The sequence below is a fragment of the Cibotium barometz genome, chromosome 48 (genome assembly GCF_041138505.1).
Source record: "Cibotium barometz isolate CiBa-2024 chromosome 48, ASM4113850v1, whole genome shotgun sequence".
Taxonomy (NCBI): domain Eukaryota; kingdom Viridiplantae; phylum Streptophyta; class Polypodiopsida; order Cyatheales; family Cibotiaceae; genus Cibotium; species Cibotium barometz.
The window spans coordinates 34,147,420-34,291,598 of record NC_141093.1 but is presented as its reverse complement, the minus strand read 5'-3'; the positions used below and the strand labels follow the sequence as shown (position 1 = coordinate 34,291,598).

At 43.7% G+C, this 144,179-nt stretch overlaps 3 protein-coding genes across 3 annotated transcripts; 2 read left to right on the top strand and 1 right to left on the bottom strand.

The window, feature by feature from the left end:
* Positions 1-15,154: 15,154 nt before the first annotated feature.
* LOC147611111 (putative histone H2A.3) lies at positions 15,155-16,234 on the bottom strand. The gene is made up of 2 exons (XM_086785773.1): positions 15,999-16,234; positions 15,155-15,663 (listed from the first exon to the last, which is right to left on the bottom strand). Exons 1-2 carry the CDS (start codon positions 16,173-16,175, stop codon positions 15,448-15,450), a joined length of 393 nt encoding a protein of 130 aa, XP_086641899.1. The 5' UTR covers positions 16,176-16,234; the 3' UTR covers positions 15,155-15,447.
* A 24,547-nt stretch (positions 16,235-40,781) lies between these two features.
* LOC147611110 (ubiquitin-conjugating enzyme E2-23 kDa-like) lies at positions 40,782-106,586 on the top strand. Its single transcript, XM_086785204.1, has 6 exons — positions 40,782-41,023; positions 41,174-41,253; positions 94,553-94,667; positions 94,854-94,906; positions 95,044-95,172; positions 106,071-106,586. The coding sequence occupies exons 1-6, from the start codon at positions 40,980-40,982 to the stop codon at positions 106,196-106,198; spliced, it is 549 nt and encodes a 182-aa protein (XP_086641330.1). The 5' UTR covers positions 40,782-40,979; the 3' UTR covers positions 106,199-106,586.
* A 5,263-nt stretch (positions 106,587-111,849) lies between these two features.
* LOC147611109 (protein CHLORORESPIRATORY REDUCTION 6, chloroplastic-like) lies at positions 111,850-136,656 on the top strand. Its single transcript, XM_086785772.1, has 4 exons — positions 111,850-112,086; positions 134,511-134,642; positions 134,809-135,041; positions 135,900-136,656. Exons 1-4 carry the CDS (start codon positions 111,867-111,869, stop codon positions 136,089-136,091), a joined length of 777 nt encoding a protein of 258 aa, XP_086641898.1. The 5' UTR covers positions 111,850-111,866; the 3' UTR covers positions 136,092-136,656.
* The last annotated feature ends 7,523 nt before the right edge of the window (positions 136,657-144,179 follow it).

The following is a 144,179-nucleotide window of genomic DNA, read 5'->3' as shown; positions in this document are numbered from 1 at the left end:
ATGAGGGTGGCGGCTGGGAAAAGGACGCAGTTTATAGATTCGGGAGGTCGTGGTAATCATTTGCATTGGGGGTTTAGAGATTTTTGAATCTTAATCATTTTTCAACATTTTCTTCTTAAGAAATCTATTGGTTGCATGTAGTGGTCAATTAATAAGGTTTGAGCGTCTTCCCAAGGTAAACTAGGAAAAAAAGTAAACTAGGACAGGTAAGAAATATGCAAGATTTTTATTGTCATTCAAAAATGCCCGCTTCCACCACCTCTTTTACTCAAAGAAGCTTGCTATTGACTAAACATTGAAGGTAATTTGCTCTCTCTCTCCCTTGTCTCTAAATCACACAGTCTATTTGATATGTGGTAGGAAAATCAAAAAACAAGGTCTGCGCAGTAAACTAAAAAAACAGGGAAAGTAGGACTGTGTAGTAAACTAGGACTGTGAGCAAACTACAACGGTCAAAGGGATAGATGAATAGCATTATATTAAGAAAAAAAATTTCCTTTTTAAAACATGATAACTTTCTAAATATGTCCATGTGTGTGTAGGATGAGCTTGTGGATTGAAGATCCTGGGATTGAAGATGACCCAAGTGAGCAAACTACGATCGAAGAATACTTGGTGCCTGATACAAGTAGCCAAGAATCTAGTGAGAGTCAAGAAGAGGATGGTTTCTTTGCACAAAGAGTTGAAAGCAAAGAAATTGAAGAAAGTGCCAAAGAGTCACTTAATCCACTGCTTTATCTATCGCCTATATATTTCTCCTTTGATAGGAGAAGTTATGATGTGATGGTCAGTCAAGGGGATTTGTCGATGACCATTGAGAGTCTTAAGACTTTCAATTCTAGAGGAGTCCTTGATCTGAAGAAATGGAGGCGAATGAAGGAAAACCTTTGCTTGGATCAAAATCAAGATGGCTCCCTTGTGCTTTGCTTAAAGTCATTTCCAAATTTAAGGATATCATGCATAGAGGAATGGAAAAATATTGTCATAACATGTCATAATATATTGGAGTGTGGAGATCATAGAGGGATAAAGGAAACCCTTGAAACCATTAAAGAAACATGGTGTGTTAACATTCGTCAACATGGAATCCCTATTTATTATATAAAGGACTTCATTAATTCTTGTGCTTAACATGGTAAAAGGAGTTGATAGAGATTCTATTCCACGTTGGCTTCACAAGAACCCAAAAAGAGAACCCATAACCATTTTGAATATTGATAGCTCTAATGTGGAGAGGCATTTGATAGAGATAATGATAGAGCACAAAGTGAGGCTTGTGAAAGTTCGCTCAACAAAAAACCAAGGGCCATCAAAGAGGGTTGTTGATTACTTTTGCCATAGAGGTGGAGAACCTAGTCAAAAGGGGACACTAAGGAGATTGAGGACCTCAAAGAAGTGTCATTGTCCATTTAAGGTACAAGTGGAGTATTTGAATACAAAAGACAAAGCAATTATTTCATTATATGCTTCTCATAAGGGACATGTTTGTGGCACTCGAAATGATCTATATCATTTGCCAGTCCATCCTATTATCATTGAGCGTTGTATAGAGGATTTGTTTGACATTGGTAGCTCTCACCATGTAGCAAGAATGTCACTCTCAAAAGAGAGATTACATATGGAGAAATCTTCAGACCTAGATCGCACGATCTTTAGGTTTTTCATGATTCCAAAAGAGGTCTCCATGTTGTCATACCAAGTACGCAATCAAGGTAGCATTCTAATACTCATTGACATTCTTGGTTTCTTTTCTATGTGAATAGATATTCTTGACATTCATGTTATTGCAGACAAAGCTACAGAAGATGATTGGGCATTGATGTACATGGAATGCTTGAAACTAAAGACACAAGACAAGGTAAGTTTGGTGGTTTTTCTTGACATCATTGGAGTTCCTTTATTTCTTACCATACATTCTTAATTGCATGATTTGTGGATATAGGTGCTATATTGTCAGCCCTACAATCCTCAAGCAAAGGAAAACAAAGACAAACCATTCATTCTTATTATTCAAGATACGTGGATGTTACAAATGGCACTTCGATTCTCCTTGCATAACTCATGGGCTATTGATAGTACTTTCAAGACAAATAAATTTGACCTACCATTATATGCAGCTGTACTACCAAACCAACTTGGAGTTGGCATTCCAGTGTGGTGTATGATGTGCACTAATGACCCAGGCTCTCATCAAGAGAGCATTGCCTTGGAGATTACTATGAAAATGGTTTTTTCAAGAATGGGAGATATTCCTCCTACAGCTCTAGTCATTGACAAGTGTCCACAAGAACTAGAGCCATTGCTTAAGGTGGTTGAAGAAGATCCCCATTGTTGGGTTCAACAAGAGCAAGAAACTTGCCAACAAGTTGCATGCCATGTCATCCTGTGTTGGTTCCATGCTAAGAAAGCTTGGGTTGAGAATTTGTTACCACAAGTAAGAGATTGCAATATTTCAAGGCTATGGACTGTGGGTATGCAGTAAACTAGGACTGGATAGTAAACTAGGACTGTGCATGAAAACTAGGATCTAGGACTGTGCATGAAAACTAGGACTGTGCAGTAAACTAGGACTGTGCAGTAAACTAGGACTGTGCAGTAACCTAGGACTACGTAATTGAGAGTAGCTTAGGCTATTTGATTTAATATGAGTTTTTTGTTATAATTTAACCTCTAACAAAAATGTGAAAAATGTAGGTTCCCAAAGAAATACAAGATGAGATCTACACATCAATGTCAAATCTCATGCACTCGGTTACAGAAATGGAATTTGAACAGAAGTATCAACATTTCTTACAATGTTACAATGCACATGACAATATCATTCGATATGTAACAAATGGTTGGTGTGGGTCTACTTGTGTATGGCGAAGGCGATGGCCAAAATTTGGCCGATTGTTTTCTGATGGGAATGTTGATACTACTAACTTGGTGGAGCGCCTATGGCAGTACATAGAATACACTCTCTTGGATGCACAAATCAATCGGTCCATGCTTGAACTTATACATGCTCTTGTGGGCGATTCCAAGACTGGCAGGCGCATGGGTGAAACTATGCTTGAGTTCTTCAAGCAAAAGCAAGAAATAGGTAATATCACTAGTTCTTTTAACATTTTTGTTGTATTCATTTAAAGTATCTTAAATCCTCTTCTTGACATTTTTACTTCTTGATCTAGCCAAATCTCGGTGCTTTAGTATTCGTGGATCGTCAAAGATGCACACTTCAAGGTTGTATGCAGGGGAGAGAATATTACAACGATTTGAAAGTGACCCCTCATCGTTGAAAGTTATCAATGAAATGGCCTTGTCGTTCAAGATTCAAAGCACCTCTTCTTCAAGCCAATGGTATCATGTGAGTATGCAATTATTGTGATTGCCCCGATTGGACAAGTGACTGCAAGCACTTATATGGCATAAGATTGATAATAAGGCATCACTTTCCTGAGTTATACAACTTTCTTCCCATTATTGACAATGCACACACCTTGGGAATGGTTTCTATGGATCACGAGATTTGTGAGACTTCTGTGAGCCCTTGTAATCAGATGGACATGAAAGAGGCCAACACAAGTGAAGACATTCATCTCTGCACTGCATTTAGAAGAATTTTAAGTCAAATAGAGGAAGAATTGGACACAAAGGACTCTACAGAAAAAGAATTATGCTTGACACAACTACAAACCTCAAAGGAGTACCTTACAAATCTTATCAAGCCAAAGGAGATTGACATGCCTACAAGAGGGAGTGTTCGTCAAATTCAAGCACATGTGACGACAACTAGGCTTGGCCATGGAAGTCCAAGAGAGCCTTTCAATACCATTCCAACTTCATTTGAGGAAGCTGAATTGTGTCCCCCCAACAAACGAGCTCATGTAACCGGTGTATTGGGAAGAAAACATCAACGTGGTAGACATCGTATTCACTTTGATAAAAGACCACGTATTTGGTGCCCACATTGCTGCACAAAAACATTGATGGTAGACCCCCTTTCTACCCTCTCTTGTCACACTTGCCATGGTTTATTGCCTTTAACTGAAAGACATGCTCCCATCGGTGTTGAAGGCATCCTCATAAACAAGGATGTGCTATTATGCGATGGATTACAAAGCTTGCAATGTAAGATCATGTCTTGTTTGTATGGTGATTGTAAGGATGAGGAGAGACACTTTTCTTTGACTCTTCCAAGTGGACAAGTCCTCGCAAAGGTATACGCATCGCACGTTAGACTTATGCTATTGTACACTTGATATATATCATGTGGAATGGAATGGTTGAAATGTTTTGGTGAAAGCTATATGAGGAAACTAATGTTGTGAAATGGTGGCAAGTATTGTCTTGTTTTTCAGTATTTGTGTCGCATTGGATGTATGTATGATCTCTCTCATTGGTAAGCCTTTCCACATAAACTAGGACTGTGCAGTAAACTAGGACTGTGCAAAAACTAGGACAAGCGGAAGTACAAATGGAAGTACAAGCTTGCAATGTAAGATCATGTCTTTTTTATATGGTGATTGTAAGGATGAGGAGAGACGCTTTTCTTAAGATACTGTACACTTGATATCAATCATGTGGAATAGAGTGGTTGAAATGCTTTGGTGTGATATATATGAGGAAACTAATGTTGTGAAATGGTGGCAAGTACTGTCTTGCTTTTCAGTATTTGTGGTAGCATTGGATGTATGTATGATCTCTCTCATTGGTAAGTGTGTATGATCTCTCATTGGTAAGTGTTTGGATGTGTGTATGATCTCTCATTGTGTTGGTAAGTGTTTTCACATAAACTAGGACTGTGCAGTAAACTAGGACTGTGCAAAAACTAGGACAAGCGAAAGTACAAATAGAAGTACAAGCTTGCAATGTAAGATCATGTCTTGTTTATATGGTGATTGTAAGGATGAGGAGAGACTCTTTTCTTTGACTCAAAAAGATATATGCATCGCGTGTTAGACTTAAGATATTGTACACTTGATATCAATCATGTGGAATAGAGTGGTTGAAATGCTTTGGTGTGATATATATGAGGAAACTAATGTTATGAAATGGTTGCAAGTATTGTCCTGTTTTTCAGTATTTCTGTAGCATTGTGGATGTGTGTATGATCTCTCATTGGTGAGCGTTTTCACATAAACTAGGACTGTGTAGTAAACTAGGACTGTGCAAAAACTAGGACTGTGCAGTAAACTAGGACTGTGCAAAAACTAGGACAAGCGGAAGTACAAATGGAAGTCTCACGTAATATTTATAGCATAAGCGACAATGGACTTTGCCTTTGAATTTGCCAATGGATGATATTGAAGACTCATAAAGCCAATGAGGTTTGCAAGTAGCCTCACATCGATAAAAAGCACAGTTTTGTATAAAGTAATAACCAAGGAGTAAACCAAAAATAACTACTGCATTGACACATGTATTGAACTCATGTAATACAAAATCTTTACAACCAAAAGATTTAGCATTCCATGGAAGTGCAGCCTTTCAAGAAGTGTACAACTTATCTCGAAATGTAATTTTGTACCAACTATAAAATCCCAAAATAAGACTTATCTTCACTATTGTGGAGACATACAATGTCATATATCATAAAATGGCATAAGCCTTCCATTGACTAAGTTCGCAAATCTAGTGCCCAAAAAACTAACATAGCAAACTAAGAAGGTCACGATGCTAAGGGCAGATGCTCGTCCAATACATGGCTGAGCCAAGAATTGAACTCGTCCTTCAACTTCATGACATATCCATGGTCGAACCACTTCTTTGATAGCTACACAAGAAAAAAAGCAATGTTAGAGTTTAGAACACCAAAATCACATTAAGCACATACATAGCAAGAGATTTCATATGGAAGCTTTTTAATAAGCATGTGCATACCCAATGCTTTGGTGGAGGTGTATCTATAAGGCTCCCATCAATTAGTTTCTTGATAAATGCCATTACATAAAATCCGCAATCAATTTTGTTTGGTTGTTTTGGCACCTACAATGTTTATCAACATATGTCTCAATTGATCCAATCCAAAAAATGCCATATATCATGCTATATAAAGGACACAATATTGAAAGCCAAAATTAATTTTCACATACCTCTATACACTTCACAACTCAAACCCAGTGGATGGGCATGCAAGAGACTCTTGTAATGGTCCATGTGTGCAACTTGAAGAAATTGACTCAAGAACTCTAATAATATATAGATGTAAAATGTTAGTTACCAATCATTATGGATTCATGAACTTCAAAGTAAACCTCTTGTCTTACCATTGCACAATGGAAACATACTCGCCCGAATTCCCTACATGCAGTGAGTCTAGGTGCAGGAGAATATTTTTTCTCGATGACAAGCCTCTCACCTTCATGATGTGGTAATTATAGACCACAAAAAGAGTCCAATGGTGCCTGACAAGCATGAAGTTGTAAGTGCTTTGTCTACTAATGACAAAAACAAGAACACATGCATCAATATGAGTAAACTATTGACTTTACCTATGTACTAGAGGTAGAAACAAGAACACATGCTTGCTCATATCAATATGTCCAAAGAAATTTTGCAATGAATTATTGCTCTTTGGACGCCGTGAAGCCACATATTCATACCACAAACTATCCACGAATGAAACCTTCTCCAGAGCATCTACATGTAGGGTTTTTTCCATCCACCTACAAAATCAATATGCTTTAAGCATCTTTGAGCTGCAAATCCAAAAGCTATATTTCAAAATTAAAAAAATTACCGACATGGCAAATAGGTTAAGCATACGAGTAGACGCTTCCACATGCATGATTGACTCGGCTAGTTGCACATCCACCTTGGCAATGAATCCCCAACGTGTAGAGTGTAAGTGAATAGTGTCTCCGTGTTGAAGTCTACATAACCAAAAATCAAACATGTTAAGATTGAAACCATGCATATGTTAAGATAATTCAATATTCAAGCCATAGAGTTAAATAAAGTATACCTTTCATAAACCGCACTTAGATCTTTTACCATGCCCAAGACATTGTGCGTCTTAATCTCACTAGTGGATATTGTTATTATTACATTTGAAGGCTTACTCTCACTCGGAGAGCTAATATCAACATGAGATGCATTTACATTGCAAGCCATCCCCTTCAAGTTCAAACAAACAAGACTTGACATAAGGAGCCAAGGTATGTAAAATAAAGCCTACTCTTAAATTGTGTATAAAGAGACATCTTCCACCCCTTACCTTCTTCCGTTTCTTACTTTTTTTAGAGAGCACTACATGAGCCTCCTTGTTGACAATTTTCTCCTAAAGTGAGGAAACAAGAAACAATGCATATTAGTGTATATTAGTGTAAGGAAAACAAGAAATAAAGTAGTACAAAGGTTGAAGAGTAGTATTTTCATACCATTGTAAGGGAGGCTTTTCCCTCGAATTTCACATTTCTCATCGACACTTCCTTATCGATATTTTTGTTTCCATGTGAGGAGCCTTCACTATCATGGATTTGAACATTTTTCTTTGATCGAGTCTCTTGAATTGGAAGATTACAAAGTTTCATGGCAAATACAATTTAAGGTTAGTACCATGTTTACAAAGAAGCCCTCTCACCAACTAGTACATCAGAAGCCCTCTGACCAACTAGTACATCCATCTCTTACCTTAAAAGGAGAAAAAACAACACACTTTTGCCTCTTCTTCACTTGAGATGGAGCCACATGCTCATGGTTCGCCTCATTAATGATTTCCTTCAAGAGGGAGGAAAATGGGTTGAGTGGCATGTTATGAAAGTAAAGAAAACAAACAACAAACAAGCTAAAAATATCAAAAATTCATTTCTTGCATACCAAAGGAAGAGACTCTTTTCGATTTTCATCCTTGTCGCTTGTCAATATGTCCTCATTAAGGTTTTCCATCCGTTGAGAAGCCACTTCACCATCATCATTGTCACAATCATCACTTTCTTTTTTGCGTCGCTACAAGATGCAAAATGAGAGCTTAAGAATATTCATCATATATATATATTTCACAATTAAGGTTAATAGGACAAGAGAAAATCTCACATGTTTGGAATATCCCTCTTTAATGCGCCGTTCAATCCCTTGAATGCGTTTCTCCTTGTTCGCCATGTATTGTTCCATGTCCTTGGCAACAAACCCCTCGATAAATGCTTCCTTTTGCATGTTATAGGCTCTCCTGGACAAGTTGGATGGAGCTTTCTTTTCCCAAGCATCTTCGGCCAAAAGTCTTTGTTTCCTTTCATTGTTTTTCATGTTGATTTGAAATTTACGTTGTGCATCTAGAGTGGCCTTCCGTCGTCCTCCGTCCGATGCGGCCACCCATTGGAGACACAGAGACATTGCCTATGGGACTGTCCACAAGCGCATCAGATTTGGCTGAGGATGCTGTGCATTTTGGCCCCCCTCTCTCCAGAGGGCATGTATACGTGGGGAGCCGCTGCTTGGTCGATTTCCTCAGGGCCAGCTCTGGGATACGAGACGGAGCAGGACAGCTAGGCCATCAGATTCATTGGGGGCCAGCCTCACCTTGTTCCTTCACCGGATTTCTCGACAGCCGGCTCGACACAGGAGAGGGATATACGATGGGAGCTCCTCAGCAGCCTCACCATATGGTTCACCTGGAGAGCCTGTTGTTTCAGGGCCTTTGAGGGGAGATTGGAGCCACCAACAGCAGAGACTGTTCGAGCTATCTGGCAGGAGTTGATTCACACCCTGCGAGGACAGTATGACCGCATCTAGGGCGACTCGGATTGAGCGATCTTGCGGTGCCAAGCCTTCCACACCACTTGGTGCAGCGGCCCTTTCTATACTCTACACGCGCAGGTACCCCCCCCCCCCGCTGGCACTACAGGCCACCTGTTTGGATTTTTCCCCCTCCTATTGTATGATATAGCCTTTTAGCTATTTGTACTTTTCTGCACCTAGGGAGAGTCTCCCTAGCTGCCTTGATTGGATCTCTGCTGCTGTAGGAGAGGGGTTTTGTAGCCCAAAGGGCTTTTTTTATAACTAATGAAAGGATCTTTTCTCGGAAAAAAAATGTGTTGGATGCTTTAAATAATAGGTTTCTTGACCTTGGAGTCTTCAACTCAATTAAGTTATTTAATCCTTCCACATATCATCCAGATCCAATTGATAGGAGAAAAAAGACCATAGAATGGTTGGAAAGGCTTATCAATAAGCTGAATGTTGATAGTCCAATTATCAACATCAAAAGGTGTCTTGGTGATGAACGAGAGGATTTTGTGGGTATGCTATATAGAGTGGCTAGAAATAGGGGTATGTATGATTCTTGGGAAATTTGCAGCAATACAAAAACATGGTGGGATACATATCCAAGGTTAATGCACTTAAGGCAAGCAAGCATTGTTGTTCCGACTAGCATAGCATCATGTGAACGGGGTTTCTCTCGTCACCAAAATGCTATTAAAAATAACATGAGATGTGGTTTGTGCTTGGAAACCCTTGACGCCTTGATGTTGTTATCACTTAATGCAAGTGAAGAGTCTCAAATTCATTGGAATGATGTCTTTAGTACTTGGTTGGAAAGCAAAGATAGGCAGGCAATGCCATTACAGTGATGTATGCTTTTTTGCCATTGTTGGATTGTATAGCTTGTAGGTTGCATTTGGACAAAGGTTTTATTTTCAAAAAAAGTCATGGATGGTTGGGCTATACAGGTTGTAGGTTGCATTTTGGAAAAAGATTCGTTTGGGAAGGAGTTGCTCGTTGGTTTTGGGAAAAGTTGATGGTTGGGTAGCAAGTATGTTGTCACATTTTTCAGTTAATGAACATGCATAACATATGTATTTGTTGGAGGACTCTACATATACTAGTTTTGGGGTAATTTCAGCTACTAGTATGCGTAGCACACGCATATGATTGCATTGGTAATCCTTTGGTAGTGAAGAAAAGTATATTGCAACATTGTATGATGTTTCACATATGTATTGGCTATCTCATGGTGATGAAACAAAGTATATTACAACATTGCAGGTGTATCAAAAGTATCTTTGACATGTATTTTATCTGAGCATATCTATGAAGGGAAGTATGTACATGTGGTGTTTGTGAAGGGAAGTACTTTTAAACATGTACCTGTGGTGGGAAGTACTTTTAAACATGTACCTGTGGTGGTGCTTGCGTTGTTGGTGCTTTTTTCTAAGCTCACTCATTCATGTGTATGATGACTAGTTTAGTATCATGAGCTTCAAGGTGCTTGGTAAGAGTTTAAATCTAAGTTTTATCTTAAATCAAAAAATTTAAACATCTATATTTTGTTTGATACTCACTAGCATGTATTAGAGAGAGATTAGCAAGAGCAAGAGCAAGAGCAACACTTTTCTAGTTCCTTTTATAAAAGCCATGCTATAAACGCCGCTACCCCCTCTTTTTGTTGTAGTGCAATAACAAGTGCTAGGGAACTAGTATTTAATGCGGGGTCACCCACGATACCAATTCACTAGCATGGCACACTAACGTTCGGGCATTCCCATTCAGTTAAAGGATGGACATTATGTAGCATTCCTCCTACCTGATTAGCAACTGGCATCAATTGCATGTTTGTTTATTGTGAGGTAAGCCTAGATCAATGTCTTACAATAGACATAACTTCTAGTATCTTCTCTAGTTATGATAGATAGACATTGTATCAAGGAATTCTATGTTTAATAAATTCCAGTGTCCCATACCACCTAAAATTCTCCCACAAAAATCTAGAGATAAGTATGTATCAGAATCCTTCACACAAGATTAATCTCAACTATGTCCCATACAACAAGATTCATACGTAGCAATCCTCACCTTCTACAGATACCCTAGGTAAATTGTCCTCCTCTTCTTGCGTCTCAAGGCCTTCATCTGTCCTCACATTGATGGGTTCTAGAGTTCGTATTACTCAATATGTTATTCCTATCCACATGCTATCAATGGCATTTCTAGATGTTTCGGGTTCTTTGCCACGTAATCAAAACGGATCTACATTATCCATTTCCCTTTGTTTTTCCCTTGTTCTTCGAGTATCGAGCTCTTATTTTCTTAAGCTCAATAACCGCAATCATCACTCTACCTCAACCCTCTTCAAGTCTATTTCTATTTCCTCCGATGTGCGAAAGAAGACTGAACCTATCCTCGCGGCACTTTCCTTATCCCTTCTAACCCTGGGGGTCCTCCTACTCATCCTCACTGTGTTAGTATGCCTAGAGCCAGAAGGTTGGGTTGGAAATTCTGGTCTTAAACCGTGTCCTGTGCTAGTTGACGGGCCCATACTCACCAATTGCACTTCATCTTCCGTGCCGTGTTAGAGACCAAAAAATCCCTTGCCATATCAAAGATTCCACTGGATCTAGCAGGGGAAGATGGTTTTTCTTCCTCTCCAAGGCTTGAGAATCATAGCCCTTATTCCATGGATTCTTCGCTACTTGTATCAATGGTGGTCAGATTCCTCCAAGTTAAAACACTCAATTGAGTGCTCGCCGAGCAGCCTAATCCAACACTCTTTTGGTAGGAAGAACTTGGGTGGTTTGATGCACTGTCGTTAGGAGTAAGGTCGTCTCCAATGAGTTTGCCGGACCTTAAGTGCATGAGAGTATATTTCAACAGGCGAAATCGCTCTACAACTTTTCAACTGGTTTTTGCATAACTGTCCTTTCTATCCATGAACTAGTAGATATCCGTGAAACCGTAGGAATTGGTTCACGTCGTAAAGTAGCAGGCAGCAGTTCAAGCCGTGAAGAAGTCACAGGTAATGATTCACGTCGTGAACTATTTCTCATACTGCCGACAATTGCTATTTCATGTTTTGATTTTTTAGCTCAGAATTACTTCAATTTGAGTCAAATAGACCCAAATGGTGCAATTAGAGTACCTCTCTTACCGTTGGTCTGCTGTGCTGACAACCCTTAATTCGTGAAGAACTAGCAGTCCGTGTGACGGCTTAACTCGTGAACTGCTAACACGTAAAGTGTTAGCAGTCCATGAAGGCTTAACTCTCGTGAACTTCTAACATGTAAAGTGTTAAGGCGTGAAGACTTAACCCGTGAAGTCTTAACTTATGAAGTAGCAGGCAATGGTTCACGTTCTGTAACAGGAAATGGTTCACGTCGTGAAACGCTTCACTGCTATTTCACGTGATAAGATTCTTCAATTTCATTGTGTCAGATGTGTGAGGATAAGACGCCCTATTTTTAGCAAGGTAATCCCAAGAATTTTGCCTTTATCATTCACAAGGGAACGCATAGAAGTAGACCTCCAATTGTAAAGCCATTCCTTAATTTGCACACAAGTGACTCCTTCTCCATTGAATAAAAGCAAAGCTTGGAAGAACGGTTCACTGTGTTTGAACCTTGAAAGAACGGTTCACTGTGTTTGAACCATAGATTTCCTACTTTCGAATAGACACCAAGCAATCAATGAATTCATCCCTCTTCATCGACTCTAGCAATTTGGAACACACAATATCATACATCTTGTCATACCTTCCTCTTTCATTATCCTTGGTACTTATTGTTATAACCTCTTTCTTTTATACCAAAATACCATGTTGTTCGGATTGTTTTGTCTCCACAAAGTCCCGAATAATGACAACTCAACTTGAGTGTTTTGATTCTTGAAAAAAGCATTGTTGTCTTTTGCTTTTATTGCATCAAAGACATTGCCTCTTCCTTGCATTACATCAAAACCCTTATCGTCCTCTTCATCGTCATCCTTGTCAAATGTGTTTACAAGATCTCTTCCATTGTTACTCTCATAAGTGTTAAGTTGTGATTTGTCTACACTTTCATTAAGGCTTTCTTTTCGATTCATATGGGCAAGAAATAATGAGAGGGAGTATTTGATATAGACAGTGTTTGGGAAAGGTGGCCTCGTAAGAAGAATCATAGCTATCATACTCATCATAAGCATAGTCATCAAAATCCACATCTTCGCATGTCCTTGAGAATTATAAGCATGGTACACATCTTCATTTTCTTTGGCATTACCCATGCGTAGTCTCATGGTTGAATCATCATGATCCCACGAACCATCTACATGTGTAAAGTCGAAAGCTACACGCTTCCCTTTGGCATCACCTCGTTTTGTAGATGGAATGTTTATAAGCAAACTCCCAAAAAAAATGAACTCAATGGCAAGTTTTCATTGTTACCCACTTGCACATGCACATTACCACCCGAATGCTTATGTTGACTCATAAAGTCTTCAAGTTATTAAGAGGGACTCAAGCCTTTTCCACAATCAACCACATTTGCATCTCTTTACATAGGCACTTTTCTCAACTAAAATAGCTTGGTTCTTGTTCATGCTTTTTACCATGCTTCCCAACAAACTAGTTTGTTGAGATTGATTCTCCATCAAATTAGCTTGACCTTTGTTGACAATTTCAAGAATTGAACGCATCATCTCTTCCATAGTTTTCATCTCATTACTCACCGCCGGTGCCATCTATATAACCGGACTAGCATGTACATTTGCATTCAAACAAACATTTTTAGATAGCCCCACATGAGTATGCATCAACTCTTCATCAACATCGACAATTTCCTTTGGCATAGGTACAATTTTGTTATTTTTTATATCTTCCATTTCCACAAGCATTACCTCTTTCCCTTTGTGGGGTCTTTCCTTTGGCATTTTGGAAAATCAACGGAATTGAGTGATCTTAGGTTCTTTAAAAAGGTATTGGAGTGTACAAGCCATACGTGAAGTCGTGTTTAACTTGGTGAAAGACGCACTATATGTTTTCTTTTACTTTTCTACCAAAAGTTTGCAAAAAGAACTTTTGATGTTTGATTACCAAGACAAAATCCAAATGTGATTTTCTTTAGCGCACCGCATCTGTAATGATGTAAGGTAAAAAGCATGTCCCACCATGGATCTCACTTTCCATAAGTACTATATCACTCTATTTTAGCCTCCGTACTACACATTCCAAAACTATATTTAAATAAACCTTCAATTTGTGCATTCTTTACACCATCGCATAGGCCTTGATTAGTAGCTTAAGGATCTTCAAAAACATATTAGAAAAAAGTCAACACCCTGTTGACTACAATTGAGTTCCAAAGAAGTCAACAACTGCTAGGGTTAAACCAAGTTTTCAACTTTCAATTTGAATGCTTGATCGATTGACAGATAGAGCAAAGTGTGAGGAACAAGATTTTAAGCTTGGATTTAAATTAAAATTGAATTATGGTTTACCAAAAAAAAAATCAAAGAGAGATTTTATCAAAATTTATCATAATCTTTACACCCGAACCACCAAATCTCATCCCCAATGCACTTATAAAACTAATGCACCACTTCTTGTCCAACATAACTCAAGTTTAACATCAATTTATAAAATTTACCATGACCTTAAAACATTTGCAACATAAACTCAATCAAAAACTAGCTCAAAACTACAACCCCTTTTGCAATCCATTGCATAATTCATCATATCGCAATCAATAGGCAACCAAAATGCAACCAAAGGTGTTACCACATTGTCATATACATAACCTTTATCTTGCCCAATTGATTATGTATGTTGAAGAAGAACAATGTCGGAGAAGAGCTTTGCATCAATCTCTAACCCAAGCTTTCACCTCCCCCCCCCTCTCCAAGACAAGTGTAATCCCTATACATAGGTGTGTGAGTGTGAGTTCAAAAATAATAAATAGGTACAACAATAAAAGTTAGTGAAAAGTGTGTGGGGAGTAGGGGAGGAAGGAAGCTATGTGTGTGTGTGTGTACACACATGCACTTGAAAAATATATATATATAGTGTGTGTGCATGCTACATTGTATAGCCCTTTTATAGAAAAATTATAACACATGAAATGACAATAGGGTTACATAAGGAAATTCAATAGGCTTAGTGTAAAACTTTGGGAAGGACAAATAGTTCAACTAATTTGGACATAAGTGCTACTAGACTTGGCTTTCCTAGTTGAATTGTGTACTTAAGGGAAAGGTTGCTACCTACCATCATCCAACCAAGACAAAACACCAAAATCAAGACATCTTATCATTTCACTCAGATGTAAAACAAGATGCAACCAAGGTGGTGATCTACACGAAATGTATATGGGGCAACAAAGTATTGTGATGACATCCACAATGGTGGTGCTAACACAAGCACATTCAAAGGATTTAACACCGTTGCGTTAATTGAGGGAGATCATTATAATCACAAAACAAAGGATTTCCAAAACCGTTGCTTTAATTGAGGGAGATCATTTTAATCACAACACAAGACAATGCAACGAACAATCATACAAGAAACCACAAAGCAAACTCTAATTGACGTACAATGCAATCATGTACAAGTTTGACAAACAATGTAACATGATTTTTATGGATTCATATGCAGATATATACAAACATATACGACCCTAGTCCAGTAAATTAAACTCCTGATAACCCTGATTAGGACTTCAAGAGTGATTGTTCAAGATGGGTGGTGTTGATAAAACACCTCAAAGAAAAATGCAGGATTTAGTCCTCTGCTGCAGAGGATCCCTTAGAAGCAGAAGCAGGCTTCTTGGGTAGAAGAACAGAGTGGATGTTGGGTAACACGCCCCCATTGGCGATGGTGACTGTACCCAGCAGCTTGCTCAGCTCCTCATCATTTCGAATGGCAAGCTGGATGTGACGAGGCACAATCCTCGTCTTCTTGTTGTCCCGAGAAGCATTTCCGGCGAGCTCAAGAACCTGAGCAGAAAACAAAATGGGGGCAAAATCAGTAAAGAATGAACATCACCGAACCAGAATCACGCCCGTTGCAGTCAAAATTGCAGAAAACATATCCAGAAACCCTAACACAAATAGCCCTAAATCGGATCCCACGCTTAAAACAACCCAAATTCAAGCACAAGCAAACCCAAAGCAACGATCTGAAACCCCTGCAAAACGAAGGACAAATATCTTCCGACATCCCCTGTAAACCTCACAACGAGAAACCCTAAAAAGAACTCAGAAAAACCCTAGAAACCGAAGCCACAATCGGTATGCATCTCAAGGACATAACAAAAATTTGGGAGTTTTACCTCCGCCGCAAGGTATTCAAGAACAGCAGCAAGGTAGACAGGAGCTCCAGCACCGACACGCTCAGCGTACTTGCCAGACTTCAGAAAACGGGCAATCCGGCCAACAGGGAACTGGAGGCCAGCTTTCGAGCTGCGAGAGACGCTCTTCTTGCCAGGAGCTTTGCCGCGGCCAGCCATGGCTACCAGTGCAAAGCAGGAACAACACTAAAAAACAGGTAGAAGCGGACAAGTGCAAGAGAGGCAAGGCAGTTTATATACACAAAACGAAGATATGCTGGTTGCCGTCCGATCTCTCTCACCATCTAACGGTTTTTAATCCACACTACCCAGATCGATGCGTTGGCATGCTACAAAGCCGTCCGATCTTCTCCACATCCCACGGCCCTTAACTCTTTCCCACATTTTTGAATTTTCCGCTGCTATAAGTAATCAAAATTTGAATTTAAGCTTCACGGAGGCTTACACCAATCACAAGAAGGGCTTAAGCACCCCGTCGCACCAAGGGGAAGCCGGCCTCGTGTCTAAATCACACGGTGCATTTAAGAGGGGGTTCAAGTGGGATCGACGGGCTGAGGGGACCCGATTTTGGGCGGGGCCGATCCGGGCCGTCGAATCCCCGAAAGTAAACTAGGGCCGAAAAAAAACTCAGCCTGTGAAGTAAACTAGGGATCCTAGTTTACTTCGCAGGCCGAGTTTTTTTTTTGTAGGGATCCCTAGTTTACTACAGGCCGAGTTTTTTTGTCGGGGGCTTGCCAAATTGCCTAGTTTACTCCAGTTCCCGAGTTTGGACTTATAATTTTTTTGCCTAAGTCTCAAATTGCAAAAAAATGGATTTGAACCCACGACGTGCCGCTAGAGAGGCCGTAGTCTTACCATTAGGCTATAATTTCTGCTAGCTAGTGTGTTCGGCCTTTATTAATATATGTGCGCGGCAGCCCTAGTTTACTTTCGGACCCTAGTTTACTTTCGGGGATCCGACGGCCCGGATCGACCCCGCCCAAAATCGGGCCCCCTCAGCCATCGATCCCACTTGAACCCCCTCTTAAATGCACCGTGCCTTTTAGACACGAGGGGAAGTGGGGGCGCAGACGTCCCACTAGGTACGACTCCGACTCGCAGTGTCAGAAATAAACTTTTCTTCTAACCAGTGAAAAAAAGGACAACCTTCAAGCCCAACCTGTTTTTATTTTTTTAAAAATGCATAGATTCATCAATATTATAACTAAAACCTCAAAATTTTGAATCTTTAAATTCAAGGCTAAACAAAATTACAACCAATTTTTCTCAATTTGAGCCGTGAAAATTACACTAAAGGAAGGTTTTTTCTCAAACACAACCCTACTAGCACACTTGAAAAGGAGGGTGCTAACTGCTAAGCTATTCTTAAGGGAGATGAAGAAAAGTTACGTGCGAGATTTTAGAAACTCATCAAGAAAGATTTCCTACCTTTACAATACAAAGCTAAGGCTCGACAACGATGATCTATATTCAGACACAGCTTGACAGAGAGAATATATCACCTTATGTGGATAGGTTTTGGCAAACTTTGTTAAAAATACAAGTAATCGAGAAGGTTTGCACCAAGGATCAAAGAAGGAATTTTATAGGAGGTTTGAAACCTATGATTCGATCAGAGGTGAATATGTTGGGCCGCATTCTCTTAGCTCTGCTATTTTGTTAGCTTTGAATTGCGAAAAGAAAAATAGTTTTCCCAAGAAACCAATGACACCCCAAACCTCGACATCAACATTTTTAACCTCTTTAAAATCATTTAATACATCCCTTAATGACCATAGCACAGGTATCAACACTAGGGTAGATAATTCACAAAAAGGCAATAAACATGATACAAAGAAATGTTATAGGTGTAACAAGATTAGACATATCACATCAAACTATCCATGGAAGTCAAAGTTTATTTCACTTGGACTCAATATGATTGATGATGAAGATTACCACGAAGACTACTCCAACTCTTACTACTATAACATATTTATTTATGTCCACCCTTTGACTGTACAGGACACGGGCAGACACTAGTGTGCCATCCTAGTGAATTGGTATCGTGGGTAACCCCACATTAAATATTGGTTACCTAGTGTTATTGGTATAGCTTGAGACCATGTTTGACGGCTGTATGTTGTTGAGGTGTAACAAGTAGTGCCATGCTTGACAAATGTATTGAGGTCGAAGTAAAATAAGTGGACTATGCTAGACAATTGCACGCGGTTGAAGCATAACAAGTGGCTTATACAATTGATTTACCATGCTAATTGAAAGTGTAACAAGTGGCAATACACTCCATACTAGATGATGTGTATAATGATACTCTCGTCGTAGTGAAATAAGTGGTAGGTGTATGTTGTGTTTCTGTGCCTATCAACGTTTCATATTGGGATTAATTGTAGAGAAGGACAATTAATTGAAATAACTAATGTGTTTACGTTTATGAGATAGGTGATGAACAGTGTGCGTGTTGTGTATGGGGGATCTTGTCTATATCATCTCGGAACATTATTATTCCGTATTATTGTTGGCCACATGCCAAATATTTGTACATACTATTTATGCATGCTTGGGCGTGGTGTTACTATATTCCTAGCACATAAGTTAGAAGAGTTTTAATTTTACATTTAGTGTGTGAACAAGCTCAAGTGTGTAAGCTATTTTTGTAAAAGTGGAAACGCAAGCCCAATTTTGTACACACAACTAGTAATAGCTCCTTGGGCTATTTATTGAATACAATTCTCAAAATACTTATGTCGTGGAAGTGGAGCTACACACATGAGGGGGAGATTGCACCCAATAGTGTCTTGATGGTGATGTTGATCTATTTCTCTTGTTTTATGCTATGCTATGCTCTATCATATCAATTTGATTCAAGCCTATGCTTTAATCTTTGATGTATTTATGAGTTTTTAATTATTTCTTTAAGAAGTACAAAAGGATAGAGAAAGTCTCAAAGAAATATTTTTTCGAAATGTGTGCACACAAGTGGTTTTCTAAAAGGTAGTGACACGAATCCAATTCTAGAAAATAGAGTAAAAAGGAACTTCCAAGAAATTGATTAATTCAAAACAAACAACTCATCAAAAGACCACAAATTTAACATATTAAAATTTGAGAGAGTAATAAATAAAATACTTAGCTCTAAATCACTACTCAAATATTGGGTGCAATCATCCCCCCTCATGTGTGTGGCCTCTCCCCACACATGAGTATTTACGTAATACTTTATTCCAAAATAGTCCATAGCCTCCAAAATACAAAAAGGTACTTTTCTTGCACGACACTCTCTTATGCTCAAAATAGAGTGTCCATAAATTGAGGCTAGGGTTAAAGCATGTCACGCCCGCTTTACAAAATATTAAAGTTTAAGTCTAAGCTTGATAAACCAAGGCTTTCCAAAATAAATCAAAATGTGCAATATATTAAGCAAAAATGTTATGGCTCCTAACCCTCCTTAAAACACATCCAACAAGAGATTACCTAGTGAACCGCAACTGTCTCGTGAGTGAGGATCTTTCCAATGGCCGAGCTTGTAACCCTTGAGGTCTCCAAGCTTTACAACTCTTTGAGAAGCAATTCCACTGCGTCTCCCCGAGCGTTGTCACACCGCCGCATTGCACTACTACATGTACTCGTCCCTTCTCTCACCTCACATCACTCACACACACTCACTAGCATGCATTAGAGAGAGAGATTAGCAAGAGGATTAGCAAGAGCAAGACTCTATTGCACAATGGGAGAGTTGTTTGTATTATGAGAGATATTCACTTATATACAAGGTCATAAGTGTTCACACTCACTTAAACTATGGCTGGTCAGGCACTTTAGTCTCATAAGAGGCCTAATGCTATTACAATGACTACTCTCATAATATATCCATGAAGTGCATCACTTGAGACTTCATCCTAACTTGCTACCACATGCCCTTGAAGTGAAAATCGCTATAAGTATTACATAGGACCATTACGAGTGCCCGTACAAGTAGATTTGGACAGCATTGCTTCATATCTCTTTTGGTGTATCCAACTTGACTCCTTGATATAAGATAATGATGGTAGCTCTTGTTAACCCTAGGAATGGGTTAACATTCCCTCTTTCCTGATGCTGACCGCATCCTCGTCGTGATCGCATTGAAGACCTTTGTGTGGGGAGAATTGGCAAGCTTTGTTGATGGCTTTAGATGTTGAGTGACGTTCAATGGTCTTTTTTCCTCCGTCGGAAGGAATATGAAAGGCTAGTTAGTAAATGAAAAGGTTAGAAATTAGTGGAAATTCCGAATTGGGTGGATGGGTGGGGGTTTTTACGAGTGATTGTATTTGTATTTGTGTGAGCTTCTTTTATATATATATATATATATATATATATATATATATATATATATATATATATATATATATATATATTGCTAATTGGTGGTGGGTGGGTGGGTGGGGGGTTTTTACGAGTGATTGTATTTGTATTTATATTTATATTTGTGTGAGCTTCTTTTATATATATATATATATTTATTTATTGCTCACGTTGGTTACATGGTATTTTGTATTAGTTGGGAAACTAAGAGATGTTAATAATGGGGGAGAAGAGAAGGAAGGATCCAGAGGAACGTAGATAAAATCATTAGAATGAGATTATGATTCTCAGTTTCTCATTTGATTCATTGAAGTGACATTCATTATTTGAATAAATTGGCCTTCGATGAAGTCCCTTTTTTGTGGCAAGATTCTTGGCAAATGTTGTTGAGTAGGACTTGTTCTTGCATGCTTCTTTCCATGTGCTTTTTATGCTTTTATGTATATTTAAGTGCACTTATGAAGCAGGTATACATGAAGTACAAGAAGTGAGTCACATAGACTCTTATTGAGCTGCTCTTGTTAAAGTAGTCACTTGTTGGTGAGGCGTGAAAGAATTACTGCAACTTGCGAGGCTAGTATAGATATCTTCAAGAACTAGATATCCATGTGTTTTGAAGATTTATGTTTTTATTTGGAGAGGCTTGCAATTTTGAAGAAAAATTCGAGGCGATAGGTTATACCATTCACGAGGCTTATGCCCACCACCATGGCCCCCCATCCAGAGATGTACTTGGAAGGTTGTCGATAATGAGGCTTTGGTGTAAATGTTCTCCATTGCATGAGTATGGATATGTACTCAAGGAGCAGCTGCTACATTAACTTAGCCAAAATAATCATAAGCTATAAGCTTAACAAAAATGAAATGGCTATTGAAGATCGTGGGGAGTTGCTTTTAATATTCTACCATTTTTAGGTAGGCCATATGTGTGACTCCCTTGGGTTTGTGTCTCTTTTTTTCTTTCTTTCTTTTTCCTTTTTTCTTTTTCTCTTTTTTTTGGGGATTTTTTTCCTCCTTTTTTTGGCTACCATCTTGCTAGCAGCAGCAGGTTCTTGTGGCTACTCTTCTTTTTAAGAGAATAGGTTCTTAAGTTTGCCACGTAGCTTCTGCACTCTGTGAGTTTATCTTTGATGTGGCTACTCTTCTTTTTAAGAGAATAGGTTCTTAAGTCTGCCACGTAGCTTCTGCACTCATGTTTCTCATCCCCAGAGGGGTGAAAAGAGCATTGTGAGTTTATCTTTGATGTGCTCATAAGTTTCCATTACAAATGTGGGAATTGAATCTTAACTTTGTGGTTCAAGTGTTGTTGAGGCGGTAGGTACAGCTTCTAGTTGGTTACCATTGGGGTTGATTGAACACACAAGCTCTTGTGTAGGTGCTGAATGCACAAGAGGGGTTGAGTGGTTTGCTTGGTGTTTCTTGGACTCCATTCTTGTTGAATCTTAAGTGAAGATATTGGGGTTAAAGTTGGTGGTGAGGCTATCTTCACTTTATTCGATTTTGGCAACCATGTGATGGGATTACCATCATAGTATCCTTATTGTTGAAGCACATTCGTAAGCACCCAACTTTGATGAACATTATAAATTAGTGGCTGATGCTTTTGGTACTGAGGTTTCTTGCTTTGTGTAGACTTAGATGACTTTTTTATGCATTTGGGAATCAAAGCTTTGGTATTTCCTTGGTAGTACCCTTGTGCTTGCAATAATTTTTTTGGTACCCATACTTGTTTAGTTGCCGAACTTCTTTAAGGAGCTCGCTTAGTCTTTTTGTGGACAATGTTGTGGAGTACTTTTATTCTTCCTTGGCCTCTGAGTGTTGCGTTGAGGAAGAGGCTTTGATGATCGAGGCACCCAAATTGGATTGGTGCCTTTGTAGTAACCTTGGGCTACAAGTAGCTGCTTCTCCACCCACATTTTGATACCATTAAGATACCTTGATTTTGTCTATCATGGTGGCGTTTTCTTTATGGATAAAGTGGAAGGTTTTGTGACCTTATTCACATTGGTTGGCATTGAGGTTGTGGTTTCGAGACTCATGGGCGTTGTTTTGAGGCTTAAGTCTCTTATGGAGTGGATGTTGATGATGATTCTTGCAACCGTCTCCTGTGGTGAGGGTGGTGAACGAAATGTTGTCAAGGTCGAGGCTTTTTCTTTGAGTTCCTTTTTAGAGATAGGTGGTTGCGCTTGGGGAACTTTTTCTGGAATAGTTGCTGATTTGTGAGGTTGTGGTATTGGACTTTATTGGTGAGGATAGAGCTAAAGGGGTAGATGCTTTATCGGAGTCGGTTATTGATGCAAATGGTAGGTCATTGTGTAGGGGACTTCTGGGGAATAAGCTTATAACTTTTTGCGTTTAGAACTATAGAAGTCCATTAGGGTTGGATCCTCTTCCTAGCAGTATGGTATTGTCAACTTTGTGTCGTTAACCATCATGATGACCCTATTACTAGCAAAGCAAAGTGGTGCTTAGGCTGCAATAGTCCATTTATGTCCCAAGATCAAATTTGCTTCCAACACATACTCAACCATAAAAAACTTGCAAGTAAGGGAGTTAGTTTCAATTTCAATATACATTGTGTGTGTGTGTGTGTGTGTGTGTGTGTGTGTGTACCTAAAATCTAGGAACATGCCCAAATTCACCTTTTAAGAACGTGCATGTTATATACTCATGGTAGTCAACCCACAAGACTACATAACTATCAACTCCATTATGCATAGTATAGACTAGATACTACGATATGCCCACTAAAGTCATTAGTGTCCAATAGTGGGTGTAGAACTCTGTATCAAGATATGCTCCGAGCACACGCACTCCACACACACACACACACACACACACACACACACACACATAAGAGCATATATTTACACAAAGGTCTTTGTATTGAGTTTCTGTCAAACCTCCGGAGATGCAGGGCAGACTCAGGGTACCCCAAACATGGCATATTCAAGTCTTGTGTGAATGGAACTCTTTCAAGATGAGCTGTAAGTGTTGGTTGACTTAACAAATCCCATAACTTGAGGGTTATGAGATTGTGCTCTCGTGTTGGATAAAGCTATGCTTAAATTGTGGTAAGTTTTGTGGAAAGTTTTAATCCAACCATAATTCTTGGGATATTCTCAGTAAGATATGTTGGAAGTTCTAGCTCCTCTAAGGTCTCTTCCTCCCATAATAGCGATTTCACAATGCTTGCAAGAGTATTCAAGGTAACTGTTTTGCATGGATTCATTAATTGAATACAACGAGTCACTTACCCAAGTTCCACCCAGGATGACATCATACTCATGAGGATCTGGGATAACATGGAATCTAAATTCCACATTTTCATCGATTGTTTTAGTCGCATAGCTACCGTAACCTTGAACTTAAATGTTTTGTCCATTGGCACCTCTTGCAAGACCATTGTCTTTAGGGATGATTTAAGGTTGTCCCAATGACACCACCCAAGTGTCTATTGCCATGATGTTATGACTAGCTTGAGGGATAATCAATGTGCATTTGTGCTTAACATCATTGCCCGTAGGGAAATCCAACCATACCCTGATAAAATATTCAAGAGGAACCATGGATGTTTTAGTTTTAGTTTCAGTTTCAGCTAAAGATCCCATTTCGGTCTCATATTCCCATTCACTTTCATCCTCTTTTTGGCTCTCAGCTTTTGACACTGTAGAGTTTAGAATACTTCCATTGAGTGTATAAAACGGACAATTATCCACGGTACCCTTGAATGTGCTTACATACTTACAAGCCAAGGCACGAGAAATAATAAAAAGTATGCAAAAGAAAACACTTTGAAATGGGTAGAGGAACATGCTTTAAAGTAGAAACCAAAAGAGAAAGCAAAACCTTCTAAACCCAAGAAAAACAAGGGGCAACAAAACTATCGAAACTAAGGTTAAAATAAAGGACAAGGGAAAGGAGCCTGTAGAGGACCTAACCCCAATAGAGCCAAAAGCTACACATGATGCAGAAGCATCCACCTTAAAGGCTACCACTCAAACCACAAAACCCACGGGTAAGATAGAGAACAAAAAAACAAAAAGGAAAGTTCATGCTCATCGCATCATGGGCAAACCTAATGAAAACTTGACAATCCAAGGAAAGTCAGAAAATTATACGAGTTCTAGTACGTCACTTAGTGAGGATGAAACAAGTTCTAATTTATCACTTAGTGCACCTCACAAACCAATCAAGAAACTAGAACTCGCCCAACCTCACAAACCAATCAAGAAACTAAAACTCGCCCAACCACCCCAAACTGAAAATCATAATCACATGACATATGCGCAATGTAAAAAGCAAGCTCAAGAGAGCATGCTTAGCATTGTTGAGTGTCATACATGATCACCGGTTGTAATTGAACCTCATAATGTCAACCCTACAAAAGCAACCAAAATACAAGAACCAGAGGAGTATCACTTTCCCTTCCAAGAGGAAGAAACACTCCCTCCAGAAATGAACTTATTAGGCCAAGAAGAGTCATTAGAGGCAGATTACATGAAAAAGCATATGAGGAACTCGATGAATTCCTTGAAAAAATAAAGCAGTCCCTCAAAACCTCATTAGGAGGAGTGCTCTTCTCTTGTGGTGGTGAAGTTAGCATAGCTTCAACCTTGCTACAACAATAGAAACACTGAAGTGTTTGTTTAACCGTTTCCTAAAAGCAAGCTCAAGAGAGCATGCTTAGCATTGTTGAGTGTCATACTACATGATCACCGGTTGTAAAATTGAACCTCATAATGTCAAGCCTACAAAAGTAACCAAAATACAAGAACCAGAGGAGTATCACTTTCCCTTCCAAGAGGAAGAAACACTCCCTACAGAAATGAACTTATTAGGCCAAGAAGAGTCATTAGAGGCAGATTACATGAATGATGCGGTTAAAAAAGCACATGAGGAATCGATGAATCCCTTGCGAAATTAAAACAGTCCCTCAAAACCTCATTTAGGAGGAGTTCTCTTCTCTTGTGGTGGTGAAGTTAGCATAGCTTCAACCCTTGCCACGATAATAGAAACACTAAAGTGTTTGTTTAACCATTTCCTAAGCAATTTCGACCCTTTGAACTGTGTTTGCTTTTGGGGCATGGGAGATGGAGGTTTTGAGTTAATTATAGGTGAATTGGGACATTAGGGTGTGTCATGACCAAAGATTTTGCAACAAACGCAGTACAGAAAAACAGGCGCTTTGTACTCACAATGGGGATTGGGATGGACGTAGTGATTGCACTAAACACAAGGCATCTCGCCCATCACTTGGAGAGGCATTAAGGATGGTTGGTTTTTGAGGGCGCTCATCCTCTCTTAGAGATTGCACTAAACACAAGGCATCTCGCCCATCACTTGGAGAGGCATTAAGGATGGTTGGTTTTGAGGGCGCTCATCCTCTCTTGGAGATTCTGGTTCAAAACATTTAAGCAAGGCTGCGTAGAATTCAGATATCAATTTTGCTTTAGTCATTGCTTCACTTGGTTAAGATGAGGGACATATATCATGATCATCCTCCATCATATTGTCATCTAAACATATTACTTCTTTACAACATTGATCGAATGTTTTCGGTTGGATACAATGATCAAGTTGTGTAAGTTGTTATTCGTTAAGCATCACAATTCAGCCTTTTACAATGTCAAGAAGGACTTAAAACATCATCAGATAAAATGAAAGAGGTTCTCGCAGAGAATGTGGAGAAGGATGCAAAGATTCAAAGGCTAGAGGAACTTATCAAACGACTCAAAGCAACGCCAAATGGTGCTCGTGAACGCAAAAAGACATTGGCTGGTATAGAATCTCTTGCGTTTAAAGGTGGAGCACGGAAGAAAAGGATTCGTACAACAAAGTAAGTAACATAAACTTTCATTATGCACGCAGTGATTTAAACAAAATAGTCATGATTTGTGTTCTGCCAGGAATTTTCTGTAAGAGGTGTGTGGTTCTAATGAAGAGGGATGGAAGGATTTGGTCAAAGCCATTCTGAATACCAAGGATATTCTCTCAATTATTATTGACCCTCATCATCCTAAAATACGCCATTCTGAATACCAAGGATATTCTATCAATTATTACTGACCCTCGTCATCCTAAAATACGCCAAGCTGCGGGCTGGAATCAGCATGAAAGGGTACCAAGCAATCCGTCAGGTTGTAAAAGATGCATTTCTAAGATGAGGAATCACTGGCACTTTATTTCCTACACTCAAGGTGATTCACAATGTCAAGCATATTAATAATGATGATGTGCAGCGAGCTATAGGACAGTTTTATCATGTTGAGGGTACACTAACATTAGACACAGGGTCGAGCAAAAAGAAAATCAAGACAACAAGTACAGAATTTCACTATGATGTTTACAATAACATCTTTGTTCATATTGAGAGACTACAACAAGCTATGGTGAAGTTATATGGTCTTTCACCAGAAGCTGAGAACTTGCAATTGTTACTATTCATGTTTTTCAGTAGAAAATGAAGTTTTATGGTCTTTCACGAGAAGGTGAGAACTTGCAATTGCTACTATTCATGTTTTTCAGTAGAAAATGAAGACTATTTTGTTTTGAATATTGTAAATTACTGTTTATTTGCAGTTTTGGGGAGCACACTTTCATTTGTGCTCAAGCTAGATGAGTGCCAAATTGTGAAAGGTCGGAGGCTAGAACGTATGAGCATTACGCTCATGAATGAGGCCATGATTTGTGCATGGGAAAAGACTACCAAACCAAGTTTTAGTGTGCAATCTGAGAAAGAGGTCTGGTGGCTTGGTGCATTCGAGGTACCGAAGGAGACACATGAGGTATTGACATGGATGTTTGAAAGGACTCCCTGGATAACATATATAATCAAAAAGCAAATTGATGGTCAACTTTTAGATGTAGAAAACATAGGAAAGTTCAAGGTGGATTGGCATCTTGGGGGAGATTTGAAGACAATCAAATGCATGATGGGTTGTGCTCAAGGCGCAACATCAAGATGGCCTTGTCCATACTGCAATGCTCAGATTGATATTCTTAGGTAGAAAAAGACAAATGGAAAAGGTATACAGAAGGTTGGTTCTATTGGGAAGGATGCCTCGAAAGGTCCCAAGAAAGGGAAGAAGCAACAAGAAGATGCAGTAGATCCAACCGAGTCAACTGATGATGAAGATGAGGAACAACCAAATGCAAGATGGGTGGAAGGTGTCATGTCTCGTGATATGCTAGGAGAACCAAACAGGAATTCAAATTGGAGCCCCATCATTAATTTTCCACTAAAGAATATTCACTTTTGCACACTTCATGCATTCATGAGAATCTTTGATCGATTGCTTAAGTGCCATATCGATTATGCATTCACAATGCCTACACAAGAGAGGAAAGTTGCAGCCCTTGGTAAATTAGAGTATCTTTTGAATTCTCTGGGCTGCCATGGCGGAAACATGAAAATTGGAGTGAATAAGCAGGCCTCTAGTATGTCATATGAGGTTGCTCAAAAGGTCTCCATGACTGGATCAAAGGCAAGGAGATTGTTGGAAAAGCCAGCAAACATAGAGAATTCAAAGAAGACTTGGGGACTTTGGAGAGACCTGTGTTGCAATCACCACAAATGTAGATTGTCCAATGCCAGCTCTTGTAAATATGCGCAAACAGCTGTGGATAAATTTCAATAACATGGTTTGCACTTAGAGGTCCCCTCACCTAGAATCACGCAGATGAAAAACCCTAAAAATTAAAATTTTTTAATTTTTTCCCAAAAGTGTGTTTTCCCTCTCAAACTTCCCCCCAACATACTCTAGGTTTGGAAAGCTCATTTTTGAACCTCTTTCTTCCTCTTCTAAGCTCTCCATTGCTGCAGAAACTCCATACCTCTCAAGCTCTCCCTCCTTGTCAAGCTCCCTCAGCCTCAAGCTCCCTCTCCCTCTTTCTTCCTTTTCTAAGCTCTTCATTGCTACAGAAACTCCATCCCTCTCAAGCTCTCCCTCCTTCTCAAGCTCCCTCCCTCTCTCTCTCAAGCTCCCTCCCTCTCCATTGCTGCAGAAACTCTATCCCTCTTTAGTCTACTCTAAGTTCAGGAAGCCTATTCTCAAACTCTAACAGTCTTTTAAGCTTTCCATTGCTGCACTGAAAACCCTGAACTTTCTCTCCTCCACTCTTCTGTTGTAAAACAAGCTTTTCTTTTTCCTTCTTCTCTTTTCTTACCACCATGGCCTCTTCCAGTAATGTGAGAAGACCTAGGGAGAAGGTGGAGGAGCTTGTGCTGCATAACACAAGAGATGAGAATGGAGTTTGGGCTCCAACAAGATTCAGGGTTGGGGCTTGGGTCTACATGCAGCCAAGCTCTAAGGGACCACATCGAGTGCGTCAACAACTGGGGAATATGCTACATCATTGGAAGGGGCAGCTACAAGGCTTCAAGCATACTAAGAAGGAAGGACTGGTTGCCATAGTGCAACATGTGTATACCCTTGGAGACCTGTACATTCAAGGCCAACGACCAAGGTTTCCTTCAAATTGTCAGTGTGACATAAACACAGCTTTAACAACATGCTAACATTGGATTTTTTGTTTCAAATTTTCTTATGTCTCTCTGTGCAGATATTTTCCTCTCTAATTATGCTAAGGAACAACCACTCCAAAGCCTCACTGGAGTTTTCTATGCTATGCATGCATCCATTGGAGAGGCAATGTTTGTATCTCAAAGCCCAAGTGATCTTTTACAGAATAATATCTTTTTCTTTTCTCACTCATATTTTGTAGATAAAAAACCAAGTTTATTTGGCAAGCTAGAAGAGATCCCCAACCCCCCTCTTAACAATCCCGAATGGCCCAAACCTGATGCTTGGACCATCTTATGCTTAAAGTTTAAGATGGTAAGTGATATCAAGACATCACTCAAGTTTTCAAAGGCATCTAGGTCAGTAGGGCTAAATTGGTTTTGTCCTTTACATGTCTTTGTGCACATGTTCAATTCCATGCCAATACACCAAACAAAAATAACGCTTCATCGACATCTGCATCCCCGCAAGAGCTTACTATACCTTCAATAAGTAGGAGGTGAAGAGGTTGGGGAAGGGCAATTTAGGAACTAGGTTCCTCTCGTGGCTCGCCACTTTTGCGTTCCTCATCAGCGATGAGGATTCGGATGAGGAGGTAGAGATGCCTGCATTGTAGTTGGCAGGGTATTTGAGGGATGACAAGGAAGTGAAGGCAGTAGGAACGAGTGCTAGTGTAGAAGAGCAACTTGCATAGAGCACTTTCCAGAGGGTGCACAATCTGCAGAACAGCCCACTGTAGTAGAAGATGCGGGGCCATCTTCCCCACACGAGGAGAGCAAGGTGCTGTGCCAGAGCTTGAGATCAATCTCTTGAGCACCATTGTGGTGGAAGGTGAAGAATACTTATTTCTTTATGACCTTGAAAAGATACGGGGCCATCTTCCCCACACGAGGAGAGCAAGGTTGCCAGAGCTTGAGATCAATCTCTTGAGCACCATTGTGGTGAAAGGTGAGGAATGCTTATTTCTTCATGACCTTGAAAAGACAGCTGGCTTGAGAATGGATGAATGTCATTATAAATGCATCTCAGAAATGATCTTGAGTGGCTGGGGGAGCAGTACCAGAACAGTGCAAATTTTGAGCCTTCATCGCCTGCAGAGCCTAAATTTGCACTGTTCTGGCATAGCTTCCCCAGTCCTCCAGGAGCAATTCTGATGCATTAGATGATAAACACTATATTTTTACACATGATTAAAGGTGTTTTTATCTTGTAAACTACTATTTCTCATAATTAGTGTGCTCAACTTCATCATAAATACATCAAAAATCATCCTGAGTGGCTGGGGGAGCAGTGCCAGAACAGTGCGAATTTTGAGCCTGCACCGCCGTTTTGCAGAGCCTAAATTCGCACTATTGTGGCATAGCTTCCCCAGTCCTCCAGGAGCAATTCTGATGCATTGGATGATACACTATATTTTTACACATGATTAAAGGTGTTTTTATCTTATAAACTAATGTTTCTCACAATTAGTGTGCTCAACTTCATTATAAATACATCAGAAATGATACTGAGTGACTAGGGAAGAAGTGCTAGAACAGTGCGAATTTTGAGCCTACATCGCCGTTGCAGAGCCAAATTTGCATTGTTCTGGCACAGCTTCCTCAGTCCTCCAGGAGTATTTCTGATGCCTTGGGTGACAAACTGGCATATGATAGACACTCCATGTTAAACAAACATGATGACACCGAGACATTGTAAGAGAAACTTAAAATTTTAATTATTAAAAGGTTACAAATGAAAGCCAGATAGGCTTGTTATTACAAAGGGAGGTTTGAAACAAAAGAGTTGCTTCAAAAAAAAGGTTAACATCTAAGATCTCTAGATCATGTCTCGCTCGCCTCAAATGCACCGAGCTAGTTGCATGTCCTTGGCAGATATGGTAATCCTCTTTGCATGTATTGCAAGGAGGTTGGTGTCTTCAAAAAGCCCAACAAGGTAAGCCTCGGAGGCTTCTTGCAATGCTTCAACAAGGGCAATCCCCTGCACATGGAACTCTGTTCTATATCGTTGGAGAATCTCCTTCACTGTGCGAGCAAAAGGGGCTCTTCTTATCAGCAACTTAGTGTTTCTCTATTAAAACTTGATTTCTTGTAGAGCCCTATGCCCTTGGCGCATCCTTCTCCTTGGAGCTCTCTGTGTTGTGTTAGTGCGTTCGCGAGGTTGCATTGTGGGGTCTTCTTCACATGCTTGCTCCCACTAGAAGGAGAAACCTAGGCCCCCTAGGGTCAAAGAAGTCAAAAATGTGCACCCAACCCTCTTCCTATTGGTCCATTCCTAATCAAAAGTTAATCCAAGAGGCCCTCTTTGGGTCCAAAAAATTCCTGATGACTGTTGTTTCATGCTAAATTTTTTGATCTTTTTTGGGTTCAAATTAGTCATTGAAGTTTATTAGTAAGTTTAGAATGTGTAGTCACCTTAACAACCTTAATAGATGAAATTATTTTGACGTGATTTTATGATGAAATTATCTAGAAGAGATAGTCATGCATGAAAAACTTTGATTTTTCATGCTAAATTTTTTGATATTTTTTGGGTTCAAATTAGTTAGTGAAGATTAACAGTAAGTGTAGAATGTGTAGTCACCTTAACAACCCTAATAGATGAAATTATTTTGACGTGATATTTCTCAAGAAATTCATGGCATGAATATCTAGGAGATAGTACACGCGAATATCTAGAAGATAGTCACACGTGGAAAATTTGAGATAGTCACATCCATGAAAAACTTTGCCATATTTTTTCAAGATAAGAGGATAAGATTTCAAGGATAAGACATTTTATTTTTGGCAAGACAATGCTTAAAATCCCGGCGTGGTTTTTGGGACTTTTTTGCGACGTGAATTTCTATGGTTTTTCACATCGACATCGACATGAGTATCTCAAAAAAAAATCACAAGGCAGGATTATCTCTAATTTTTTACATTGGCATTGACGTGAAAATCTCTAAGCATGAATAACTTTCTAGAGAGAGAAAACCATGTTTTTCAATGGTTTTTGAATCTAGATTTTGTGTAAGAAGTGGTTTGGTTTTCAAATTATTGGGTATATGTGGTTTTCCCAAAAAGGCAAGTGAGAGGAAAAAGTAAACACTTTGTGACACCCTAAGTTGTGTAAAATAGTGATTAGGACTTAATCCAAGATTAACCCTTTTACTAAAAAATTTCTCTTCTAGGATGATTAAGAGGCTCTAATTAATCACTGATTTTTAATTGATTCACACAATTAAATGCATCATTAGATTAAGCATCAAATTGTTGAGACATGTGTATTGTCTAAAATGTGAATCAATACGTAATTAAAGATCAATTAGGCTCTTAATTAATCTATGGACTCTTCTCATATGCATAATGTAATGCTCCTTGCAGTATAAGCTTTATATAGGCCTAAGTGGTGCATGACCTTCGAACTTTAGCCCCTTGACCTTTCATTGGCTAGACATTGCCTTTTCCTTGTCCAATGCCTCTTCACCTATCCTTAGAAGGGGGTGCGTACTTCTGTGTCCCTTGGGTTTCCATTATGAACCATCTACTTCCCTTTTTACTTTACCATTGCTTAGGTATTTCCTATTTGAAATCCCTTGAACCTTATTTATATTTAACCTTTTACATATAAATAATCTTTCCTAGTCTTACCTTTTAGTGTTACCTGTCAATATCATAACACATAACTAGTAAAAGAAAGCTAAAATCCTTAATTTCATGAGTTTTGTGGCTTAATTTGCTGCATTATTACATTAGAATGCACTCTATGCACTCTTAATAAATTTTGATAAGCTCACTTTAGCCCCAAACCCACTAAATTTTCTTATTTTTTCACCCTTTATCTTTACTAATTACAGAAAATTAGTCTGATTAGTATCTTTAATAAAAATTACCAATTTTTTTAATATTTTTTAATTTGATGATTAAGCTAACTAAAATGTATGCTGACATTGTAAGCTACTCAAATGCAGCAAAAACTCATTGTAAATGCAAAAAATAGCATCAAAACTCTATATTAAAAATATAAAAGAGAGCTAAACTCTCACTGAAATGCTTCCTAAAATGGGTAATGTGATGTAAATGTTGTATTGTAAGCATAGATTAGCCTATGTGGATGCTAAATGAACCATTAAAATTAATCTAAACATAATAATAACAATAATTTAAATGAACCATTAAAATTAATCTAAACACAATAACAACAATAATTTAAACACTAGATCACATTTAACATAAAAGAGAGCAAAATCACCATAAATCTCCATCAAACAGACTCTTTTTGTGGGAATCCACTACTAGAGAGTGTGGACAACGCATTAAGTGTAGATATAGAGAAAAATAAAAGACAGTAGTGCCAAAAATGCTATGGCCCACTCCAGTCACTCCTGGAAACACATATACAAGGCCATAAGTGTTCACACAATTAAATTATGGCCAGTTGGCTAGGCGCCACCTAAGGCTCCTTAATGGCCTATTTCTTATACAAGGCCATAAGTGTTCACACATACACCTTCACCAAAAAGTTGGCTTCCCCTTGATAGATGGTCAACCTTCACCTTCACCAGAAGTTGGCTTCCCCTTGATAGATGGCCAACTTGCTAGGCCAAAACATAATCTCAAAATCAAACTCGTGAAATAATAGCATATCTATCTCCAAATTTTGCTAGCCACCTTAGTGCTATTCAAAAGGCCCTTTAGGGCTTAATAATCAGGTGATAACCATAAAATGATGGCCTAATACGTAAAGCCAAAATTTATGAAAAAAATACACAATGACCAAACCTTTCCTTTCTATGGATGGTAGTTGCGTTTGGCCTTACGTGATGACTGGCATAGATAATTGGCCTCTATCCATCTTTAGTGTCTTGTTCAGTTGGTCCGCTAGTTGGGCCAAGCTTGCTCCCACCACGAGTGCACTTACACACATGAAAGTTGGGGGTGATGAGCATAAGGACATGCACTAACATGTGCTTGAGGCCTTCTCCTAGTCCAAGCCCCCAATGGAAGAGCACCTCTAGATGAAGAATGTAGGTGAGAGGAAAACAAATATTTGCATACATCCTCACAAAGCAACACTAATATCTAGTGTGCTCTAGGAGTTCTTGCACCCTCACAAAGTGGAATTTATATCCTATGTGAAAACAAATATTTGCATACATCCTCACAAAGCAACACTAATATCTAATGTGCTCTAGGAGTTCTTGCACCCTCACAAAGTGGAATTTATATCCTATGTGCCCAAGAGGCCTCACAAAGGGACGTTGATATCCTGTGTGCCCATGAATTCCTACACCCTCTTGGAATTGGAGGGAGGAAGCAACCTAAGAACCACTATGATCTTCCGAGGGTCACGATCCATGTGCTGAAATCACATACCCTAATAGAGATCCATGACTAACCAAAAAGTGGCATTTGAAAGGATTAATTTTGAGCCCCAAACTTATACACTTGATCAACTAGAGTAAGCTATAACAAGTGCTCCCCTGAGTAAGTTGTGGCAAGTGCTCCATGGCAGCTTGCTCCTCCATTATTTGGGATTCATGCGTTCCCTTCCAAATCGGATGATTATCCTCCTTGAGAGGATGCAGTGAGTACCAATGGAGAGATCAATGTCGAGAAGATCCTTAAGTTATGTGAGTACCAATGGCGAGATCAATGTCAAATAGATACTTATAAGAACTCAATTAGTTCCATAATGGTTATGGACTTTCCTTTTTCAACCTAAAAGGATCCCATAAAGGTAGGTCATTCCATTCTTCCGCCAAGATAAATCCTCTTCTTCACCCTAGGTGATCCCACTTGCCTCATGGGCCTCCTATTTTGGTGGTTAGCTCCTCTCCTGACATTACATTTGATGCCTTTTGAAGGCCAGAATCAATGTACCTTCAACTAAGGGCTCTTGCAATATATATTGACCCGCTCTCAACCACTACGACCTAGCTAATCACAACATGTTGTAAGCTACTATAGTAGGAGGAGGGAAGTCTGTTAACCCAATTCTAGGGTTAACAAGATCTACCGCCATTATCTTACATCAAGGAGTCATGATAGATACACTAAAGGTTCACACATTCAAGATATGAAGCAATGGTGTCCAAAGCTACAACTTGGACGGGTGCCTGTACTGGTGTGACAAAGTATTTATGACGATTCCGGCTTCAAGAGCATGTGGTAGCAAGTAAGGATGAAGTCCTAAGTGATGTACTTCATGAATATATTATGAGATTAGTCATTGTAATAGCATTAGGCCTCTTATGAGCCTAAAGTGCTCGGCTCGCGGGCGACAGTTTAAGTGAGTGTGAATACTTATGGCCATGTATATAAGTGAATTTCTCTCATAATACAACATACTCTCCCATTGTGCAATTGAGTCTTGCTCTTGCTAATCTCTCTCCCTAATGCATGCTAGTGAGTGTGTGTGAGTGAAGTGAGGTGAGAGGAGGGACTAGTACTCGTAGTGTAACGTGGCGGTGTGACAACGCTCGTAGGAGGCGCAGTGGAATTGCTTCTTAAGGAGTTGTAGAGCTTGGAGACCTCAAGGGTTACGAGTTCGGCCATTGGAAAGATCCTCACGACAGTTGCGGTTCACTGGGTAATCTCTTTTTGGATGTGTTTCAAAGAGGGTTAGGGTGAGCTTTAACATTTTTGGCGTCACTGTCGGGGAGCCATCCCTTGGCTTTTTCCATCATTTTTCCTCTAATCTACGCATTACTCAATTGTTTGCATTAGAGTGTTAGCAAACATTAAGGAGTAGCTTAATCTTTCAAAAAAAATCTTAAAACCATCAAAAAACCCTTGAATTTGACTACTTTCTCTTAATAGACTGGTTTTTGTCATTGAGGGTGATTAATCTTGTTCAAGAGGCAAAAAATTTAGAAAATGTGTTAATTGGGGTCTAAATTGATCATATGAGTAGTCAAAATTATCAATTTTTTCATTAATTGGATAAATTGGACACTCTTTGCTTAATTTTGCCTTAAAAGGGGAGACCATAATTAAGAGTAATCTCCTATTTTAGATTAATTTACACATTTGTTGATGCACAAATATTAGCATTCCCTTGCTCTATCCAATGATGTGCTCAATTGTGTGAATTAATTAAGGACTAGTGGTTAATTAGAATCCTTGATTAATGTAAAAGAGGAAAAGAGTAGTTAAAAGATTAATCTTAGATTAATGATGTAATACTTTTTTACATAACTCATTAAGGCTAATGAGTAGATGCTCATGAGCTGTAAATTATTTATTTTGGGGGTCATTTATGGTGTAAGGGGTGTCATAAAAAGGTTGACTTTTTTTATTCCTACTTTTTTTTGGGAAAAATATGCATATCTTCTTAATTTTAAATTCATAAAATTTCCCCAAAAAAAAATCGTATTTCCCACTAGACTCAAAAAAAAAATCAAAAAATGGTTCACGTCGTGAACCATTTTTGCAACTTCACGGTCTAAAGGGTTCACGCTTCGAGCTCGCCAAAAAAAAAAAACAATTTGAAAAAGGTTCACATCGTGAACCATTTTTGCAACTTCACGGCCTAAGAGTTCACGCCCTAGGAGCCCGTGGCAAAAAAAAAAATCAAAAAATTGTTCACGTCATGAACCATTTCTCCAACTTCACGGCTTAAGGGTTCATGGCCTAGGAGCCCATGCTGGAAAAAAAAATTCAAATTTAACTTTTTCGTGAAGTCCGGTTCACGACGTAAGACCCTTCGTTCACGCGACCCAAAAAAATAAATTGAATTTAATTTTTCTGTGACGTCCAGCGTGAACAATTAAGGGTTCACGGCGTAAGACTCTTCGTTCACGCGACCAAAAATAATCGAATTTAATTTTTCCATGAAGTCCGCTTCACGGCGTGAATCGTTAAGGGTTCACGGCGTGAGATCCTTCGTTCACGGCACAAAAAAAAATCGAATTTAACTTTTCCGTGAAATCCAGTTCACGGCGTGAACCATTAAGGGTTCACGGTGTGAGATCCTTCGTTCGCGCGATCGAATATATATATATATATATATAAAATCTATAAAGTCCGCTTCACAGTGTGACTGCACCCTACTAGTTCATGACGTGAAAGGGGGTCCATCAGCAACCAAAAAAAAAAAACTCTGGAAAACACTCCTGTTTGGAGGTCTGTATCTCCTAAATCGTATTTCCAATGAAGGTACTCTAGGGCTTATTGGAAAGCTGACATCGAGCTCTTTGACTTTAGACATGGCCGTCTGAAGTCAAAATCAATCATTTTGGCCTCCGACTAGCAGCCTCAAAATTTGACCCAGAAATCGAGGCAAAAAAACAACCCAGAACCATGAAAAATCATTAAAAAACAGCGCAAAAACGACGACAAGCCATATTCGGGCTACTTTTTGAGGGTCTAAACGATAAAATCACAGACAACTTAGGGAAACAAACTTGTAGTACTCCAAAAGTACTACAACTCTCTCATTCAGAGTTTTTTAAAATTCCTTTTGGAACACTCTAAAAAATGTGATGCGAAACAAGGAAAAAATTCTTGGATTTTTTTTTTGTCTTGAGACAGTGATGGAAAATAGGTTTTAGGACGTCCTCTTCCTTCTGGGAAGTTTCTAGCATTTGCTTTTTTCGAAAAATATCTCTAAGGTCGTTCGTGTGCGTATAGCGCCTAAGCTAATTAGGGCGAATGGACACCCCTGTTTGACCCAAAGAAGAGAACACCAGGCCTCTTGAGACTGTAACGGGCTGTGAGAGAATATAAAAAGAAAAAAAATGTGTTTGCTCATTAAGGACCATTTATGTAATCAGAGATGGCAACGATAGAGGGATTGCCAGGGATCACACAAGGACTGAATCCAATGACTGACATCTTCGAGCCATTGAGATCTATGCCGCAAATGCACCTCCCAATGCCATTTGCCATGCCTATAACAAACATCTCTTTATTAAGTAGGAAAACAATCACAATAGTGGTAGCTCCAGTTGGCCTTGACCTTGTTAGTTCAACATTTCATACTATTAAAGGACTACCCCTTAGAGGGAAGGGAGATCTTCACCATGCGTTTGAACATTTAAAATGGTTCATCACAAGTTATGTCCCGTTGTGCAAGTTTGAACATTTATAATGGTTCATCACAAGTTATGTCCTGTTGTGCAAGTTTACACCTCTTCATGGCCCAAATTCAATCCTTAAGTGTTTGGAATTAGTAAACTCAAGGTAAAGAAGTAAAGCAAGGCTTTGAATTATGCACGTGCCATGCCATGCTCTAGCAAAAAGAAAACTAGTCTCCCCTCAATAGCTATAACATGACAACATAGGTGAGTTGGCTAGAAAGTAGGACCAGTGAACAATTATGACTTAATAAATCAAGCGTGATTTGTTGAATAATGACTTTTTCCTTGATTTGCCAATGAATAGTGAGTGCTTATAGAAAGAAGGACAAGTGAGCAATTAATGATGACTTATTAAATCAAGCCTGATTTGTTGAATAATGACTTTTGCCTTGATTTGCCAATGAGTAGTGAGTGCTTATACATCCTTCTTTCAGCTAGCTCACGCATGATTGACTCATTTGAACAAGTACTTTTTTGGGACAACTCACATGTGCTTGGTTATATTTCCACTTCGTGATTTTTGCAATGTAGAAACCTTTGCCCTTCTCCCTCCCCCCTCTATTTTTCTCCCTCCCCCCCTCTATTTCCCCCCTTTATCTCTCTCTTTGTCTCTCTCTCTCTCTCTCTCTCTCTCTCTCTCCAAATTATGTGCTCACAAAAACCATGCAAACCATTAACAATAGACTATTAATATTCATTTTTATTAGTAAATATAATTTTACAATACATGGATCATTAGAGTGATAGTTGATATTTTTGGGCTAATAATTACTATAATCAAGATAATGCTCTTCAAAATTCATTCGTTACTAAGTGCTATTCCAAGCACATGGTTTATAAACAATATACACATAAAAATATTAATTCATGCGCATATTTGAAGAGTATGGAAGGAGAATGCAACACAAAGACAACACTCACTCAATGGGTAGATAAAATCATTGTCCCCTAGAAGTTGTAGGGGTTGGGCATGGTATTAGTAATTAAATACAAAGTCCAATTGTGTGTGATTTTCTTCTCATGGTCCACAAATATAAAGTTTAAGTGCTTTTCACCATGGTAAACCGATTTACAACATAGGTGTACGTTTGAGTGTGGATATGTTTGCTAACAAAACAACATTATTTAAAAGTGATAGACTTTCATAAAGATCATCCTTCTCATTTTTAATTTTCCAATATAGTTCTCCATGATGTCAAGCACATGTAAGGAAGAAAAAGTCAAGAGCTAATTGCAAGCAATCAACATGGCTTCAATATACTAAGTGAAGATAGTGTATTAGACAACATTGCCCCTTCCCTTTTATTCTTTAAGCAACATGTAATGATTTGGAGCAATGAGTGGTAAATTTGAACGCAATGATGTGTTTACAACCCACAACAATTTTGAAATGTCGCTTATTGCAATCTCATCTATTAGATTGGGTTTAGTTTGTTGAGACCATTTAAAGAAAACACACACCTCCAAACATTACTATAGGGAAAAAGGAGTGTACTATAGGGAAAAAGGAGTGAAGTGTGACTATAGGGAAAAAGGAGTGAAGTGTGACCATACATCCTTTTTTTTGGTGAGATGTTAGGGTTTGAAGCATGTACATGTGTTTTGATAGGTGAAAGATGTTTATCACACCTAGCGAGAGCTTTCATAAATTTAATCAGCATCTTTACTTGATTTTAGGTAAAGTAATGATGAGGATTGGAAGTGGAAAAAGCTTTCTTTTCTTGATTAAAAAAGTCATTTGAACTTCACTTTTGTTGGGAGGGTGGATCTAGTCTATCAGCTCAACAAGTGTTCCATTTGCCGCGTAGCTGCCAAGCATTGAACCCGGGTCCCCATCATGGAATTCGACGGTTTTACCAACTCAATCTGAAAACTTCCATTAATTATGTCTTTGATTCTTTAAAGATTTGATGTCTTACTTGTGCCTTAGTCAAATAGCAAGGTGTTAATGTCAAATAGCAAGGTGTTAATGCCACTTGGAGCACAAAGCGTGCAAGGTGTTAATGCCACTTGGAGCACAAAGCCTACAAGGTGTTAATGTCAAATAGCAAGGTGTTAATGCCACTTGGAGCACAAAGCCTGCAAGCCTTTGTAATTCAGCGTGCATATTCACAAACTTTTCATTCAGCGTGCATTAAATAATGCCACATCAGTGGCATTAATCAATGTAAAACTAAGGCTAAAATACACAGCCCAGCTCTCCCGTCTCCTCCCAGCCCCGTCTCATCCTCCCCAGCTGCACCCAGCTCTCCCGTCTCCTCCCAGCCCCGTCCTCCCCCAGCTGCGCCCTCACCAACTCTCTTGCCATCCCCTTCCCTACGCCCTCCCTCCAGCGCTCCTTAGTCTCTCCCTGCGTGCTCCCCTTAACTCTCGCCTTCTCTCTCTCTTCCTCTCTTTCCCCCACCCTCGTTTTATCTCAAGAACACTACTAAAAAGGAGGAGGATAGGGAGCGCTAAAGCTCAAACAGACAAGGCAATTCTGAAGCTCCATGCAAACATTCGTCCAGAAGGTCCTAGCACCCAGCATACATACGTGTACTCCACGCCCATGTACCTTGACACGCGTAATGAATGCGACAGACTACAACAAAAGGATGCGCAAAATAACATGGAGATACTTTTGAATATTCCATATTAATAAATCAAATTTGAAAACAACATCGTAGGCACATATTTATGTAAAATATATTGGTCAAATATAATAAATAACAAATGTGATATATTTCTCAAATTATTGTGAAATAGTATAAATAAAATAATAGGCCAGATTAATAAGATGATTAATTAAATTTAATCTGTCTGTATATATTACATACGCCTTATTGCCTTTCCAGTTGTTCTGCGATTGGCCTTTCTAGCGTCCACCCGTGACCCACGATTTCTTCACCTCAGCTTTCTGCAGTTTTTTGTATTTGTTTAATTCTTTTGGGCGGAAAAGAGCATCACCGAAAAGACAGTTTTTCTGTAAATTCTGTCTCTTCGCAACGCAGAAGAGAAGAAGCGTCGCTTAATCGACTCACTCGCTAATCCGCCATGTCGTCTCCAAGCAAGCGAAGGGACATGGATGTTATGAAGCTGTATGTCGGCAGCTTTTTAACAAAAACAGAAAATGGAAAAATGAAGAAAACCCTTTTTTTTTGGCGCAGATTTTTGATCCTCTCGCTTGAAAGCTATGTGAAAATTCAGTGGCTTATTTGTCCCTTTTTGGGTTTTGCGTTGGTTTGCAGGATGATGAGCGATTACAAAGTTGAGATGGTAAATGATGGGATGAGCGAGTTTAAAGTGGAGTTTCATGGACCTCCTGACAGTATGCTTACTATTTCCCATTTCTTAATTTCGTGGGGTTCATAATCTTTGCTTTTAATATTATATTTCTATTTATTTATGTGCTTTTGTATGATATTTAATATTGACATATATGTGATCATGTGTAATTTAGTTGTGTTCATGTTCTCTAATTTGATACATCTGTACCAATAATATTAACATCACCAGAGCATGCACAATACTAATAAGTCGGTTCTCCATTCTGCGTATTGCTACAACGAAACATGGACAATTTGATGAAATGAGATAAGGCTACAATTTGATGGTATTGGTAGTGCACATGTCAGAATTCTGAGAGTAATTGTCAAGAATGAGGTAGATGTTCCGATTGTTGAATAAAGAAGGAATCCTCTTCTTGACTCCTGACACATGAACATGTTAACCAACATTAGTCATTAGTGAAGTTAACATCGTTCGGACTATGACTACGCTTATTAAGTGTATGTGTCCTGAGAGTGGGAGGAAAGTAAAAAAAGGAAAAGACCATGGGCAAGGTATAGTGGAGAGGCAACACGAGTCTCTCTTAAAACTATAATCTTAGGGGAGCGTCTCATTCTCTCGTTCAAAAGAGCACTTTCCATGTTGAAAGTGTACTCGTTTGTTGCAGAACTTGTCAGAGGGCAGTGGAAACAGATGCACAAAAGAAGTGAAACACTGAGGTAGGGAGTGGTCTCCGTGTGCAGAAGGTCGGGGTGGAAAACACTCAAAATTGATCTAATAGAATGATGGCGGGCAGTGCCTATAAATAGGCTAGGCGGAAGCTCGAGAGGACATTGGAAACCGGGTGGTTGTTCGGCATAGACTTCTTCTGAAGATCTCCATTGAGGAAGGCTGATTTTACATCCATCTGAGAAATCTTCCACCATTTCTAAGTAGCCACTGAGAGAATGGTGCGGATGGTAGACATCCGAGCTGTCGGAGCACAAGTGTCATCATAAACCAAGCCAGCTTTCTGAGAATAACCCGTCGCCACAAGTCTAGCCTTGTGCTTATCTAGAGAATCATCAAACTTGTATTTGGTTTTGTAAACCCACTTTGTTCCAATGACCTTTTGATCGGTAGGCCGTGGCACCAATTCCTACGTATTGTTGCGCTCAATAGCGTTCAACTCTGCCTCCATGGCATGCTTCCAGGGTACTTGTGAGAGAGCCTCTTTGATGGTGGTAGGCTCTCGGTCTTTGATGATCCGTGACATAAGAGCATAGTTCACACAGAATGTCCTCGCCGCCAGTTTGCTCCTGCAGTTGGAAAGAATGGCGAAGGCCCTCCTTTGAAGGGGGGGCAGCTCTTTCAATCCTGAAGAGGTGACAGTGTCAATGTACCATTTGGGAATCCGTCTGGTAGAGGTCTGAGTCTGCGTGGCAGGAGGCTGCTGCTCTAAATCCTTGCCATCATCTGCCTGAATATCAGGCATGATATCCTCATCCACTTCCTCGTCTGCAACAGCTGGAGGAGGAAGCTCAGTAATCACCTCAGGAAGCTCATGAGAGGGCGGAGGAGAGGATGTGTCAGGAGGAGGAAGAACCCCCTCTAAAGACGATCCCTCAGAAAATACATCATCATGGCTGAGAAGGATCTTTTCAGAAATAGGATCATAAAGGCGGTAGCTTTTGGAAGTGGTGTTGTACACAGTACCCCACAAAGATGAGAGTACAGGATTGAAATCCAGCTTACCCCTACAATCTCTTGGAACATGCGTGTGAGCCGGACAACCAAATACTAAAAAATGAGAGACATTTGGCTTCCGTCCAAAGTAAGCCTCATATGGAGTCATAGAAGGAACAACCACAGTAGGGGACTCGTTGAGGATATGAACTGATGCGGCACAAGCCTCGGCCCACAGTAGATGAGGGAGAGACTGGTGCTCCATCCTTGTTCGTGCCATTTCAATAACGGTCCTGTTCTTTCGCTCTACTACCCCATTCTTTGAAGGGGTGTCGGTGCAAAGAAATGATCATGAGTAGAGACGATGGTGATGATGATGATAGTATTACCCTTCATAGAGGCCAAATATGGTCCATGGAACCAAAACAATAGTGCACAATCATGATTCGTGAGATCTAACTAAGTGTGCGTAAGTGACACTATAATGTTGATGAGCTCAGCAAGATGCGTGCAAGGGGGTGCCATATGATTGAGTGTGTCTTCTGGCACTAAGTTGGTATCGTAGGTTAAGGATCTCGGCAATAAAAGTTACGTGCATTGTTGTTCGTCTTGACTGGGAGAGGAAGCCGCTACTGAGGAGTGGTCTGGAGAAAGTTGTGGGAGCCTTGGGGACTGTGCAATCAAGTAAAGTTGAATTTGTCTCTTGATTTCTCGAGTATCCCCTATTACAAACACATGAACATAGAGGACATATGAGGCTAGACCAACACCGTGATCTCACTTCTCACATGGGCATTGCGTCCAACACCATCGTAGCGCACCCTCCAAAGTGTGCGGCTAGAGCTCAAGATCTAGGCCTTGCTTGGGTCTCAATGAGATGTGCACTTATGAGCCAATAACTCACTTTTTTTTTTTTCCGGGAAAGAGATCCTTTTATTAGTTAAAAACAACAACCATAGGCTAAGTGTACAAGCTCATAATCCTCATAAGATGGAAAAGAAAACGGGGATGGTGGTTTCCTCCATGGCTGGTTACTCTTGGAGGAAAACTAGCTCATAAGAGAGAGGGAGGGGGGCACATTGGCGGCCTGTAATGCCAAGTGATCTCGCTGGCTCGGTCAGAGAGAAAGGGGCATTGGCACCATGTGTGCAAGGTGGTCTTGTGCTGTCATGCGATCCGATCTGCACTGAAGCTTCCTCCACTGGCCGTGGAGGGTATGAATGATGTCAGTCCAAATGGAACGGATGGACTCAACCAGAAGAGGGGGTGGGGTGGGGTGAGAGTGCCCTCAATGGCCTCGCCTGCAATGGGCCCGCCATATATGCAATGCAGCTATGTTGCTGATGATCTCCGCAACCCAATCGTTGAAACCAGTTGGAAAGGGGAGGGAGAGGAAGGGCACGGAAAAGAGGGGGCAAAGGAAAAAAAAGGGGGAGGGGGGGAGAAGGGGCGGAGGGATATGGAGGTCAGGCGGAAGAAAAGGAAAGCAAGAGAAGCTAAACAAAAAGGAGGTTTCCCCGCAGGGGGGGGGTGTGTGGGGGGTGGGGGGGTGTGCAAAACAACGGAGGGTCGGTGTCCCTTCTCCTCTGCATCCACATATGCCATCCTTTAGGTAAACTGCCCATGCAGATTTGAAGGCCCTTCAATTGCCTTAGTTGCTTTTCCTCCACCTGGATTGCGACTTTTGATATGCGGTGCTTCCGCAAATCTTTGTGGATTCCCATCTTGATGTTGTTTATCATCTCTTATAGGTTTGCCTTCATCTTTTCCTTTGTTTTGTATGATTTCTTATTGTGTTCTGAATTCCGGTCTTGAATTGTTCTCCATGGCGATCCTCAAGTTCATGCACCTGTCCCTTGAGCAATGTGATTTGCTCCATCAAGTATGTTGTCAACTCATTTGTACGACTGACACGCGAAATTGAGCTTTTTCTTCATATTTGCTGGCCTTCTACATGTGAACAGGCTCTTAAAGATTAGCGCTAACCTGTGATGTTTGCCTCCCATTGATTTTTGATAGATGACCTATGTTGGTGTTGACGGCGGCATAGAACACGGCGTGGACCTCATAGTTACCACAGAACGCCGTTCCGTGGATCTGGAACGTTGGAACGCTGTGGATATGGGGATGCAGGAACGCTCTGGAATGCCCTGGAATGTTCCCTCACCCACTTATGTGGCGAAAGTAACAAAAAACGCGAACTTGCGCTGGCAGCCACCACCTGTCTGTTTTTTTAAATGTGCGTGCGACGGTTCTGAGTGCTTGCTTTCGGCTCTTCTCCTACCAACATCTCATCGCCTGCTTTCACCTGCCAGCATCTCATCGCTTGCCTGCACCTTCTTCCATTTAAAGGCTGAATCCAGGCTCTTCCATTAAAAGGCTCATCGCAGCCTGCACAGTGGAAAGTAAGCATCTCATGATTCATTGCCTGCCCAGTACCAGCATCGCATAGTTCATCGCCCCCTAGCCTTGTTACTGTCTGTCTCGACTCTCCAAGCAGCATGGCTTCGAAGTGGTGGGACGAGGTTTATAGCAGCAGCAAATATTCCAGCAAGGGAGGAGCAAGGAAGTGGAAGTGCCGCTATTGTCGCAAGCGAGAAGAATGGAGGAACGGATAGAGTCCATGCCCATCTCATTGGAGAGAGGGGCCACGGCAGGGAGTTTTTCCCTCTCATTCCAAATGCAAAGAAGGCTGCTCTTACTGCATTTGCAGCTTCATTGGATGCACCCAAACTGGGAAGGCCACTAGCACCTACGGCACGAGTTGTTTCTTCATCATCAGGCTCAGGAGGAGGTGGAGCCCCTTCTTCCACTCCTTCCAGGGCTTCTCATGTAGGGCCCTTTGCAATTCCTTCTCGCCCTTCCCTTCCATCAGGTAGGCAGGCAGGCGAGCCTTGCAGCTACATGGCACCCACGCAGGAAGGCATAGGTAGATGCGGCTGTCGCTCGTTTCTTTTATAGTCGTGGCATATCTTTCAATGCCGCAAGATCTCCTTATTACAAGGAGATGGTTGAGTAGACTGCAAGGTTTGGTCCCACTTATGAGCCACCAAGCTTTGAGGCTTTGAGGACCAAGCTTTTACAGGATGAGAAGGCATCCATTGAGCTAGCATTGGCGACTATCCAGGAGGGGTGGCAGAAGCATGGGGTCACTCTCATTGGAGATGGTTGGAGCGACACAAGGCTGCGCTCCATTCACGGCATTGTTGCATACTCATGGGGTAAGTCATACTTTGTGACAACTCTGAGGGAGGGAAGACCGTAGAGAGGCTGATATTTGGAGTGAGGCCATTGAGTATGTTGGGCCCTCAAATGTTTTGTAGTTTATTGGAGATGGGAAAAATGCCAACAGGGCAATAGGAGCAATCATTGAGGCATGCTATCCCCACATATGTTTTAGTCCATGCATTGCCCATTGCCTTAACAATATCTTGAAGGACATTGGGAAATTGCCTTACTACTTGCCTGTGTTTGAGATGGGGAGAGAGGTGGTGACCTTCATCACACGCCATCATTATATTCTTGCGGTCTATCGCAAGATTGACTCCAAGGATCTTTTGAAGTATTCCGATACACGCTTTGTGGATAACTTCTTGATGTTGGAGTGGCTGGATGAGTGCAAGAATGCATCGAGGCAGCTTGTGGTGAGTGATGGGTGGTTGCATTGGCCACAATCCCACACTAGTGCAAGTGCAGGTTGCTCTCAGACTGTACTCGATGAGAGCTTTTGGGAACAGGTTCATCATGTGCTTGCTATTGTCTCACCTATCATTGGCATGACGAGACTTGTTGATGGTGATGACCCTTGCATTGGAAAGGTATATAAGGGATTGGATAAGATGGTGGAGCACATTAGGGAGATTGAGCCAGATGCTGACAGGTTTGAGGACTTCAGGGAGTGGGATAGTTACCACTCACATTTGCAGGCAGTAGCATTTGTATTGGATTTAGAGTTTCAGGGCAAGGGGCAGGAGACCGATGGAGAGGTGGCTAGAGGATGGGAGAAGACTGTCTAGAGATTGGTGCCAGATGAGACTCAGAGGAGAACCATCAAAACTGAGTTGGCCTTCTACAGGAACAAAATGGGCCTATTTTAACATGCGGATGCCTTGACAGATAGGTTTGTAGTTGGATCAGCTTTATGGTGGGAGGATTATGGAGCTGACACCCCGGAGTTGCAGCGGTTGGCCATTCGCATTCTTAGCCAGGGGGCTAGTTCCTCTCCTTGTGAGCGCTTGTGGAGGTCATTTGGTCACATAGCATCAAAGAAGAGGAATCGCCTTGGCATAGCCTTTGTTAATGCAAACTTGCGTTTGCTTAACAAGGTTGCTGGGGAGTTCATGGAGGAGCGCTTCATTGGCTTCGGGTCTCATAGCGATGATGACTCAGTTGGTAGTCACAGAGCAAAGGGAGATGCAATTGATGCGGATTCTATCGATGCCACATATGCGGACCTGTCATTCCCATGATTGATCATTGTACTATGTAGTTTTGATTTATCATGTATTATTGATTCATGTGTCCATTTTGGAGTTCTCTCGGTATATTATGTTTTGTACATCTATAATTTCAATGTATTTTTAAAAATTCAAAAGTGAATATATGACGTGGTGTTTCCCCGTTCCCCCATCCCCTGAAACGTTCCCGTTTCTAGGGGTTGAAATGCTCCCCCGTTCTCGTTCCTCGGTAACTCTGTCCCTCCTCGTGTTCGAGCTGGGCGGATTGTTTTTGTGGCTGGTTGAGCTGGGTGGTTGGTATGGATGGTGTTGAAGCCAAACTCATGTGGGAGTTGCATGGCATTGTAGTGGAGCTTGGTGGCCTGTTGTTTTGTAGGGTGGGAGAGAGAGAACTTGGCTTTGCGAGACTTAACCCTAAGGTGATGAGAGAGAGAGAAAGTAAGAAAAGAAAGCTCTATTAATGTCTACAAAAGACCAAAGACCAAAATTGTTACAATGCGTCCATGAAGTTACACAATCATGTTGGATTATATCATCTCTAGAGGGTCTACATCACCTTTTTCATGCTTGTATTGGCCATTTATGAGGCCCTGCATTGGCATATCTTAGCAGAGATTATTCAGCATTTTTCTACCATTTTTTTTCGGTATTTTTATGCATTTTATGTAGCATTTTATGCTACTGCCATGCTGTCGGTCTACTACAACTGGCCGACCAGCATCGTGGGGGAATATATAAGGGTTGGCTCCCTTTCCCCCAATTCATCTCATTTTTTCATCATTCAGTTGAGGTTATTAGCAGTTGCTACTGCTTCTTACCATTGTACAGCACCTACGGGCTTCCCTCATGCTCAGATTTCAGCAATAAACATCAGTTTCCAGCATTTACAGGTCTTGTACCTGGGCCTACATCTGTGTTTTATATTTGCTTCACTTTCTTTCAAATCATGGAAAAAAACATAATAAAAATCCCAGCTATCTAAGGGGTTTGCCTGCTCCAAACCCTCGCAAGATCTCCTAAACACCGGCTAAATGTGATTAAACCTGACTAAATATATAAGATACACTAGCTTACCACCCAACCACGGTTTGTATCCACAGAACTCCCTTGAGCCTAGGGGCTAAGGCTTGAGTCGCACAGATCCATGCCAGTTAGCCTTGCGTCCCATACCACTAGGACCTGCCTGCTAAGACCTTGGGCAAGACTACTTGTGCATTGCTATGGACTAGTAGGAGTAGCAGTACCACTCATGATCTGGGTACATACGTAAACAATAATACTCCTCTGAACCAATCCCCCACTTATAAAGTGGATCCTATGGCCTATAATAGAAGTCCAACTATTAATAACCATCTTGGGATTATAAGTGAGCCTTAATCACCTAGAATGAGCCTGCCTCGCTAATCTTAGGGCTCTCTCAAACACCTCTATTACACCCATCAACCAGAGGTTAGCATTAGGTACATAACAAAGCAGAGCTGAGAGAAAAAAGTAGCCGTGTGTAAGTGCGAGTGGTACAATGCTAAAATGTACAGTGTGAAGGGATCAAAGTGGGTTCATGACATCTATGACTATTTATTAGAGGCTCTCTGAAACCGGCCTCTGATAGAAACCAAAGTGCGGTAGACTAGCAGTCACCCAAACCAATTGTAGTCCAGCCAATAAACAAATAGACAGGAGCTAGAGTGCTCCAAAACAAGAAAGAGAATGACACCTGTTGGCCCCAAAGCTTGGCGCTTTATTCAATTTCAATGGAAAGATTTAGATGATTACAACATGGCCATCCATGGCTCATATGTCTGCAAGTCCAATTTGCCAATCCTCAGGACCTCTTAGCTTAGAGGTTACACAACCTTGTGTCCCAAGAACACCACACTGTTATCTCCTCTAATTTGCTAAGTCTGTACATCCATGAGGCCTTGAATATGCATCTGACTGAACCATGTACATAGCCATAAACTCAGCCATGAAACCAGTCCACAAACTCATCCAAAACAACCCACAATCTTGTCCTGTTTCCACCCTCTAAATTGCCAAACCCTTCCTCTCACAAAGGGCTAGAGAGAACCACTCTAGAACAGTCTTGAGCCAGTGAAAAGAGAGACTCCAAAAGATATCACCTGCAGTCCCACTTGCTCACAAAGAAAGAGAGACTTAAAGTCTTTATGTCGCTTTGCACAAGAGAGAAAAGACTCCAGGAAAAGCCCTGAATTGTCCTGTCCTCTTGTCTTGCAGCCGGGAGAGAGAAAAACAGTGAGAGAACCTGCTGTCCAGCCTTGTGTTCCCTTCTCACAGTTCACACTTCCCAACTGACAACCATCTTCTTACCAAAAGCAAAGGAGAGAGAAAAGAAAGAACCTGCTGGCGCCTGTACCTTCTGCAATTCAGCAGCCGACTAATTCTCCAAGAGCCAAAGGGAAAGAGAGAGAAGAAAAGAGGCCTGTGTCTCTGTTATGTAGTACAGCACAGCAGCCAGCCTGTGACTCATAAAACCAGTCGCCTGTATCTCCCCTGTAGTACAGCAGCCAGTCAAGGAAGCGCAGCCCATACACAGTTTCTTCCAAAAACAGAGGTGTAGCCAGATGCGCAGACCCCTGTGGCTGTGTTTCCAGGCCTGTACTCAGCGCTGCCCACCAGCCTCATCACGGATTAGAGAGCCTCAGCGTAGTTCGACTGCCAAGAGAGAAGAAGAATCCACGCACCTAGCTCTTGCCCGACTGCCCTCCTTTTTTCCAAAAGCAAGAGAGAGAGCAAGGGAGAGAGGCGTGTACTTCCAAAAGTGGAGTAACTGTCATGACCCTGTGAAAATGGAACAGCACGAGTGTGGGCATGGTGGTTGCTGAGCAAAATAAATATTAAATGATTCATATTTGGGGTGCCCGGACAAAGGGAATGATGTGTGGACATCTTCAGGTGTGAAGGGGGACCAAGAACATTAATATTTTTAATGGTCTAACCATGGGTGGCCCCTAGGCCTAAGTGGCCCTTAGGAACTTTAATAAACATTAAAGTAAGGGCCTTAGGATATTTTTGGAGGGAGGAAACTCCACTTTTGGTACACGCCTCTCTCATCTCTCTCTCTCTCTCTTGCTTTTGGGGAAGCGTGCAAGATACGTGCGTGGAGGAGAAGGGAAACGTGGTCGACTGGTTGCATAGTGGTCTGCTGGATAGGCCGTACAGTCAGGCGGCTGCAGTTCTATTGCAGGCAGGTGCAATCGACAGTTGCAGGTACAGTCCACGTGGCTGTTGTACGACTGCAGGTACAGGTTCAGGCGGCGTTGGCAGGAACAGACAGCAGGCGGCTGCTGTGCAGGTACTGACTTGTACGGTACAGGCGGTTGCAGACCTGTACGGACAGGTACAGGCGACAAGGAAAAACTCTGTCCAGCTGGTACAGTCGGGTACAGTGCAGACCTGTACAGCTGGTACAGGCGGAGGTGCTTCATACGGGCAGCAGCTGCAGGCGCAGAGACTGTACGGACAGGCACAGTAGGGTTTTACTGACCTGTTTGTACAGCTGGCTTCCGTACTGTTCAGTCCTGAACAGTAGCAGGCGGCGCATCTCCAGCTGCAGGTGGTGCTTTATCAGAGCATAGTTGGTGCATCAGTCAGGTGGTTGCAGGGAGGAAAGTACAGACAGTCTTAGTCAAGTACAGACTGGTACGATCAATCCCACGGGTGCAGAACCACGCATTGAATTGGTAAGCTCTGAACTTGTCCATCTTTCTTTCTTTCCACTGGCTTATGTCTGCCTGTAGAGTTGTGTTATCTGGCCCCTTGTGAGAGGAGGGGTATGGCAGTTTGAAGGGTGGAAACAGAGATTGGACAGTGGATGTATATTTGAACTGAGTTGTGGAACCATGTTCATGGAATATGCCAGATGTGTGCTCAAGGCTGCCCGGCTGAATTGTCTTGGTTGATCAGAGGGAAGCACAGTGTGTTGCTTTTGTGGGACATAGATCTGTGTGTGAATCCTCTGTGCTAAGAGGTCTTGAGGGCTGCCAGATTGGACATACAGGTTTATTCTCCTGGCTGGCTTTGTTGTACTCAGTTTTACATCTCATTGAATTTGAATAAAGAAATACCGAAAGGGGCGCCAAGCTTTGGGGCCAACAGGTGTCGATTTCATTTCAGTTTTGGGGCATTCTAGCTCCAGTTAAATTTGTTATATATTTGGACTACAAGTGGAAGGGTGACTGCTAGTCTACCGCACTTTGGTTTCTACCAGAGGCCGGTTTCAATGTTCTGTTGCCAGGACCCATCATCAACTTTCTTAAGGGGGTGAGCTCGTGGTTGACTCGAGGAAAGTCATTGCTGAAAAATTCAGCAACATGTCAGACACAGAAGATGAATATTTTTATGATGAAGAGGAAGAGCAAGAGACCTCTCCTGAGAGAAATGAATCTGAGGGTATTCTTGCAGGAGAACAGGCTGCAGATGATGAACATTATGAGGATGTAACACAGCCAGAAGATATGCCTAGTAAAGAGGAAGATGATGCTCAGTTTAAAAATCGTTTGGCCGGTGTAATGGATGTTTTTATGCAGCTCACACAAAGTGAGAAGTTTGCTGAATTTATGAGATCCCGTTCTGAGCCTGAAAAGAAGAAGAAGAAGGTGCGTTCTAAGAACCTACCTCAGGGTCATAGTGGTGCCTTCCCACAGGATCCATCTTTTGGATAGTTTCCGAACATGCAACATGCTTTTGGTGCTAACCACAGAGTTCCTTTTTTGGACAGCCATCTATTCCTCAGTAGTCTATGCATCCAGGTTATTTTGGTGGTGGCTCTGTGTTCCAATCCATGACTGGGGGTTATCCTCAGGGAGGCATGGGTATGCCAGGAACTTTTGGAGCAAATTTTCAGCCTGGTATGCAAGGGAATATGTATGGTGGTATGCAGTCCGGACTGCAAGGAAACATGTTTGGGGGCATGCAACCTGGAATGCAAGGAAATATGTATGGGGGCATGCAGCCCGGTATGCATAATGGTATGTTTGGAAACATGGCTGGAATGTATGGCATGCCAGGTGTGGGAATTGGTAATGTTGACCCTATGATGGGCATGAATGCTGGGGGTAGCAATCTTGTGAAGCCACTTCCTTACGATAATCTAACGCCTCTGGGAAAGGCGAAGGATTATAAGGAAGGGGGAGCTGCTGTGAAATTTGATACATTCAGTGGAGCCAAAGATAAACTAAAGGCACTTACCTTTTTACAGCAGTTTGATGCTGCTTTTTCTGGTGGTAATTACACGGAGTTCTCTAAGGTGAGAAAATCTGCGACTTTTCTCAAGGGCAATGTATTGCAGTGGTGGTCTACTCTTCTTTTGCAGGGCATAGAACCATCTACTTGGGTACAGTTTAAACAGGTGTTCTCTTCCGTATGGCTCACATCTACTTTTGAGGTCGATGTAATGACGGCATGGCACAAGTTGGATGCATCAAAGTGTGAAAATCTTGAAGATTACAATAAGAAGTTTTGGGAAGCTTTACTCCCAGTTACTTCTTATCGTGCAGTGCCTTTGTCTGAGCAGGTGGAGAAGTATTGTTGTGGGCTGCCCAAGGAAGTGCGTGACTATTGCATAAAGACTCGAGTAACAAATATGATAGAGAATGCTATGACAGCAAATGCGTTACTATTGCATAAAGACTCGAGTCACAGATGATAGAGAATGCTATGACAGCAAATGCGTTACTTACTGGGGTCTCATCTGGATTTAAAGGCAGTAAGAACTCAAGCAAGAAATCTGAAAAGTCAGGGCATGCTTCGCGTGATGCAAAAGGGTCTACAGAGAAGCGGTATAAGAAGTTGCCAATGCCCAAGAGAACTCCTGAGGAGAGACAGGCTTTGATGGATGCTCGGAAATGTTTCTATTGTACAGAAGAGAGACATATGTCTTTTAATTATCCCAAGAGAAAGTTCCAAAAGGACTCTGACACCAAAGGAGAGCCCAAGTCAAAGAAACCAAAACCTTCTGCAGGGTTAGTTCTTGATCTTGTTGGGGAACAGCCAGGTGGTGTAGAGACTGAGTTGTGCAGGGCATGGGGCAAAGTGAGAGATCAAAATGCCTTGATATTCTTTGACACAGGTGCTAGAGCCAACTTTATTTCACCGGATTTGGCTGGCCGATTGGGGATTCGTGCAGAGGAGATGGGGCCTTTATATGAGGCTAACATGGCTTGTCCTGGGTATGCAGAACCCGTCACTCCTATTATTGGGAAGCTCAGGCTTCATTTGCAGGGTTATGTGGACAGCGAGGAGTTTTTCATCATGCCACTTGATGGATGTGATGTTTTGTTGGGTATGCCATGGTGCCATAGAGAGTATATGCGGTGGTGGATACATACAATAGGAAGATTACTTTGACTCATAGAGGGAAAGAACATGTTTTGGATGTAAAGCTAAAAGGGGAATCTGTTCCTATTGTATCAGCTTCGGCAATCTCATCAGTAATGAAAAAGCATCTTTCTGCGTACTTGATTTATGTAAAGGATGCAAAAGATGATGAGTCTAAGTCTAATCTGTCTATGGTAGATAAGGATAGGACTGATTTCTTATGTGAGTTCCAAGATTGTTTTGCTGAGTCATTGCCAGGAGAACTTCCTCCGGAAAGGCCAGAAGATCATGCCATTGATCTAATTCCGGGTAGTACTCCACCGAATAGACCGCCGTACCGTGTTAGTGCAGCCCAACAAGAAGAAATTATGAGTCAGGTACAGGAGCTGTTGAATAAAGGGTTGATACAGCCTAGCTCATCACCCTTTTGCTCACCTGTACTCTTAGTGCAAAAGAAGGATGGTTCTTGGCGCATGTGTATTGATTACAGGGCGCTGAACAAGAATACCATCAAGAATCAATTTTCCATTCCGAGGATCGATGACATTTTGGACCGCTTACAGGGCTCCACAGTCTTTAGTCGGATTGACTTGAAAAGCGGGTATCATCAGATACGTATTAGACCCGAGGATGTGCATAAGACAGCATTTCGAACCACGTTTGGGTTGTATGAGTTCTTGGTTATGCCCTTTGGTTTGACAAATGCACCTGCCACATTTAAGAGAATGATGGACAGGATTTTCCGGCCTCATAGAGCGTTTGTGGGCACATTCTTTGATGATATGATTGTGCATTCACAAACTGAGGAGGAGCATAGAAGGCATTTGGCCATTGTGTTTGCAGAACTCCGGAACCATAGGTTGGTTATTAATGGCAAGAAGAGTGAGTTCTTCTTGCAAGAGATACACTTCTTGGGGCATATTGTGTCTAAGCATGGAGTCCGTATGGATCCATCGAAGGTGGAAGCAATTCTTAATTGGCCAGATTTGAGGACCGTGCATGATGTACGCAGCTCTTTGGGATTGTGTTCCTATTACAGGCGGTACATACGGTATTTTGCTGAAATTGCTTTGCCTCTTCATGCCTTAACAAAGAAGGCAACTCCGTTTAGATGGGCTGATTAGGAAATTACAGCCTTTAAAAAGCTTAAAGAAAAGCTTACTTCGGATCCAGTATTGGTATTACCGGATCTCCGAAAGGCTTTTGTTGTCCAATGTGATGCATGTGGAAACAGCATTGGGGCAGTTCTCATGCAGGAAGGACATGTGATAGCCTATGAGAGTCGAATATTGCAAGATGCCGAGAAGCATTTACAGGTTTATGAGAAAGAGATGTTGGCTGTAATTCATGCTCTCTCTACATGGAAACACTATTTGCTTGGGGCTGATTTCACTGTGCAGACAGATCATCAGTGTCACCATTTGGCCACCCGAATGGTTCACTCTTGCTTTCACACTATGTGCATATTGGATTGGTGTCCATGGCTTATGGAATGTGCCTATGCATGTGATTGACACGTGTCATGCTGTATAGTTGGATATGATATTCCGCTGGGACTTGACGTTATCATGCCCGGAATATCTGGAGGACTTGGCTTTCCGCTGGGACTTGTGCCTTTGTGTACATGCCCGGAAACGCCTGGAGGATTGGCTTTCCACTGGGTCTGGTATCGCATATACTTGCCTGGAAACGCCTGATCTTATATGGTTTCATGAACGGAAATTACTCATGCCAATGCTGCATTGCATAGCATCTTTATGTGCTTGCCTGCAAATGAAATTGCATGTTGTTTTCATGCCTGCATGACCTATGTGTAGTTTCGGGCTAGGGGACGCCCGCTCGTGAACCGTGCGTGTGAAACTGTTTGCTGACATGGTTGTGTGGCATGTGAACAGGTGGTAAGTATTACCCAATCTAGGCTCAAATAGCCTTTAGGACTTAGCCCAATATTTATAAGTGAGTGCGTTCCCACTTCATTAAAGTTTGGGCGCCCAAAAGTCACTTATAAATTATGACCGCTTCCAAGTTCACACTCACTGAAGTCCCGAGGCGGACAAGACTCAATGTCCAAGACCTGATCCTCCCTTTTTACTCATAAATGGGCATCTCTCCATGTCCTCTCACCTGATTGGACCCCAATTCACTTACTTATTAAGAGAAAATTCGTGTTTTCTCTTCATGAGGATTTTTGGAGGCTGAAAACTCTGTTTTTCCACCATTTTTCTCCATTTCCAAGCTCTCCATAGCCATACCCAACTTGCTAGGGTGTTTTCCAAGCTTCCAAGAGTGTTTCCAAGTGCTAATCACTCTCCTACTCATTCCCAATGACTGAAATTCAGCAAAACAGCTCTTATTTTTGTTGTAATTTCTGGTCTTTTTGCTGAAAACCCTAATTTCAGCCTTCCTTTCTCAAGTTGAACCATAGGGGAAGCTTTCCGGGTTCCCTTCATCCTCTTGAAGACTTTTGTCGCGAAGGATTGCGGCAAATCGAAGATATCAACACTTTTAAAGCTTCCAACGCGAAGGCTTCCGCTTGCAACAACTTCTATGAAGACTGGTAAGCTAATTGGACAATGTATTGTCATTACTTATTCAGTAGAAGGGCAAGACTCCTTGTTTAGCCGCCCTGTGTAGTATTTCTCTTGTCCTATGTGCTCTTGAAGATGTTGCTACCTTACTTGGTAGAACATAGAGCCAATGGTAGAGAATATGGGCACTGAAGTCAGGCCGGGCATCAAGGCAGCTCCTTGGTGATCTACATCAACATACCATTGTTTTCTAAATGCTGAATTTCATATGCATTGGCATGGAGGATTTGGCAATGGATGACCGTGAAGCTATGTATTGAATTTCTCCAATAGTAATACAATTTACTCAAGGGAGGGGTCGGCCGTTTCGGCTCATTGTGTGTCTCTTGTCAATTCAGCAATTTACTTCTTGTATATGAGCAAGTGTCCTTCAAATCTTAGTGTATTTAAGTGTATTGATTAGCATTGTGTTCAACCAAGTTACATTGGTATCAGAGCATACGGTTCTCTTTCACTTCTATCGTGAGAGACGATCACCGTGAACACTAGCTATCTCTACACTTAGAACATTATGGACAGCCATACAATGAATGTTGGAGATGCTAATATAAGAGGCAGGGACAATGAAATGCATGCCTCCAATGCTTTACAGGATGAGCAAACTCATGTGGTACACAATAGGGAACATGAATATGTGGGATAGCCGTCCCGTGGCAAAGAGAAGATGCAAGAAGAAGAGTCCATAGTCTTGAGGGCTGAACTTACTCGTATGCAGGCTCTTCTCCATGCACAACAAGAAGAATTGAATCTCTATTGCCGCGAGGATCCATTGGTACATGATCGTTTGAAGGCCAAGAAAGCTGAATCTTATATGGATCATGCAATGGCAATGATTGCTCAAGAGTTGCACATGCAACCGAGGGATGCAACACGTGCATACTTGGCTCGTACCGAGGATGCCTATGCAGAAAAGGCAACCATCCCACATGTCTTGGAATCCCCACTGGTGCCCGAACAAGAACTTATGTCTAAGAGGATAAATCTCCATGCTATGGGAGAGGAACAATCAGTGACTTCACGCCATGTAGGAATACCTCATGTAGCCCGTGAAGGATACAATGTTTATGGCAGTGGTCAAAATGTATGTCAAATACCATTGCCGGCTGAAAATGTACATGCACAACACATGCAACATGGGCTGCAATTTTCTGTTGGTGCAGGTATTCCGCGTATCTCTCATGCCACTCATGCCTTCGAGTGTGCTCGTGAGGGAGAAGTTATGGCTGAAAATGTATCAATGCATGTTGAGGGGCCAGCCATGCCTCATGCTTACAGGGCACATGTATCTATGCCTTATGCATCACCCTTTGGTCCAAAAATGATGCCAATTACAGGGGCTGTCCCAATTGACAAACATGGGGGAAAACATGTTGAGATGCACACATATGCATCAAAGTCTCGTGACTTCAAAGCCGGAGACAAATCTGTGAAGTTTGACACATATCATGGGGAATATGATGCATCAAAGGCACTTGCTTTTATTGCCCAGTTTGATATTGCTTTCAGTGATGAGGATTTCACTAAAAAATCCATGATCCGGCATGTAAGCATGTTCATGAAAGGCACTGCTGCCGATTGGTGGCTCACGGAGAAGCTCTCACCGAATCCTGTTAGATCATGGGAAGAGTTAAAGGAGAGGTTCTATGCTCAATTCTTGCCTCCCAATGCATTGAATGAGATAACAATGAAGTGGGATTGGGTAAAGCAAAACGAGGGGGAATCGGTAAATGCATATGTACAAAAGTTTTGGAAAGTGCTCTTGGAGGTGTCTCCATTTATGCATGTCACCAAGGCGGAAAGGAAGAGAAGGTTTCAATCGGGATTGCAACCCGTGTACAAAGCGGGATTACAAATGTATCCTGGTCATACCTTACACCAATTAATCGCAGCCGCCACCGCCACCGAGCAATTGGAACTCAAATTGAGTCGATCCAATAAGGCTAAACCCTCATTTCAGGGCAAACAGAGGGCTGTCCAAAACCTGCAAAATGATGGACAGTCACCTAAAAGGGACTAAAACCAAGCCAAATTAGGTCCAAAAGCTGAAAATAAGTTTGGTAAAAAGTGCTCTTATAAGCCGGCAAACTTTGGTCTAAGTGCTGAGAAGAAGGAGCAATATATGCGTGAAGGCAAATGCTTTACTTGTGGCAGCACTGAGCACATGGCAAGAGCATGTCCAAATAAGAAGAACAAAGCTGAAAATGCTAATGTACCGAAGCCTAATGTGCATATGGTTCCGGATGTGCAGGGCAACACTTCACATGATAGCAAAGATAGGGTTGTATGCAAAGCTTGGGGAAACTCAAGAATCAGCCCGCTTTGTTTATGTTTGATGATTGTGCAACGGAGAATTTCATATCCACTCAGATGGCAGCGGCTTTGGGTATTGAAGTGGAGGACATGGGTCCTCAAATTGAAGCAGGGGCTGCCTTTGTTGGTAGAGAAGTGCAGGTCATGCCTATTTTTGGCAAGTTGCGCATACACATTCAAGGCTATGTGGATCATGAGGATTTTCTTGTGGCGCCTTTGAATGGCTGTGATGTATTGCTTGGAAAGCCTTGGCATACACTTATTGATCCGTGCAAGGCTTACAAGACTAACAGGATCACCTTCATGCATAAAGGCTGAGAACATGTAATTGATGCTGGTGAAGAGGGTGATACCATTCCCCTTGTATCTCATGTACAAATTAAGAAAGTAATGAAAAAGAGTATTTTTGCGTACTTGATTTTTGTATGAGATCCTGTTGAGGAAAATGATGTACATGTAAACACTCCTTGTAATGATAGGCTGAAATTTTTGCAAGAGCACAATGATTGTTTTGCTGATGAGTTACCACCTGTACGACCCGAAGATCATCGCATTGATCTTGTGCTGGGTAGCTCACCACCTAATAGGCTAGCCTATCCTGTAAGTGCATCCCAAAAAGAGGAGATCATGAAGCAAGTAAATGAGCTTCTTGAGAAGGGTTTGGTTCAGCCAAGCTCTTCCCCATATTGTTCACCCGTCCTCTTAGTTCAAAAGAAGGATGGATCCTTTCGTATGTGTGTGGATTATAGAGCTTTGAATAAGCTTACCATCAAGAATCGGTTTCCGATTCCACGCATAGACGACATCCTTGACAAGTTGGATGGATCGGCATGCTTTAGCCGAATTGATCTCAAGAGTGGATATCATCAAGTGCGTGTAGTGCCTGAGGATGTACACAAAACTGCTTTCAAGACAGCATTTGGGCTTTATGAGTATCTTGTTATGCCTTTTGGTCTTACAAATGCCCTGGCTACATTCAATAGAGTGATGGATCGCATATTCCGTGGGTACAGGAAATTTACAGGTGTCTTCTTTGATGACATCCTAGTCTTCTCGAAGACTGAAGAAGAGCATAAAGCTCATTTGGCTATTGTTTTTGAAGAGCTCCATAAGCATAAACTCTTCATAAATGCAAAGAAGAGTGAGTTTTTCTTGTCAGAGATACATTATCTTGGACATATTGTGTCCAAAGATGGAGTGCGGATGGATCCTGCAAAGATTGATGGAGTTCGGAATTGGCCCGAATTGAGTTCGGTGCATGAGATCCGTAGTTTTCTTGGATTATGCTCTTACTACCGCAGGTTCATTCGGCACTTTGCATGGATTGCTTCTCCTTTGCATGATTTGACAAAGAAGAAGGCCGTGTTCAAATGGACTAATGTAGAGAGAGATGCATTCCTCAAATTGAAAGATGCAACTGCTCATGGTCCAGTGTTGATCGTTTCGGATTTGCAAAAGCCTTTTTGTGTGGAATGTGATGTATCTGGAAATTGCATAGGAGCTGTCCTTAATCAAGAGGGACATGCCGTGGCTTATGACAGGCGTAGGTTGCATGATGCAGAATATCTGGAGGACTTGGCTTTCCGCTCGAACTTGTGCCTTGGAGGATTGGCTTTCCACTGGGTCTGGTATCGCATATACTTGCCTGGAAATGCCTGATCTTTTATGGTTTCATGAACGGAAATTACTCATGCCATTGCTGCATTGCATAGCATCTTTATGTGCTTGCCTGCAAATGAAATTGCATGCTGTTTTCATGCCTGCATGACCTATGTGTAGTTTCGGGCTAGGGAACGCCCGCCCGTGAACCGTGCGTGTGAAACTGTCTGATCACCATTTGGCCACCCGAATGGTTCACTCTTGCTTTCACACTATGTGCATATTGGATTGGTGTCCATGGCTTATGGAATGTGCCTATGCATGTGATTGACACGTGTCATGCTGTATAGTTGGATATGATATTCCGCTGGGACTTGACGTTATCATGCTCGGAATATCTGGAGGACTTGGCTGTCCGCTGGGACTTGTGACTTTGTGTACATGCCCGGAAACGCCTGGAGGATTGGCTTTCCACTGGGTCTGGTATCGCATATACTTGCCTAGAAACGCCTGATCTTATATGGTTTCATGAATGGAAATTACTCATGCCAATGCTGCATTGCATAGTATCTTTATGTGCTTGCCTGCAAATGAAATTGCATGCTGTTTCATGCCTCCATGACCTATGTGTAGTTCCGGGCTAGGGGATGCCCGCCCGTGAACCGTGCGTGTGAAACTGTCCGCTAACATGGTTGTGTGGCATGTGAACAGGTGGTAAGTATTACCCAATCTAGGCTCAAATAGCCTTTAGGACTTAGCCCAATATTTATAAGTGAGTACGTTCCCACTTCATTAAAGTTTGGGCGCCCAAAAGTCACGTATAAATTATGACCGCTTCCAAGTTCACACTCATTGAAGTCCCGAGGCGGACAAGACTCAATGTCCAGGACCTGATCCTCCCTTTTTACTCATAAATGGGCATCTCCCCATGTCCTCTCACCTGATTGGACCCCAATTCACTTATTAAGAGAAAGTTCGTGTTTTCTCTTCATGAGGATTTTTGGAGGCTGAAAACTCTGTTTTTCCACCATTTTTTTCCATTTCCAAGCTCTCCATAGCCATACCCAACTTGCTAGGGTGTTTTCCAAGCTTCCAAGAGTGTTTCCAAGTGCTAATCACTCTCCTACTCATTCCCAATGACTGAAATTCAGCAAAACAGCTCTCATTTTTGCTGTAATTTCTGGTCTTTTTGCTGAAAACCCTAATTTCAGCTTTCCTTTCTCAAGTTGAACCATAGGGGAAGCTTTCCGGGTTCCCTTCATCCTCTTGAAGACTTTTGTCGCGAAGGATTGCGGCAAATCGAAGATATCAACACTTCTAAAGCTTCCAACGTGAAGGCTTCCGCTTGCAACAACTTCTATGAAGACTGGTAAGCTAATTGGACAATGTATTGTCATTACTTATTCAGTAGAAGGGCAAGACTCTTTGTTTAGCCGCCGTGTGTAGTATTTCTCTTGTCCTATGTGCTCTTGAAGATGTTGCTACCTTGCTTGGTAGAACATAGAGCCGATGGTAGAGAATATGGGCACTGAAGTCAGGCCGGGCATCAAGGCAGCTCCTTGGTGATCTACATCGACATACCATTGTTTTCTAAATGCTGAATTTCATATGCATTGGCATGGAGGATATGGCAATGGATGACCGTGAAGCTATGTATTGAATTTCTCCAATAGTAATACAATTTACTCAAGGGAGGGGTCGGCCGTTCCGGCTCATTGTGTGTCTCTTGTCAATTCAGCAATTTACTTCTTGTATATATGAGCAAGTGTCCTTCAAATCTTAGTGTATTTAAGTGTATTGATTAGCATTGTGCTCAACCAAGTTACAATCAGACCTTGCGTTATTTCCTCATGCAAACTAAGCTTTCATAGAAGCATATGCAATGGGCAAACTTTTTGTCTATGTTCCACTTTCAGATTGTGCATGTGGAAGGCAAAAAGAATGTTGTGGCAGATGCTCTGTTACGCTAGCCACAGGTCTCAGCAGTTTCACTTGCTTATCATCATGAGCTTGATGAAATGAAAGAGCAGTATGCCCATGATGAGGACTTTGAAAGGTTGTATGATCAGATGTCTGAGGGTCAGTGGCATGAGCACTATACTCTCAGAGATGGGTTTTTGTTGATGCATCGTAGACTGTGTGTTACCAGGCAATTGCGCCTCAAGGTTATGATTGAAAGTCATGCTCCACCGTATGTAGGTCATAGAGGTATTGACGCCACGGTAAAAGCAGTTGAGACTTTCTTTTACTGGCCAACCTTGAGAAGAGATGTTGATGCTTTTGTTAGGCAATGCATCATATGTCAGAAGGTAAAGTTTGACCGTCAAAAGACACCAGGGTTATTACAGCCTTTACCTATTCCAGATAGACCATGGGAGAGCATTGCCATGGATTTTATATTTGATCTTCCACGTACACAAACGGGGAATGATGGCATTTGGACTATCATATGCAGGTTCAGTAAGCAGGCTCATTTCATTCCCGTGCGTAAGACGATCAAAGTATCATATGGTGAAGTTGTTCATGGCAAACATCTTCAAGTATCATGGCTTGCCTACGTCTATCATTAGTGATCGTGATCCACGGATGACGAGTTTATTTTGGAGAGGGTTGTTTGACAACATGGGTACAACTCTCAAGTTTTCATCTTCATTTCATCCACAAACAGATGGTCAATCGGAAGAGGCTAACTCTACAGTGTTAGATCTTCTTAAGTGTTATGTGTCAGAGCACAAGCAACAATGGGAAAAGTATCTTCCTTTGGTGGAGTTTGCATATAACAACACTGTCCATACCTCGACGGGCAAGGCGCCTTTTGAGATTGTGGAAGGAGGGAAGAAGGTACCACCCATTTTGCACACAAAGGATAAGATCTTTGAGGCTGATCAGTATGTGGAGAGTATGGATGAAGCTTATCGGAGAGTTAAGTTGGCACTCAAGAAAACTCAGCAAAAGCAAAAGAAAGCAGCAGACTGTCACAGACGTGCTTTAGAGTTTGCATTGGGTGATTGGGTTCTTTTGCGATTCGAAAAGGCTAGGCTCAAGAAGATGAAGGGTAAAGAGCGCTTATTCCCTAAGTTGAGCATGCGCTATTATGGGCCTTTTCAGGTATTGGAAAAGATTGGTGAGGTAGCCTATCGCTTGAAGCTACCAGATCACTGGAGGATTCACAATGCATTTCATGTGAGCCTCCTTAGACCTTTCCATGGGGATGTGCCTGAGGATGTATCAGATGAAGCTCAGCCGGAAGTTGAGGAACTTGATGAGGTTCTTATTCCAGAGCAGATACTGGCACATAAGGAAAGAAAGGTATGAGGTAAAGTTTCCCGTCGCTATCTTGTGAAGTTCAAGAACTATTCACCGATGGATGCGAAGTGGATGGAGGAAGGTGACTTAACAAATTCACCTCAGGTTTTGCAGCTTTATCTCGATGCTTTTGAGTTGGAGCTGACTCTTGTTATGGCTAATTTAGGTTCAGCAGAGCATGGGTCTGGAGCATTGCCTGATGCTCAAGAGGGGGGTAGCACCTCCACTCCCTTGGTACAGACAGGCTCAGATGACATCTAGAGGTCGCTGGGTGCAGTTTTTGTCTCACCCGAAGGTACTGATGGCTGACAGTACATCTGTTTATGGGACTTCTATGATATATGTGTACTAGTCACATTGGATGTTATGGATGTGTATGGTTCACAGTGGTATACAACTTGGACTACTACTACACCATTGATTTCCAGTGAATGTTGTTACATATGCATGGCTTAGAGAGATTGGGACACTGGCTTAGAGAGATTGGGACGCTGATCTTGCCATATTGTACATTTCACTTTGGATATTTTGCTGTATCACTAGAATGCAATCGAGGACGCTTGCCATTTTTCAAGAGGGGGGTATGTCATGACCCTTTGAAAATGGAATAGCACAAGTGTGGGCATGGTGGTTGTTGAGCAAAATAAATATTAAATGATTCATATTTGGGGTGCCCGGACAAAGGGAATGATGTGTGGACATCTTCAGGTGTGAAGGGGGACCAAGAACATTAATATTTTTAATGTTCTAACCATGGGTGGCCCCTAGGCCTAAGTGGCCCTTAGGAACTTTAATAAACATTAAAGTAAGGGCCTTAGGATATTTTTGGAGGGAGGAAATTCCACTTTTGGTACACCCCTCTCTCATCTCTCTCTCTAGGCCTAAGTGGCCCTTAGAAACTTTAATAAACATTAAAGTAAGGGCCTTAGGATATTTTTGGAGGGAGGAAACTCCACTTTTGTTGCCCTGAAGTGGAATGTAATCACATGGATGTATCTGATTAGTCCTATAGGTCAGATGTGGCCTCTAAAGGACGTTAATATAGTTTTCTTTTCTTTCTTTTCTTTCTTTCTCTCTTGCTTTTGGGGAAGCGTGCAAGATACGTGCGTGGAGGAGAAGGGAAACGTGGTCGACTGGTTGCATAGTGGACTGCTGGATAGGCCGTACAATCAAGCGGCTGCAGTTCTATTGCAGGCAGGTGTAGTCGACAGTTGTTGCAGGTACAGTCCATGTGGCTGCTGTATGACTGCAGGTACAGTTCAGGCGGCGTTGGCAGGAACAGAGAGCAGGCGGCTGCTGTGCAGGTACTGACCTGTACGGTACAGGCGGCTGTAGACCTGTACGGACAGGTACAGGCGACAAGGAAAAACTGTCCAGCTGGTACAGTCGGGTACAGTGCAGACCCGTACAGCTGGTACAAGCGGAGGTGCTTCATACGGGCAGCAGCTGCTGTTGCAGGCGTAGAGACTGTACGGACAGGCACAGTAGGGTTTTACTGACCTGTACGGACAGGTACAGCTGGCTTCCGTACTGTTCAGTCCTGAACACTAGCAGGCGGCGCATCTCCAGCTGCAGGTGGTGCTTTATCAGAGCATAGTTGGTGCATCAGTCAGGTGGTTGCAGGGAGGAAAGTACAGACAGTCTTAGTCAAGTACAGACTGGTACGATCAATCCCACGGGTGCAGAACCACGCATTGAATTGGTAAGCTCTGAACTTGTCCAGGCTTATGTCTGCTCTGCAGAGTTGTGTTATCTGGCCCCTTGTGAGAGGAGGGGTATGGCAGTTTGAAGGGTGGAAACAGAGATTGGACAGTGGATGTATATTTGAACTGAGTTATGGAACCATGTTCATGGAATATGCCATATGTGTGCTCAAGGCTGCCCGGCTGAATTGTCTTGGTTGATCAGAGGGAAGCACAGTGTGTTGCTTTTGTGGGACACAGATCTGTGTGTGAATCCTATGTGCTAAGAGGTCTTGAGGGTTGCTAGATTGGACATACAGGTTTATTCTCCTGGCTGGCTTTGTTGCACTCAGTTTTACATCTCATTGAATTTGAATAAATAAATACCGAAAGGGGCGCCAAGCTTTGGGGCCAATAGGTGTCGATTTCATTTCAGTTTTGGGGCATTCTAGCTCCAGTTAAATTTGTTATTCTCAAGGCCTTCCATCATCTTGATATCATTTTACCATAAGTTAAATAGCATAAAAGTATTAAAAAGCCATTATTTTGGCCTCCAATTAGACAAGCATAGAAATTACTTTTAGATTAGAGAAATGCTTCATGAGAAGCTTCATTCGAATTGAGAATAGGTCATAGGAATGACCATTCTTTGGGGGAGAGAGAGAAATGCTTAAAAACCATTATAAATTAAGCATAAATGGAAATTTATTATTCTTTGGATTTATCTTGTCCCAACACTTGGGTTAATCTTATTGGTCCATAGGCACCTTAATTGGACCATAAATATATTTGGACTACAAGTGGAAGGGTGACTGCTAGTCTACCGCACTTTGGTTTCTACCAGAGGCCGGTTTCAGTAACCCTCCCCATAATTATCCTAGGGGTCCTCATAAAGTTTATTAAAACCTTCCTAGGGGCCACTTATGCCTAGGGGCCACCCAAGGTTTTAAACTTTAAAAACTTAAATCTCTTGGTCCCCTTTCACACTTGGGGATGTCCACACATGTTACCATTTGTCCGGCCACCCAAGTATGAATCATGAAATTTTTATCTTGCTCACCGACCACCATGCTCACACTTATGCTGCACCCATTTTCACAGGGTCATGACACTCGGTAACTCGTGGCGGTGCCCGGGGGACTAGTGTGTAACAAGAGAGCCTCTATTAATGAAGAGAGAGGGCTCCAATTTATAGATTTGGGCCTCCCATGAGCTAAAATGGCAAGAGAAGGCTACAATGACAAGTGGAGAGCCACACAATAGGTGAAGTGACAAGTGTGAGGCCACTTGTCTCACTTTGATCCACTTTCTAACAAGTGTCAGGCCACTTGTCTCACTTTGGTCCATTTTCTTGCCACATGTCCCAATCTAAGAGATGGGTCCTTCCATAAACTTTATCTCTAAAAATATCCCAACTGGTAGACATTCTGTCATAGGCACTTTGCCAACTCTTGGTATCTGCTCAATTCTAGATGTAATGACGCGAACAGAATTTCCATCGGAGTCAAGCCAAAAATAGCAACTCTCCTAAATTTTAGGAGTGTGGTCCTTTGTATTCTAGGATAATCCCCCATTCCCAAAGCTTGTACTTTCCAAATATTTAGACATCCTGGAGTCCACCAGACTCCTTTCATACTGGGAAATGTCCAGGGTGGTGACACACTCTCCATATTCATTGCTTGTGGAGGGACACTCTTGTATCTCTGGAGGACCTCTCAAATTTGAACCTGTTGGGTGGAGCAACTCCTCAGACCAGTTGGTCTCGGGTGTCTAGCTGGCTGCATTTGAATTGCTCTATCTAGGGAGATGCTTGGGAGGACCTGTGGCACATTCTCTGTCAATGTGCACTGTATGGTCCATTGAATAAGGGTGTCTGGGTCAAGGCTATCTTGTGGTCGTTAGCGAGGGCCTCCGTCCTGGGTCCGATGAAAGAAACTTGTGGTAGTGGACTTGGAGGTATGTGGGGTCTGCCCTTGTGCTGAAAATGACGGTACACCACATAAAGGGGCCGATGATAGGCTGACCCCCCCCCTTTAGGTTATATTACCAAAAGAGTCTGCAAAGTACAAGATTACGGGTGCCTGGGGATTCACCACCAGCTTGCACCTGATTCTTCCAAATACATCATGAATGAATACATTTCAAACAAGAGAATCTACAGGTACATCCGCCCTACACACAGGTACATCCGCCTTGCACAAGCCTCTTCACAGGTACATCCGCCCTGCACAAGAGTATCACAATCCTCACAGGTACTCCGCCCTGCACAAGATGTAAATGGATCTTTAGGCCCTGTTTCCACGCGAGAAACTGATCCAGAAACCTGTGTTCTCTGCGAGCAAGTGTCCCCAATGCTTGCCCTAAGCACCTGTTATACGAGGAATCCTTGAGACACATCCATGCTCACATATTCCATTGCTGTCCGGCCTGTTTTGTGCAATCACCAGTCCAAAACAGCAACTTTCTATCGCGAGAAATCCACCTGTAAGGGGTCCTACAGCCCTGTGGAGGTCCCTAGAGCTGTCCTGTACTGTCCAAGTTGACTTTGGACACCTGTAACCAGCCCAAAACTCGCAATAACCAGAAATTGCAGGTCTGAAATTTACCAACCAGCCCTTTAGAAGAGTGTGGGGATCGTTGTCCAAGCTTGTGTGAGTCCGGGAAGCAAGCAACCAGCCCTGTAGCAACTCCCAAAGCTCCAACCAGCTCTCCAATGTGTTGAATAATGAATAAAACAGCCCAAAAGGCCTCTTGAGGGAGGCGCCTTTTTCCAGTGCCACCTAAGGGGCCTGGTGGGTACACATACTGGCTGACATGTGTCCCCATAAGGTGTCCAGGTAGGTGTCCAGCCCATAGTGCTCCATTTGTCTTGTTTGTATAAGTTTAGGTCCAGCCAAATGGGAAATGGCCATAAGCTGTCCGGACTTCATTAATTTTGGTCCAACCAAATGCGAACGCATTATAATTTGTCCGGCCACTTATTAATGAGTGTGGACCTGCAAACCAATAAACTTTAGTAGTAAATGAAATAAGCTGTAAATTGAGTGTGGACGCACTTACCACCTGCAAAACCCATAAGCCCACAGTTTTAGGCCCAAACAGGAGTGCACACACGTGTCCACAAGGTGCCCGGGTGTCCCCGGTCCCTCGGACTTCACAAGCCAAAATAACAAGCATTGTCCAGGCAGCAAGACAATATCACACAAAGTAAAATAAAGTTATGGCATGCATCATTTATGCATTGTGCACATGTAAACTTATAGAACCACCTATCATTCTTGTACTTGAAAATATTTCGCCTGCCATCATAACACACCATGTGTGCATGGCCGGAATCCACTCGGGCACTGCCTGAAAGTCCACAAATGTCCTGCCATGTCCTTGGACTCATATGCATCCACTCATATGATCCATACACATGCCCAGGTATAATACATACATGCATCCGCATGTTTCTAGGCCTGACACGCATCCGCATGTCCCTAGAATATAGGGGTTTGTGACAGCTGGAGCATTGGTCAAACCGAATGGCATAACCAAAAACTCATAATGGCCAGTCTGGGTTCTAAATGCAGTCTTGTGAATATGTCTGACTCAGTCATGCGTACTTGATGATAACCAGACTTTAAGTCAATCTTGCTAAAGACCTTTGAACCTCTAAGCTTATCAAGTAAGTCATCTACCCTAGGGATAGGGTATCTGTTCTTGACAGTGATTTTGTTCAATGCTCGGTAGTCAACACACATTCGGAAAGTTCCATTCTTCTTCTTAACAAGAAGGACTAGAGCTCCAAAGGGTGAACTACTAGGTCTAATAAGGCCTCTTTCTAACAAATCCTCGATTTATTTTTGGATTTCTTTTTGCTCTAAATTGTTGACTCTATAAGGAGCTTTACAAGGTGGAGAGTTGCCTGGCAATAAGTCAATACTATGGTCTTCAGGCCTAGACTTAGGTAATCCTGGAGGTAAATCTTCCATAAAACAATCCCTGAATTTGGAGATATAAGGATCAAGTTTTGGACTTTTGGATGTGTTAAACTCAGCGCTAAGCTGGTTAACCCAAACCATATAAGTCTTCTCTCTTTTCCTAAGAGCTCGCTTTGCTTGAGTATGACTTAATAAAGGGCTCGTCTCTCCTTTGACTAGACATTGGAGGAAAATATTTTCATTGTCCTTCCTTACACAAATGCTATGTGTATCATAGTCTATAATAGGGTTGTACAAATGTCTCCAAGGCATACCCAATATTACATCTACGCCTTGTAAAGGTGCAACTAAGAAATCCCTTTTTTCTGTTAAGGAATTGATGCTTAAAATTAAACCTTTCACCTCTTACACGCAATTATACTTGGTTCTAGTAAATGCAGCTTTAACTCTATAATGTGTAGGTGAAGGTTGAATGTTTAAAGCTCTAATTGCCTTTTTAGAAATAAAGTCATGAGTGCTACCATCGTCATGCCAAACAATTGTAATATGCGGAAGCTTCGGAGAAGGATCGGTACTTCAAAACTCAGAAAACAGCACTCTTTTCGCGACGGAATTAACGCACAAACTGAAAGACGATGTGCAGAAAAATAGAGAGAGAAGGGGGAGATGGAGAAGGACACAGTATTGGGTCCCAATTACCCTCTGTAGGGCCCCCACCACGGATGGTGTATTTTAGAATGATGTAAATCTGAAACAAATACAAAGTACTTGACCTTTTCTTGGCTGGAAAACCTGCCCTTGACCTTCAGTCCTTCACCCCTTTGCTTTAGCAATGTTCTTGGCTGTCCTGGCCCTTGGTTGCTTGGAGCACTTGGTGAATTATGAGATGACTACAATGAATTCTTGGCTGGGCTTTTATACCCCCTTCAGCATCCAGTCGGCCAGCTGATATTATCCCCACGACTAGATATTTTTCAATAAAGTGTTTTCACACTCTATACCCTGCTGTCCAGCCTGCGCATGCTTCTGGGGCAGCATCCTGGCTGCTGGGCATGCTGCGCAGAGGTGTGGGCCAGCCCCTACACCTGGCCTACCTGCTGTTTAGGGCTTCTGACCCAGTCGGCTGCCTGTCCAGCAGCAGTACCACTGGCCGACAGCCCCGCCAGCCCATGCCTTGGCTGGTGGGCAAATCTTGGGCTCTCCTGGCCCCTTGGGGGTGGTTCTACACCTCCCCCATGCCCATACTAATAATGCAAATGCAAATCCTTGCACTGGGGTAGCCCTATGGGCTGGCCCCATCTCTACATGCAAACCTACATGCCTACAGAGGCCTGGCATCTAGTTGCAAACCAGATACACAGCACATCTGACATCATTCCAGAGGGAGACTCACAGCGCGGACTGGCACTGCTTCATGTGCAGGACAATGCACACCTGACCTTGGACTCATGTGCAGGACGATGCACACCTGACCTCGGACGACTGAGATGGATCCCTGGCTGACTCGTCCCGGACTGGGCTCACATGGGACCAGTTCACCATCCCAGGTCCTGCACCTTCTGTACAGAATGTCTACGTGGCATCCAAGTGCGGGATGCACGTGACATCCCCTTCTGCTTAACTTGACGGAAGCTGCATAGCCTCCAAATAATCCGTCAATAAAGCCGGATAGTCTTCGAAAAAGTCTTTGTCGAGCCATACCGCTTCATGAGTTCCTCGGTCTTGAAACTTCGTGAGAAACTGTCGTAGTCTTTGGCCTGAGCCATGCTTGAAACGGTGCAGAAGGATCTGTTCTGGAACCATTACTTCTGCTTCATCAATGATGTCTGGTTCCGCTTCGTCTTTGACCTCTGAAGGGGGTGGACCTGCATATGGCTTTAACCAACTGACATGAAATACATCGTGCATAGTCCAACTCGGAGGTAGCTTTAACTGCATAGACACCTCATTAATCTTTTTCTGGATGGGAAATGGTCCGAAGCTCCTGAAAGACAACTTTGGGCATCGCTTGCCCACCTGCTTCAATCTTTGCTTCATAATCCGAAGATACACCCAATCCCCTTCCGAAAACTTCATGTCCCTTCGGTCTGTAGGTCTCTTGCGCTTTAGCCAATCTGTCTTTAACGGACTCTAGGATCTCCTGGTACTCCGTCACTCTGTTCGCCTCCGGTACTGAAGACGAAGTCCTGGTTAACAACGACTGGAAAGGCCTTCCAAACGCTGCCTCATATGGAGTCCTGCCAATAGCTGAAGAAAAAGAGTCATTCAGAACAGCTTGAACTAAAGGCAAAAACGATTCCCACTTACCTTGCTGATCGTGGACATAACACTTCAGCACATCAAAGGCCAACTGGTTGTATATCTCTGTCTGGCCATCTGTCTGTGGGTGGAATGCACTGGAAAAATTCAACTTAGTACCAAAATTATCAAACAATGTTCTCCAAAAATGACTGGTAAACTTGGCATCTCGGTCTGACACTATGGTCCTAGGAATCCCACCAATCGGGTACCAATGCCGAATGAATAGCTGGGCAACATCCTCGGCGGTCACATTGGCCCTGCAAGGAATAAGCATAACAAATTTGCTGAACCTGTCAACAATAGTCAAACACTGTGTATTACGCTTACTCGGACTGGGAGGCAGATTTGTGACAAAGTCCATCGAAATGTCCTGGAAAGGACCCTCAGGAATTGGCAAAGGCTGTAACAACCCTATCTTCTTTCCACGAGGAGCTTTCACCTTTTGACAAATGTCAGAGTGTTGTACATATGTAAACACATCACGCCTCATCTTTGGCCAATAGTATTGCCGTTCTAATTTCTCCAGAGTCGAATTCATGCCCCTATGACCACCTGTAATGGCGTCATGGGCATCATGGAGAAGAGCTGCCCGGAATGATTTCATGACACATAGTCGGTCTTTGTAGAAAAGCCAACCATCGCATATCAAAAAATGGCATGGTCCTATGGCATCCAATGCCTGTTCCCACTGTGTACCGAATTCCTCAGAATCCGCGTACGTGTGCTTCATGTCTTCTAGTCCTGTACCAACAAGGTCAAGTCTAGTGGTCTGAATCGCAGATACTTGTCCCTTCCTGCTCAAAGCATCGGCCACTGGATTGGCCTTTCCTGGAAGGTACTCAATCATGCCACCGAACTGCTGGAATATCTGACTCCAGCGGTGTTGTCGATCACTCCACTGTGCACTTGGCATCGTGTGAATCCAGCGCAATGCCTGATGGTCAGTGCGAACCTCGAAGTCACGGCCATACAGGAAATGTTTCCAATGTTTCAAGGCCTGTATAACTGCTAGGAGTTCACGATCGTAGACTGAGTAGTTCTTTTCGGCGGGCAGTAACTTACGAGACATGTAAGCTACCGGATGACCATTCTGTTGTAATACACCTCCAATTGCGATGTTACTCGCATCGGTGATCACCTGAAATGGTTCGTCCCATGAGGCAAGGGCTAAACAAGGCGCTTCAGACAAAGCCACCGTGAGGTTCTGGAATGCCTCCAACGCTCGTGGAGTCATTCGAATCTTTTGCCTCCTTGTTTTCACTCCCTTTAGCAGATCGGTGAGGTCTGCCGAGAGATCAGAAAACTTGTCAATGTGGGTGGAATATGCCTGGCATATACCCACAAATGATCTAATGTCATAAGCAGTCTGAGGTACTTCCCAGTTAACAATCTCGGCCACTTTAGCCGGATCAAGTCGAATGCCTTCGGCACTGATTATATATCCCAAGTAATGTACCTGGAACAGAGAAAATTCTGACTTCTTTTCATTGATATAGAGCTCGTTGCTTTCCAGCAACTTAAGGACTTTCTCCACATCAATGTCATGCTGCTCAACTGTAGCTGAAAATATGAGTATGTCGTCCAGAAATATGAACACACACACTCCAATCAACTCCCGGAAAATACGCATCATCATGCGGTTAAATGTAGCTGGGGCGTTCGTCAAACCAAATGGCATGACCACAAATTCATAGTGGGCCCGTTCTGTACGGAAAGCTGTCTTGGGGATGTCCCCCTCAACAATCCGAACCTGGTGGTACCCACTCTTTAAATCCAATTTAGAGAACACCTTAGCTCCATTCAGCCTCTCGAGAATATAGTCAATTCGAGGCATCGGGAATCTGCTCTTGATAGTCAGCTTGTTGAGTGCACGATAATCGACACACAACCGAGAAGACCCATCTTTCTTCTTGACAAATAAGATCGGTGCTGCAAATGGCGACACGCTGGGGCGGATGAAGCCAGCTTGCAACAATTCTTGGAGTTGGCGGTCCAACTCCGATTCCATTGCCTTAGAAAGGCGATACGGAAACTTGCTCGGGGGTTCCGAGCCTGGGAGGAGGTCAATCTTGTGATCCTCCGGTCTGGACGGGGGAAGCTGGGGAGGGAGACTGTCCCGAAGAAAAATCTTCTGGAACTTTTCATGGAGAACCGAGTACTTCTCGGAAGCACTGGCCACCGTCTGGGCTGTCTGGATGTAAATCATCGCACACTGTGTGCCTTTCCTGACTGCTCGCTTAGCCTGCAAGTGGCTTATGAGCGGAAAGTTTGGAATACCTGGCTCACACTTAATGGTCACCGGGGTGTTTGACACATTCCGATCGATCTGGAACGTGTGCTTGTCCCACTTGACATCAGGAAGAAACTTGTGAAACCACTGGATACCCAAAATTATGTCTGCTCCTACAAGAGGGGCAACCATAAAGTCACGCACAAACTCTATGCCCTGAATCACTAATTTAGCACCTAGAGCTTCATACTTGACGCTCGTTGTCATACCTGTGCTAAAACCCTCAACTTGTTTGTCCACCGGAGTTAGCTCGAAACGGGCACGCCTAGCGGCCTCTTCCGTGATCACATCCTCCGTGCTGCCGCCGCTGTCAAACAAGACAACGACTCTCTGGCCACCTATGTAGCCAAAGGACTTGAGCAATTCGTTGCGCTCATACTCCTGGTCATGGGCGCCCTTCTACTTATCTTTGAGCTCCCGGCTAATAATTGCTCCAACTGAAGCACCGGGGGTTGAAGAACTAGGGGTAGCCATTGGGGTCTGTGTGGGAGCTGTGCTCACCACGGAAGCTGTGGAGGCGGCGGCGGCCTTTGGAGGCTTCTTTGGGCAATCCCGAGAAGTATGTCCTTTTGTGTGACAAAAGTAACATCTACCCTCCTTCCTGTACTGAGCAAGCTCCTCAGCACTCAACTTGCCACCTGTCTTGCCTGCCTCCGCTTTCTGGTCTGGAGTAAGCTTAGACGCATTGTTCGAGTTCTTGGAGCCAGAGGCTCCCGGGCTCTGTCCGGGGGAAGACCCCGTCTGGTTCTGGCTTTTGCCCCCCGAGGCGTTAGCCTTGGGAGAAGCCGGCTGGGAAGTCTTGGGCTTGCCACCATTGTGTTTCATTTCTGCACTCTGCGCAAGCGAGAGTGCGTCCTCAAAGGTGGCTGGTCTAAACATACGCACCTCCCATTGGATTTGCGTGTCCAGGCCATACAAAAACTGCCCTTTCTTGTCCGTATCAGATAAGCCTAATTGCAGACACAAGGTCGAAATTCTATTGGCAAACTGAAGGACTGGTTGCGCGTTCTGACGCGCTCCCCTGAACTCGTCTTCGAGTCGCTCAAGGTAGTGGGGCGGTAGAAACCGCTGCTTCAGGTCACGGACGAACTCGTCCCACACATAAGCTGCCATACCTGATCTGGTGTGGGCATGAGCCCACTGAGTCCACCAAGGAATGGCCTCACCTTCCAAGTACCAACTAGCCAAGATCACTTTGTCAGTATCTGTTTTCCTAACTGCGGCAAAGTAAGCTTCAAATTGATGTAACCATGAATACAGAGTAGTGGGATCAAGTTTACCATTATACTTACTGAAATTCATTTTCTCGGGAAAATGATTCGAGGGCGCCGCCGGTGTCAATCTGGCGTCCAAAGCTCTGAGGTAACGCTCGTGTTCCACTCGTCGCATGGCTTCGTCTTCTCGTTGTCGAATCTCCAATGCACGCATCTGCATCTCAAGCAAGGAGCTTGGCTGCGGCTGTGACCCCTCGAGAGGGTCCCTGTGACGAGGATCTGGTATCTGGGGTACGGAAGGAGAGGGAGGAGGAGATGGAAAACGCGACGCTGGAGAGCGAGAACGCTCCTCCAGAGCCAAACGCCTTCTGCTCATCCAACTTGGTTGTCTGGTCTGCGATTGCTCGCATCTTCTGCTGGAACATGTCTTGTACACTCAAGCCGGGTGCCCTAGCTGGGCTGCCTGGTGCACTCTGGTCCCATGGTTCTGGTTCTCTCTCGTCGCCAAAGCTCGCCATAGCGGGAATATGCAATTCCTTTCCGGAACGCAATCTGACCATCCACTATCTGTGTGGGAGACTTCCGGAGGCTTCCGGAGGCTAAAAACCAACCGTCCTTCGAGGGACAGGAGTCACTCCGAAAGGGGTAGTCCACCGGTGTCTAAAAACCAACCACACGAGCGAAAAAAATTTCTGGTTTTCTTTGCTGAATCTTCGTCCTTGAAGTAGGCTTTGATACCACTGTAATATGCGGAAGCTTCGGAGAAGGATCGGTACTTCAAAACTCAGAAAACAGCACTCTTTTCGTGACGGAATTAACGCACAAACTGAAAGACGATGTGCAGAAAAATAGAGAGAGAAGGGGGAGATGGAGAAGGACACAGTATTGGGTCCCAATTACCCTCTGTAGGGCCCCCACCACGGATGGTGTATTTTAGAATGATGTAAATCTGAAACAAATACAAAGTACTTGACCTTTTCTTGGCTGGAAAACCTGCCCTTGACCTTCAGTCCTTCACCCCTTTGCTTAAGCAATGTTCTTGGCTGTCCTGGCCCTTGGTTGCTTGGAGCACTTGGTGAATTATGAGATGACTACAATGAATTCTTGGCTGGGCTTTTATACCCCCTTCAGCATCCAGTCGGCCAGCTGATATTATCCCCACGACTAGATATTTTTCAATAAAGTGTTTTCACACTCTATACCCTGCTGTCCAGCCTGCGCATGCTTCTGGGGCAGCATCCTGGCTGCTGGGCATGCTGCGCAGAGGTGTGGGCCAGCCCCTACACCTGGCCTACCTGCTGTTTAGGGCTTCTGACCCATTCAGCTGCCTGTCCAGCAGCAGTACCACTGGCCGACAGCCCCTCCAGCCCATGCCTTGGCTGGTGGGCAAATCTTGGGCTCTCCTGGCCCCTTGGGGGTGGTTCTACACCTCCCCCATGCCCATACTAATAATGCAAATGCAAATCCTTGCACTGGGGTAGCCCTATGGGCTGGCCCCATCTCTACATGCAAACCTACATGCCTACAGAGGCCTGGCATCTAGTTGCAAACCAGATACACAGCACATCTGACATCATTCCAGAGGGAGACTCACAGCGCGGACTGGCACTGCTTCATGTGCAGGACAATGCACACCTGACCTTGGACTCATGTGCAGGACGATGCACACCTGACCTCGGACGACTGAGATGGATCCCTGGCTGACTCGTCCCGGACTGGGCTCACATGGGACCAGTTCACCATCCCAGGTCTTGCACCTTCTGTATAGAATGTCTACGTGGCATCCAAGTGCGGGATGCACGTGACAACAATAACTTCATGCTCATTAATTTTTCCTTTTATTTTGGGTAGCGAATGAGCTTGAGGCTTACCTTCTGCTTCTGAATAGTTGGGGTCAGAGTTACCCTCTTGCTTGAGCGATTAATCTTCATTGTCGTCCCCTTCAAGCATATTGACTCGTGCCGCAGGTGTCGGATTCTTTGCACGTTCTGGGCAATTTGGTGCTATATGTCCTTCTTAATGACATCGAAAACATTTGATTGGAGGACCTTTGGGCTTGCCACCGTTGACTTTCTTTAAATTTGATTCGCCTTTGACCATCTCCTTGCCTTTGTCAAACCCTGGCTTATGAAAATTTCTTGAAGCATGAAAAGGTTTAGAAAAAGGTTTAGAGTGGTTACTCTCAAATGACTTAGCCTCTCTAGGAAAACCATTTTTGCGTTCGGAATTTGTTGCCAAAGATATAGCTGTAGAAAGTGAATGAGGTCTAAACATATTCACATCGGCCCTAATTGTAGACTTAAGGCCCGAAATGAATTTCCTCTTTTGGTCCTTCTCATTGACTTTCTCCACAACCTGTACCTGTAGTAATGTATTCCAAAACTTCTCCACATACTGAGACATGCTTTCTTTTTCAGGTTGATGCAATGTATCCCATTGATACCTAGCTTTAGATTTAAATTGTGAAGGTAAGAAATGCTTTTTCACTAGTCTTTGAAACCTTTTCCATGAATCCGGTTTGTCACGTCCTTGCTTGATGACGGTCCACCATAAAGCTGCGCTATCCACCATGTGATTAGCCGCACATTTGATCTTGTCCTTCTCGGAAAATTTCTCCCCCCGAAAAGTAGTCATCCAATTGACTAAGCCATGCCAAAAGGACTTGTGCATCTTTCTTGCCATCATAATTCTGAAATGAAAAAGCTTTACGACTGATTTTAGAATCTTTCCGTGAATTTTGTGCTTGAAGTGTAGCATTGACAGCTCTTTGGATGATGTCGTCTTCGTCATCATAAGATGGCAAAGAGTCACGCTTACGCCTTCGACTCGTGAGCTGTCGCTCCGATTCAATTCGCATCTCTCTCTCTTCTACAATTTGTTGTTGTAGAGATTGGAGTTGCTCTTGAATTGAAGGTAAAATAGGAAAATTTGCCATAGTGCTCATGCAAACAATGTAAATAAGTAAAATTGATATTATTTGATGTATGTAAATAAAGCAAATGATTGTACTTATCTCAATTCTCCCGCAATTCGATTTGTGTTGAAACTGAACAAAGACTTTGGTTCAATGGTTGGGTCGAATTCCCTCGTTTCGCACAAGTGCCGAGCAATTCCGAGTGATTTAGGAGACTTGGGCTAGCCGAAATGTTGAAGAAATATATATATATTTTTTTGCACTTAAAAACTTCGCCACGGCTTCGCACTATTTGCTGGATTTTTTTTTCAGAATTTTTCAGAAGCTGTTTTTGAATTTTCTGGCATTTATTAGGCAATTTTAAGCCTCTTTGAACCTTGAAAAATCGAATTTCTGCACCCCCAAAATCTGAAAATTGAAAACCCTGGTTTCCTGCAAAAATTGTATTTGTATGGTGTGAAACCTTAGGTAGAGAGTTGATGTTGACCACCTAGGGAATGGAAAAAGTGGAATTTAATTAAGCTTTTAATTTAGCTTAATTAACTATGTTAAGCTCTTTTTGTGAGCTTATGGCTTGGAAAGCACACGGCGATTATTTCCGCCCGTCAGGTTGCAGTTTGGCGCATCGCTTTGGCTTCTTTTTGATTAATTTACAAAGCTAGTTGCTCACAAAACATGCAGACCATCAATTATAGAATTTTTGCAGCTTGAACCTCTTCTAATTCTGAGCAGGGCAGGTGAGGTTTTTGGCCATGGGAAATCCATCTGTACGGTCAGCTCTGAAATTCATGGAGCCTTTTACAAAACCACTTTTTGGTGAAGAAGGGTGGTTTTGCAGGTGGTGAGTGGATTTGAGAAGTAGAGCTAGTTTGAAAATTTGAATTTTTGGTCAAAGACCTCCAACACCTCCTTCTGTCTGTCACAAACCTCTATATTCTAGGGACATGCGGATGCGTGTCAGGCCTAGAAACATGCGGATGCATGTATGTATTATACCTGGGCATGTGTATGGATCATATGAGTGGATGCATATGAGTCCAAGGACATGGCAGGACATTTGTGGACTTTCGGGCGGTGCCCGTGTGGATTTCGGCCATGCACACATGGTGTGTTATGATGGCAGGCGGAATATTTTCAAGTACAAGAATGATGATAGGTGGTTCTCCAAGTTTACATGTGCACAATGCATAAATGATGCATGCCATAACTTTATTTTACTTTGTGTGACATTGTCTTGCAGTCTGGACAATGCTTGTTATTTTGGCTTGTGAAGTCCGAGGGACCGGGGACGCCCGGGCACCTTGTGGACACGTGTGTGCACTCCTGTTTGGGCCTAAAACTGTGGGCTTATGGGTTTTGCAGGTGGTAAGTGCGTCCACACTCAATTTACAGCTTATTTCATTTACTACTAAAGTTTATTGGTTTGCAGGTCCACACTCATTAATAAGTGGCTGGACAACTTATAATGCGTTCGCATTTGGTTGGACCAAAAATTAATGAAGTCCGGACAGCTTATGGCCATTTCTCATTTGGTTGGACCTAAACTTATACAAACAGGACAAAGGGAGCACTATGGGTTGGACACCTACCTGGACACATGGGGACACATGTCAGCCTGTATGTGTACCCACCAAGCCCCTTAGGTGGCACTGGAAAAAGGCGCCTCCCTCAAGAGGCCTTTTGGGCTGTTTTATTCATTACTCAACACATTGGAGAGCTGGTTGGAGCTTTGGGAGTTGCTACAGGGCTGGTTGCTTGCTTCCCGGACTCACACAAGCTTGGATAACGATCCCCACACTCTTCTAAAGGGCTGGTTGGTAAATTTCAGACCTGCAATTTCTGGTTATTGCGAGTTAAAAGTCAACTTGGACAGTACAGGACAGCTATAGGGACCTCCACAGGGCTGTAGGATCCTTTACAGGTGGAATTCTCGCGATAGAAAGTTGCTGTTTTGGACTGGTTATTGTACAAAACAGGCCGGACAGCAATGGAATATGTGAGCATGGATGTGTCTCAAGGTTTCCTGGTATAACAGGTGCTTAGGGCAAGCATTGGGGACACTTGCTCGCGGAGAACACAGGTTTCTGGATCAGTTTCTCGCGTGGAAACAGGGCCTAAAGATCCATTTACATCTTGTGCAGGGCGGAGTACCTGTGAGGATTGTGATTCTCTTGTGCAGGGCGGATGTACCTGTGAAGAGGCTTGTGCAGGGCGGATGTACCTGTGTGTAGGGCGGATGTACCTACAGATTCTCTTGTTTGAAATGTATTCATTCATGATGTATTTGGAAGAATCAGGTGCAGGCTGGTGGTGAATCCCCAGGCACCCGTAATCTTGTACTTTGCAGACTCTTTTGGTAATATAACCTAAAGGGGGGGGGGTCAGCCCCTTTATGTGGTGTATTGTCATTTTCAGCTTTGTGGTTGTAATGCTCAAGTGTTAAGTGCTCAGAATCTTGTTCACATTTATACGATTCCAATACACGCGTCCGCCTCCCGTTACACTGTCCATCGGTTAAAAGCCTGCAACTTTCTTGAGAGTTGTGTTGATGAAGACCTTTCCCACCTTTCCACAAATCTCCTAGCCCAAGCTCTGATACCACTGAAAACGGAATCGTTCTCTAGGATAGCTTGTGGAACACTTGAGAAATTCAACACATAAATTCAACCATGAAAACACATGCTTTGCAGGATTCAACAAAATCAAATTGAACAAAAGCATAGCAAACATAATACTTAGCTCCAAGACAAACATGCTGGGTGCAATCTTCCTCCCCCCTTGTGCGTGGTCTTCCCCCACACGAGTATTTTTATTAGCTTTCAACCAAAAATAGGCCATAGCCCCCAAAAATATACAAAGTGTGCTTTTAGAGAGTACGACACTCTTCCACAACAAAAATAGAGTGTCTCAAAAATTGGGGCTAGGGTAAAGCCTTTAGGCTTTAATAAATTCAACATTAAAAATGTATTTTTCCCAATGTATCAAAATGGAAAAATCAACTACTAAGGTTACAAGCTACGCTTGTAAAAATAAATATGATGCGCATAAGAAACATTCTTCTCGACATTATTCATCAATCCTCGTAATCTTCATCACCTGAAAATATAAGCCCAATTAATAATTAAATTAATCCCACAAATATTAAACAAGCACAAACCATCACCAACTCATGACTACCAGGCGTAAGTACCCCAGGAATCACCCTGCCATACAAACCTAACTGGAATAATCATAGACGGTCCCAAGCATACGTCATATACCGCACGTATTAATATTTATAGTGGTGTCACCCACGATATTAACCTAGCCGGCATGACGCAAGAGTAACCTAGGCGTCCCCAAATTACTCAAGAGGGGAAAATAATATTCTTAAAGAGGACTTAAAATATATTCTCATGACATGCCTGTAGGTTGAAACGCAGCCTGCTGAATGTGGCAGGCGCAGCCTGTAGAGAAGCAAAAGAAGTCGCCTGCTGGAGATGGAGCATGCGCAGCCTGTAGAGATGTAGCCGCCTGAGAGAGAGCATGCGCAGCAGTTCAATAGCTGCCTGGGTAAGCATGCGCAGAGATGGTCGCCTGATTGTCCTCTCTTACGAAGATAGTGGAAACGTTTGCCGGTGTCTCTCCATGAAGGGTGGTCACCTTTTTTTATGGGTGTTGGAGGGGAGTAAACAAATAGATTTGGCTGGCTCTCCACGTTTGCATGTGGGCGGCTAGTTCCATGGTGGGATGGGTAGTTGACCATGCATCCACCCCCACACACACAAGATAAGTGAGGCTCCCCACCTTGGCCCCTAAGTGGGTGCCCATTTTGAATATATAGCCTTATAAAATGAAAGGTTAGAGTTTAAATTATTAAACCAACATGTGCAATATACTTACCACCTCACATGCAACAAAACTCGTCAGAAGACAGAGCAAACTTTACGACTCACTGGCAGGCGTCCCCGCTCAGTAAGTAACACGTCAAGCAGGCAAACACAAAAATACAAGTCATGCGAAAACAGTTTCAAACATGCAGAACATGAGTGCATGTGCAAATAGTATCATGGACATATCTCCCGTTCATGGAACAAGTACAAAATATCTGTCGGCACAAAAATGGCACGACGTAAAACATAAATCCTGGTCTTCCTATGGAGTGACAGTCCCATAGGTAAGACACAGTTCTAGGTATGAGCCTCCCTATGGAGTGACAGTCCCATAGGCAAGACACGGCACAAATACTGGCTCTTCCATGGCTTGACAATCCCATGGATAGAACACAGTCCAAGTCATACACGGGTGGCACCAGTGTGGCTCCCGTCCATAAAACATCTTCCTGCTAACACACGGGTGGCACCAGTCTGGTTCCCGTCCATGTCAAGCAAAAATACTGGCCTCTTCACATGAGACACCGGCCTGGCCTCAAGTGAACGAGACACAAAATTGGAGATGGACCAAATGGTCGGCCAATTGGTGACATCCCCCCGGGCTTCTAAAGAGTTGTCCTCAACTGAAAAGCCTCAAGATATGCCTGCAACAACTGTGGGTAGTCAACAAAATAGTCCTCATTTACCCATTTTGCATCAATAGGCAAATAATTTTTAAACTTCACAAGTATCTCTTGGAAAGCTTTCCTGCAGGTAGCTTTCTCTCCTTGTGAAAAACAATCTGTTCTGGCTGGAGGATCTCCTCAAGTTCATCAATCTCTGGCGGATCTTCTGTGACAGGCTCATCAGGATCTGGCCCCACATATTTCCGAAATAGACTCACATAAAATGCATTGTGAATCTTCCAGTGACTAGGTAAAGCAAGCCTGTATGACACTTCATTGATCTTCTAAATCACCTTGAAGAGTCCATAATAGCGAGGAGAAAGCTTAGGATATGATCCTTCTCGTCCTGCCCTCTTCCGAAGCCTAGCCTTCTCAATTTTCAGCAAGACCCAATCACCTTCTTTGACTTGCATGTCCCTTCTATGCTTGTCAGCAGCCATTTTATGCTTATTTTGTGACCTTGCAATGGCTGTCCGCACCTGACCAAAGGCTACATCCAAGTCACAAACATATTCATCAGCTGCAAAAATCTCATCCTTTGTACGAAGGATTGGTGGCAATTGTCACCATTTGGCCACCCGAAAGGTTCACTCTTGCTTTCACACTATGTACATATTGGGTTAGTGTCCATGGCTTATGGAATATGCCTATGCAGGTGATTGACACGTGTCATGCTATATAGTTGGATATGATATTCCGCTGGGACTTGATGTTATCATGCCCGGAATATCTGGAGGGCTTGCCTTTCCGCTGGGACTTGTGCCGGAAACGCCTGGAGGATTTGGCTTTCCGCTGGGACTTGTGCCTTTGTGTACATGCCCGGAAACGCCTGGAGGATTGGCTTTCCACTGGGTCTGGTATTGCGTATACTTGCCTGGAAACGCCTGGTCTTATATGGTTTCATGAACGGAAATTGCTCATGCCAATGCTGCATTGCATAGCATCTTTATGTGCTTGCCTGCAAATGAAATTGCATGCTGTTTTCATGCCTGCATGACCTATGTGTAGTTCCGGGTAAGGGGACGCCTGCCCGTGAACCGTGCGTGTGAAACGGTCTGCTGACATGGTTGTGTGGCATGTGAACAGGTGGTAAGTATTTCCCGATCTAGGCTCAAATAGCCCTTAGGACTTAGCCAATATATTTATAAGTGAGTGCGTTCCCATTTCATTAAAGTTTGGGCGCCCAAAAGTCACTTATAAATTATGACCTCTTTCAAGTTCACACTCACTAAAGTCCCGAGGCGGACAAGACTCAATGTCCAGGACCTGATCCTCCCCTTTTACTCATAAATGGGCATCTCCCCATGTCCCTTCACCTGATTGGACCCCAATTCACTTACTTATTAAGAGAAATTCGTGTTTTCTCTTCATGAGGATTTTTGGAGGCTGAAAACTCTGTTTTTTCACCATTTCTCTCCATTTCCAAGCTCTCCATAGCCATACCCAACTTGCTAGGGTGTTTTCCAAGCTTCCTAGAGTGTTTCCAAGTGCTAATCACTCTCCTACTCACTCCCAATGACTGAAATTCAGCAAAACAGCTCTCATTTTTGCTGTAATTTCTGGTCTTTTTGCTGAAAACCCTAATTTCAGCCTTCCTTTCTCAAGTTGAACCATAGGGGAAGCTTTCCCAAGGTTCCCTTCATCCTCTTGAAGACTTTTGTCGCGAAGGATTGCGGCAAATCAAAGATATCAACACTTCTAAAGCTTCCAACGCGAAGGCTTCCGCTTGCAACAACTTCTATGAAGACTGGTAAGCTAATTGGACAATGTGTTGTCATTACTTACTCAGTAGAAGGGCAGGACTCCTTGTTTAGCCGCCGTGTGTAGTATTTCTTCTGTCCTATGTGCTCTTGAAGATGTTGCTACTTTGCTTGGTAGAACATAGAGCCAATGGTAGAGAATATGGGCACTGAAGTCGGGCCGGGCATCAAGGCAGCTCCTTGGTGATCTACATCGACATACCATTGTTTTCTAAATGCTGAATTTCATATGCATTGGCATGGAGGATTTGGCAATGGATGCCCGTGAAACTATGTATTGAATTTCTCCAATAGTAATACAATTTACTCAAGGGAGGGGTCGGCCGTTCCGGCTCATTGTGTGTCTCTTGTCAAATTTAGCAATTTTACTTCTTGTATTTGAGCAAGTGTCCTTCAAATCTTAGTGTATTTAAGTGTATTGATTAGCATTGTGTTCAACCAAGTTACATTGGTATCAGAGCATACGGTTTTCTTTCACTTCTATCGTGAGAGACGATCACCATGAACACTAGCTATCTCTACACTTAGAACATTATGGACAGCCATACAATGAATGTTGGAGATGCTAATACAAGAGGCAGGGACAATGAAATGCATGCCTCCAATGCTTTACAGGATGAGCAAACTCATGTGGTGCACAATAGGGAACATGAATATGTGGGACAGTCGTCTCGTGGCAAAGAGAAGATGCAAGAAGAAGAGTCCATAGACTTGAGAGCTGAACTTACTCGTATGCAGGCTCTTCTCCATGCACAACAAGAAGAATTGAATCTCTATCGCCGCGAGGATCCATTGGTACATGATCGTTTGAAGGCCAAGAAAGCTGAATCTTATATGGATCATGCAATGGCAATGATTGCTCAAGAGTTGCACATGCAACCGAGGGCATACTTGGCTCGTACCGAGGATGCCTATGCAGAAAAGGCAACCATCCCACATGTCTTGGAATCCCCACAAGTGCCCGAACAAGAACTTATGTCTAAGAGGATAAATCTCCATGCGATGGGAGAGGAACAATCAGTGACTTCACGCCATGCAGGAATACCTCATGTAGCCCGTGAAGGATACAATGTTTATGGCAGTGGTCAAAATGTATGTCAAATGCCATTGCTGGCTGAAAATGTACATGCACAACACATGCAACATGGGCTGCAATTTTTTGTTGGTGCAGGTATTCCACGTATCTCTCATGCCACTCATGCCTTCGAGTGTGCTCGTGAGGGAGAAGTTATGGCTGAAAATGTATCAATGCATGTTGAGGGGCCAGCCATGCCTCATGCTTATAGGGCACATGTATCTATGCCTTATGCATCACCTTTTGGTCCAAAAATGATGCCAGTCTCACAGGAGCTGTCCCAATGGACAAACATGGGAAAAAACATGTTGAGATGCACACACATGCATCAAAGTCTTGTGACTTCAAAGCCGGAGACAAATCTGTGAAGTTTGACACATATCATGGAGAATATGATGCATCAAAGGCACTTGCTTTTATTGCCCAGTTTGATATTGCTTTCAGTGATGAGGATTTCACTCAGAAATCCATGATCCGGCATGTAAGCATGTTCATGAAAGGCACTGCTGCCCATTGGTGGCTCACGGAGAAGCTCTCACCGAATCCTGTTAGATCATGGGAAGAGTTAAAGGAGAGGTTCTATGCTCAATTCTTGCCTCCCAATGCATTGAATGAGATAACAATGAAGTGGGATTGGGTAAAGCAAAATGAGGGGGAATCGGTAAATGCATATGTACAAAAGTTTTGGAAAGTGCTCTTGGAGGTGTCTCCATTTATGCATGTCACCGAGGCGGAAAGGAAGAGAAGGTTTCAATCGGGATTGCAACCCGTGTACAAAGCGGGATTACAGATGTATCCTGGTCATACCTTACACCAATTAATCGCAGCCGCCACCGCCACCGAGCAATTGGAACTCAAATTGAGTCGATCCAATAAGGCTAAACCCTCATTTCAAGGCAAAGAGAGGGCTGTCCAAAACCTGCAAAATGATGGACAGCCACCTAAAAGGGACCAAAACCAAGCCAAATCAGGTCCAAAAGCTGAAAATAAGTTTGCTAAAAAGCGTCCTTATAAGCCGGCAAACTTTGGTCTTAGTGCTGAGAAGGAGGAGCAATATATGCGTGAAGGCAAATGCTTTACTTGTGGCAGCACTGAGTACATGGCAAGAGCATGCCCAAATAAGAAGAACAAAGCTGAAAATGCTAATGTACCGAAGCCTAATGTGCATATGGTTCCGGATGTGCAGGGCAATACTTCACATGATAGCAAAGATAGGGTTGTATGCAAAGCTTGGGGACAACTCGAACATCAGCCCACTTTGTTCATGTTTGATGATTGTGCATCGGAGAATTTCATATCCACTCAGATGGCAGCTGCTTTGGGTATTGAAGTGGAGGACATGGGTCCTCAAATTGAAGCAGGGGCTGCCTTTGTTGGTAGAGAAGTGCAGGTCATGCCTATTTTTGGCAAGTTGCGCATACACATTCAAGGCTATGTGGATCATGAGGATTTTCTTGTGGCGCCTTTGAATGGCTGTGATGTATTGCTTGGAAAGCCTTGGCATACACGTATTGATCCGTGCAAGGCTTACAAGACTAACAGGATCACCTTCATGCATAAAGGCCGAGAACATGTAATTGATGCTGGTGAAGAGGGTGATACCATTCCCCTTGTATCTCATGTACAAATTAAGAAAGTAATGAAAAAGAGTGTTTTTGCGTACTTGATTTTTGTACGAGATCATGTTGAGAAAAATAATGTACATGTAAACACTCTTAGTAATGATAGGCTGAAATTTTTGCAAGAGCACAATGATTGTTTTGTTGATGAGTTACCAAATGAGTTACCACCTGTACGACCGGAAGATCATCGCATTGATCTTGTGCCGGGTAGCTCACCACCTAATAGGCCAGCCTATCGTGTAAGTGCATCCCAAAAAGAGGAGATCATGAAGCAAGTAAATGAGCTTCTTGAGAAGGGTTTGGTTCAGCCAAGCTCTTCCCCATATTGTTCACCCGTCCTCTTAGTTCAAAAGAAGGATGGATCCTTTCGTATGTGTGTGGATTATAGAGCTTTGAATAAGCTTACCATCAAGAATCGGTTTCCGATTCCACGCATAGACGACATCCTTGACAAGTTGGATGGATCGGCATGCTTTAGCCGAATTGATCTCAAGAGTGGATATCATCAAGTGCGTGTAGTGCCTGAGGATGTACACAAAACTGCTTTCAAGACAGCATTTGGGCTTTATGAGTATCTTGTTATGCCTTTTGGTCTTACAAATGCCCTGGCTACATTCAATAGAGTGATGGATCGCATATTCCGTGGGTACAGGAAATTTACAGGTGTCTTCTTTGATGACATCCTAGTCTTCTCGAAGACCGAAGAAGAGCATAAAGCTCATTTGGCTATTGTTTTTGAAGAGCCCCATAAGCATAAACTCTTCATAAATGCAAAGAAGAGTGAGTTCTTCTTGTCAGAGATACATTATCTTGGACATATTGTGTCCAAAGATGGAGTGCGGATGGATCCTGCAAAGATTGATGCAGTTCGGAATTGGCCCGAATTGAGTTCGGTGCATGAGATCCGTAGTTTTCTTGGATTATGCTCTTACTACCGCAGGTTCATTCGGCACTTTGCATGGATTGCTTCTCCTTTGCATGATTTGACAAAGAAGAAGGCCGTGTTCAAATGGACTAATGTAGAGAGAGATGCATTCCTCAAATTGAAAGATGCAACTGCTCATGGTCCAGTGTTGATCGTTCCGGATTTGCAAAAGCCTTTTTGTGTGGAATGTGATATATCTGGAAATTGCATAGGAGCTGTCCTTAATCAAGAGGGACACGCCGTGGCTTATGACAGCCGTAGGTTGCATGATGCAGAGCTATCTCTTGGCATATATGAGAAAGAGCTCTTGGTTGTAATTCATGCACTTACTATATGGAAACACTATCTTCTTGGGGCTGATTTCACTGTGAAGACAGATCACCAGAGTTTGAGGTATTTTCTTACTCAAACTTAGTTATCAGAGAAGCATATGAGGATGGCCAATTTCCTCTTTATGTTTCATTTTCAGATCTTGCATACCCCGGGAAAGAAGAATGTAGTGGCCAATGCATTGTCACGAAAGCCGTATGTAGTAGCTATCTCGGTTGCCTCTCATGGGGACTTGTCTACCATGCGTGATTTGTATCATACGGATGCTGATTTTGCCACTATTTGGGCTGATTTGATGGTTGGTCATGCACATGCCTCATATGTGATCAAAGAGGGTTATCTCATGAAAGATAATTGCCTATGTGTGGTGTCTGACATGAGGCAAAAGGTTTTGGATGAGTGCCATGCTTCTCCATATGCTGGTCATAGAGGCATAATGCCTACTACGCACATGATTGAGCGGTATTTCTTTTGGCCAGGTATGCGGAAGGACATAGAGGCACATGTACGCGCATGTATCACCTGTCAAAAGGTCAAATTTGATAGGCAAAAGGCACCAGGTTTGCTTCAGCCATTGCCTATTCCCACGTAGCCATGGAAAAGTATTACAATGGATTTCATTATGGACTTGCCAGGTACCCAACAGGGTAATGATGCAATTTGGACAATTGTGGACAGGTTCAGCAAGCAAGCTCATTTCTTGCCGGTCAAAAAGACCATCAAAGCTGAGTATATGGTTAAAATATATCTTGCACAAGTGTTCAAACATCATGGAATGCCGAAGTCCATTGTGGGGGATAGAGATCCCAGGACTACAAGTCTCTTTTGGCGGGCCTTATTTGATAATATGGGCACCAAATTGGACATCTCATCAGCTTATCACCCTCAAACGGATGGGCAAAGTGAGGCTGCAAATTCAGCCGTGTTGGATCTCTTGAAATGTTATGTGGCGGATCAGAAGTCTTCTTGGGAGAAGTACTTACCGCTTGTGGAATTTGCATACAACAACACAGTGCATGCATCTACGGGAAAGGCCCCGTTTGAGATTGTTTATGGTAAGGTGGTTTTGCCACCCATCCTTCGCACAAAGGATGAGATATTTGCAGCTGATGAGTATGTAAGAGACTTGGATATTGCTTTTGCTCAAGTGCGGACAGCCATCTCAAGGTCACAAGACAAGCATAAAAAGGCTACCGACAAGCATAGAAGGCAATTGGATGTTAAAGAGAATGATTGGGTATTGCTGAAATTTGAGAAAGCAAGACTTGCAAAGAGGCCTGGCAAAGAGGGTGCATATCCTAAGCTTGCAACCAGGTACTATGGATCTTTTCGAGTGATCGAGAAGATCAATGAAGTGACTTTCAGATTGGCATTACCTAGTCATTGGCACATACACAATGCTTTTCATGTGAGTCTCCTTCGCAAGTATGTAGGGCCGGAGCCCAGTGAAATGGTCATTGAGGATCCACCAGAAGTGGATGAGCTTGAGGAGATCTTGCAGCCAGAGCAGATTGTGTATCACAAGGAACGCAAGCTTGCTGCAGGCAAAGTTGTGAGGCGTTACCTTGTGAAGTTTAAGAACTATCTTCCCATTGATGCTAAATGGGTAGATGAAGAGTTCTTCAAAGATTGCCCGCATGTGCTTCAGACATATTTGGATGCATTTCAGTTGCGGACACCTGTTTAGAAGCGGGGGGAATGTCACCATTTGGCCACCCGAATGGTTCACTCTTGCTTTCACACTATGTACATATTGGGTTAGTGTCCATGGCTTATGGAATATGCCTATGCAGGTGATTGACACGTGTCATGCTGTATAGTTGGATATGATATTCCGCTGGGACTTGATGTTATCATGCCCGGAATATCTGGAGGACTTGGCTTTCCGCTGGGACTTGTGCCTTTGTGTACATGCCCGGAAACGCCTGGAGGACTTGGCTTTCCGTTGGGACTTGTGCCTTTGTGTACATGCCCGGAAACGCCTGGAGGATTGGCTTTCCACTGGGTCTGGTATTGCGTATACTTGCCTGGAAACGCCTGGTCTTATATGGTTTCATGAACGGAAATTGCTCATGCCAATGCTGCATTGCATAGCATCTTTATGTGCTTGCCTGCAAATGAAATTGCATGCTGTTTTCATGCCTGCATGACCTATGTGTAGTTCCGGGTAAGGGGACGCCCGCCCGTGAACCGTGCGTGTGAAACGGTCTGCTGACATGGTTGTGTGGCATGTGAACAGGTGGTAAGTATTTCCCGATCTAGGCTCAAATAGCCCTTAGGACTTAGCCAATATATTTATAAGTGAGTGCGTTCCCATTTCATTAAAGTTTGGGCGCCCAAAAGTCACTTATAAATTATGACCTCTTCCAAGTTCACACTCACTGAAGTCCCGAGGCGGACAAGACTCAATGTCCAGGACCTGATCCTCCCCTTTTACTCATAAATGGGCATCTCCCCATGTCCCTTCACCTGATTGGACCCCAATTCACTTACTTATTAAGAGAAATTCGTGTTTTCTCTTCATGAGGATTTTTGGAGACTTGAAAACTCTGGTTTTTCACCATTTCTCTCCATTTCCAAGCTCTCCATAGCCATACCCAACTTGCTAGGGTGTTTTCCAAGCTTCCTAGAGTGTTTCCAAGTGCTAATCACTCTCCTACTCACTCCCAATGACTGAAATTCAGCAAAACAGCTCTCATTTTTGCTGTAATTTCTGGTCTTTTTGCTGAAAACCCTAATTTCAGCCTTCCTTTCTCAAGTTGAACCATAGGGGAAGCTTTCCCAAGGTTCCCTTCATCCTCTTGAAGACTTTTGTCGCGAAGGATTGCGGCAAATCGAAGATATCAACACTTCTAAAGCTTCCAACGCGAAGGCTTCCGCTTGCAACAACTTCTATGAAGACTGGTAAGCTAATTGGACAATGTGTTGTCATTACTTACTCAGTAGAAGGGCAGGACTCCTTGTTTAGCCGCCCTGTGTAGTATTTCTCTTGTCCTAAAGAGAAAGGGGTCGTAATAAGGGTTACTAACAATTTAGATCATCCACTTTCTTGTAATGACTTTCAAAGTTTTCAACCAAGGCATTATAGAATTTTGTAATGGACATCTCAGAGATCAATGTCTCTTTGCTCCTTCCTTTCACTGGTTTAGATGAGGAAGAGTTCATCTCCATGGTATCTTCCATCATGTTGTCGTCTAACTGAATTTGCTTCTTTGCGACATTGATCAAAACAATCTAGATTTGAGACTATAATCGAATTGTACAAAGTGTTATTCTTTAATCCCATGAGGAAAGATCACTTCATTTTTGTGTCATTAAGGTTTTACTAGTCCTCATATTATGAGTTTATGGTTTTCACGTGTAAGATATAATCTCGTATGGTTTCCTCAAGTCTCTGATCTATCATGTAGAGTTTTGTTGTTATAGCACTCCACCTAGGGCCTTGTCTCAAGAATCTATAGATAAAGGATATCTTTAAAGTTTTGATATTTACCTTAATTGTAGGTATCAAAGTGATAAACCATCTACTGACCTTGGCCACTTAGCATAGATTAAATGCATGTACCTTGGTAGGGCAATCTGGATTTCCAAATGCTTCGCATCGCTACTCAAACATTTGCATGAATTGAATAAGATCGATAAATCCATCATATTTTGCCATAATAAGTGAGTGTGAAAAATATGGGATAGTTATAAGTCCTAATTGCAATAACTAATAACCACTTATCATTTTATTAAGATAATTATAAGTCCTAATTACAATAACTAATAATCACTCATCATTTTATTAATCAACTTCTTACTCAAGCAAGCTTCTATGGTGAGACCTTCTCCCTCGTGAGATGGTGTATGTGTATACTCCATGTGAGAATAAGAACATGTGTACTTTGGTTTGGTTGCAAACCTTCTTTCTTGCATAGAGGATGACCGCACACCCTTGCAAGTGAAGCAAACAAAAGGTGGAATAGGTCAAACACCTTGCATGTGATGGCTTGAGGTTTGTGAGACCATGCAAACTTGGAGGTTTTTGCCTGTCAAATTTACCTTTTGGCAAGTAATACATGCACGCACATAAGCCTCAATGTCTTTACGCATGGTTGGCCAAAAGAAATATCTCTGAATCATGCGTGTAGTAGGCATGATACCTCTATGACCAGCATAACGTGGAGCGTGACATTCCTCCATAACCTTTGGACGCAAATCCTTCACCACACATAGGCAATTATCCTTCATAAGATAATCCTCGTTGATAATATAAGAGGCATGTGAATGACTAGCCATCAAATCAGTCCATATATGGCAAAAATCAGCATCCAAATGATACAAATCTCGCATAGCAGATAAGTCTCCAAAAAGAGGCCACTGAGACTGCAGCTACATAAGGCCTCCTGGATAATGCAGCCACCACATTTTTCTTTCCTGGAGTATGCACAATCTGAAAATGAAACATGGAAAGAAAGTTTGCCATTCTCATCTGCTTCTCTGAAAGCTTTGTTTGAGATAGAAAATATCTCAAGCTTTGATGATCTGTCTTGACTACAAATTCAGCCCCAAGAAGATAATGTTTCCATATCTTTAAGGCATGAATTACAGCCAAGAGCTCTTTCTCATAGATATCCATATGAAGCTCAGCATCATGCAAACGACGGCTCTCGTATGCAACTGCATGCCCTTCTTGATTTAGGACAGCTCCTATACAATCACCACAAGCATCACATTTATGCTTCCGCAATTCTTCGAACACTGTGACCAAATGAGTTCTGTGTTCCTGCTCATTCTTGGAGAAAACCAAGATATCATCAAAGAATACTCCTGTGAATTTGCGATGGGGTCGGAATATCCTATCCATCATACGATTAAACGTGGCAGGAGCATTGGTGAGACCAAAAGGCATTGGGCATGAAGCTTGGACATGAACATGGAACTTGGGTATAAAGCTTGCGCATGAAGCATGGAACTTACAAAAAGAACTTGGATATATAGCTTGGGCATAAATCTTGGGCATGAAGCATGGAACTTGGATATATAGCTTGGGCATGAAGTTTGGGTATGAAACATGAACTTAGACATAGAACTTGGATTTGGACTTGGATCTGGACTTGGACTTGGATTTGGATTTGGATTTGGATTCATTGGATCTGGATTTGGATATTAGATTTGGTACTAGCCCGGTGAGAGATACTTGTGGGTCATCCCCGTGGTGTGTTGGGTATCAGAGATCTCGTGCCTCGACATTGACATCGACTTGGATATCCTACATCGGCATATGTGTTTGTTTTGTATTCATTGATTGTATTGATCCTGGCCAGCATGCCCGTGGATTGTTCTTGGATAAATTCCTGAAAGGGGGCGGGGCCTGTTGTGGTGTACTCTGCAAGATCCCTATTCCCTTCTATCTCTCCCCTCTCTCTCTATATCTTTATCTCTTGGACGCATGGTTGAGTTTGTCACTGCACGCCCCGCTGGGCTTACAGCGCGGCTCTGAATGGGGGGGGTCAATGATGCCTAGGCCCTCTCTGAATGATCACTCTCTAGGCCACCTTGGCCCGGGTAGGCCTCCTAGCACTGCCGGCCCACAAGAAGTTCCGGATCAACCATTGTACCTAACCAATGCATGCCCGGGAGAAGGCCCGACAAGAAATAATGTACTACATGGTGGCAAGAAGGACCTGGTTGGCCACCACCACTCGGCCGGCTAAGGAGAGCCTCGCAGAACTCCAGTACAGAAGCTTCTTCTGAATGCTCAGAAGAAGAGGGGCGAGCTGCTGCTCTGGGGAGATATCAATGCCCACTTGGCATCCCAGATAAAAGGACAGGAGTGCCCCTCGGGATCCACTAGAAAGCCTCAAATGGACACCAAGTCGGGGCGGGTGTAGAGCCATGGGCCCGTTTTATATCTCAAATGATGAGAGTTTAGTCGGATGGCAGCTTTTGTGCGGATTGCATATTGTGCCACTAGTTCTATGATCTATCAAGTAGTGGGCTTCTTACTGCAAAGGAAAACAATGTGTGATTGACTAATATGTGAAGTGTAGTGCTGGTACTTGGATCCATTTTTCTTTTCTTGTATAGTCAAATACTGCCGCTGGTGAAACACTTCACCAACAAGTGGGTCTAGTAAGGTGTTGAGCATCCCATCTAGCAAACCACTATCCATGCTGAGTTTTCTTTTGTGGGTCTTCTGAACTTGCAGCTTGCTTCCCATGCAATCTTAGGTGGCCTTGCAGAGGGTGCATGTTGGAGCTTGATCATGTAATCAACCAGCCTTTGCATTAGAGAGAGAGAAAGAAAGAAAAATCTTGTAACGTCTAGATAAGACCAGAAGGGCCTATGAGACCATGAATAGTACAATGATACCATGGGTATATAGTGCCATGGAAAAACTAAAAAAGAATGTGAAAACTGAAAACTGAAACATGATTATGAGAGAGAGAGAGAGAGAGAGAGAGAGAGAGAGAGAGATAGATAGAGAGAGAGATAGAGTTCTTGGTCTAAAATGCAGGTCCTTATCAAAATGGAGTGTGGAAGGTGAGAGTGGAGTTACCAGATTCATACCCTTACAAATCTCCCTCAATTGGCTTTGTGAACAAGATATTTCATCCGAATGTCGATGAAGTGTGAGTGGATTCATTCGTTTATCTCTTATTATATAATTATATCACATAGGCCATTTTACAGTGGGTATAATTGCCCACTGTTGTGCTCTCTGAGAGACTACATGCTACTAACTACAGGAAAGAAGAGGAGGAACATATATTTTGCTTCTGATGCCAAAGATCGGGGTGGTGTTTTGCATAAAACAGGTCTGGGTCAGTGTGTTTAGACGTGATTAATCAAACATGGAGCCCAATGTTTGGTAAGCCGTCTTCCCTAGTAGCTACGAGGGGGAGTGTGCTTATTCGTAGATTTGTTGATACGAGGCATTGCGGTTGTGTGGCCCTTTGTTTCAAGGCTGAGAAAGCTACTTCAGTTGCTTCTTGGTTATACATGCAGATCTCATCAACGTTTTTGAAGTCTTTCTTCCACAGCTTTTGCTGTATCCAAACCCATCAGATCCATTGAACGGTGAAGCTGCTGCGTTAATGATGCGGGACAAGGCAAAATATGAACAAACAGTTAAAGGTAATAATTTGCATCAGGCACCTCTCCTACCTTCTTTGGTGTATGAGGCACCTCTTCTACCTTCTTTTTTGTCTTTTTGTGTGTGTGTGTGTGTGTGTGTGTGAGAGAGAGAGAGAGAGAGAGAGAGAGAGAGAGAGAGAGAGAGAGAGAGAAATGAAATGAAATGATATATTAACGTCTCTAAGAGGCCATAGTGGCCTATGAGACCCAAAACTGAGAGTACATCTGAAGTTGGTGTCTCATCAAAGAGAACAACTAAATGAGACTAAAAAGTACAATAAACTGATTGTCCCTTAGTTATAAGAACAGAATTGTAAGACTCCGAGATGATACTGAGTAGAAAATACTGGAAAATATTGAAAAATGTATATCAGGTAGATCCATGTATGCTGATCAGTTGAAGTGTTGCTCTCTCTTCAGATCAAGTATCTCTGCCATGGGGCTGTCTAGAATGGAGAGGTCGTAGAAGCGAGGTAGGCGCCTCCGATGCCGAGCAATAATGGCTCTGATCTGGCGATGGTGAGGATGCCGTGGTTGGGATCCTGGTGGGCGTCACGACATAAGATAACTGCTCTATCAGTGGTGACTCCCTGGGAGCGTGGTCGGTGCCCTGATGGCCCAATGGAGGAGGTATCAGGAGGTGTGTGGGCTGGGTTGCTGGTACTGGTGCCGGTGCCGAAGAAATCTGTTAGGGTCCTCTGTCTAGGTACATCATGGCTCGGCCTCCTGTTTGCCAAGAGGGTCTCTCTGTGTCTCTTGAGCTCAAGTGGAAACAATCCCAGGCTTCTCTGATCCTCAAACTTCATGACCCTGCGTAACGGCCCAAAACCCTCTCGGAAGAGGCAGTGATATCTCCCTCGGATCTCATAATAGACTGTACATCGGCAAATGTAGTGTTCCTTTGTCTCTACCTCCTGGTAGCATAGCTGACAAATGCAGTCATCCAAGATCTGATGCACATATCGCCCTGTCTCTATCCGCAGCTGGTGTGATGAGGTCCGGATCTTTCCAATGGGACAGTGTATCCCATGTGATAGGTGTACATCCATGTACGCCGGGCGGGTGATAAAATCATCCGGTGAGAGGTGTAGAAAATGGCTCTTGTAATGAGCCATTTTTGTGCCCAAGGGCTCAAGGGGGCTAGTCCATGTCCTCTCTGTGTCCACTCTGATGATATCCATCCTGATCACGCGGTTTTGCTCTGAGCGGGTGAGATCCAAAAATGGACAATCCAAACTGTACTGAAAGGGTGGTAGTGTCTCTATCCGCAAACCATGTAGGTCAAACCATGATCTCATCTTATTGCTTCCTTGCTTGCCTTGTTCTTGCCTCTTGCTTGCCTCCTTAGATCTCAAGCGTATTGGAGCTTTGATACTAAAAAGAAAATATCTGTACTTCCAAGGAAATCCTCTTCATGGGTGATACCCTGTTATAAAGAGAAGCCAAATGCTGCCATATACCTCTGGCCAGCGTCATATGCTTGATATGATTGATTACCTGCGGTGTGCATTTGAGGAAAATGAAAGAACGGACCCTGGCATTGACACAATCCCATAACTGTGCATGTGCCTCACGTTCCTTCTGAATCGAGGGGGACTTCCCTTCCTCTAACTCCGGCCGTGGAACCCCAACAACAATGAAATCAGCAAGGTCATAAGACTCCAGAACAGATTCCATCATTACCTTCCAGATGCCGTAGTTATTCCCGTCCAACTGACGGTCCACTGGGAACGTGGGGAGTGTCGGGATCTTCACGTGCTTCTCAGCCATCTCAAGTAAATCTGCCATTGTGGGGGTGTAACTGAAAAGGGTGGGTGGGTGGGGAAAAAAAGAACTTAAACCTGCAAGTGGCTGTCCACCATATCAGCCCGCCTTCCTCTTGCTTCTCCTCTTCCCGAACGGTCAAAAATAGTCCACCAATCAGCAACAAAACAGCCCCCCTCTTGCTCACACAGTTCCCAAGATCTATCAAGAGCCTAGAGCTCTGATACCATGTCAGAATATGCAGCGGAGATGATGACAAAATCTGAGAGCACGAGAGCAAGCGCAGTGCAGAAAAATACAGCAATGGAGAAGGAGAGAGAGAGAGAGAGAGGCATGTAACTCTGCTCTATATACACAAGAAAATCCCGAATAATTGATACAAGTGGGGGGCCATGGGGCCATTTTATATGGCCCCACATGAGCAGTCGGCCAGCAGTAGGACAGCCAAATGCCCACGACCAGCACCAGCTCCAGTTGGCCAGCCTCAGAGAGTTGGCCCTCACACGTGTGGAGTCGGCCAGCATCTGCACCAAGTCGGTCAGCTACAGCAGACTATCTGGGGGCAGCAGACTCAGTCGGCCACCATAAGGATCAGCCAGGAGCCAAAAAAACAGCCTCCCACATCTGGTAAAAAATAGGGAAAAAATATGGAGAGTGGGGAAAAATGAGAAAACACCTAAATCGGGCAGGCACACCCACAACAGAGGCCCTGGTGTAAATATACAGATAGGAGATGACTGCTAACATTCTCTAATGTCAGAATAACCGGAGTGTGATCCGAAAAAGTAGTACCCGCCAAGATGCTGATCATGCCCCCATGGCTGCAAGCCCACTCATCCACATAAAATCTGTCAACTCGAGAGAGGTTGGGGTTGGTGCTCCTCCAATCAGACTGCGAGAAGCACAAGCTCCCGGGGTTGCGCCCAAACTCTGGAAGTTGCCAAGGACCTTGTCCTCTGAGTGCTAGGATCAACTCCTCCCATGCAGAGTACTTTGTGCCTGAGACTGTGGCCGTGCCTCCTCCGAGTCTATCCTCGGCTGCCTCAATCATGTTAAAGTCTCCACCCATGCAACAAAAGTGAACCTGAGGAAGGGCTTGACGAACTGTGCTCTAGAATATGGCTCTACCTGTTGCGGTGTCCAGGGCATAGACGTTGAGGAAGCCCATGGAATCCTCTCCAATCGCAACAGTAACCCATTGTGCTCGCCCAAAGACTATGACACCCGAGCCTGTCATTGCTGGTAAGAGCTCCTCGCTTACAGAAATACAAACTCCTCCCTGCGACCCCGAGGGGCCAAAAGAGGGAGACCAAAAAGTGTGGCTCCTGCCTGGTAAAATCTTCCCGTAGTGGCGGGTACGCGCCTCAAAGAGGTGGTGCTCTTGGAGGAAAAGAATGTCGATGGATCCCCCAGTTGTGGCTCTATGTCTCTGAAAGTGCTGAGGCCTCCGTAAGCCCTGAATGTTCCATGAGGTTATCTGCATATCAATCTCTGTGGGAAGTGGAACTATCGGAACTGCCCTCCACTCGAACAGTGTTGGGTGTGGATTTAGATGGGGAATAATCACTATCAGTCTTGGCGCGAAGGTGCACCAAGTAGGTGCAGATCTTGTCCTCCATGTGTCGCCGCTCTATCCGAGCGCGAGAGTAGGCATACTCTGAACTCCATCGATCACAATGGAGGTATCTGTAACTTGTAAGAGGGAGGGAGGGAGTGGTACTGCGATTGAGATATGCAGAAACACAAAGAGCAGCACCTCCAAGGTGGAGGCCACCACCTCCTTGGCCTGGTCCCTATGGCTTGAGCCTCCAAGCTCCATCGTGGCCAAGGGCCAGAGGTGGGAGACGTCGGAAGAAAGTGTAATCCACAGGCAGCCCCAAGATCCTAGGGGAGCCACCTGGGCCCTTGGGGACTCTGGTGGGAGAGCCCTCGCCGGGGAAGCGGCAATGGTTGTCTCTACCGGCTTCGAGAATCTATGGATCAAACGGTGAACGGAACTCGTCGGCTGTCTCCGCTTCGGGTCCAGTGCTGTTGGAGGGCGGCAGGAGTGCTTTGGAGAGGCGGGAGGGGGGGGAGTGCGGGCTTCGAGGAAGAGGACGGGGCAAAGGGGACCACTACGGGAAAAGTCGGAGGTGAGGATGGTGGAGGAGGTGGGGGGAGGGGTTTGAGGAGGCGAGGGGGGATGGAGAGGCGTAGAGGAAGGAGAAGGGAGCGGCTAAGAGTGATCCATCGGAGAGGGAGACTATTGGGAGGGCCTCGTCGGGGGTTCAATGGGGCTAGCTAGACTCACTTGAACCTGAGAACCGGAGGAGGAATCTCGGTGGGGAAGCGGCCGCCAAATCGGAGGGGCTGGAGGGACCCTCTCCGTGGTTCGAGGGGGCCCATCACCAACGGGTGGGTGCTGTGATAAATGCGCGAAATGGTTCTCTGACAGAACCGAATCCTCTTGTACTCTGCCAGCCTAGCGCGTGCAGCGGCGACACTCAGGTCTAGTAGTTGGCTGGTGGCCTGGGTGCGGGCCAACCGTCCGCCACTCTCCAGCAGCAGGGTTGCCCACGGCCGGATCCTGGTGCTCCACTGCCTGAGAGCTTGCTTCTCTCTCTACTCCCTGGTGAGGATCTGAACGGGGACCCGGGACTGGAGGCGGTCTCCTCGGACCTTCCTCCTCCTCTTCCAAGGTATCATGTATGATGGGGGTGGGTGTGGGGTGTTTTCTCCAAAACACTTTGGGGACTTCCATTCTGTTAGGCTAAACTAATGCTGGTCGCTTTTCCCCATCATTTAGAGCATCCATTCAAGCTCGTAAGCATCGCTACTAGTAGCCCAGCATCGTGCTGCTGCTGGTTGCTAGTCCACTATACTTCAAGTCCCTGAACTCTATTGCTCATCCTCTATGATTGCATTCCTGTGTCGTTTAAAGTTTGTGTCGGGCAAGTCATGGCCTACACAAGGCTGTGTATTCGGAGACCCTCTGGAAGTGCCAACCACCGGAGGCTGAGGCTTACCTCTTGAAGTTGTCCTGGATAGGACCTGCGGTCTTGAGGTTGGATTTTGTTTTTCAAATGTTTTCACACTTAATGTATTTGGAAACATGGTGCTAGTTTGAGCACCCTCATGCTTGTATTTGAGTGTTAACCACACTAGTTAACATTATTTTTAAGCGTGGTTACGCTTCATGTAACTCATTTTGATATAACTGTGCTAAGCGCTTTATGTAAAAGATACATGGGATGATTAAGCTTACGACTTGTGTAATGCCGGCCATGAGAGTAAGCCTAGGTATACATAGAGCTAGAAGAATCAGTTTTGGGCCCCCAATTGTAAATCGCGGTACGACTTCGTTCAGACCTACTTCCTCTACTACTGTTGATTCCACTAGCTTCGAGGATGGACCTGAATTAGGGAGGGGGGTATGTTAACCACACTGGTTAACATTATTTTTAAGCATGGTTATGCTTCATGTGACTCATTTTGATATAACTGTGCTAAGTGCTTCATGTAAAAGATACATGGGATGATCGAGCTTATGACTTGTGTAATGCTGGCCAAACGACTTGTGTAAAGCCGACCATGAGAATAAGCCTAGGTGTACATAGAGATAGAAGAACCAGTTTTGGGCTCCCAATTGTAGAATGTTGGGGTAAAGGCATTATGCCCACCCTTATAGTGTGTACAAGCCCATAAGTTTTATAGTACATAGTACACTTAGTACTTTTAATGTACTAAGTGCACTACGTGTACTAGAGCAAATATACATGTGTGATAGGGGAGTCACACACTCATACTTTGTGAGTTGACTTATCCCCACATGTCTCTCTCTCTCTCTCTCTCTCTCCCTTCTTCTCTGTGTGTGTCTCCCACATGAAACCCTAACTGTTTCAGCTGAGCTTCTTTAGCTCCCTGGCTTGTACACACTATAAGGGTGGGCATAATGCCTTTACCCCAACAACCTCCCACTTAAAGGCAAAGTGCCCTTAAATGAAGGAAAAGAAAAATCAGCATGTACATGATAATATACAAGGCCATATCAAGGCTGAAACTGGCCTCATCCAATGCCCATCAAGTGTCTGCAATGAGCAAACCGCTCTGGAGGCAAACTCTTTGTCAACAGATCAGCCGGGTTGTCATCCGTATGAATCTTAACAAGCTGAATCAGCTTGTTCTCTATCACCTCTCTGATGAAGTGATACTTTACATCCACATGCTTCGTCTTTGCATGAAAGACAGGGTTCTTTGCCAACTGGATGGCACTCTGACTGTCACAATGCAACAATGGAATATCCCCTGTATAACCCAAATCAACCACTAACCGAGATAGCCATAATGCCTCCTTGCAAGCCTCTGTGGCTGCAATATACTCGGCCTCTGTAGTAGATAAGGCAGTGCACTTCTGCATCCTGGATATCCATGACACGGCACCTCCTGTGAATGTTAACACATAACCGGTAGTAGACTTCCGGTTATCTGGATGACCGGCATAATCCGAATCCGTGTAACCATGCACTAATGCATCCTATTTGCCAAAGCAGATGCACATATCCTGTGTGCCCTTCAGGTATCTCATGACACCTTTCACTGCTTCCCAATGCTTCTTGCCAGGGTTGGCCATGTATCTAGTAACCACTCCCACTGCAAATGCAATGTCCGGTATCTCCTCTAACTGTGGGATATCCATAGGGATATCTTCTGCCATCTCTGGCTGTCCATTTGGACCATTTTCAGCACCATTTAAGGGCTGGTTTTGTTGCTGTAATGGCTGATTTACAGCCCTTGGTTGTTGTCCATGATGTCCATCATCATTAAAGATGACTCTGCCAGGCTCCTGTTGCCTTGCACGTTCCTTATACATGCATGTTTCATAAAAAATGACATCATTGCTGCGTATAATCTTTCTATTCACTGGATCCCAAAGTCTATACCCCATTTCACCTGTGTCACCATATCCTAGGAATATGCATTTGTGAGACTTAGGATCAAGTTTGGTGCGTATTTCCCTGCATATGTGCACGTACGCAACGCAACCAAACACTCTCACGTGCTTGTAGGACGGAGGCTTCCCTGTCCATACTTCCTCTGGCACTGTCCCACCAAGCCTCGTGTTAGGTGACCTCTTTATAAGATGAACGGCTATCATAACAGCTTCAGCCCAAAAACCATGAGGTAACGCAGCATGTGACAACATAGAACGGACCTTCTCCTGAATGGTCCTGTTCATCCTCTCTGCTGTCCCGTTTTGTGGAGGATCATTTCATCAGAGAGGTGATAGAGAACAAGCTGATTCAGCTTGTTAAGATTCATATGGATGACAACCCGGCTGATTTGTTGACAAAGAGTTTGCCTCCAGAGCGGTTTGCTCATTGCAGACACTTGATGGACATTGGATGAGGCCAGTTTCAGCCTTGATATGGCCTTGTATATTATCATGTACATGCTGATTTTTCTTTTCCTTCATTTAAGGGCACTTTGCCTTTAAGTGGGAGGTTGTTGGGGTAAAGGCATTATGCCCACCCTTACAGTGTGTACAAGCCCATAAGTTTTATAGTACATCGTACACTTAGTACTTTTAATGTACTAAGTGCACTATGTGTACTAGAGCAAATATACATGTGTGATAGGGGAGTCACACACTCATACTTTGTGAGTTGACTTATCCCCCACATGTCTCTCTCTCTCTCTCTCCCTCTCCCTCTCTTGTGTGCGTGCTCCGCTCCGGTCCCCTTCATAGAATGGGCGACCGGCCATTGTAAAGAGAGAGCTCATGTATATAAGTGACTAGTTAGAATTTGTGCATTTCAGTGTTTTGGGGATCTACCATTTATTTGGTATTTTATCTATTTTCTCCTATTTATTTTGTCCAGGGTCAGTCGGCCAGCCCTAGAGGCAGTCGGCCAGTTCCCTCCTGCACTATATAAGGAGTTCCCCATTATTCACTCTTCCATTGCCATTGTAAAGCTTTATTGCTGTTATAAAAGGTGATCTTGTCCAACTCTCTCAATCTCCTTTGCACTCTCTCATATGTTTATTGTTTATGCTTCCGCTTGTGCTTTCTTCTTCATGGTATCATATGCTTAGGTCCAGGCTGCTCCAAACTATGCAAATCTGCCCACCTTTCCCTCCTTTTGCTATGTGTTTTTCTCCATCTCTCCCGGCTGTAGATCTGTGACAACAAGTGGCTGCGTTTCCCAACTGTGCTGCGTTTTCAGCTCCAGCCAGCCTGCTGTTTGCTGCCGGCCAGTTTTGGTGGCTGCGTTTTCTCCTACAGGGGCAAGCCGGAGTTTACTTAGCTGCGTTTTCTTCTTCAGAGGCAAAAGGTGAAGTTGTGGCTGTGTTTTCAGCACCAGCATCTGTTTTTGCTGAGTTCTTTGCATTTGGTGCTGCCAGACAAGTGGCCCTACATTGTCTTCTTCCTCCACGTCCCTACCCTTTGGTAGGAGGTTCCGGGTGGATCTTGGACTGTTTTGCTTCTGTCCCGCCTCTTTCTCTCAACGGTTTGAGAGGGGCCTGATTGTTCCTGGTGCCTCGCTTCGTTGGTAAGCACTTGAGAGAAGTGTTTTGAGAGCTGAGATTTGTTCTTTGCTGCTGTGGATTTGGCTCCCCCCTGTATGAACCAGGATGATAAGTTGACAGGACCCAACTACGCTCATTGGAAGCTTCAGATGCGGATCTGGTTCATCCACAAGGGTTTGTGGGACATTGTTTAGGGGCACTGAAAGGAAGCCCAAGCGTCCTCAAAACTCTAGGTGGTGGACTTAGAATCAGGAGGATGAATTTGTTGTGGAATTACAAGATTGGGAGAATCGGGACTCGAAGGCGCATTCTGTGCTTGTGCGGACCATCACCGAGGAGGTCTCACACCGGCAGTTTAAACTCTCACCAGTGCTCATCAGGTATGGTCAAAATTGAAGAATCTCTTTGCACGAGATTCATCAATGAGGGCAGTTACCTTGTAGGGGCAGCTCTACGGCTTGTTATTTCCTGAAAACAATTCCATGCAATCTTTTCTCATGAGGGCCAAGGTTATCCATGACCAGTTATTGGCTATGGGTGCTGCTTTGTCCTCTTCTTAGCTAGCTGCTCTTATCCTCACTAAGCTTCCTCCAGGCTATGATGTGATTTCTTGATCTTTGCGGTGCCAAGTCACATCCACTCAGTTGGATTTTGATGATATTAGCTTCCTACTTTTGGAGGAGGAGTCCGTTCTCATCTCACAGGGTAAGTTGAAGGTGTCAGTCAACGGTTCTGACCAGGCACTTTCCTCAGTTCAAAAGAAAGGTCGGAGTCGTTGTTTCTCTTGCGGAAAAAGAGGCGATCTGTCCAAAGATTGTTTGTCCAAGAAGGACAAGACCAAGGGCAAGGCTTTATCTCAGAGAAAAGGCAAAGACACGACAAAGGATAGTGATACAGATTCTAGTACCTCTTCTACGACTCCCAGGGCACTTCCGGCTCAGGAGACCCCAGATGGTGTGCTTCTCTAGTACACATGCAGCTTTCCCCCGTGTGCTTCCAACCAGAAGAGGCTTGTGGGCGGGAGAGGGGGCTGATTACAGCTCCACCTACTGGTGCATGGGGACTGTGATTCGGAGGTCCAAGCATTAGACATCTGGCAGGACATGGTTATCTTTGGTACAGCAGAGATTATGAACTAGATCTGTTCCGAGTTCATTGTTCGAGGCTTTTGGGACATGATGTGTTCCGTCCACTGTCGGGGATTATGGGCGCGGTGTGTCTAGCTGCTCATCATCTATTTTTGGAGTTCACTGCACACTTGTGTAGGAATTCGTGGCCAAGCAAAGTTCCTTGCTGTTCGTGGTGGCATCTTGTTTCAAGGAAACAGGTTGGTGGGTGCTCTCTCCGAGGTGATTCCAGTATTCTCGTGTGCATGTTTCTTGCACCCATGAAGGCATTGAGTAGGAGTTGAGCTCTCCATAGCTCCTCTCTTTGCTCCACACCTAGTTTGTGGATGCTCCACTTGAGTGACACGAGTGGTGGTGGAGTGAGTCCCTAGCGGCCTCACGTCGAGGAGCTAACCCTCCATTAGGATTGGCTAATTGCTAGTGCTCGAACCGACCCTTGCATATTCCTCTTCCTCTTCTCTTCTCTTTCTCTTGTGCAAGGAAGCATGTTCATTTTAGTGAACATTGACTCCTTGGATAGTAAATATCCCAAGGGGGTTCGGCCCATTCGGGACAATGTGTGGTGTCAACTTTTTATCTCGTTTGTCTTTTGTTAAGTTGTTCTTTCATATGTGCTGTGGATGGTATATAATCGGTTCATGTGGTTTTATCATGCTTAATAGCTGTAAGTAAGCTTTGAGATTTACGAGCCTGTGTGGTTTAATCATGCTTAATTGCTAAGCTTGCTTTGAGATTTACGGGCCTGGTCTCAGGAAGTCTCAAGGATTGGTTTTCGATGGCGAAGATCTTTCCTAAAACCTTTTCTAGGGCTAGTAATCCTTTGCCAGCTTACCGTACTCCATTCTTTTTCCTTGCAGTGCTCTTGCTGCCAAAGGTCCTCCAGAATGGGATCCAGCCAGTCTTGGTCTCCAGTTTATCCTTTCGATGATTTATCTTGGGAAACACAGCTAGGTTTGAGGCTTTTTATGGCCACCCAATAAGCCCTATTTGGCAGCACAAAATTTCCTGAAGTGCTGTGACCATTACATCAGAAGGTGACCATTACATCAGAATGCTGTAAGCCTGCCATGCACAGAGGTCGTTCAGCCATATGCTCAGCATGCAAGCTACTCGTGGCATCAGCAGCTGTGTATGTGGGCCATATGTGGACAGTGGTGTAGTCTGCATGCGTTTCGTCTGCACAACTAGTGCAAGTATTTGTGGCCTGCGGACTGCATGTTGCATCAGCCTGCATTCATGGTGCACACTGATTCTCCCAAAACACAGGCATTTTTTTTGGCTTTTCATTGGAACTCCATTAATACTTCAATCTATTTGCTCCTGCAAAATAACACAAGTGCATTTAATTTACTTTTTTGTGCAAAAATTTATGCATACAGAAACCTTTAACTAATACCAATTGAAAACATCTCATCAATCGTTTAGAGCGCATTGCACTGTCTGCTTGTTGTAATCCAAAGCCTGAACTGTCTTCTAATGGTTTTGCATTTTGCTACTCAGAACACTGCGAAAGATATGCGAAAGCTGAAGATACCGGAAGCCCACCGGAAGATAGCAGTGATGCTGAGCTGAGCGATGCCGAGTATGAATCCAGTGATGAGGAAATGGCAGGGTCATCAGATCCATAGCATTTCTTTAGGATGCATGTTTGTAAATGGGGGTGAGGGTGGGATGAATTTTTTCCATCTCCCTTTTGGGTATTTGGTCTTGCAGCAATGAGATTAGAAGATGTTATGTGGCCTTGTGGCTATCTAAAAATACCCAACTGTAAATACATTGTGGGTCTGTACAGTGCTGATGATGGCCTTGGCTATTATTTTTTTATTAGTTTTTAATCTTTGTCTGTAGATGTGTTTGGCATGAATTCCTCAACATCATTCTGTGGTTGTAGAATATTTTCGAACTTGTTTCAAATGTCTTAGTCAATGCACGCGCAGGCACATGGATGTGTAATACTTTCTTTGTATGCATGCACTGCATTTATACAATATAATGCACGTTATCTAGTGTATATGTGTATATGTTGTGCATGTATTTAGTGTATGTATGTTATGTATATAGTGCATTTATATATGTTATGTATGCCACAAATTTATGTAGTCCTCAAAATGTGCAAAAAACTGTTTTTAGAAGCACTGGTGGATGCTTATGGTACTCTATTCTTTTTGGGACTTGCCACTAAACCGATAGTGTGACGAACATTGTTTCATCCACTCAGAAGTTCTTTCTGGTGGCAATTTGATCTTCAATATTAACACAGAAGCATTAAAATGCTCACCTATTTTGGGCAGATTGTGAAACAGTGGAGGATGAGGTTTTCAAAAATGCACGGTTTGAGCTTATTTTTTCGAATCTTTCCCAACCTTGTATATATTTGTTTGAAAGTTGCAAGACAAGGTGTTAGTGAACGTTGTGGAGCAGCTGTTTTGGGGTGAACAATGAACATTTTTAAAGCAAAAACCTTGAAATTATGAGCTGAGCTATGATGCTTATGAGTTGGTGATGTATGTGATATTAAGATTTAGAAACATTTACTTGCTTGGGTGGACTCCACAATGAAGATAGGCCATTAAAGTAAGTAGTGTTTAGTCATGAAGGATGGACACATCAAGTGAGAAGCTTCTTTTAACTTCTTAAAACATATTCTTTTGTATTATACGTGCCACTTAAGCAAGGGTATGTTGAACTAATTTGAACGCATTCTATGAGTGTATTAGGAATTGGTGTTTTACCTTTTCTAGATAGCCCACAATGAAAGGACTTGTTAAAGATGAAAAAATTAGGCAACATATTGAATTGTTTCTTGCTTGGTGTGGCTTCATGAAGAAGATACATTCCTGAAGTTAACAATGCCAATATAGACAAGCAGGCATCAAGAATTGGCATAAACTAAATGTTTTTTTTCTTTGCATTTTGAGCGTGCAGTAAGAAAACAATATGTTGTAAGTAATGCTATAGCCTAATGGTAGTGCTCATGCTTCCCAAGGTTCCTAAGGAGGAGATATTGGGTTTCGAATCTACCTTAATGGCAGCTTAAGTACACGCACATTTTTTTTAATAAGATTTATTGTGCAGGCCTTTTGCAAATGGCATTTTAGTGGATTCTCAACTTTCATTGCCAGGCTTGGTTTTTCAATATTTGTTGGCTTCTTCCTTTTTGTAATAATAGTAGTAGGCCTTGCCTTACACCATTGTGAGGTGCCTCCAAATTTTGTAGTGCTTGAAAGTAGTGATCATCCAATGGCTCCAATCATACAAGCACGAGCTTCATCCACATCATTTATTTTTGCAAAAGAGCCATGCAAGGGTCTACAAGATCATCACTATGCCATTTGCATATAACATGAGCCAATTTTGAATGTGTCCCCCCCTCCCCCCCCCAAAACACATCCACATATGATGAGATCTCAGCTATATAAACATCCCAAACAATGTAGAAGACAGCAAACACCCTTGTTTGAACTCAATAGCGTTTTTGATGTTCCTTGAAAGGCTTCATCGTGCCAACTATCTATCCACGCTCATGTATATCCACTTGAGTATCCACCATGATACCATCTAAGTGCACATGATACTTCACCCTTACTTCCCAACTCACAATACACGTGTATCTAAAAGTATCTATTTTTTTAAATTTTTAAAATAATTGGTAATATCTATGGTCACCTTGAAAGGCAACGTCATACTCCTTAATAAAATCATTTACCTTCATTCTCATCAATGATTTGTGCTATACTCTTAAATTTTTATGTGGAAGAAAAGATGTGACCACAAAGGCAAGAGTTGAATGGGAAATTTTTTGGTTGCTCGAAGGAGGAGGCATGGGATGATCAACATTTTTTACACAATTCACCAGTCATCACTACAACATTTTTTGCACAATTCATCAGTCTCATCACTATAAAAGTTTACTCCCTAGCTTCTACTAGCATACAGATAAGTTTACTCCCTAGCTTCTACTAAAGCTTAATAGCACCAATAATCCTCTTTGAAAGTTGAAGATAAATGTTGACCTATCCTTGTATGAGCTTAGGACATCACAATTGGTGTTAATGTTCACCTCCCACCTATGAGGGATGTGTAGATGGTAAGCCTGTACCATTAGTTTTACCGACCTTGTTCAAGCTTGGAGATGAAGGGATGCCGATGCTCTTTGCATTATCACTCGGCATGGAGAATAGCATGCTACTCATGGCCACAAGCATGGAGTTGCTATAGGGGTGTCCTTAAATCAATCATTGTTTAATTTGAATCCTTAAGCATTAGGAAGCCATTAGGGTGTCCTCAAATCAAACAATGTTTGATTTGAGCCCTCAAGGGTGTGTCCTCAAATCAAACAATGTTTGATTTGAGCCCTCAAGGGTGTGTCCTCAAATGAACCAATGTTTGATTTGAGCCCTCAAGTATTGAGAAGCCATTGGGGTGTCCTCAAATCAAACAATGTTTGGTGATGGTTGTATAAAATCCTCTATCTCTAGGTTTGGAGTTTCATGCCTTTTGGGATTGGGCTATATGGTTTCCAATGGAACTGATCCTACGCATGCCTGGTTCTAAGGCTATAGGCTTACGATGATTAAGGACACATGTGATTGCCCTTGTGGAACACCTAGGTTAGAACTAGTCCTTGTAACTAGTTCTTTGCCTTTCCCTATATTCCCCCCGTTTCTTGTCCAAATGGAGAGGATCTAGAACTTGGTTTCGTGGTGAAGAAGCTTTCAAAACGTTCACCTTTGGGAGGTGGTATTCTCGCTTGCACTGTGTGTGCTTACAACTTGGCTTATGGATTACCATTTGGGTTGCCTATCCCTAATGGTGTTGCGAAAGGGACATGTTGTCTCGATTTCCACATCGATGGTTGTGTGGCTACTTGGCCATTGCTAGCAAACCCAACTCGGGCTTGACACCAAAAGTTTGAAATAGTGTGGGGTCCAACATAGTTTGCACTTCCTTTTGGAGCAAACCTTGATGGTCCCTTGGTTGTGCTGTTGGACCTATAACCAAAGATAGGGTGGTTCATCAATGCCCTTTCTTTCACAAAATTTATGTCATTATTCACTGAGCTTGTTGAAAAATTTGAGGCTTGATTGTGGTGCCTCTTGTTTTTGGGAGGGTTCCATGGTTCCTCCACCCATGTCTATATTTATTTCGCGCTCATAGCTCCTCCCTTGAGGTAGATTTGAGGGAGTCTTGCCTTTTGAAATAGGAAAGCACTCTGCTAAGTGTGGGTGGTTTGATGGGACCAAGGCTAGGTGAATGTTGAGGAAGTATGATTTTATGCACTATAGTCGACCAAATTGATGTTTCCAATAAATAACCTAGACACGAAGCTTGTATCAAAGGGTTTGTCTCGAGAAATTGGTCTTTAGCTCTCACATTGCTGGCTGACTAGACGATTAATTTTAGTAACATCATTCTATAGCAATAATGCGTTAAGGAGATTTATGCGTCTCTGAGATTGGCCACTCAAGAAAGTCTAAATAGAATCAGACAATGGGTACTACACAAATTGTAAAAACTATGTGCTATTTTTGGTTTTTTGAATCTTTTTGTTTTGGCTCAACATCACATTTGGTTGACTCACATCACATTTAGTTGGGCTCACATCATCAGGTGGGCCATAGATTGAAGCAAATTTAGCTTACACCATGTAAAAATGTGACTTGCTAGGCTCACATGGGTTTGGCAAGCTGGGCTCACACAAATTTGACTTGGTTGGATCACACAAATTTGGCTCATAGTATGACTTGCTAGGCTCACACAGGTCTGGCGAGCTGAGTCCACACGAATTTGACTTGGTTGGATCATACAAAGTTGGTGATGTAGACTCAAGCAGGTTTGGTGAGCTTAGCTCATGTGTCATGCCTTGTGGGCTCATGTCTCACGTTTGGATGGGCTCACATAGATTGGATGGAATAGGCTCACACAATTTTGTATTAAATATGCTTATATGGGTCTAGTGAGCGAGAGTCACATTATGCTTGCGCAGGCTCATGTCTGGTCTTGTGAGCTCTTATCTAGCTGGACTCACATATTTTATGAAAGAGACTCAGATTTTAGTTTTATGAAATAGGCACACTTGGGCACGGATTCCAAGTGGTGTGTGGGGCTCCGTGCATATGTTAGGGTTGGTGTGAGCAATTATGATAATAATAAGAAATTCCTTGTAGTGTGTCCTTATAAGTCTTCAAGGTAACTTTAATTGGTTGGTACAATATTAGGTTCAACTACCCACATGCTCATGTCACGTCTGATTCTTGGTGCACGTCTCGACTGGGTAGACTCACATGTCACATCCCTATAAGCTCAGGCTACATGTAGGCTCACATCACATCCTTGTAGGTTCACATCACAGCCTTGAACTATGGTCTCACATCCCTGTAGTCTCCCTCATGTCTAGGGCTCACATCTGATTTTCAAGGGATTGTGGGCTCATGTCCCCCAACCTGAGTGGTGTTTTGCCTTGGTTTTTATGATTTTTGAAGATTTCTAGGACTTGTATGGGGTGTTTTGAGGTTCCAAAGCATTATTATGAGTGTTTACACAAATGATTGGTTGTTTTTGGGTTGATTTATGTTGATTTTAGATGCTCTATGCTACTAATTTCAATAATACATAAACAAAATCAAAGGAAATAACCCTTGATTACTCAAAGCTTATATCTATAGTGTGATAATCGCTCCTAATCACACTAGTTCAGAGTGATAATCACTCTTACTCACATTGGTTAAACCACTTCTTGTGGCTCTAAGTAATTGATCTAAGCCCCTTGCGCTCAAATCTAAAACAAATCACCATCGAAATTAGCTAATCTTTAAACATAATGTCAAACAAGACTCAAACAACAAAAACAAAAGCAACCAAGACTCCAAAATGACTATTTTTTGAGATGTGACCCACAGGTAAGAATCCCACGTTGTATGTTTTAATACCTGCATGAATGAGAGAGAGTTCTTGAAGGGGTAGAAACGGGCCATAACACAAGTCAAGGTGAATTTGTTTACACAAGAAACTTAATTAGAAATACCACAAGAATAGTGCCCAGAAGAAGGTATCATAGCAATAAATCATACAAAGGTGACTAAGCTAGCTAGGTCAGGTCCCTAGTCCTGTGTAAATTTTGCTTGCTTGTGAGAGACCACAGACACCGCTAGCCAAACATTCTAAGGAAATATATTTACTGAAATTTATTGGATTAAACATTCTAATTTATTAATAATTAATAATAGAGGCTTGAAAAGACTATTAAAATTAAAATGGTGTGAACTTGCAAGGTGCAAACTGCAAAGTGGACCTACCATGGCGGGTGTGCTGTCGTTCACTCCCGTTTCTTGTAGCTGCACGTGTCTCACCCTCTCCGCCTGTGTGGTGGCCACTGCTCCCCCCTCAGCAGCCACGCCCTTTGCATTCCAAGCCACCCCCAAGCTCAAGATGTTGCCATCGCCCAAGAGAGCTGTGCACGCTCACATCTACGACCCTTACAAGAAGGTCGACTTCCCATCGCTCGAAGATGAAGAAGGTAATTAACATCATCTGTATGTTTAAGGAACATAAGCATTTAGTTATTACTGCGGCCATGTTGCTGACTGTGGATCCTGCCAGACACTTTGTAATTAGAACAGATGCGTTCAATGCATTAGAAAGAGCTCTATGCCACAGCATCCTAAGGAGCTCTGTACTGTTACGTTTGTGTTGAAAAAATGGAGCTCTGTACTGTTACGTTTGTATGAGTCCCTCCTGTGGGTGAGGCACAATGGCAAGTTTTACTCTATGCTATTGTCTTTTCTTTTTAACATGGGGACATTTTTCGTTTGTCTTGTGTGTGAGGACAACTCTTCCCTTTATGTATTTTGTAATGGATTTGATCTCAGAAGGTGGTCAGCACATTGGCATCGGCACGGCCTTGACTTCAAGGAATGTTAATCCCTCAATGTTATGGCTGGTGCCTTGTAGCTAGATTTGTTTTGTGAGCAATATTTGTTTAATCCATTCTTCACTATTTTCCAAGGGGTCTCCATACTAGTGATGGGTATGTTAGAATTTATGCATCTCAATGTATTTGGGTTGTATCATTTATTGGGCATTTTATGTATTTTCTCCTCTATTTATGAGTCGTGAGCTAGTCGGCGTGTTCTAGAGCAGTCGGCCAAGTGCACATACTCACTATATAAGGAGGCCTCCCATTTCTCACTATTTCATCCAATCCCTTGCACAAGTTCAACATTCTCTTGCTGGCCAAATGCCATTGTAAAGCTTCAAGCTAATATAAAAGGTGATCTTGTCCACAAGCTCTCTCTACTCTCTCTCTTGTCTTGTTTATGCTTCCGCTTGTACATTCTCCAACATGGTATCAGAGCTCGACTTGTGTGGTCTTGGGCGGTTCTAACCTCTATTTGATCGAGGTGCTTGAATTGAAGGAGGGTGTTGGAGGTGGCAATTCTCATAGCTACTCTTGGGTTATGCATGACTAGAAGTTGTGGTGGATTATCCCATATGCAAGAGCATGGGAAGTCGAAGAGCCATATATAAGGTGTGGTGGCACCTTGTCATAGATATCTCCTCCAGCCGGGTTTTTGGGAGAGCAATTACTGGCAGATGGGAGCCTAGTCGTCGACGTTGCTCAGTGCCCTAGGGTGGTGTGCGTGCTACTGCTGTGTGACTTTGACATGGTATCATTCGCTTAGGTTTGGCTGCTCCATCTATTGTGAATCTGCCCGCCATCTCTTCTGGGCCTTGCATTTTCTGCCATAGCTCATCCTGGCTGCAGATCAGTCCCATTCAGTGGCTGCGTTTTCTTGCCTTGCTGCGTTTTTTGGTCCAGCCGGCCCGCCAGCCCTCCAGGCTGCATTTTGCACTTCAGAGACAGGTTGTGGAGTTCTTGGCTGCGTTTTCTGTTTTCCGCTTTCCGCATCAGTTGAGGTCAGCTTCTTGCATGTGGAGTTGCCAGACAAGTGGCTGTACATCTCCTTCTTCCTCCACGAGTCCTTGCCCTTCCGGTAGGAGGTTCTTGGTGGTTTCTTGGACTGTTTTGTTGCTACTGTCCAACCTCCTCTCTCAGGCTTGAGAGGGGGCTGATTGGTTTTGGAGCCTCGCTTCGTTGGAAAGCACTTGAGAGAAGTCTTTGAGAGTTGAGATCTATGTTGCTTATTGCTGTGGATATGGCTCCCCCCTGTACGAACAAGGATGACAAGTTGAAAGGACCCAACTATGCCCATTGGAAGCTTCAAATGCGGATCTGGTTCATCCACAAGGATTGGTGGGATATTGTTCAAGGCACTTAGAGGAAGCTTGAGCATCCTTAGATCTCTAGGAGGTGGACTCAGGATCAAGAGGATGAATTCGTTGCGGAATTAGAAGACTGGGAAAATCGGGACTCGAAGGCGCATTCTGTGCTTGTGTGGACCATCACAGAGGAGGTCTCATTGGCCGTGCAAACTGTCACCAGTGCTCATCAGGTATGGTCTAAATTGGAGGATCTCTTTGCTCGAGATTTGTCGATGAGGGCAGTTACCTTGCAAGGGCAGCTCTATGGTTTGTTATTCCTTGAAGGAAGTTCCATGCAGTTGTTTCTTATGAAGGCCAAGGTTATCCATGACTAGTTACTGGCTATGGGTGTCGCTTTGTCCTTTGCTTAGTTGGCTGCACTTATCCTCACCAAGCTTTTTTCGGACTATGATGTGATTTCTCGATCTTTGCGGTGCCAGGTCACATCCACTCAGTTGAATTTTGATGATCTAAGCTCCCTTCTATTGGAGGAAGAGTTCGTCCTTGTCTCACAGGTTAAGTTCAAGGTGTTAGTCAACAGTTCTGACTAGGCACTTTCCTTAGTTTAGAAGAAAGGTCGGAGTCGCTGTTTCTCTTGCGGGAAGAGAGAACATTTGTCCAAGGATTGTTTGTCCAAGAAGAAGGACAAGACCAAGGACAAGGCTTCATTTCTGAGAAAGGACAAAGACACCACACACGACAGTGATACAGATTCTAGTACCACTTCTAGGGCTCCCAAGGCCCTTCCGGCTCAGGAGGACCCAGATGGTATAGTTCTCTAATATACATGCAGTTTCCCCCACGTGCTTCCAACTAGAGGAGGCTTGTGGGCGGGAGAGGGGTTGATTATAGCTCCACTTACTGGTGCATGGGGACCATGATTCTGACATGGTATCAGAGCTCGACGTGTGTGGTCTTGGGCTGTTACATGTGGAAGCTTTGAAATGCTTCTTTCAGCCCTAAACACCATCTAGAACATGCTGATGCAAAAAACGCAGACAGAAGGGAGAGTAGAGAGAGAGAGAGAGAGAGAGCTGGAAATTCAGTATTTCATATGGTACAAAAAGGTACATAATCTCTTGCAGCCATGGGCTGCCTTTTGGAAAAGGTAAACAAACCCTAACCCTAGTCTATGTCTAGACTCAACTCAACAAGGAGTTGAATGAGTAAAACAATGAGTAAACCTACCTTTTATAGGCCTTGGACAGTTAGAGATCTGGCCGACTGCTGGTCGGCCAGCCGCTTGGACACAATCATAATAAATGCCAACCCCGACCTGTCTGATGTAGCCGACACAGCTATAACTTGTTCTGCATGTAGTCGACAGGTCCCTGAGTCCATTCCAGTCCATCCCTTGCCTAAACTTGCACTCCATGCTCCAAAATATCTGGTTCTAGTGAGTCTTTATCATGTTGCCTCCAGGATTAGCGTAGAGATTAGTATGTACATGTGTGTGCACATAACTTCCCCCTCTGCTAAACATGATGACGGGATTCCAATCTGCTTCTTGGATGACTCCCATCATCTCATTCTATTCCCGGAGTCCCTCTGTCATCGTTCCTACTATGGCAACCTTTTCACTGAATGCCCGGCTCGGTCTCCAAATCCACTCTAACTCTAAAGAAGATCTATGCATTTGTTTCATCCAGTCTCTATTCTGTTCCTGCCCTGTCTCTGAACATTGTCTTGGTCTTCATTCCTGAGAAATGAGTCTGACACTCTTACTCCACCCCTTGGAGGATCATCCTCCCTTGGAACCATTGCCCGAAAGCCTTTCCTGGCTCACAGGACTGCCATCCCCTTTGGGCTTTGTGAAACTTCACCAACCAACCTCGTGGGAGCTCTTCCCTATCTTGTGTTCCTTGCCTTGGGCCTCTTACTCATGCACTTTCCTGTACCTTGGACCTGTACACCTTTATATGGGACTGAATTAGTGTTTAGCCTTGTTGAGCCTGGTGCTCTAATACCAATGTTACATGCGGAAGCTCTAAGATACTTCTTTCAGCCCTAAACACCATCTAGAACATGCTGATGCAAAAAATGCAGATAGAAGGGAGTAGAGAGAGAGAGATAGCTGGAAATTCAGTATTTCATATGGTACAAAAAGGTACATAATCCCCATGGCTGCCTTCTGGAAAAGGTAAACAAACCCTAACCCTAGTCTATGTCTAGACCCAACTCAACAAGGAGTTGAATGAGTAAAAAAATGAGCAAACGTGCCTTTTATAGGCCTTGGACAGCTAGAGATTTGACTGACTGCTGGTTGGCCAGCCGCATGGACACAATCATAATAAATGCCAACCTTGACCTGTCTGATGTAGCTGACATAGCTATAACTTGTTCTCCATGCAGTTGACAGACCCCTGAGTCCATCCCAGTCCATCCATCCCTTGCCTAAACTTGCACTCCATGCTCCAAAATATTTGGTTCTAGTGAGTCTTTATCATGTTGCCTCCCGGATTAGCCCAGAGATTAGCATGTACATGTGTCTGCACATGACATGGGCGGTCCTAACCTCTGTTTGATGGAGGTGCTCGAATTGAAGGAGGGTGTTGGAGGTGGCAATTCTCGTAGCTACTCTGAGGTTATCGCATGACTGGAAGTTGTGGTGGATTATCCCATATGCAAGAGCATGGGAAGTCAAAGAGCCATATATAAGGTGTGGTGGCACCTTGTCATAGACATCTCCTCTCCATCCAGGTTTTTGGGGGGAGCAACGGTTGGGAGATGGGAGTCCAGCCGACATTGCTCAGTGCCCTAGGGTGGTGTGTGCTGCCGTTGAGAGGGTACTTTGACAATCATTGGTCAAGGTCTGGCTAGGGGCTCAAACATTTAGAGACTTCTATGACCCATCATTATTGTAGAGACCTCCTTGGAAAAACCATGAAGAACCAATTAAACACATATTGCTCACAAAACAAATCTAGCTAAGCAGCACCAACATTTTACATTTGGTCAAGGTCTTTCTAGGGGCCGGGTATCTAGGGACTCCTACAGCAGGTGGATAAGCTGACTAATTGGAGGGAGGGAGAAAATCCACATATAAGGGTCCCTTCTATTATCAGGGCATCTGTCTGTAGATGCACACTAGCCCCTCTCTAAGGTCTCCATAGACCACGTCCAAAGATCATCTGACCTAGAACCGAAACCCTAACGAGGTTTAATAGATCCGACATCGTACTCGTTGCATGACCGTGATAGTGACTCACCACCCAACCGTAGGTTTAGTGCCTTGAGCCACCTCCGAGCTCGAGATTTGATTGCCACGAGCTTGCTTGGCACCGATGGCCCCAACCTAGTGTCCCATAGCACTAGGCCAAACCACCCACCTTGCAGCTCCATGGCCACGAGGTCTTGCATGCCCCTGGTAGCCTTCGTGTCTACCGCTTGGATACCTCAATGACTCATAAGTGCCCCCAAGGTCACTTACATAGTAATAACCTAGCTATTTTTTTTTTTCCGAGAAAAGATCCTTTCATTAGTTATGTAAAAAACGCCCGTAGGGCTACAAAAGAGATCTCTCCTGCTCCTAAAAGAGAGAAGAGCAGTGAATACATCATGGCAGCCCGGGAGACTCTCCCTAGGTGCTGCAAAATACAAGCATCAGTCTAAAGAACTGAGCGGCTAAATCATACAATAGGGGGGGGGAAGAGCCAAACAGGTGGCCTGTAGTGCCAACGGGGGGATCCCGTGTGTAGGGTGTAGAACGGGCCGCAGCGCCAAGTGGTGTGAAAGGCCTGGCGCCGTAAGATCGCCTCATCCGAGTCTCCCCGGATGCGGTCGTACTGTCCTCGCAGGGTGTGGATCAACTCCTGCCAAATCCCCCGAACAGTCTCTGCTGGTGGCTCTAATCTCCCCTCAAAGGCCGTAAAGCACCGGGCCCTCCAGGTGAACCAGATGGTGAGGCTGCTGAGGAGCTCCCATCGTAAATCCCTCTCCTGTGTCCAGCTGGCGGACGAGAAATCCGGTGCCGGAACCAGGCGAGGCTGGCCCCTAATAAATCTGATGGCCTGACTGCCCTGCTCCATCTCATAGCCCATAGCAGGCCCTGACGAAGTCGACCAAGCAGCGGCACCCCACGTAAACATACCCTCTAGAGAGAGGGGGGCCAGAATACGCAGCATCCGCAGCCAAATCTGCTGTGCCTGAGGGCAGTCCCAAAGGCAATGTCTCTGTGTCTCCATAGGGTGGCCGCATCGGACGCAGGCCGCCGGAAGACCGCTGTAAACAAGCCAAGTGCCAACTGCTGAGCCCCTGTGGGCGACCAGCCACTGAAAAGCCGAGATCCTGCGGGCCTGTCGACTAGCCCAGAGCCGAGCCCAGAAATCCTCCAGGAACTCCTGTGATAGTCCCTGCAATCGCCAATGCCCCGCTGCCGCTGGAGAAACCGTCCTCCTCGCCATCAAAATATGTCGTCCCAGCCGAACAGTATACTGGAAAAAGGTGATCTCTGTGGCCTCAAGGGATGCATAAGGATCATGCCACTCGTACTCCCCGGGGTCCCACTGTAGCCGGGCCAAGGGGCGCGCTGCGTATGCCCATATGCGCCAATCCGGGAGCACGTCAGCAGGGTCGGGGTCAATATGCCACTTCCGAGAAGCGGCAGCCACTACCCGAATCCTCTGAAAGGTGCACTCTGCAACCAAAGGCGACTCCACCTCCACTCTCTGGAGTCTGCCCTCATCCTGAATCTCATAATAGAGGCATCTGCCATCCTCAGTGCTAGCTCTGACAGCAATCAGGATCTCCAACTGTGTAAAGGCTCCCATCCACCGTGGGGCCACTGGCTCGAGAGGTGTGAACCACTCCTCTGTAAGTGCCTCCTGAATATCATCCCGCATAATCAACCCCCCTCTGAAGTGACTCAGCCTCTCCACCTGGGTCTCCTCTGGTAGACTGCAGAAAGCCTGCCAGTCTCCAAAACTACGAGCTGGGCCTGCCGCTAAAGGTCCCCAGGCTAGACGAGGCCGAGAACCCAGCATATGACCCTGCTCTGTACGAACCGCTGGGCTCCAGATGAGCGGCTGCCTGGCCCGCTCCTCAACACAAGAAGGAGGCCGCTGGGAGAGCCCCGGTCTCAGCAGCTCCCAAGCTCTCAGGATACTCAGAGCAAATCTGTCCTCCCATCCTCTACTGAGGCCTGTCCTCCTCATCTCTATGAAGATCCAGCGAATCTCTGGTGCCCAAGTACCCCCTGCAGGAGGCGCCCGGGCCTGCAGTCGCTGCAAGAGGAGCTCTTTCCAAGGCTCAGCGCCTGGAAGCAACCCCCGAACAATAAGCTTCCCCAATAAGGCTCTACTCTGATCGACTGGATCTATAATGCCCAAACCGCCCTGAGCCAGCGGAAGTGTAATAACTGCCCATGCAACCTTTGCCCGAGCTGGCTGACCGTCCCGCCCAGACCACAGAAAGTTCCTGATCAGCCTCTGTACCTGGCTGATGCAAGAGCTCGAGAAAATCCAGCAAGACGTAATGTACCACATAGTCGCTAACAGCACCTGATTTGCCACCACCACCCTCCCAGCCAAGGATAGTCGAGCTGTACTCCAATACAATAGCTTCTTCCGAATGCTCAGAAGAAGCGGGGCAATCTGCTGCTCAGGTGACAAATCTAGGCCAATCTGGCATCCCAAATACCGCACTGCTGTGCCTGGAGGAATCCATCTAAAACCGGGGTCCGGGCTCCATGCCGGAGTGGGAGCACTACTGATCCAAAAGGCCACTGTCTTGCGCCAATTGATCAATGCTCCCGAAGCTGCACTAAAGACCTGAAGCGACTGCTCTGCCCGAATAAGATTGGCCTCTTGGCCATGCAAAAATAAGCCCGTGTCGTCTGCAAACTCAGCATCAAGCAAATCCTCCCCCCGGACTGGGAGCTGAAGTCCTCTCAAACCAACCTCCTCTGCCGTCAAATACATACTCATAGCCTCCGCAAAGAAGAGAAAAAGGAAAGGGGCGAGAGGACACCCCTGACGGACTGATCTGGTCAGCTCAAAACTCGGCCCCCGACCTCCTGCAATCAGCACCTGGCTGCGAGCTGTGGAATACAAAGCTGCCACCCCTCTGATCCATCCTGGCTCAAAGCCTAGGCGTAGCATAGTGCCCTCTAAGAATCCCCAATCAACTCTATCGTATGCCTTCTCAAAATCGAGAAGCATCACGACCAAGTCCTCGCCAAGAAACCTAGCTCGGGCCGTCGCCTCCCAGAAAGTAAAGATGTTGTCAAGGATACTGCGCTCCTTGACAAATCCTGTCTGAGTAGCATGAATCAACTCCCCCAGGAAGGGCTGGATCCTCAAACTCAAGGCCTTTGCTAAGACCTTGTAGACAGTATTGAGGATCGTAATAGGCCTCCAATGCCGAATGTCATCCGATACTCCCTCCCCCTTGGGGATAAGATAGATCAAGCCCTCTGAAAAGCTCTGCGGCATCACCCCAGTGTCCAAAACATGCTGAAAGCCCCTGCGGAGGCCTGGCCCCAAAAGGTCCCAATAGCGCATAAAAAAGGCCGGCGTCAGTCCGTCCTCCCCTGGGCAACTATGTCGCGGCAGGACCCTCAAGGCCTCAGCAAGCTCAATCTCTGACAGAGGCGCACCTAGAACTGTGCGCATATGGTCTGTGACCCTCCTCTGCACATGGGCCCACACAGTCTGTCTGCACACATCTCGATCCTCAGTGGCTGGCTCCGCTGAAAGCAGGTCACTATAAAAAGCAGTGGCAATGGCTCTGATCTCCCCGAGCTCAGTAGCTATCGATCCATCCGGTCTACCAAGCTGGCGAACTCCTGCTCGCGCATGACGGGGTCCAGTGATCTCAAAAAACTCCCCAGTCACTCTATCACCAAGCTGCGTCCACTGAGAGGCCTGACGACGATAGTAAAACTCATGTCTCTGCTCCTCTACCTCTCTAACCTCCTGGCGTGCCTGGCTCAGCTGGGACGCCACCCACTCACATGCAGGCTGCTGCTCCTGAAGGCGCTGTAGCGAAGCAAGGCTGCGTCTCAGCCGTTGCTCCCGCTCGCGAATCTCTCCCAGTCGTGTCAAAGCTGCAGCGTGTAGAAAAGAGCTAAGATCAATGAGTCCCTGGGCACACTGGCCCGCTGCATCCTGGTCAGAGCACTGACTATCATGCCAGATCCTCTCAATGTCCTCAGCGAGACTGGGATCTGCAAGTACCCTCTCTGGGATCCTCAACTGCAAGCTGGGCTCCCGTGTCCCCTCCTCCAATGTCAATATAACTGGCGCATGATCTGAAAATGAGGTGCCAGCAAGAATGCCGACGGAGCCCCCTCGCTCCCCTAACCAATCGCCCACATAAAAGCGATCAATCCGAGATAGATTAGTCCCTCCCTGCCGGCGATCCGACCGAGAGAAACTAAGACTGTCCTGAGACCGGGAGAAAGCCCCATGCTGCCATGCATCAGTGATCCTCAGTGACATGCAAAACCGGTCCCAAGCTGCAAGCTCCGTGCCGTGCACTGTAACATGACTGCCTCCCACCCTATCTGCCGGGTCCTCAAGCATGTTGAAGTCTCCCCCAACACACCAATGTGCGGCCTCTGGCAATGCATCTGTAACCTGAGTCCAGAACTCTGCTCTGGCACTAGCATGATTGGGCGCATAGATGTTGAGCACACCCAATAGCTCATCATGCATCCTCAGAATGACATACTGTGCTCTACCAGGCACAATGATCCCTCGATCCACAATGGCCTGCCGCCATACATCTGCAATAACCATGCATACTCCTCCCTGTCCACCCAAAGGACCAAACCCTGCAGACCAAAAAGTGTCCCATCTACCAGGCATCACCGAACCATATCTCCGGATCCTGCTCTCTCCCAAATGGTGCTCCTGCATCATCAAAATGTCAATGCTGCCACCAACCAGGCATCTCTGAAGCTCCTGCCTCAAGCAACCTCGATAGCGTATAAAGTGTGCTCCGCCAAGGCCCTGTACATTCCATGAGATGATCCTCATGGATGCCCTGCTGAGGAGGATGCTGTCTCAGCCGTACGGCGGGCCTTCGCAAGCGGCTTGGATGGAGAGTAGTCCCCATCCGAACGGCTGCGAATCTGCCCACCCGGTGTACTGCAAGAATCCCGGATCAGGCGCCAGTGGCTGTGGCCCATGGCGACTGCCTCCTGCTCTGACAGAGAAACCTCGTGTATACTCACATATCCACGGTCGCGTGCCAAGTCTGCCACTATGCGCACGACCAAATGCCGAATCCCTGAGGTATCCACACTCCCAGGATCCAAGAAGAAATGAGCCAACTCCCAAAGTCGGCCTATCACATCAGTCACCTCCAGATCGCTCATGTGGTGAGAAAACTCACCTGCTTGAGTCTTCAAAGTGCTGAGAGCGAGCTCTAGAGTCCACTCCCGATCACAAGGTCCACATAGAGGGAACGAGAAGGCCACCGCTGAGTCTAGTGCCTCCTCCCCGCGGGCCGGAGGTATCACTACATGAACTCGAATGGGTGCTGGCTCATGGGGGCCCTCTGCTCCAAAAAGCCGTGTAAAGGTATAATCAAAGGCCTCCGAGCGCTGTCTAATGCCAAGGCGACTCAGCCGACTGCGGATAGATGAAATCCGTGAGGCCCTAATCGGCATAGGTCTCCTCTGTGATGCTCGAGCGAGATCAGAGCTCAGCGCTCTCCGGACTGCAGGTGAGCGCCAGGGAACAGCCAGGGTCTCCCGGGAAGGTGAGGCGGGCGGAGGGGGAGGAGGGGGAGGCGAGGGAGGTGGAGAGGGAGCCGCTGCCGAAACCGGAGCGGGGGCGGGAGGAGGCGAAGGTGGAAACGAGTCGGTGGGAGGGGACGGGGGTGGGGGGGGTGAAGAAGGGGGAGCTGGCATCTCCTGGTCCTCGGTCGCTGCAGGGGTCTCCTCCTGAAGGGGAGCAAAGCTGTTCCTCACGGGAACCCAGTGAGGCTGAGACTGTGGCTGTTGCTGCAGCGGTCTCTGTGTGTGCTGCTGTGGCTGTCTCCCTCGGCGGCGCCCCTGTCCAGGCTGCCACTCCGAGGTCTCTATGGCCTGAGCAGGTGTCCCTGAGGCAGCCTGCCGAGCCGAATCTGTGGGCGGGCCATCAGTAGCCTGCGGCGGTGGTGAGGGTCGAGGTCTCCTGCGAGGGCAGGCCTTGGCCAGATGACCGACCTGCCTGCAAATGAAGCACTGGTTCGGGAGCCCCGAGAACTCCACTCTCTGATCTATCCACCCCCCCCCTATCCTAGGTAGCTGAATGACCTTAGGAAGGGAGGAGATGTCAGACACCAACACTCTGACCGAAGGTAGCCCAGCTGCTCTGGCCACCACTGAAGCTGCTGAGGGGCCCGTATCTAGTACCGAGCCCACCAATGCTCCGAGCCTGGAGAGGAGCGGAAGATACTCCCGGCGGAGACCAGGGAAACAAACTGTAATATGGAAGAGGCGCTCTCCCTGCTCCGCCGCTGCTGGGTCAAATCCATGCTGCCAAGGTCTGAAGAAAGCCCGAGCACCCCTGATGTCCAGAGGACTCATGGCAAGGACCTTGGCAACGCTCTGGGCGGCCTCGAACTCGATCTGATAATGGCCCCGGCCCAGGAGCTGTACATCTAGGATCTTGCCCACATCTGCAAGGAGGCGAGCCTGAAGAAGATCCCTGATCTCCCCTCTGCTGGGGCGAGTGCCGACTATACGGCAGATGGTGGAATGAGCCTGGAGGCGTTCCACCTCTGCAGTGAGGCTCGCTTCCTCTTCCGGCGAAAGAGAAAGCCTGATGGGGATGTCCTCGGGGGCGGGCGAGGGGGCTGCGGGTGAGTCCCTCTGAGGCGAGGCGGGAGGAGTCTCCATCAGAGTCTGAAGCTCAGGCGAAGGCGAGGCGAATGCGGAAAACCTGCAAGAAGCGGGCTGCACCCAAAGAGGCGGAAGACCGGATGAAAATGAAGAAAAAACAAAACCCCCTGGGGGTGACCAGCAGCACGAAATAGGAGGGAAAGGGGGAAAACGAAGGAGAGGCCCTGGGGGGGGACGGCCAAAAAAAAAAAAAAAAAAAAAACCGAAAGGGAGGGGAGGCGGGGCGCTGGCGCGAACAGGAGGAAAGAGGGCGAACAGGCGAACAGGCAAAGAGTGGGCGAAAAAACAAAAAGGCGGCTAGGCGGGGGGGGGGGGACGAAATGGGGAGGAGGCGCAGCAGCAGGCAGGCGGGGGGTGAAGATGCGAAACGGCGAGGAGAGGAAAGGGACGAAATAGCGAGGAGGGGGGAGGCGCAACAGCGTGGAGAGGGGAGCGAAGGCAGGCGGGGGGTGAAGAGGCGAAACGGCGGAGAGGAGGGGGGCGAACCGGCGACAGAGAAAAGGGGGGGGCGTGCAGGCGCGCAGTGCAGGGTGGAGGCGGGAGGCTTCAGCGAGCTATATTATCGTAATAACCTAGCTATTATTGGCCCTTGCTTTATTTTAAAGCTTTTTTGCTTTATTTATAAGCTTTTCTTCTTTATTTATAAGCTTTATAAGTTCTTAACCAATTTGGACCTCATCCCGCTAGCACCTTTAGTTGATGTGTGAACCCACAAGTCCCCATGCCCCAACTAAGGTCTAATCCTAACCTGGGTTAATCCATGTCCCTAGCCCTGACCCTATGTCATGTGCATGATCAATGCCATGTACCGTCTCAGACGCTGATCCAGAAAAGGCAGCCAGATAAAGACTATGAACTAGCTAGGAGCACAAGAGGACAAAGGTGGATTCAAAGCAAGGCCTGGAGGAGCTTCATGACCATGCGTTAGGAGCTAGGACATGGGGTTGGCTGAACCAGCACTGGTCGGCTGAACCAGAGGAAGGTAGGAGCCGGCGCATGATGAGCAAGGGGAAAACCCATGTCGGCTGTACCAGAGGGGGCAAGGCGGCTGCAAGCGCTCCAGAGGACAAGGCGGCAGTGGCGACTAAGGATCGAAGAAAACCACCAGTCGGGCAGCGCTGAAAAGGGGCATTTAAAGCATATAAGACTGGCCGACCAGTAGTCGGCCAGTACACCAAAGTGTCCAAGACTACTATAAAAGGAAGAGTGTGCTCATTATTAGAATCATTCCCTCCCCTATGGAGTGGATCAAGTACTAGGCTAGATTTTGGTGATGTTCACCTTTTATAAGGCAGCCTTTGGCTGTAGAACTAGAGTACCCTTTTTATACTATATGAAATATACTGAAATTCCAGCACATCTCTCTCTCTCTCTCTCTCTCTCTACTCTCTCTCTATATCTGCGTTTTTGCATCAGCATGTTGCTAGGAGTGTTTAGGGCTGAAAGAAGACTCCCAGAGCTTCCGCGTGTTACACCCTAGTCTTGTTGGGACACAACATACTTCTCTTCTTCTGTCCAATTCACATCCTTGTGAATGCATAAGGAGACAAGCCGCAAATCCCTGGATCTGGGCATTTGTACATAGCATCGAGTGAAGTCTATTGTCTCTTATCCAAAATAGTATAAGACTCCTTGTAGACCCTGCTACAAAGATCCAATTGCTTACTGTCAATCCAATTCTCATCCAAGAGCTGAATCCCAATAGGACATTCAGTCGAAGTGCAAGAAGCTCTACCATAGGAGTCTTAGCGTAGATCCACAATAAGACCCGCAACACAACTTAAATGTCATACCAAATGGCATCCTGCATTAGTTGTTGGCAAACACTAGTCGACTTAATGCACAATACAAGTCTTTAGTGCCATGTACTTCTAGTACAATATTCCAATCACAAGGTCTCCCATGTCCAATCCTCATCTAAGACTGAAATGGAGATTGTGTTTTCACACATAACCAGTAGATATTCACGTCTACTTTAGGATAAGCATAGAACTCCCCATCAATTTTTTTAATGTCCCATGGCTTTGAACAACCTAAAGACAACATAAGGTTTCTAGCTACTTTTCACCCTACCAAATTGGAATGAACTTAAGATTACCAAAAGTCTACGCAATCCCATTGATAGAGATCTTGAAGGACAATGGTTATAACATGTTCCACCTTGAATATGTACATGGTTTACATCCCATTGAATAGGTGGAAAGTCCATATGACTCCAAAATCTTGGAGTGAAAATTACCCCGTGGAAAGTGTCCACCTTGGAGTATCAAATAGTCTAGTGGGGATGTCATAGTATCTAGTCCATACGATGCATGATGGAGTTGATGGTTTATTGTCTTGTGGATGACTACCATGAGGTTATAAATTGCACTTTCTTGTAAGGTGAATTTGGGCACGTTCTTGGATTCATCTAGGTATATAGTCTAACTGTCAACAACTGGTCTAGACATTCAGTCTAAGACCGAGAAGTTCCAAACTTCTTATCTCTCTCATTGACAATTTTGAGACTGCCTCATGCATCAATATCGTTTGGCCATCACGAGAGAGTGTATGGTGAATCATATAACTTGTCACTCTTCAGTGACATGCCAATGCTCAGATCACTGAGAAGTTCCTTATCTTGTTGTCACTCATAGACCAGCATTGCTCCTCACAGTTACCAAAGGTTAACTATGCCAAAGCATAGAGTGTCCCGGGTAAGAAACCCGCGAAGCCTCCAGAGATTCTACATGAGAATACATTGTGGCGTCCCATACCACCAGCGCACATCCCACATAAAGCATGATCATAGGTGGAATGACCAACTTTCCCCCCCTACAACCTAGTCTTGAAGCTACCGAATTCCTCTCTGAACACCGAGGTCAAACCTTAGGTCAATTGGAGCGTGGAGGGTCAATCTAATCCATGCAAAGTCAAGGATGAAAGATACCATGCAATCAACTTTAGTTGAAGAGATGAGAGAGGACAAAATGACATAGAACACCCAATTGGGTCCCAACTAAGCCACTTAAGGGCCCCTACATTGTGGCATATTTGGTTGTAGTGCTAGATATGTATTGAAGTACAATGCTATGATCAATGGTGATCCTTGAAGTATGAACGGTTGAAGTACAATGCTATGATCAATGGTGATCCTTGAAGTATGAACTGAACCTGTGTGGACTTAGCGTGGATTGTGTTCTAGGCTGAATAGGAGGCATGATTGCACTCACCAAGGTTGGTTCTATGTACGACTAGGCTGCCTGTTGATAGGGGGGAGGGGGGGGGGGTGCCTAGCAAATTTGGACACTGAATCCTTGTAGGTTTGGGCATTTACCTCAATCCCTATCCCCAAAGGCCGTGTGTGTGCATGGGGTGTGTGTGTGTGTGGGAGCATATATTGATACGAAGCTCACACCCACTATTGGGCACTGATGACATTAGTGGGGATGTAGTATCTAGTCCATCCTATGCATGATGGAGTTGATGGTTTATAACTTTTTTGTCTTGTGGGTGACTATGATGAGGTTATAAATTGTACTTTCTTATAAGGTGAATTTGGGCATGTTCTTGGGTATATATAAATAAAAGTTTGGACACACTGGGTCTCGGGACAACGCATTTGACTTCTGACATGGCGACGATCATTTGGATTGTGGCCTAATAAGTGCCTGGGATGACATGACGAATTACATCATACAAGAGGGTTACAATGGTGTGCGAGATGGCATGACATTGACGTGTACATGCTGACCCTTACTACCCCCTGGCGATACATTGATGAGTTGTCCGTGGACAAGGGCTCACAAAAATGTGTGGTGTCTCGCCTTAGGGCCTTGCACTTGAGTTGGTGTAGTATGTCCACGGCATCCAAGTGCATGATAATGTGACATGCTCTCTTGTTTAGCTTGTTGACTAGAGTTCCATGGCCGCGAGGTAGTCCGTCAACACTGCCGGATACTCGTCAAAGAACTTCTTGTGTAGCCAAACTGGATTTCGGAATTTGGTGAGGTGTTGTGTGCGTGATGGCCAGACTTGTGGTGGCACATTTGTTGAGTTGTCCCTGGACAAGGGCTCACAAGGGGCGAGGTGTTCGACCACAAGGTCTTGCACTTTTCCTGTTCAGTTGTGTCCATGACATCCAAGTGTGGGATGCACATGACATCGTGAAACTATTGAATACCTAGTATTATGTTTGCCTCTACAAGAAGAGTGACAATAAAGTCGCGCATAAATTTTGTGCTATGTATGGCCAGTGTGGTGCTACGGGCCTCATACTTAATGCTAGTGATCATGCTAGTGCCAAACCCTTCTAGTGTCCTATGTACCGATGTAAGTGTGAAGCAGGAATAACGAGTGGCCTGCATGTCATTATTCATAGTCTCATAGAAACGCGTTTCTGGGCTGAGAAACCCTCAAACGCTAGAAACACGTTTCAAAAACGAGGATTTTTTTTTTCGTTTCTAAATTTATTTATTTTTTGTCTTTTTTTTAAAAATTGTCTAAGTGTTTTTTTTAAAATGTTGGTCTCTCTCTCTCTCTCTCTCTCTCTCTCTCGCATATGCGATCTACAGTCACCTCTTCTCCTCGTCGTCGTCGTCCTTCTTCTTCTCTCTCCTCCAATTTCTCACAAATTCCCCAATATTTCCAATTCCCTAAATTCTCAATTACCCAATTTCTCATAAATCCCCAATTTCTCACAATTGCCCAATTTCTCATAAATCCCCAATTTCTCACAATTGCTCAATTTCTCACGAATCACAATTCCACAACTCCCCAATTGCCCAATTGTGACCACAATTGCCTAAGCTTTTGCCATATTTTAAGTGCCTAGCTCACACTAGGTAGTCCTACAAATAATTCTACAAACTACAAGTTCTAAAACATTTTATTGTATTTATATAGAAAAAACTACGAAACCTTCGCGTTTCTTAACTGAAAGATGAAATGTTTTGTCCCAAAACCTCAAAAACCTTGAAACGTCAAAAACCCGGAAACGTTTCTGGTGACTATGTTGCTCAGTGATCACATCCTTTGTGCTACTGATGTCGAATAGCATAGCAGGCCAATACTCACACCATTGACATACTCATAGAGGTCCATTTCTCAGCTCAAAGAAGGTCCATTATCTCCAAGATTGCTCGATACGTCTCCTCTATGAGTCCGATTCTCTCAAAACTAGTTCTGAGCACAAATTAATCGACAACCCCAAAAGGCTTCCAACCCAAGATACTGAATACCCTAAGAATATACCCGGGTTGGGGCTCACAATGGGGCTGCGGCATAGGACAAATAATCCTAAAAAGGTATTAATTTTGGATGACGTTACATATAATGTTGAGCGAGTGTGTCACATAGCACCATAGTGCTAGGTGCATGTGACACTCCTCTCCCAATTCATGCAAAAGCTTGACATAGTCTAGTGCATGGTTATCTGGGTCACTCACCCAGCTCTTAACAAAGTCTTCCATTAATACATGTCAGCCTAACGCAATCCTCTAATCCTGGTGTGTGACTAACTCAAGAAATGAAGAGAGCCTAGACTATCTCATCAATAATCATCCTTTTGATCTCAAGTATGATGATGCAGCCCATGAGGGTGTAGTGGATGAGATAGCTCAGCCTCCCTCCTCAAATTGCTCCTTCATGTTAGTCAGACAATGTTTTGTAATGTGCTCGGTGGAGATGTAACATGCATCACCCATGTGATTGCCACAAGGGCATGCTTCCTACTTGCAGTCGCCTTCTAGGCAAAGTATGTGCTCGGTGGAGATGTAACATGCATTTGTTAGAAGTCATCTCCTGTCTATACATATACACCAGGGCCTCTGTTGTGGGTGTGCCCGCTCGTATTAGGTGTTTTCTCATTTTTCCCCACTCTCCATATTTTTTTCCCATTTTTTCCTATTTTTCCATGGTGTGGGTGGCTGCCCTATGTTGGCAGGATGCAGTCAGAGGAAACTTTACAGGTAACTTATGCTCTGATGTCTCGTAGTATTCGGGACAAAGAAACTCCTGTAGATGAGGGAGTTCTTTCCACGGGGACCTCCTGGAAAGCCAAGTAGGTGACAGTTGATTACTTGCAGAAGGAGGTGGATGTTTCACATTCTCCAAGCTTTGTGGTTCCGGATTCAGAGGGGGTGGTTTATAGGTTTCCGAAGGCCTTGAGTGGTCTTCAGCAGGTTTCCAGGACTTGGCATCCCAACGTAATAGGTGTTGATCCTTGTGAGCAGTATGATGCCTCCTTGACTCGGAAGCAGAATGGTTCATTGATTTGGTTGATGTATACCAGATTGGACGGGAGCTTCCTGATGAGGTTGTTGAGCTCATGTTTGCAGATGACTCTTTGGGAGGCAGGATTGCGTATCTTGTGGTTTCTACAGCATGAGGGGGATTGATGGATGGATGGATGGAGTCAGACTCCAAGGTTGGAGTGGCTCAGATTGGGGAGGAGATCCAGACACGAGGAGATCTACTTTAGGATATAGTTTTACCCTCGGCTACAGGAGCAGTTTGATGGAGCAGTAAGAGGCAGCCATCTATTGCCTTGTCGTCAACAAAGGCAGAGTACCAGGCTGCTTGTGGTGCTGCTTCTGAGGTGGTGAGGTTGCAGAGGTTACTTGGTGAGATTAGGTTTCCATTGGAGGAACCCACGGTCATCTAGAGGCATTTTGTTCGTGAAAGGATCATTGCTGATGACATCTTGCTAGAGTTCTGTTCGACGGAGGACAGTGTGGTGGACCTCTTCACGAAGTCTCTACCTCAGGCTATGCTCCGGCGGCACCCTAGCTCCCTAGGGTTGGTTCCACAGCGAGGAGCTGAGAGGGGGTGTTAGAAGTCATCTCCTGTCTATCCATATACACCAGGGCCTCTGTTGTGGGTGTGCCCGCCCGTATTAGGTGTTTTCTCATTTTTCCCCACTCCATATTTTTTCCCCATTTTTCCCTATTTTTCCATGGTGTGGGTGGCTGCCCTATGCTGGCAGGATGATCCAGGAGCAGGCGGACTATCACACGTGTGCATGTGTCCATTTATTGGAGCTGGCCGACTGGTTTTGTTCAGGTCGTGGACCTTTTTTTGGCTGGCTGACTGGAGGAGACTCAGTCGTGAGGCTGTCGGCTGCCTCTACCACTGGCCGACTGGATATATGGGTGTAACACGTGGAAGCTCTGGGAGTCTTCTTTCAGCCCTAAACACTCTTGGAAGACATCTGATGCAAAACGCAGATATAGAGAGAGAGTAGAGAGAGAGAAGTGCTGGAAATTCGGTATATTGTTATGGTACAAAAAGGTACCTAAATCTGCAGCCATGGGCTGCCTTACATAAAAGGTGGTAACACACCAAAAATCTGTCCCCTATGGGACCCCTAATGACTCAAACCCCTAGAGGGAGTGAATGATTAAAACAATAAGCAAGGGGCCTATTTATAGCCCTTGGAATACATGGGGAACTGGCCGACTGCTGGTCGGCCAGCCATAATGCCTTAAATGCTTATTAAATTGGTCCTCCTCCTTGCGCCTGCTGCTGCCCTTATTTGCTGGTTCAGCCGACCATGTCTATGGGCAGCCGACACCACCTGTCCTGCAGCCGACACACTTCTGGCAGCCAGCCGACTGCATCACCCTTCCATGATCCCAGTTTGTCCTGCGCCAAGTCAACCACAAATGCTACACCTGAGGTTCCTAAATTCTGGTTCTTCCTTTCTTTTACTGGCTCATACTCTTTATCTGGCTGCTTCTTCTGGATCTAGCCCTGAGAATGTCCATGGCATCTATGATGCACATGACATCCCCCTCTGCTAAACTTGATGACGGGATTCCAACCTGCTCTTGGATGACTGTCATCATCCCAATCCTGTCCCGAAGTCCCTCTGTCATCCTCCATCCCTGGCAACCCTTTTTTTTCTCTGAAAACCCGGCCTGTTCGCCAAACCACTCTGTCTCTGACGAAGATCTATGCATCTGGTTTCCTCTAGTCCACAATCCGTTCTTGCCCTGACTCTGAACACCGTCTTGGTCTTCATTCCTGGAACTGAGTCTGGCACTCTCACATCACCCTTGGAGGATCAACCTCCCTTGGGACCGTTGCCTGAGAACCTATCTAGCTCACGGAACTGCCATCCCCATCTGGCACTGTGGAACACCACCAACAAACCTCTTGGGAGTTCTTCCCGATCTGTGTTCTTGCCTTGGGCTTCGAATCCGTGTACTTTCCTGTACCTTGGACCTGTACACCATCATCTGGGACTGAATCAGTGTTTAGCTTTGCTGAGCCTGATGCTCTGATACCAATGTAACACGCGGAAGCTCTAGGAGTCTTCTTTCAGCCCTAAACACTCTTGGAAGACATCTGATGCAAAACGCAGATATAGAGAGAGAGTAGAGAGAGAGAAGTGCTGGAAATTCAGTATATTGTTATGGTACAAAAAGGTACCTAAATCTGCAGCCATGGGCTGCCTTACATAAAAGGTGGTAACTCACCAAAAATCTGTCCCCTATGGGACCCCTAATGACTCAAACCCCTAGAGGGAGTGAATGATTAAAACAATGAGCAAGGGGCCTATTTATAGCCCTTGGAATACATGGGGAACTGGCCGACTGCTGGTCGGCCAGTCATAATGCCTTAAATGCTTATTAAATTGGTCCTCCTCCTTGCGCCTGCTGCTGCCCTTATTTGCTGGTTCAGCCGACCATGTCTATGGGCAGCCGACACCACCTGTCCTGCAGCCGACACACTTCTGGCAGCCAGCCGACTGCATCACCCCTCCATGATCCCAGTTTGTCCTGCTCCAAGTCAACCACAGATGCTACACCTGAGGTTCCTAAATTCTGGTTCTTCCTTTCTTTTACTGGCTCATACTGCCCCATGGCCCCCACTCCTTTGTATCTTGACTTTGGGATTTTCTTGTGTATTTAGAGCAGAGTTACACGCCTCTCTCTCTCTCTCTCTCTCCATTGCTGTATTTTTTCTGCACTGCACTTGCTCTTGTGTTCTCAGATTTTGTCATCATCTCCGCTGCATATACTGACAGCATCACCCATGTGAGTGCCACAAGGGCATGCTTCCTACTTGCAGCCGCCTTCTAGGCAAAGTAAAGGAGCATGTCCACATGGCTGTCACCACCCATGTGAGTCCATGTAGACATGCTTCCTACTTGCAACAAGTGCCTTCTAGGCATAGTGCGGGGCATATCCATGTGGCACACTCACATGGGTGAGCAGTGATACACGTGATAGGGGCCCTCTTGAAACATTGCACTTCCAATCGCTTGCCTTGAAAGTTGGAACTCTTCCTAAGGGAGTTATTGCTTCAACACTCCTCGAGTAGACTATCCTTACCCTTCATGGCCTTAACACTTTCTTCCTTGATAATTTCCTCATCCTTCTAGCACTGGTGTTGTATCCCGACCTTGGGACCTTCTCAAGTCTTGAGAACTGTTGCCATGTGAACTTCTTCCAAGAGACTCCAAGAATTTTAACTTGTGCAAGGATGGCTTCAAGCCATCCACAAGCATGTCAACTTGCTCCTTCAGCTTAATGGACCTCCGGAGCATCAATAACAGCTTCATGAAGTGGGCCACACCTCCCCCCTCCCCAAGGGTGGTCAATTAGGCCTACTGGGCCAACCTGGCCGATTTGGGCCTGGTGCTGGTTGTGGCCCCAAAAAGGCTGCTCATGGGCGCCCTGCCCTTCCCCACTTGGCTGGCTGTTCTGGGTGCCTGTATGGTTGCCTATGGGGCTGTCCACAGCCCTCTAAACAAGCCTACACACTTCCTACCTAATCGGGTTGCTGTTAGTACTGCAGACAAATGGGTTCACACGCAACTGGATTTTATCTTACGCACGAGACAATTGCGGGGGTTGACTGGGACAGGACACCGGACAATTGTCTATCCACAACTAGACAATGTGAGACTTGCACGACTTGAGTTGAGCACCCTAGGTGGTGCACTAGTGACTTGTCCAAAAACGAATCTAAAGGGGGTCTTTTTATAAATGAAAAAAGGACAAACTGACTGCAAATAAGTTTGCTCTATAAAAATATTGAACACCTGTTAATAGCCTACTTCTTCCCTCAGTCCTCATTCTTGCAATTGGAGAGGTGCACATTTGAGCCTGTATCACCCTAAGCTTCAGGATCAAGGTTTTGTTCCATCTTCAGCCAGCATTTTCTTGTACACAGGTTTTCATGCAACTTGTGTTGTGAAGGAGATCTGTTCTTGAGAGGGATTAGGTTTTCTCTTCACTTCTCAGCCTTGAGTCACTGAACAGGCTTGTATATAGAGTGTTTGATCAAGGTATAATAGAAGTTTAGTAGTACTTGTAGTTCATTGTTTTGTAGTGTATTTTTGTTAAGTCTTTCATTCTGTTAATCACCTTTGTTAACATTCGCACCTGACGAGTAGCCTTACATAATTGAGCTGGCATAGGATGAGGCTAGGTCCATGCATAAGGATGGCCTTGTATAAGGGCAGCTAAGAATTTAATACAATACACTAATCCTAGTATAAGGTTGACCTTGATGTAGGGAAAATCCGGGGATAATTTACATGAGTGAATAGTAGGCTCATTTGTAGATTTGTGACTGGACAAGGATGTAGATCAGGCCTTGGCTTAACCTATTCAAGACTCGGGGGACTGGTGGGCACAGGTGTAATGGGATCCAATGGTGGGCATGGTGCCACAGTCTAGCCTCAGGCTTAATGGAGCCCAAGGGTGGAGAGCTCACCAGCTTGCCTGTCAAAGCCATATTGTCCATGCTGATTATTGGCTTTTTTAGTTGGTTGGGGCTGATCCTTCGGCAAAATGGTACTCACTTTCTTGCTGTTGCATTGTGCAACTGACTGCTGTGTTTTTTTTCTGTTGCAGTTAGTCCGGAGGTAATGCCACCGCCTCCTCCCACAGAAGGCCGCATTGACATAGTCATCAATAATGACATAATCAAACGGTTGGACCTGTCACCTGCCCATGAAGTTCTTAGGGGCTATGTACATCAAATAGGTGAGAAATATTATCCCTAGATGTGTACAAATATGGCATGTTTGATAGAGCCCTTGATTATATTTTCTTCTTTGAGTGAGGTGTTGACAAGTTATGGCATGTTGTCTAGATGTTAGGGATTGAGGTCTTGTTTGGTTCTCATTGCAGGTCTGCCATTGACTTGCAGGTGACAATGCAACTGCACCCCTGCAAGATCCAAAAGAGCTACTGGAACGGACGGTTGGGTTTGTCATAAACTATGAGCGGGAAGACCCGTATGATATTCGTGAGCTTTCAGAAATGTCTGATGTAAGGTTGTGGTTTGTTCGACTTGATGCTGCATACCCTTGGCTCCCAGTTGTGTTAGATTGGCGAGCAGGAGAACTTGCTCGGTATGCTGCCATGTTGGTGCCGCACCAGGTTTGTGTTGAAAACTCTTGAAGTGGAAATTTGGAAGCATATTTTCTTTTCTTTTTTAAGAGAACAATAATATATTATATTAGGCATGAGCAAAGTTACAGAAGCACGGGAGGCCCAGGGCCATAAAGATTATCTACAATGTATACATTATAAAGTCATATGAAGACTTCATTAGTTCATAAGCATATCCAACTGAGCAGCAAGAACTCACAGTGAACCAATGAGATCCGATAAAGAGGCCCTGTGATTGGAAGAGAGGGAGCTTCTAGAAACTAATAAGCCTTGATATCCATTTGCTGGTCCAAAAGAAAAAGACCGGGATGCTTGTCCACCAAAAGATGGGAACCAAATGACAGGACCAATCCGGAGCTGCAGCAGAAAACATGCTTCCAAGCTGGTTTACTGTTTTCTTGGATCCGGTTCCACTTTCTATCTGGAAAATGATGCGAAAAACATTTCAATAAAACAGCAATGATCCGGCTCCACTTGCTCTTTTGTTCACACATACAGGGATGCATGCATCAATGCATACATGGATGCATGCATGCATCCATCGTAAATACGTACAATGTACATAAATGCATCCAATTATACACATATACATGCATTCATCCATCCATCCATCTATACATATATACATACAAACATATGAACATTACATACATACATGCATCCATCTATACATACATACATACATACATACAAACATACAAATGTCATCCATATCCATGCATCCATCCATCTTTACATACATAAATACATATGTTGTCCGTATACATGCTTGCTACATGGGTACAATGATGAGTCATTACATAATAGATTATGTTTGGGTAAAAATACGTGATATTCTTGTGACAGATTAGCAGAAGATTGGGTATTGTGTTCAATCCAGAGGGGCTGGAATTGTTTGCAATGAAGAAATTGTTCTTCATTTATCCGTGGCTAGAATCTCGGAAGGTGGCTAAAGCTGATGCCAAGGTCAATGACATGTTACAAGTACTGGGATTTAAAGTTGATGGTGATTTTTTCAAGCTTTTGGAGACATATTAAAAGGCTGTTATAAACCATCCAATGAGGTAGGTGTTTAAAGGTCTCACCTCATGTGACCAACATTGCAGCCAAGTTCCTTGATATGGTGAGAGTTTGGACCCTTGTACATCTCAAAGAAAAAATCAGGATAAATTCTATACGGGGATGGACCATATCTTGCATGAGGATTTTTTATCATCAAGGTCATGCTTATGTAAAGCTAGCTAGTCTGTAAAGCAAGGTATAGCCTGAACATGTTAGGATGCTCAGATATCTGGTCATGCTTGAAAGTAACGAGGAGAAATGGCTGCATGTGTGCTGAAACTCATATGGTCCTCGTGCTGAATCCCCTGTTCCATACTGTACTGAATATTTCGTTCCCTATCCATACGTAAATATACTGACTCAAAGGTCATTGGATTCATAATTTCAAGTTTCATCTCGATTAATCAATGGGCATATGAGATGAAACATGTATTCATGAGTTTTAAGTACTGTGTTCCTCATGGTAATTTTGAATGAAGTGTGTAGATACAAGCATACACGTATTTGTAACAAAAAATGAATACATATTTATTCCTGATCAGAACTTTCAGGACTCCTCCAATTCATCTAGTTATGTAACATGCTTTAACATCTCTAATCACTATACTTAATGTAGTTCTTATCTTTAGGATGATTGAAATGGAGACAGCACAGTATTGTAAGTGACATGTGCTTCAACATAAAGTCAAAAGAAAGCTAGTTTGTCTAGCAAAAGTATAAATAAGGTCGTAACTTACTTGTAGGAAAATGAACTTCTAAGAGAATTGTCCACTACTCGAGTGTCTTGGTGCCACATGCTTACTAGGAGTGATAGGGGATGGGCTTTCAATATATGGGAGAGTTAAGTATCCCATAAGAGGGTGGGGTTATTAATAGATGCTAGGGGCTTATATAAATGAGGTAGGGGAACTTACTGCATATTAGCATGTAGTCTAGGACTAAGGAATAGTCCATGAGGTCGGTTTAGGGTACACATCAACATTGGTCTCCATGCACTTGACTTCCCTGTTGATGATTGCCGAAGAGAGGCTTTTTTTTTGGCTGAACTGCCAAGGGGTTCCATTTCCCTATGGCCGAGAGAATGTGCATTTGTGACTTTGGTACCCAAAACTTGGATAGGCGGGAATTTGAGGTTTTTCTTGGTCACCCATCTTTAGTTATTGTTTTCTTTGAAAAGGGATTCTGCATCTTCCCATCTGGATATAGGGTTTGTGTCTTTTTGTAGTAACTCTGTTTGAGCCAAAGTGATCAAGTTTTGGTGATTTTTTTGCAAGCATTGGCTCGACCTCTTTTACTTAAGCTACCTGGGCAACAATTGGTTCCATAGGAGCTTAGACGGTTGGTGTCTTCATGCATGGCACATCAACACCACTGCCATCTTTCGAGAAGGTAAGCACAATTCCTAGGTGTGATTACTCCAATCAATGTTGCATTTATGACAAGCTATCCAAGTCTTGCTCATAGGATCACGTGCTTACTCATTTCACTTGTGTTCATGACATAAATTGTCTTCCAAGGGATTATTTCCAATATTGCAGAGATATTTGACACGTCGAGGCAGTGTGAAAAATGACCATTAAAGGAATGCATAATCAATTGTCTTTTGGAGTTTAGGTTTGCCTAGGCTTTCCATTTCCCATGTTTCGCGGGACATTAAGTTTCTATCTGCACTTATGTTGACAAGAACTAGGGCGAAGAATGGCTTCCGCCTTGTCGATGAAGATTCAAGAATGTCTCTATCAAGCTTTTTTAGCTTGTGTTTTGAGCTTGCCGTTCCATTTTCTTTTCTTTTTGTTTTCATTGCTTTGCTTGGCTTTCCATATGATTAGTGTGAGCTTTGACCATCCCCATATGCTTTCAAGATTAGGATGGGAGGTAGGGCCAACAATCACATGCTCATTTTTATATTTCCTAGTTTCTTTCTAGCTTTGAAGGTTTGTTTGGAGAGAATACTTTCAGACTCACTCTCATATGATCCTTTTTGCTACAAGAGGTATCACTCACCTCATTTGATCCTTCTTTGCTAGGCACATCTTCACAAGACGTGGCACTCATCATGTACAGGGAAGTCTTCTCACCCTTGGAATTTACAAATTTGTGTCCCACTCTACATTGGCCCACATCAAGGTTAGCCAAGATCTGAGCCCAAATCTCATAATAAGTGGGATCTCGAACCTAAGCGATTTCCTTTTTTATTCATCTATTTTTGTCTCCATCTTTTTATTAATCTATTTTTTGCCTACATCTTTTTAAGGTGAGTGTCTAGACCTTCATTGTTCATAACTCTTTCTTTTTCCGCAAAGATGTGGCTCTCTAAATTCGAGATCTTGCATTGATACATACATTATACAAACATTTGTTTCCAACAATGACTTACATGAGTGATATTTGACTTTAGGTCAATAGGAGTTCGGCTTATAGGATGAGTCCTATGATTTGCCAAATTTACCTTTAACACTAGCTCCTTGTTACATAGATATATGCTATTTGTACCCTAGTCATGAATCATAAGCAATTATTTAATGAACTACCTTTCGAAGATAACTTTGTAGTAGGTGTTTGGAAGTTCATGATGACAAAAGTATGTTTAAAGGTCATTCCAAAGGTCTCCATGTGATCTTCCCTAGAGGTCTTTCAAGTTATTTGTCAGGAGCCATATTTACAGAGACTCCAATGCATTCTAGCCTTGGCCTTTTCCACTTCTCCCTACAAACTTTTGTCGCTATGCTTATTCTTGCTCTTTCGTCTTAAGATGGTAGAGATCTTATTTCCTTTGTAAGAAATTGGGATAGTTGCATTCAAATCCTCGCTTTCTTAAAATTGGTATTGGCCAAGATTGTTGATAAGAACGTCAGGGATACTTTTCCTTTTTTGCGTCACTCTTAATCTATAACAAATTATTCCTTGCTAATGGTCTAATATTCTTTTTCTTTTCTTCCAGCTTTTCACTCTCTCTCTCTCTCTCTCTCTCTCTCTCTCTCTCTCTCTCTCTCTCACACACACACACACACACACACAGTATTATGAGGAAGAGTTCCCATTGACTCTGCAAGAGAGACAAGGCCAATTTCTCCTTTAATAGATTGTGTGGGTGTGACATAGCATCGATAAATAAACTTTAGATTTTGGAGGAGATTTGGGGATCAAATGTTTCCAAATAGTTTATGAAGTTAGTTCTAAATAGTTGAAATATCGAGAATTGGGTTCCACCTAGGATGTGCTTCTCAACTAAGGCATCCTTTCTAGGCAAAGTCGTTTATCCCTATTCTTTCCACTTCTGATGCCGATACATCCTTTCTCATAATCTAGTAGTACAAGTTTTTGTTTTCCAATTCTCGTATGGTGGAAAGTAGTGTAGGAGAGAAAGGCTCCACTTCTTGTTGAGTCTGTCTCACCACACCTTGAGCTGCCATAAGACACTCTTTTTCTTCCATTGGGTTTGGGTATTGAGCCAACGTCTTGGCTGGGTCCTGAGGATTTGCTTCAAGACTTCCTTCTACAGCTTTTTACGTGTGCACAAGGCTTCCGTCAAGCTAGAATGGAGGGCAAGGATATAGAGATGAGGAATTAGTTCTATCTTTAATCTTTATTTTGTCCTTCCCATCACCAATGATGACTACTTTCCTCTTTTGCTTGCTTACACAATGTTTGGCCCTCTTTAAAGCAGAAGCATCTTAATCATGAGAACCTTGTCCCCCTTCAATTGGGCATCTTTAACTTGTGACCTTGGCACAATTGCATTAATGGGAGTAAGAACATGATTCTCATCTTTTTGGGTTTGTAAGAACATGATTCTCATCTTTTTGGGTTTGTAAAGCACTCAACATGTTTAGAGTTACAACAAGTCCAAGTGGTCTTGAATGTTGTGGTGGCCTATAGGGACAATCTTTGAGCAAATGTTCACTACCACACCCCAAACACCATCTTTCCAAGGGAGTAGGATTGACCTCTCAAATTGTAATTCCCAATCAAAGTTTTGCATAAGCACAAGGTCTTTCATTTTAAACTCTAACTTAGCAACTCATTTGTTTACAACATCTTCTCCTCATGGTTCGCCGCCAAAATAAGGTCCCACATAAAAGGACTACGATTATGTACATGCCCATGCTTGAGGAAATATACAAAATTTTACCTAATCGGCCTTTAGAAAGCCTAATAAAAAATAAGTGTGAATCCACCACTAATACACTCAGCTTGAGGGGATTTTTTCGGCCCATTTAATGCCTTCTCAAGTCTGCCTTCTGAATCATTCTGAATTGGGTATCACAAAACCTGCTACACTTGACTTGAGGTTTTTTTTCAACCCGTTTAATGCCTTCTAAAGTCTACATATCTTGCCTTATGAAAAGTTTTGAATTAGATATATCACAAAACCAGCTTCTCCTTAAGATATCCATTCAAAAAGGCCAAGTTTATGTCATCTACATATTTAGGCCAAGTTTATGTCATCTACATATTTAGGCACTTATCATGAGTAGACAAACCTAGTATTGTGGTAAATCTAGTTGTAAGGGCAAATGTCTCTTGAAAGTTAAATTCCTTGACTTGTGCAAAACCCTTCTTCATGAGTTGTGCGTTTATACATGGCCATCAAATTTCCACTTGGCCTTGTAAATTATATAAGTAGCAGTTTATGCATTGTAGTTAGCTTGGTTTTATGGCTTGAGAGATCTGTATCATTGACCTATATTTCTATCAAGAGTTAAGCATAATGTGCTTATCCTAGTTTGATGGTTAACGTGTCCAAATGATTTTTACAAATCTAATCACAAGATGTTGAATAGTGTCATCAATCCCATCAAGTCTCTTCATAAGCTTGGAAATGTTGATTGATCTTTTCCTCTAAGCCGCCTAAGGAGCTAGTGCAACTAGAGCTGTTGGTGCCACTAGCATAGAAATCCATGTCCCTATTTCTCTTTACATCCCTAACAAATTTGTCATATATTCAATTACAAGAGGTGTTGGAGAAGGAGGTGCATAAATAGCTAGGTAAATTACAAGAGGTGTTGGAGAAGGAGGTGCATAAATAGCTAGTGCGGGATAGTGCTCGTCGGATATATGGTTAGGACTGTGTCCCGCTTAAGTCCTTTAAGTTTACATGTTCCTTGCGTACTTAGGAGCATGTGGTTAGTTACTTAAGTACTTTAAGCATACATGTTCCTTGCGTACTTGGGCTGACTAGAAAGAGGACCCTAAATTTTTGGAGTACGTGTTTCCTGCATGCTTGGGTTGACTAGAAGAGGCCCCTAAATATTTAGAGTACATGCCAAAACGGGGGTGACTTTCCTAAACTAAAAGGGTTTGAACTGTAACTTCCTCTCTCAGTGTCCTTCCCCCCAACAAGAAAAGATTCTACTAGGGCATCCTCCAATCATTTTATGGAATACTTCTTTCTTGAGAGTTCACTTCTTTAATTATTACATGGGACTCTAAATACCTACTTAACGTTACTTTCATGCTAATAGGTTTAGTATGCATAGAACACCTTAGCTTGCCAATGGTGGTCAGCAAGCTAATGTGGCTTTAGCATATGCCTGCTATACTAATGCATTCAACCTCTAGTTTTGTTTAATCTTGCTTATAACATTTTTTTTGTCTGGAATTCCGCCTTCATGGGTCCCTCTTTTGGTTCCTTAGAACCTCTTTTGGCCCTTTTTTGGCACTTTCCTTTTGTCAAACATGAGCTGCTTAGTGAACGTGGGGGAGGATTTTCCTTTTCAAGACTAGTTGGATCCTCCATACCGATTATGTATACCTCTACATCTGCATCATTGAAATCACTTTCTTGAGACATGTCCTCAAAATCTTCCTCCTCACTTGAAGAAGTCATGGCTCCCTCCCTTATTTCACTAGCTCTGGTTGCACTGGAATTTTTACTTGAGAATCACCTGGGGCCATGTGCCCAATTCCCGAGTACCTTATGAAATTGATCTTTTGTAGTAGCCACAATCTTCCTAAGGTTAATGGATAGTCGTATGTAGCCTCTCCTAGACATGAAAATCCATAAGTGCATTGCCATTGGAACTTCCTCAACTACACCCCTTGGAGAAATCTGAGAGCCATCAACCATTCTCTAATTCTTATTGGTATTTTCCTAGTGCATTTCACATCCGTTGTATCATACATATAGGTTGGCATTACATTGCATGAAGCTCCATCATCCACACAAGCACACTTAATCCTTTGCCCTTTAATTTCAACATCTACTATGTGAGAAAAATGGTCACATCTGATTGGAGCATCTTAACTTCTTGAATCAAGCCAGGCATGGCTTTCTTTTATCATACACATAGGTTGGCATCACATTGCATGAAGCTCTGTCATCCACACCAGCACACTTAATCCTTTGTCCTTCAATTTCAACATCTACTATGTGAGCAAAATGGTCCACTTCTGATGAGAGCATCTTAACATCTTAAATCAAGCCAACCATGGCTTTCTTTTTCATGTGTGTCTAGAGTGACACACATTGAGATATTTCCTTCTTTTTCCTTATTTGTGGGTTGAGGGCTAGTAGCTAGGATAGGGTTAAGGGCTAGTAGCTTTCTTTTCCATGTGTGTCCTGAGTGACACACACTAAGATATTTTCTTCCTTTTCCTTATTTGTGGGTTGATGGCTAGTAGCTAGGATAGGATTGTGGATACTGTACATTTTTTAATGGCTAGTAGCTAGGATAGGATTGTGGATACTGTACATTTTTTAATGTGTTTCCCCCTTCCCTATCACTAAATCATTAGCATGAATGTGTTTCCTAGGTTTTCTAGCCCTTTTACTACTTTCTCCTTTCTTAATTTCTTTTCCCTTACCTTTCATTTCAATTTCTAGAGGTAAGACCACTGGCTCTAAAGGACTCCCTCCACTAGGCTTCCTTTTTCTAGCTTCCTTGGTCTCCCCCTCCTCCTAGGTGGTGAGGTTTCGCTATCCTTTCTCTTAGCCCCAAACAGTTCTAGATTCGACAAGGAATCATGTAAACGCAATTACATGTGACTCCCTTTGCTACTGCTTTTGGATCATCTTTTAGAACCCTTTCCCATCTAAGTGCATGAGCCTTGGTTTCCATGGATTTTTAAATGTTAATCTCCTTTTTCTGGGCTTTGAGAGGCTACTTATGAAGCTCTTCTTTACCAACGGTTTCAATAAATCAAGATGTAGTGCAAAGGTTTTTATTATCCTTTTCAAAAGAGTGGTAGTCCGGTCAACATAAGATATCACTTTTTCTCCCATAAGTTGTTTCAAATTGACCATTGCATTCATTACATCATCATAATTTTCCCAAATTTGAAACTCTCTAAAAACAAAACTTCCAGTTAAAGCTTCCCAATTTCCTTTGATTTCTTCATTTAGCCCTTCATACCACGTTAGTGCTCGGCCTTCAAAGAAGTTAAGAAGAAGGTCAAGCCATTGTACTTCTATTCTATCTCCAATGAGTCTTGCATTACCTTTTGAAAGCCCTATTGTGGGATCGTGGCCATCCCTCCTAGTGAAGATGGACGTTCTTGTCATGGTGTTAAATCCTTCTTTGATCCCCCCAAAACATTGCATAGTCTTATTAAACTTCAATAATTTGATAGTACCTTATTGTATTTCCTTCAACTTCTTCAATCTCCTCTAGACTCTAGAATCTCTCTTCCAAAGCTTGTGTGTATCCTTCAACTTCTTCAATCTCCTCTAGTCTAGAATACCTCTTCCAAAGCTAACTTCTCAGGCATGTTGATTCGATGATGGCAATAAGCAAGGACTTTTGGCCAAATGATCTTCTTTGATGATTTTTACCATGGGAATATGATTGATGTTTACTAATTCAATCTAAAGGTAAGCCCTAAAGCTTGTTGATAAAGTGATCTAAGAGATTTGTTTCTTAACTTTCACTGCCATTTTATTTATCTACATATTACTTGTGAATCTCCAAATACATTTAACTTATTAATTTCAAAATTCTTGGCTTTCTCAAGACCAAATATGAGAGCCTTTTGGTGTTCTGCTTGGTTATAAGTGGAGGAATTTGAAGCTCCGAAAGTGAATATTTTACCCTTTGGAGATGTAAGAACTACCCCATACCCTTT

What these genes read in the sequence shown, in the direction of transcription:
- LOC147611111 (XM_086785773.1), bottom strand. Translation starts at nt 16,175, where the DNA reads ATGGCTGGCCGCGGCAAAGCTCCTGGCAAGAAGAGCGTCTCTCGCAGC. An exon ending in TTGAATACCTTGCGGCGGAG is followed by an intron (nt 15,664 to 15,998) that starts GTAAAACTCCCA and finishes TTTTCTGCTCAG; the next exon opens with GTTCTTGAGCTCGCCGGAAA.
- LOC147611110 (XM_086785204.1), top strand. Translation starts at nt 40,980, where the DNA reads ATGTCGTCTCCAAGCAAGCGAAGGGACATGGATGTTATGAAGCT. An exon ending in GACATGGATGTTATGAAGCT is followed by an intron (nt 41,024 to 41,173) that starts GTATGTCGGCAG and finishes GTTGGTTTGCAG; the next exon opens with GATGATGAGCGATTACAAAG. An exon ending in CATCCGAATGTCGATGAAGT is followed by an intron (nt 94,668 to 94,853) that starts GTGAGTGGATTC and finishes TGCATAAAACAG; the next exon opens with GTCTGGGTCAGTGTGTTTAG.
- LOC147611109 (XM_086785772.1), top strand. Translation starts at nt 111,867, where the DNA reads ATGGCGGGTGTGCTGTCGTTCACTCCCGTTTCTTGTAGCTGCACGTGT. An exon ending in ATCGCTCGAAGATGAAGAAG is followed by an intron (nt 112,087 to 134,510) that starts GTAATTAACATC and finishes TTTCTGTTGCAG; the next exon opens with TTAGTCCGGAGGTAATGCCA. An exon ending in CCATGTTGGTGCCGCACCAG is followed by an intron (nt 135,042 to 135,899) that starts GTTTGTGTTGAA and finishes TTCTTGTGACAG; the next exon opens with ATTAGCAGAAGATTGGGTAT.